At 35.6% G+C, this 142267-nt stretch overlaps 9 protein-coding genes and 1 long non-coding RNA gene across 11 annotated transcripts; 3 read left to right on the forward strand and 7 right to left on the reverse strand.

Annotated features, from left to right (window-relative positions):
* Window positions 1–1688: 1688 nt before the first annotated feature.
* On the reverse strand, window positions 1689–2471 carry LOC112031061 (transcription elongation factor TFIIS). The gene is made up of 2 exons (XM_065764346.1): window positions 2382–2471; window positions 1689–2060 (listed from the first exon to the last, which is right to left on the reverse strand). Exons 1-2 carry the CDS (start codon window positions 2469–2471, stop codon window positions 1689–1691), a joined length of 462 nt encoding a protein of 153 aa, XP_065620418.1.
* Window positions 2472–12149: 9678 nt separating this feature from the next.
* LOC111998576 (ubiquitin C-terminal hydrolase 22) lies at window positions 12150–14597 on the reverse strand. Its single transcript, XM_065764347.1, has 2 exons — window positions 13641–14597; window positions 12150–13557 (listed from the first exon to the last, which is right to left on the reverse strand). Exons 1-2 carry the CDS (start codon window positions 14330–14332, stop codon window positions 12750–12752), a joined length of 1500 nt encoding a protein of 499 aa, XP_065620419.1. The 5' UTR covers window positions 14333–14597; the 3' UTR covers window positions 12150–12749.
* LOC111998570 (large ribosomal subunit protein uL11x) lies at window positions 14484–19188 on the forward strand. The gene is made up of 2 exons (XM_065764348.1): window positions 14484–14537; window positions 18877–19188. The coding sequence occupies exons 1-2, from the start codon at window positions 14484–14486 to the stop codon at window positions 19186–19188; spliced, it is 366 nt and encodes a 121-aa protein (XP_065620420.1).
* A 9983-nt stretch (window positions 19189–29171) lies between these two features.
* On the reverse strand, window positions 29172–29765 carry LOC111998588 (probable steroid-binding protein 3). The gene has a single exon (XM_024030679.2). The coding sequence runs from the start codon at window positions 29688–29690 to the stop codon at window positions 29388–29390; it is 303 nt and encodes a 100-aa protein (XP_023886447.1). The 5' UTR covers window positions 29691–29765; the 3' UTR covers window positions 29172–29387.
* A 4804-nt stretch (window positions 29766–34569) lies between these two features.
* On the reverse strand, window positions 34570–42388 carry LOC111998575 (uncharacterized). Its single transcript, XM_024030663.2, has 6 exons — window positions 42134–42388; window positions 41996–42052; window positions 41212–41365; window positions 39367–39464; window positions 39121–39186; window positions 34570–34878 (listed from the first exon to the last, which is right to left on the reverse strand). The coding sequence occupies exons 1-6, from the start codon at window positions 42260–42262 to the stop codon at window positions 34840–34842; spliced, it is 543 nt and encodes a 180-aa protein (XP_023886431.1). The 5' UTR covers window positions 42263–42388; the 3' UTR covers window positions 34570–34839.
* Window positions 42389–43913: 1525 nt separating this feature from the next.
* LOC111998579 (thiamine-repressible mitochondrial transport protein THI74) lies at window positions 43914–52295 on the reverse strand. Of its 2 annotated transcripts, none has more exons than XM_024030669.2 (8): window positions 51893–52295; window positions 49134–49523; window positions 47505–47719; window positions 46612–46682; window positions 46381–46482; window positions 45084–45201; window positions 44522–44657; window positions 43914–44385 (listed from the first exon to the last, which is right to left on the reverse strand). In XM_024030669.2, the coding sequence occupies exons 1-8, from the start codon at window positions 51971–51973 to the stop codon at window positions 44323–44325; spliced, it is 1176 nt and encodes a 391-aa protein (XP_023886437.2). In that variant the 5' UTR covers window positions 51974–52295; the 3' UTR covers window positions 43914–44322. The 2 variants fall into 2 exon arrangements, with proteins under 2 accessions (XP_023886437.2, XP_065620423.1); XM_065764351.1 differs by lacking the exon at window positions 51893–52295 and adding an exon at window positions 50151–50294.
* Window positions 52296–61469: 9174 nt separating this feature from the next.
* Window positions 61470–63349, forward strand: LOC111998594 (uncharacterized). The gene is made up of 3 exons (XM_024030688.1): window positions 61470–62678; window positions 62832–62937; window positions 63117–63349. Exons 1-3 carry the CDS (start codon window positions 61470–61472, stop codon window positions 63347–63349), a joined length of 1548 nt encoding a protein of 515 aa, XP_023886456.1.
* A 3860-nt stretch (window positions 63350–67209) lies between these two features.
* On the reverse strand, window positions 67210–73580 carry LOC111998614 (probable monogalactosyldiacylglycerol synthase, chloroplastic). The gene is given in 9 exon segments (XM_024030706.2): window positions 67210–67547; window positions 68250–68324; window positions 68400–68462; window positions 69408–69632; window positions 70067–70208; window positions 70283–70444; window positions 71679–71851; window positions 72624–72691; window positions 72694–73580. Coding segments are annotated over 9 exon segments (1569 nt in total). The 5' UTR covers window positions 73118–73580; the 3' UTR covers window positions 67210–67310.
* A 15285-nt stretch (window positions 73581–88865) lies between these two features.
* LOC112024953 (shikimate O-hydroxycinnamoyltransferase) lies at window positions 88866–93419 on the forward strand. Its single transcript, XM_065764352.1, has 2 exons — window positions 88866–89362; window positions 92261–93419. The coding sequence occupies exons 1-2, from the start codon at window positions 88925–88927 to the stop codon at window positions 93152–93154; spliced, it is 1332 nt and encodes a 443-aa protein (XP_065620424.1). The 5' UTR covers window positions 88866–88924; the 3' UTR covers window positions 93155–93419.
* Window positions 93420–126983: 33564 nt separating this feature from the next.
* LOC136063661 (uncharacterized) lies at window positions 126984–128229 on the reverse strand. The gene is made up of 2 exons (XR_010625286.1): window positions 127702–128229; window positions 126984–127618 (listed from the first exon to the last, which is right to left on the reverse strand). It is a non-coding gene; the product is annotated as an uncharacterized LOC136063661 (long non-coding RNA).
* Window positions 128230–142267: the final 14038 nt, after the last annotated feature.

A 142267-nucleotide genomic window follows, 5' to 3' on the forward strand; every position in this document is an offset into this window, starting at 1 on the left:
AAAAAAAAAAAAAAAAAAAAAAAAAGGAATAGCCTCAGTTTTTTTTTTTTTTTTTTTTTTATACCAATGAAATTAAATTTTACTCCATAATTTGTTATACATTCAGTGGATGAATGATTGCTTGGTTGTGTACATTGAAAGAGATGTAGTTTGTAGTATTGGTAATGAGACTATCATGCAAAGATTTTAAAATATGAAAACTCATAGAAAGCAATCATAAACTTTATATATTTGCATTTATTTTTTTTATTGTTGTTATTGTCAATATATGAATTTCTCTTTTTATTAGATAGTATAATTTATGCTTCTTAAGGAACACCCTGAGAAAATTCTTAGAGCCACTAATTCTAATATGTATAATGTGACCCAATTAGTTGCCATTGAAAATTAACCAATCACCCTGAAACTTGTACAAGTTATCATTTTAATAATGATTAACATTTATTGGTAAAATAAAAAAAAATAAAAAAATTCATGTTAAGCAACAAGAAAAACCAGTTGGACCTAATTTTTTTTCCTCTTTGTTGGTGCTTGATATTATGGGATTTTGATGGGATTGTCAGTGGATAGTTGCAAATAACAAAGGGCGGGCATATACTCAAAAGAGTTAAACCAAAACTTGCTTTGGGTGAGGTAGAGTTGCTATATGAGGCATTTTCAGAGGGTTGGCGACTCTACTAAAAGCTCATATATGGGTGAATACTGAATTCTTTATATTAAACGTAATACAAACTCATTCACTTGGCCATATATCAGATACCATTTGTTTGTTTCCATAAGAGGGCTTGTAGAAGCAACCAAAATCATTGAATACAAAACAGAATTCTTAATAACCATGATGTAAAGTTACCAGAGATCATGTGCCAGCACAAATTCACAGCCACTCAATGTATGGATCGGTTGCTCACAATTTTATACATCAGGGCTAAAGGATTCTCACTAAATGGAATTGCTCTCGGCAAACAATGCACATACAAAATGTGCGAGAAACTTCTAACAAAAAAAAAAAAAAAAAAAAATCTAACCATTTGAAACTGATTATCATTAAAATTTAATGAGAATTCATATATAGGGAATCATTGCGAACTATACTTGATCTTATAGAACAAGTTATTATAGACTTTAATGGAGCTTTTGCATTACTTGATTTCAGCTCTGCTGCACGTCTATAACAATTCTAGAAGAAAACTTTTTACTGCTTGTTAATAAATTTATCTGCATAGCCAATATGGTATGTAGTAAACTAATTGTAAAACTAATTATTTACAATTAATGTATATTTGCTCACTTTTTTAGATATCCATGGCTGAAGAACAGTCACTCAAAAAAAAAAAAAACCGTAAATTATAAATTAAAAAAAAAGAAATAGAATACTAGAACAATGTGCTTTTAGCAAAAATTACTCAGACAGGAAACATGTTAATATCAAGCACATACAAAATGTGCTACTAAACAACCAGAGAAAAAAAAAAATCAAACAATTGAATTAGAACACCATAGCAGAAGATGATAAGAAAACTTTACATATGAGACAGAGAATCTTAACATGTAAAACTATAGATGTAGTTACATCAAGAATCAATAATGTGGACAAAAAATGGAATTCCTATTCCTAGACTAATAATTTCTTCCAACAGTAGCCGTAGTGCTCTTGATTTCAGTCAATTAATTCAAGCTACTAGCCATGGTTAGACCTTCCAACGTTTGTTGCATTTGCAACAAGTGACATAGGTTGTCATGGGTTCATCGGCACTCCGGGTCTGCATTTGGTAATAGGTACACTTGCGCTCGCGACACCGGCTGCACTGGAACATGTCAGTGGTGGCCTTTTCTTCCTCATCAGCATCATGCATACATCTTTCCAAGCTTTTCAACTGTATCTGAATGTTCTCTCGCTGCCTTTTTTGACTGGCCATCTCCTCGGCACTCATGGTTACAAGACTCTCAGGCTTGATCTCTCCAAGAAGCACCTTCCTCCTCAAATCTGGGTTCTTTGGGTCTTTGAGATTGAACAAGATGGATTGATAATTAGCCTTCTTGATGGCATTAGACCACCAATCCTTTCAAACATAGCAGACTCTACTGAAACAGCCACTTGAACAGGGTCTATTGCTGGTGATATGCTCACATCAGTTTCAGAAGAAACTCTAGAAAAGGCTCTTGCAACTGTTTCCTAATCCTCTCACGGTAACCAGAGGTTTTGGTGATGGGTTTGGAATCTTGGTGGTGATGATCATCAATTTTGTTCTGCAGAGGCACTGGGGTCGTTTCTGTTTTTGCCTTAGGATTTGGAATACGAACCTTGATTATCAGCCTCTTTCTGTTTGGAACCCAGAATCCTTTTCAAAGCCACCACCTTTACTGTCGTTGATGATGGGTACCTTGGAATCTTGATGATCAAGAAAAACCATACCCACATCTGTTTCAGGCTCGGGAAGCCGAAACTTGAGAACCTCAGTCGCTGTTGTCATTGTCACAACGTGTAGTGAGATTGTTGATGATCAGTGCTACCTTCTTCCTCTCCCAAAAACACAACCAAATAAGCTTTGCTCTCCAAATTGAAGTATAGCGTTGTAGCAACTCTTATATGTATTTAAAGCTGCTTGTGTTGTTGTTTCCGTGACCCTCAAGGAGAAGGAGTTCCGAGTTGGAATCGGAATCGGATTTGGAGAAGGGCGGTGATTAAATTTGGGTTCTAGCCGTTGGGCTGTCAGCTGTTTGGTTTTGAGTTTTAGCAAGTCACAGCTAATTCCTAATTAGTGCTTCCGGAATATACTAAACTGTTCAATGTTTGGGGTTTGGTTTGGTCAATTTATATTTTATTTATATTTATATTTATTTATTTATTTTCTACTTTTTCCACTATTGAAAATAGAGAAGATTTTAGATCCCGCATAATTATTAAACCTGAACAGGAGTAAGTGTTGGGTTAGTGGTTCAACCAGTGTGTATAGGTCGAGGAACTAAAATAAATATGAAATAAGTTTGATAAATCATAAAAAAAATGGCATGCCTTAATTACTAATTAAAATTAAGTCTAAAATAAAAATCACCTAATATAATACTCAAAGTTTTACAAGTAACGACACTAGAAAGTATAAAACTACAAAACCAAATGGGTCGCAACAACTCGTTTTGATTGCATGAGTTGCGAAAAAACAGTTGAATTTTACTTTTAACCAGCCAATTTCATAAGTTATCCGATTAAACAACTGGACTGGCTTAGGTATCGCTTCACCAAGTTACAGGTCCAACTAATTGGGCCAGGTTGGGTTTTAATAACTATGCCTACAAGTGAAATTACAATTACAATTAAATGTGATAGTCAAAGTGCTTGGGGTCTAGGAGAAAAAGGGTTTGAGCTGCGGGGTTAACAGCATGTTGTAATTATTTCTCAAATTTTTTTTTTTAAAGCATAAAGTAAAAATGGGAAAAAAAAATTAAAAGGTAAAAGTCAAATATGTTAACCAAAAAAAAAGAAAAAAATGAATTTGGGGCTGAGTTTAAAAACGATTTTTTTTTTCTTTGTTTGTTTGTTTGAATTTTTTTTGGGACCCTAGTTGCAAGGGAAATAAGTAGTTAATGAAGTAAACCTTGAACATTGAATTGAGTCAACGTGGGCAAAACATTGCATAATCACCCCACCCCTAGATTGAAATCACTAAGGGCACGTTTAGTAGACTGTAACGGTAATTACATAAAAATGGAAATAGATATTACAAGGAATACAAAATACTGTAATGTAATGCTTATTACTATTCATTGTTAGGTGACAACACAATAATATAACCTTGAAGACTGTGGGGCCCGTAGGCCTGATAGCCTCGGCCCATCATATAGCAGGCCCAAGGCCCATGCCGAGGAGCACAAGTTATTTCTGAGAGAGAGGGGGAAGCCTATTTTCCTAAATCCACGCGAGGATACCTTGTCTCGGCCTGACAAAGGTGATTTTGGGGAGAGGCTAACCCCAAAGTAAGCTGTCACTCTCGCATTTAATGCACTCAACTAACCCTCCTGGCCGCATTAATGGGGAGGTAACCCCTTGGCAGGATAACGTTGGTTAGAGTGAGCCACTTGAGTGCCGATAAGGCCTCTGATGGGACGGACAACCAGAAGAAAAGCGAATAGACGATCAACAGATGGAAGCAGGAGATAGGAAGATGTTAGCAATTTCATAAGAAAAGTTTGTGCATGGTGATCGACGGCCAGCACCTAAGCCTGTCAACCCACTCTCTATAAATTTATTGTTTGGGCTTATTGGGCTGAAAACCCAACACTCAATTCAAATTGAGCCCCTACAAAGACAATGGAATGAAAGCACTTTAAATGGAATGAAAGTATTTTAAATCAAACTTAAGATATATTTTAGGAAATATCTTACTCATATAATTATATTTCCTAAAAAATATATATATATTTTTTATAAAAAAAAAAATTTGAAAGAGAAATTAGTTATTTTCTATGATTTTTTATTTTCATAATTGTTATGTGCATATGGAAAGTTTGTTTATTTAGAAATATATTAATTGTAGAAATTAATACACCTACTAAGGGATAACCATTACATCCCTTCTAGAAATGAATAAGTATTCCTCATTTTAAAGAATAGCTATTCATAAGGAATGATCATTCCCTGTAATAAAAACATAATTAAACTACTGAATAACTAAATTATAGGAATAACTATTACATTACAGTGCATATTACAATTTACCAAACATATCTTAAGAGTGTGTTTAGTTGAAGTAGGGGTGTGCGCAGGTCGGATTGGGTGGGTAAAAGCCAATATTTTTATCCAATCCACCACTAGCGGGTTAGGAAAATTCTAATTTGCCACTGACTCACCAAAGTCTAAATCCGACATATTGGTTACAAATTTTGGCGGTTTTAACTCGGTGGGTTAGGCAGGTTGTGCGGGTTAGTATTAACAATGTTATTTAAAAAAAAAAAAAAAAAACTATCACAATCTACAATTTATTATTGCAAAATCTCAAAATATAACTAATGCACAAAAAAAATTAAAGGTATATTTCATTGAATAATGTCAATTCCAACACAAACCTAGGGTCAATAAAAAAGAGATATATCATCTCTAATAGCCCTTGTCTCCACAAAAAAAAGGAAAAAGAAAAAGAAAAAAATAGTAGGCTGCTACCTTACAACTGAAGAAAATTAAATCAACAAATCCAAAGTCTTAACATTCCCAAAGTCACATCGAGGATTCAAAATAATAACATACCAACATAAGAAATAAACTTCAAAATGGTATGCACGATCTCAAGATTTACAAGAATACATGGGACCCAAATCAAAAAGACAAACAACAACATACTCAATAAAAATATAAATACAAACATTAAGCAATACAAGACATAAAAACAACTACCTTTGTGGTTGTCTAGGAGAGTACATAGTTGATGGAAGGTTAAGAATTGAAGGGATTAAAAAAAAAAAAAAAAAAAAAAGAGGAAAGAGGCTTCAAAAAAGTTAAGGAAGAAAAAGACAAAACAACATGAAAGAGGGAGGGAGAGGAAGTGGCTGAAGGTGAAGGCTAAATACAGAGTGTATGTAGTATACAGTTGAAGTGATTTTAGGGTTTCATTGTTGACTTTTTATATTTTGTGAATTGATTATTGATTAGCTATCAAAATTGATTAGGTGAATTGATTAACTTTATATACATAATATACGGTTGATCAATTTGAAATTATATATATATATTTTTTATGTATAATTAAGTGGGCAGGTCGAGTTGTAGCGTGTTGTCAATGTTTCAATTTGTTATCCAACCTAATTTGCTATTTTGGGTGTCTAACCTACCCAATCCAAACCGCCTAAGTCAATGACCCTCACAGGGCGAGCGGGTCGACTGCAGGTTGGGCAGATTGGCAAGTTAAGCGGATATTCTACACAACCCAAAGTTGAAGTGATTTTGGGAGGATAAAGGAGACAATAGGGGAGAAAACCTTTTTTTTTTTTTTTGGTTGCTTGGTTGGAGGGGAAAAGTGGAGGGAGATATTCATAGGGCCCAGGTGTCTTCTCCTTGGGCCACCAAATATCAATCCCCCCAATTTGGAGAGAATTATGGAGACAAACTATTAAAAAAATGTTTTTATTTTATGTAATAGGGCATGAGAATAAATTTATACAGACTACATTATCTATTTTCTCACTTTTCTACTCAACCAAATAAAAGAGTTTTTTATCCCTCTACTTTTCCACCTGTCCTCATCTTCTATCCCCCACTTGATAATTCTGAACTTATTCTAGTATCTAATAAGAAAAGAAAAATTAATGAGCTTAGAAAGGCATTAAATGCATAAGTAACATTAAACCCTAATAATCACTCACGCATTTCTTGCGTAATAGTCAAAAACTCAAAATACCAACACTATATTAGGGACTTTATACAAGAAATGAATGGAATATAAACAATTAGAGGGGTGTTTTTTTCTTCCTCATTTCCTATAATACAGTAAGATAGGGTAAATAAAGTATAAACAAAAAAAAAGTAGTTATATATATATATATATATATATTTTTGAGAACTTTAGTTTTAAGGGTGTTTTTTTCTTCCTCATTTCCTATAATACAGTAAGATAGGGTAAATAAAGTATAAACAAAAAAAAAGTAGTTATATATATATATATATATATATTTTTGAGAACTTTAGTTTTATATTACTATTTGCCAGTAGGGTGCTTAGTTCCATGTCTACTTGCTGATAATGATGTTATTAAATGAGGACACATTAATGAATTTAAAGTTTAAACTAAAGTAAAAATGTTTAATAAGTGTGAGATAGTGACAACTAACAAATGCTTAAAAGGATCAAGGCCATGGTGAGTAGGTGACTACAAATATTGGAGGATGTTATGATCTTACTGTCCCACATGGATTAAGTATAAGCTTAACCATGTGTTTATAAGCTCTTGGACACCCTCCCCTTGCAAGCCGGTTTTCAAGGATGAGTTCTACCCATGGGTTTGTAACAAGTGGTATCAGAGTCGTTCATCCTGAAGCCATGGTTGAAACTAAATCTATAATACTTCTAAATGAAGCTCTTTTCAACTTTCAAGAAGTTTAGAAAAAACTTAGTATCATTTTGCAGAAATTATCTAATGCTAAAACAAGAAGACAACAACCCTAAACACTTCGGACCAATGAGAATCACATATCAAGGAATGCTCTAGCCATAACTTTTCCAAAATCCATCAAGGTTGATTTTCTCAAGTTCAAGGGAGAAGAACCTACTACTGTGGTTTATAAACCAAACCAATGCTTCAACTATTACAAGACCCCAGATTAGGAAAAACTTCCAATGGCCTATTTTCACATGGATGGGGAAGCATTAGTGTGGTTTGAATATGCTAAAGATATTGGGTTATTTGTTAGTTGGGATGCCTTTATTCAAGCACTACAAGTCCGATTTAGATCTACTGTTTGTGACAATCCATTGAAGGCTACTATTTAAGAACCACATGTTCTTGTAAGTCATCCAATGCTCATTGGCATTAGCCAAACTCATGTTTCACCAAATGGGTCTGTTCATGCAATCAAGAATGAAGACGTAGACTTACCACACACTCACATTGGGGGCCAAATCTCGTTACTTAGTGGCTGTCACAAAGCCAAGAAACTAGATGCTTCTTTTCTTAGTGATTGCTATGGGATAAATGATGGATTCCATAGCCGACATAATCACGATTTTGATAAGAAATTGAGTTCTATATTGCTGAAGGTTAAGTTTAATATGATTGCTTTCTATTATACTCCTATGTCATGGGCTGTGATTAATTTCTTTGGAGTTATTCGTGTAATCAAAGGTCAAGATGTTTTGGTGTATTGAGTTAGTGGCCGATTTCTCCTAATGAAGGTGTCATTTCACAACAAAACCTTGTGGGCAAGGTGTTTTCAAGAGGAGGGAAATATTAGGAATATAAAATAATTATTGTAATTCCTTTAGTTAAGTAGTTAGCTAGTTAGTTGAGATTAAAATGAGTTAGTTAGGATTTGAGTACATGTAACTAATTTAACGCATGGCTTAATTTATAAAGCACATGTTAAATTAACTAGCTAATTATCTTGAGCCATGTGAGCCAATGACATTAGAGCTAGTCTCCTATAAATACATTATTGTAATTCAACATTAGATATGAAATGAAGAATAGACTAACTCATTGCTTAGTGCATCTCTCTCTCTCTTAATCTCTTTCTCAGTATTTCTCTATGGAGGGTAACTACCTCGAATTAAGCCAATTTTCTTACAATTCCTATCTATCCCATTAGGAACCACCGGGTTCCTAACATGTGGTATCAGAGCTAACTACCACTCCGAGTTAGGGGTGTCCAAGCAAACCGAAGACCCGCCGGAACTCATCAACCTAATTGGAACCAACTTTTCACGGCCAAACTGACACCTCCGACGGGTCTTAACCCTTAAAACCCAACTACAATGGGTTGAGTGGTGAGTTTTGTCCTCAAAAACCTGAGTCACCCGATCCGCCCGACAAAAACTCAAAAGAAGGCCGAAATTACCTAGATCTGGCGATGATCTGGCGCTTCTCAGCTCTGATCTGGCCACATTTGGCCTTCCTTTACTCAGATCCGGCTAAGATCTTCTCTCTTCCTCACTCATATATGCTTAAATCTAGCAAATCTAGCCCAGATCTATTCTAACTCGACCAAATCTCATTAGATCTCAGACAAATCTTGGCCAGATTTGCATAGATCAGAAGGAATATCAGCCAAATCTTGTTAGATCCGGACCTCCGATCAAATCTGACAAGATCCGGCCAAATTTCAGCCAAAATCTGGCGATATCAGAAAACTCAAAACCGACCGATTCACACCCGAAAACTAATACGACCCGACTCGGTTGATTTGAAACTTCATTCGGGTCGATTGCCGGTTGAAATCTTCCCTACTCGATAATGTCTGGTCGAGTCCGAGTTGGGCATAAACTTGACCTGGCTTGACCTGTGGATAGCCCTACTCTGAGTAATCAGGTGTAGCTCATTAAGTATGAGATCAAATAAGTTATGGCTTTGTGATTGGATCCATGAGGGGGCAACCTAGACACTAGATTAAAATAATTGATACATGAGTAGAGCCACAAAAAGAGAAAGGGCTACTATAAGGTCAGTGTCGCTAGAGTGAGCCGTCATGGACATTAGCTACGGAGCGTGGTGGTATGTTATGATCCTAGTGTCCCACATGGATTAAGTATAAGCTCTTAAACACCCTCTCCTTGAAAGTCGGTTTTCAAAAATGAGTTCTATCTATGGGTTTGTAATAGAGGCAAGAAATGAAATAAGTGGGGATTCTCATAAAAGAATAATAATAATAATAATAATAAAAGAGTAGGGATTGAGAGGGTTTTATTTTATTTTATTTTATTTTAAATTTTAATATAAGGAGCATCGAGCATTAAATGCTCAAACACTAAGTCACACTTATCTATGACTATTAGCAACTAAACTCATTCTCTATTTGGCTAAAACTAAGTAAATCAAAATCGAGCACCTAAGATTCCCACAACGAGTAAAAACTAAGACCAGTTCCATCATATATGCAAGTTTTTTTTGTCTTAGGTGCAGAAATTTATGTTGTCGTGCCTCTACACAAGTAAATCCCCTTGGAAGGTCAATTCCCCTCTCTTATAAATGTGACGAGTGATAATAGCTTAATTTTGTATATTTGTATCATTATTTGAGAGTATTATCATACAATACTTTTTTTTTTGGTATTAAATTATGCATTTTATATTTGATTTTGAATAATGTGAAATAGTTAGTTTTGTGTTTAAAATTATTTTTAATGAATGAATATGTTCTTTCTAAGAGAATTGAATTATTTATTGCAAGATAAGTAAGAGCTGACTTGTGCAATGAAGAAGGCTTATGGGGAAAAATGAGCCAAGTAGGAGTATTGGGCCATGGGCCATGCCTGAGGATGTAGGGTAGCCCGAGGAGGGTCGAAAAGTAAGATAAGCATGTGGGGCAATGGGACGAGGACAAGGACAGGTAATCACGAACAAAGGTTGTCTCCCGAGGATCCAAACTTCCTTGGGAAGCATTATGGGGGATTGGAGCCCAGTCGCCTAGAGAGTATTGTGCAAGAGGGTACCACACTTCTAAGGACAAGTTTCAGATATAGGAATCTACAGCGAACCAAGAAATATCTGAAAAGAAGGTTGCTACCACCACATTAAATGTTCTGCACCTAACCAACTGGGTGCATTTATGTGAAAATGACCCCTGAGAAAGGATATCTCAGCTTACAGTTACTCACAAAGTTTCCAGGAGGTTTTTGATGTGACAAGCACCCAAGAGATCGCCTACATGATCAACAAGTGGAAGGTTGGGATTGAAAAGAATAGAACTATATAAAGAAATGGCCCCTGTGAAAAATGGAGTAGGGGATCGAAAAGAAAAAAAGGAGTAGAACATCTTGTACTTAGATAAACTTGAGTGAATATAAGAACACTTCATCCTCGGACTTGATTGGGGAGTGTTATTCCCATAAAACTGTGTTTTCTTATCTTTCTGGCGTGAATCCAATCTATTGTGACTCTTATATGATTTGCTGAGTCTTACTTGTAAGATCCACTTTCTAACAATATATTGTTTTGGGCTTGTTAGGCCATCATCCATTTCCAATAGACTGAAGGTCAAAATCTAGTCCTTACAAGGCTAATGGGCTAAATTTTGACAATGGCATAAATGAAGTTAAATAAGGCTAACCCAATTAAATTTGAGCCCAATTGGATTAAGGAATCAAAGGAAATTTGCACTAAGTGTCCGTTTGGAAACACTTTATTTAGTTTTTTTTGCTGAAATCTTTTTGCTAAAAGGTTGCTAAAATATGCTTGTATTATGAAAAAGTGAGAAAAAGTTAAGAAAAAAGAAGAAGAAGAGATTTTACAAAGCTATATATAAAAGCTAAAAATAAATAAATAAATAAATCTGGCTTATAATCTATTCCCAAACACACACTAAATACAAATCAAACTCAAATTAGGATTTAAGCGTGTGCAAGCTACTGTTTTGGATATAACTTTCAACTCTCAGATATTAGATTGTGATGATTCAAGTTGGGCTGAAAATATAACTCATAGAGTTACAACTTTGCAGTTTATAAAAAGTCCAAATTCTAACACTTAGTATATGTTTGGATTGGGCTGATGTGTCTTGCATTTTTGCATTTTTGGCTTTTTTTTTTTTTTTTTTTGAGCAACGCCTCTTGCACTGTTCATGGGATGAACAGTGTATTAAGGCAAATGAACAGTATTTTTCATTAGGGAATAGTAACTGAAAATTATTTTTTTAATTATTTTCAGTTTTCAGAAAAATAAGTGGTATCCAAACGCACCCTTATGGGTCAAAAAAGTTGGTTAAGTAGAATCTAAGGAGTTTTTCCAAATGAGAATTCTACTTGTAATAAGATTTTTGGCCTATTTAAAGGTTTTTTAGGTCAAAATTTAAGGACAGTAGCCTAAGGCAAAATCAATTTTTTCTTCTAGGGCATTTTCAAATCTTAAAGTTTTTATTATTATTTTTTAATGACTTGCTAGAAGTCATGCTAAGGCAAGGAGTGAAACACAACCTCTATTGATATGTCCTTAACAATATTTTGAAGATTTTAATGCTTAAGTTTTCGTGTTTCTGATTGATTTTCCTACATAGAAAAATGTTTTATTCTATATAGCAAAAGACAATAGGCGCTGGGAAAAAACATTTTACGCAAAAAATTTTTTACACCAAAGCCTGTGTCAAGCTTGTTTTCAAGTCATACAGTTGAAAACCCCAAATGCTTTGAATAGTAAGTAGAGATCATTTCCTCCAATAGTCAGTGTGTCCTTAATCATACATCATCCAGTAATCAAAACTGGAAAAATGAGTCAGGTGTCCTGTAGCCTGTGGTTCAACGACATAGCCTACTCTCCTCTATTAAAAGAACTATGGTTTGAATTGCCCGTCCCCATTGTTGTAACTATCCAACAATTCAAAAAAATAAAACTGGAAAATTGAAGATGACCCCTCCTTCCTAATACCATTGTTTTTCATCAATCTTCTTTACTATATCAAAAAAAGAAGAATAGTTCACCATGAGGTACATACAATATGAGACCTTTCGGTAATTTCCACTTTTCAGTGAAACTGTCTTATATTTGACAGGGAACATGGCATTAAGGATATAAGCTGGCAGTAAAAATTTTCCAGATTTTAAGAGACACAGAGCATGTTATACGTATAATTATTGAAAGCCAATCATTTATGTGACCAATTAGAAATTTTAAGAGCAACAGTGAGCGCAATCCAAACTAAATAGAACTTCATTAGTTCAGATTTATTGCTGATGACCGACCTGCAGTCAAAGAATCTTGAGCAATGTCTTGTAAAGAGGTGGGGGTACCCTCACTCACCTCTACACATCCAATTTCTCATGCATCTATTTATAACTTAGACCATTAATAAATCATTGAGGGATCTTCAGGGATTGGAATAAGAGGATCTCTGTTTCAAATTATTGATCTTCCTCTTGTGCAACTTATGGATGCCTTTCACAACTTGTCTTGATGAGCATTGAAGTATATGTCGTCCAGGCCAATGGATTTCGACCCTGAAAGCACACCCCATCAACTGAGTCTTTTGTTTCCCTGTTCTCACTGGGTCTTCTTTCCTGTTTAGCTGGCCTTGAATGATATGGAAAGACCATTTCATGCTCGGCCAACTGCCTGCCCATACTCATTTGAACAATCTTTCGCAGCAACCAGCAATTGGAAGATACGCATCCCTCCGTGGGGATAATGGCAGGGAACTCAAATCCTCATCTGCTTTCTGGTAAAGCATTTTCTGCACGTAGAACATCATATAACACTGTGAAGCTCTCACTATCTCCTCGTCAACCTCAGTGATCCAAGCATCATCACATTTGTACCATCGGTTTCTCAAGCGCAGATAAGTAACATAATGGCCGGATTCAAGTGTCCCTGAGTGAGTAACCACCGCAAAAATCTCAAAGTCAGTAATAATATCTGATTCATCACCCTCAACAGAAAAGATTCTATTCCCAAATCTGTTTCTGACAATTGAAGAGGACAAATAGGGGGTCATATCCAAGGAGAAAGGAAACTGCAAATATCGATCAATTTTTCTCGACATTTTTCTGACAGGTGAATGCTCAAATCTTTTTATATGCAAACACAAGACCAATGGGAGTCTCCTGATCGACATTTGCTTCACTGAGTCTCGCATTTCTTGACAGGTCTCGCAGAAAAGTTTCTGTTCTGATCCCAACTTCTCCTGCCTTGTGAACAAATCCAAACAACCCAAAAGAGTAGATATACTGCTGTTCTCATTTGGTTTGCTACGCTTGTTAACTATATCTGTTGGAGAGAAATTGCTAGTGTCCAGGTCAACTGAGATGTCCACACAAGGGTCATAAGTTGTTGAAGTGGATCCACAGGTCATGCAGGTGACATCTGATCTCAACAGTCCAGAGAATACCCTATGAGCAATACATTGGCAATCTCCACTATCTGTAGAAAAGAAGAATTATTTTTAAAAGACTGTAAATACTAAGAAAGGTGAAAAAAAAAAAAAAAAAAAACACTTCATTTTCTAAGTGTATTACACCTGTACAGCCGATCCCCCGATCTTCTCTGGCAAGCTTCATGATTATGCCCTTCACTCAAGAAGTAATTCCTGAAGGGAGGAGCATGTAGCAATGCTTGCAACACAGAGTTCATGAAACAAGTACTCCCTAGATTATTCAATCCTCTCAAACCCAATGGATAACAAGATTTATCCCTCCGATCCCTCATGGAAACCAACTGTTTAGATTTCTTCAAATCCACCAATTCTTCTGCCACACCTAAACCCAACCTCCTCCTCTTAACCAATCTCTCTCCAATACTCTCATCACCATGCTTATCATCCCTTGGGACACCCATGTTGTGCTTGGACATTACAACCTTATCAAAATCAGGGTCATAGACCTGATCGCAGCACACACAGCAATAAAGCTCAGCCCTTTCGATGTCCACAGCTAAATCGTGGCCATCCTCAGACTGAGTGTGCAAAAGGGTATGGTCCAAACAGGAGACAGAGTTGCAAATCAAACAAAGATAGAGTCTACCTTGAAACCCATTACAAGAATTGCATCTGGGTACCCCTGCGTTGAGCATCTCAACACTTGTTCTCCCATGTGGAGTGGCCTTGAGGTGCTTTTGTATGGATTTATAGCCACTCAAGCCATGCCTGAGCTTGTAATCTTCAAGATGCTTGCAAGGTTTTGGGTTTGTGTATGAAGGGTTTCTTGAGGACATGTTGATAGAGATTGAAAGAAAGAGGCTTTGATTTGTTGCAAATCACAAAAATTTGTGAAGAAGAAAGACCAATATTAAAAATAATAATAATAATGGAGTTATTGAAAAAAGAAAAGAAAGATTCTATCTTTCAATGAAATTATTGAAAAAGATGTATAGAAGAAAAGGATCTGAGATTGGGTTTGGAAGTTTTTGGAGAACAAAGGTAAATGGGTTTGGAATTTTTTGGGTTACTGTTTGGGAATGACTTAGGGAAGAAGAAGAAGAAGCTNACCCTTCACTGTGTGACAGACTGCTTACTGCCTACATAAAACTTTGAGAACCAATACACAAGATACTGCAAAAAATTCTCAAACTTATTCTAAACAGTATTAAGTTAATTCAAAATATAAAATAACAATAATGATCCAGCATCTTTCTACGATTCTACTTATTTCTTATTGAGCTATGCCAAATAGGAACACATGCTTTTCAGATTTTCTGAACTTCTCCAACAAATACTAGCAAATGATTTTGCAAGTCCATGTTCTTCCTGATTAGCAGTAGAAAAATAAATCAGAGAATCTGTAATTAGTATTGACCTTCCACAGAGTCCCCCAGCTGCACATTGTCAGGAAGATGACCATATGCACAGAGTCTCAGCATATAAGACAGAATCATGCATCATCTTTAACCACTGTGACACTATACACATTATGTGACTAAGAAGCAGAAAAGCACCAGATTTCTCTCACCTTTTTTTTTTTTTTTTTTTGGGGGGGGGGGGGGTTGGGGGTGGGGACCTAATAAAATCAGACTGAGTGTGCAAAAGGGTATGGTCCAAACAGGAGACAGAGTTGCAAATCAAACAAAGATAGAGTCTACCTTGAAACCCATTACAAGAATTGCATCTGGGTACCCCTGCGTTGAGCATCTCAACACTTGTTCTCCCATGTGGAGTGGCCTTGAGGTGCTTTTGTATGGATTTATAGCCACTCAAGCCATGCCTGAGCTTGTAATCTTCAAGATGCTTGCAAGGTTTTGGGTTTGTGTATGAAGGGTTTCTTGAGGACATGTTGATAGAGATTGAAAGAAAGAGGCTTTGATTTGTTGCAAATCACAAAAATTTGTGAAGAAGAAAGACCAATATTAAAAATAATAATAATAATGGAGTTATTGAAAAAAGAAAAGAAAGATTCTATCTTTCAATGAAATTATTGAAAAAGATGTATAGAAGAAAAGGATCTGAGATTGGGTTTGGAAGTTTTTGGAGAACAAAGGTAAATGGGTTTGGAATTTTTTGGGTTACTGTTTGGGAATGACTTAGGGAAGAAGAAGAAGAAGCTGCTTTTGAGTCTCCTTAGTAAAGCTGAAGCCGACTTGTTGTGGGTTCCAAGTTCCAACTTTCTCACGTCCAGCCCTTGTAAAAATTAGTAATAAAATAAACAAATTTACGTGAAGCTTCGCAGTGAGGACATTTTTGGTGTATGATAATAGGTACCTTGTGCACTAGTTAAGAGGCTAAAGAGGAATTATAATAATAAAAAATTACTAAAATCGGTTTAATTACATTGGAAATTTGGAATAATGGAATGTAACAAAAAAAAAAGAGTAAAAAATAACTTTTAAATTGAAAGTGACTTGAATCCTTATAAAAAGTTAATAAATTTTATTATAACATTCAACCTTAATTAAGAATGACAATTATATAAATTGGTTCGTGTCAAAACCGGTTAGCACGCTTTAACATGATTAATAAATTAGTTGATATCTACTTAACCCACAATAAACTTAGAATGACCCCATTCATATAAATAATATTATTTTTATTTGACATAAATTTGAATTTAAATATAATTGAGTAATTACAAAAATTAATGGTCATATTGATAAATTATTATTTAAAACTATAAAATTTGATTTTTTCACTTTTTTTTTTTTTTTTTTTAAGATTGTTTATTAAACAAGTTGAAATGAATTGTGTAATGTTGTAATGTCAACTCATTTAATAAACGAGTTATATTATGGTTGAAGGGTTTGAAACCATAATTAAATGGGTCTTTGAAGTTAAGCTATGTATTCAAATACTGTTGCCTCGACAAGAATTGTCACTCTAACCTTAATCAATGATTTAGTGCTCTTGTTAATTACCATACCCTTCATTTTTATTTATTTATGTTTTTTTGTTGAGAAATTTGAGCTATCACTAAATTGACTAGGAAAATAATAAAAAATGATAAAGGTTTTGGTAGATCAATTCCTAATGTGGGTGCCAATTGCCCAAATAAGGGATTTTGATCAAGAGGGTCAATTTCTTACTTGATGTTGTTTCAGTTTAGTTTGTTAGAATAATGAAATATTACGGTACTTATTAATACATATGTATTGTTTTGGGGATTACTACTTTTTTATAAATATATATATATATATATATATATTTTGAGAAAGAAAGAAATATATACATATATATATATATATATTTTGGGGATTACTACTTTTTTATAAATATATATATATATATATATTTTGAGAAAGAAAGAAATATATACATATATATATATATATATTATAAGCCCAAATATAAGTCTAAGTATACATTAATCCACCCTATGAATTAACTTAAACAATATATTTTATAATGTATTTTTTTAAAATTTTATTGCACCAGTCGAAACCTTCAAAAAATCTTTGGTACAATAAATATAGTCGGTACCAATATGATACTAACTACCTAATTTTGACCAGTTAGTCAGAGGGTCTATATATTCTTATCTAACAAGAGTAAGACATTTTTTTTTTTTTTTTTTTTCCCCCCCAAAGAATCTAACAAGACTGAAAGCCCCAACGTAGAATATTAGCCAGTGTCTATGACTATTGGACCGCGCACTAAAAGTCGTACTTGATCATCACCAATGGATCATTTTTCATTACCCACTAATATCAATCAATTCCAACCTTTATTACAACCTTCATCACTTTTTTTTTTCTATGGAATTTGTAACCACACGGTCCAAAGACTCCAAACCCATTAGAAACTAGAGAAGTGTAGAAACAAAAATGGCGACCTTTGTCTGCAAAAAAAAAATTGGCGACCTTTGGCTATAAAATGGAGCTAGTGAGTTTTTTATGCTTCTATTAATTCATTTATTTGAAACAAAAGGAATCTCGAATTTACCTTATGCTTTTTTTTAGAAGATAATTTACCTTTTAATTTGTTAGTAATGTTAATGTTAATAATGTTAGGTACATAAAAATTGTCACAATTCTTTTTCACAATTGTTAACAGGATAAATTGTTATTAAACTTATATCATTTTCAAATGGATTAACAAATTTTTTTATTAATATTAATCACAATATACCACATTACCATTTGTAAAAAAAAGGCAGAAATCTAAAACTAACCTTCTAATTTTCAACTTTTGTTATTTCAATCATTTAACTTTCAGTTTTGTCATTTTAATTTTTGTTAATGTAGTATTCCGTTAGACCTTAGTTACCTACTATCGTTCAGTGAGCCATTTTGGCTCTTTTTTATTTATTTTTTATTTTATAATTTCAGAATTAAAAGAAAAGAAAAAGCTGTTAGTGAATAAATAAATAAATAAAGAAGAAGAAGAAGAAAACATTAACCCTAGGGGTATGAATTCGGGTTAGCGTGTCGAGTTTGTATCGTGTCGAGGTAGGGGTATTTGACTAAATGACTCAACCCAAACCCGACCCATTTAATAATCGTGTCATAATCTTTTAACCTTAATCCGACATGTTAATAAGGTGGGTTGACTTGACCCAACCCACTTGACATACTTAATAAACGGGTCATGTTGGGTTGACATGAATGTGACACAGCTCATTTCAACTTGCTTAATATATATATATATATTTTACATCTCAAAAGTAGTGTATACACTTCAAGTTTTCAACCCACATTTAAAATAATATAGTTCAACAAACATATAACATTCATCTAGAAATAAGTTCTTTACAAAAATATAAAAAGGTTTAGAGATTTAGGTTTGTAGGGTTTAGAGATCCAGGGTTTGTAAATTTTCAATTTCCGATTATATCCCTTGTAAGTTTTTGTAATTATTTACTTTCTTTTTTAAATTTAAAATATAGGTTGGATATAAAAGGTAATTGACAAATCTAAAATAAAATGAATATTTATTTGTTATACAAGTTAAACGGGTTGTGTTAAATAGGTCATTTTGGGTTGACACGAATGAATTGGTATGTCAAACATGTCTACTACGAGTCACATGGGTTGACCTGCTTATGACTTATTTCTTATCATGTCGTTTTCAGGTCAATCTGTTTATGACCCAAACCCACTAGCCCAACCCTAACCCGCAAAAACCCGTGTCGGGTTCGTGTTGTGTTCACGGTTGGGTTAAACATTGACACTCCTAATTGGCCCTTGAAATCAAAGCCAAAAACACATGATGGATTTCTAAAGCCCTAATTGAGTAAATTTGGGGAAAATTGTGTAGGTTTAAGAGAGAGACCGAATCACCAGAGGTGAGGTTGGTGCTGCAAGTTCACTCTCTCCAAAGATCGGTTTGCTAGGTCTCTTGCCGAAGAAGATCAAAGAAGACAACGAAGGTGACTGTGAAGGACTGGAAGGGCCTGTGCGTGACGGTGAAGTTGATTGCGCAGAATTGTCAGGCCAAGGTGTCGATGGTGCCATCGGTGGCGGCTCTGGTCATTAAGGCACTGAAGGAGCCGGAGTGTGATCAGAAGAAGACGAAGGATATTAAGCACAATAGGAATATCTCCTTCGACGACGTTGTTGAGATCGCCAAGGTTATGCGCCCTAGATCCATGGCCAAATACCTCAGTGGGACCTCCGATGGTGATGTGGAAGTCCTTCTAGACTGAGTGAGAGAGACAGAGAGATAGAGGTTCTTCTGTTTTAATTTTGAAAAAAAAAAAGATATTCTGGTTAATTTTGAGATATTTCAAAGTAATTAGATGATATGGATGGATAATTATTTAGTTTTTCTTATATTAAATTATGGTGTTTGTATTTGATTTAATGATTTTTGTGGTTAATTTTGCTTTTGTGATTGTTTGTATTGTTTGGTTTGATGTGTGGTTGTTAGCTCTATGTGTGGATGGGCATTTTATGTTGTTACATACTATACATATTTTAAATCCTAAAAATAGAACTCAACATCCTCTTCTTCATGTCGATTCTCTAAAATTAGAATGTTAGCAATAGAAACCTTGCAATATCTCAATCTCTTTGCAAATCGGTCTCTATCTCGGTCTCTCTCTCTCTCTCAAACTCGATTTATTAGAAATCCATCACCTTCATGGCCTCAATCTCGACCTCTCTCTCAAACCGACCCATCATGTTTTTTGGTTTTGATTTCAGGGGAAGGGGAACGACATTGTTTTCGTTCCCCTTAAATATTTATTTTTTTTTAATGGCTTTTTTTTTTTAATTTTCTTTTAATTTCGAAATTAAAAAAAAAAAAAAAAGTCACTTAACGGCATCAAATAATTGAGATCTAACGGAATACTACATTGATAAAAATTGAAACTTAGAAGACTGAAATGACAAAACTGAAAGTTAGAGAACTGAAATGACAAAAACTGAAAGTTAGAGGGTTAGTTTTGGATTTTTGCAAAAAAAAAAAAAAAATTTGTTAGTAAACTTCTTGTAAATTTTTATTCTAATATTCATTTTCAATATCCATTCTGTTAGTCATTAGAAAATCAATAACATTATAAGGGATGTTGTTGTTTACTTAATCAAATTGATGACTTAATTGGAATCTCCTATTATAGAGTCTTTTGGCTAAATATTGTTAAATTTAAAACATATTTGCGTTATAGGTACTGTTACAAGTTATTTACGAGAATGAGGAGAGAGATTGAATTTCGGCAACAGTGTTGTCGAAATTCAAGAAAAAGTAGGAGAGAGAATGAGAAAAAAGGAGGAAAGAGAAAAACTTGAATTTCGGCAACAGTGTTGCCGTAATTCATCTGCCCAATTTTCCTCACCTACCCGAATGTGTGAGTGTGATAAGTGCAATGAGTGAGTGTCCAAAAAAAAAAAAAAGTAATTGTGGCAATGGTATTGCCGAAAATGGTAGGGGGAAAAAAAGTGAATGCCAAAATTTGGGGAAGAATTAAAGAAAAATATAATGTACTATGTACACAATATTTTTACAATATTTTCACAATAAATCACTGGTAACTAGTTATTATTAGTTCAAATTTAAATTTAACATTGAGATTACTATTTTAATATAACAATAATAATAAGTAACAACATGATACTTAGAATTTGTTGTAACAAAATTTCGGCAATGCCATTGCCACAATGGGGAAAAAAGTTTTTTTTTTTTTTTTTTTTAATTTTTTATTTTCAATTGTGGCAATGGTATTGCCGAAATTGTGGGGAAAAAAAATTGCCGAAATTGTGGGGAAAATTTTTTTTCCCCACAATTTCGGCAATACCATTGCCACAATTGGGAAAAAAAAGTTTTTATTTTTTTTTTCCCATTTTTCGCAAATCCATTACACTTTTTTATTTATTAAAGAAATGATAAGTGCACACAATTTTTACAACATTTTTACAACAAATTCTAAGTATCAGGTTGTTACTTACTGTTATTGTTAGATTAAAATAGTAATCTCAATGTTAAATTTAAATTTGAACTAATAATAACTAGTTACCTGTGATTTATTGTGAAAATATTGTAAAAATATTGTGTACGTAGCACATTATATTTTTCTTTAATTCTTCCCCAAATTTTGGCATTCACTTTTTTTTTCCCCTACCATTTTCGGCAATACCATTGCCACAATTACTTTTTTTTTTTTGGCACTCACTCATTGCACTTCTCACACTCACACATTCGGGCAGGTGAGGAAAATTGGGCAAATGAATTACAGCAACACTGTTGCTGAAATTCAAGTTTTTCTCTTTTCTCATTTTTCTCATTCTCTCTCCTACTTTTTCTTGAATTTCGGCAACACTGTTGCTGAAATTCAATCTCTCTCCTCATTCCTTAAATAACTTGTAACAGTATCTATAACGCAAATATATTTTAAATTTAGCAATATTTAGCCAAAAGACTCCTTATTATATATGCAACGTAAATGCTCAATGATTCATCTAGCGAGGAAAAGTAAAGAATACCAGGGATTGTAAGGAATTCTTGAAAACATAAGCAAATGACTCTTTTTTTATTATTATTTATTTTTTAACATCAAAATTAATTATTAGATGCTTTTTAAGTATAGTAATGCAATGCTTATTTCTCTTATATTTATAATAAATTCTACTCATTAAATTTGTATTAAGATTCACTATAAATATGAGAAAAATGAGCATTACGTTATTGTATTTCAGAAGGAGCCAATAATTGTATTAACTCATTGGATAAAAAGATAATTGTCATTAACTCATTGTATAAAGAAGCAGCCAGTGCCAATCTGATAACCTTGACAAACATTGAAACTTGAAAGTAAATAGTTATTTTATTTTATTTTTTATTTTTTTATTTAACGTTTTCTATATTAATCTTCTATCGGTGCAGGACAAGGCAAGCTAGACACGTATACAAGTACACAACTACGCATCTTGTTTGTTTGTTTTTTTTGGCTTTTGCTAAACCAACTACGCATCTTGTTGTTGTTTTTAAGGTGGGGAGGACGCATCTTGATGCTTGCAAGCAAAAGCGTTGGAAATATTTTTCTTGCAAATTATTAGTATAATATGCTTTTTGTTGTAGCTGACTTTCATTCATTGTCATGACTCATGACGTACGTCCCAAGAAGTCGGTAGATTTAAATGATGAAAAAAAAAAAAAAAAAAAAACTGAGTTCTGAGTTATGGCATGCTCAACGCTAGCACTACCTTCCATTTTATTGCAATATGACATTCCATGAAAGTCAATAAGTATGAGCATAGCTGGATTCAGGAGATTATTTCTTAGTACAGGAAATAAGTGATTTGTATAAAATTGGATTGCATAAACAAAATACGTTAAGCATTAAACAGGTTGAGATTCAAGTGATAATCTAGTGGTGATAATTTAGTGATAAAATGGTTTACAAATCAACAAAGTTTATGAAATAATATTTGTAAAAAATTGGTTTGCAAGAACGGAATATGTTAGGCATTAATCACGTTTGAGGTACAAGTGATAATCCAGTAATAAATAATTTGTATGAAATTGGTCTGTGTTAGAGATATATTAGCCCAATAGTAATATAGTATAGGCTCAAATTTAATCTTACTATGTGTGTAAGCCAAGTTTTTTACTTGAATAAAAAAAGTCTATTAGTCTAGAGTTGAGTTTACTATATATCCTTTGTGGATGTAGGCTGTTTGGCTGAACTATTATTTCTACTTCTGCATCTATTCTAGCAACATATTTAACATGGTATATCAATACTAATACTTAACCGTTAACAAAATCAAAATAACATGGTTCAAATGTTACTCCAATGCCCAACCATTATTTGTTAATACCTCATATCTATGGTTCAAATTCCACATTTTCTTCTCTTTTACCATCTACCTATCTTTAAAAAAAAAACATTTAAGCAAAATCTTGTTTGTTTGTTTTTTATTTTTTATTTTTTTAATATTTAAGTACCTGAGATGGTTTTAGTCAAGATTGTGTTGCCTTCTCTTATTGATGGGGACTGAGGCAGGACTCAACTACGATCTTTATTCTGCTAAATAATTGAGTTGATACTTGATAGTACTTCAAAGTTCAAACTAACAATAATATCAGTTATCATAATTGAGTTCATCGGATAATTATCGAAACCATTGTTATAATAATTAAGGGAATGGCATCAGGGAAGGTTTGCCTAACCGTTTCTTTAGATATTGTTCTTTTGTCCCTCTTTGAAACAGAATATCTTTGTACATATTTTTCAATTAGGTTGATAAGAAATATATAATAGGTGCTCATTGCATGTTTTCGATTTTCTTCATTGGCCTTATTTTTTGCACGGGAATTTTTTTTTTTTAAAAGAGAACATAGCAATTTTATTATATAACCCAGTCTTACCAGCTATGATGACTTTGAATTTTCTTTCTTTTTATGATTTATAATGACCTCGAATTTTATAGAGTAGATAAGGAAATCATCAGAAATTTTATTTTATTTCACCTGTAGCATTGATTTTATAGGATAAAAAAGAGTAAATATGAAAATGTTAAATCAAATGGTCCTTTATTTTTTTTATTTACTAAAACCAAATAGCCTTTTTTTAGATTCCTTTCATTTAATTATTTTCATATTCTATTTCTCTGTCACTTGCACATAGAATTTACTTTTTCCTATTCCGCTATCATTTCTATTTCTTCACTTCGTACTATATGAGACTATAACTCATTATGGGAAAAATATACTATTTTTGGATGGAATCAAAATTCACTATTTATAAACAACACTACTTGATTAATGGGGAAAAAAAAAAAAAAAAAATCAATTTATGTCTAGCGTCCAATTGGGATCGTCTAGGACAAAACTGGGGCCATATGAGATCCACGTTAATTCCATTTGGTCCTTCACACAATGAAGGGTTGAGACCCCTCCATTATGGGAACTGAATGATGGATATTGCAAAGGACATGATTGTTATGTGGAAGGAATAGGCATGTTGATCTAGCTTTCCATTGGTTGACTGATTGGGACTTGAGATAGTTGAAGCCATCGAAGGTTTATGTAGATGTTAATTCGAAAGGACACACAACTGTGGTAGTAACATAATGAGATATCATTCAGCCCATGGTCCTTTGAATCAAGAGAAAGAGAAAGTCTATAAACAAAAAATGTTGGGTTCCCAAATTAAATTATCACCAAAATTACTAATCTAAAATAGCAATCACAAACTAAAACACAAATATTTAGGTGGAAAATCCATTCTCCTTGAAGAGAAAAACTATGGGTCAAACTCCATATAATTTTATTATTATCAAATCAATTACAATAATTCTCAAGTTTATGCCTAACTTGAGAGCCACCAAATTAACACAATGATAAATCTTCTTGTGTATGTTTCACAGTTAGAAAAAATCTCCTTATTTTCTTTGCTCTTACACACTCATTATTTATCTAAAAGCAGCAACACTTTGTTCTCTCTTCTCTATTTTCTTCTTCATGCATGACTCTCTCTCTTTCTCTACTTGGTTCTTCTTTCTCTTTCTCTCGCACCTTGCAACATCAAACAAAGCTTCACAAATTCTCTTTGATTTGTGTGCTTTACCAAAAATAAAAACATTTGTTAACAAAACCCAAATCTTGTTGTCTCTCTCCTTGCACTACCTCTTAAGCAAAAATCTCTTTTTTCTTTCTTAGTTTCATGCTATATATTTCCTCTCCCCATAAGGAGAACCCTGGGTCAAAGCTATCAAATTCTTTGTAACATTATCTATTTATAAGATTCTTTTCCTTTTTTTCTCTTAGACAAGAAATTCATTACTTCTTTAATGAGAAGTATATTTTCCTTCCATGCTAAGGAATAGTCTTTCTTTCCACACCAAGAAAACCAAAATTAATTTTCCAAGTCACAATTAGAATTTAAGGCAATTTCCCAACAAAAAATTGACAATTGCTAGTGTGGCATGTTGTTAAGGGGTAAGTAAAAAAATGATATTATTATAACAGATAAAAACCAGTAAAAAATTGCCAAGTTAACTGTTGTAAAAAATTTTGTTCGTAACATTGCTCTTGATTCAAATGACACCTTTATCCCTCATGAGAAACCAGTGGAAGATAGAGATCACAGATTCTTGTCCATGGAGTTTGTGAATTGCTTACTAAAGAAAAGAGAGATTATCATTGGAGGTGATGATCAGAACTAGGTCATGTGTTTTACTTTTGGAATAGATATGTGACAAGTCCTAAGAGCAGAAAAGTGGCTAATAATACTTAATAAGTTACCAATAAAAAAATTTTATGTGCCTTAATCTGCTTGTCTTCCAGTCCCACAACCACAAGAGGACTCATTGGCTTTGTAGAGAGTTGGTAAAGAGATCCAGCAATGTTTTGTCACACTATTGGACCTAACCAATGTGAATGTGTTTGTTTAAAAACATCATGACTTGATACTTGATAACACCCGAAGGCTTTGGACAACATTTGACTAGTGAATATATTTTGGCTCTGCCCATCAATGACCAACCAGGGAGAAGGTAAAAACCAACCAGGCAATTGTGAATTGTAATGGTTGATTCAAGGTAGCTGGGCCTCCTAAGAATATTGGGGGTAGAGATTAGAGTACAGAAAAGAGAGAACTCAGATTATTATTCTTCTGATATTCTTCCTTAAAATCATTGCAGCCTTTGAACTAAGTTGCAGCTGAATTGATTAACTCCCTCCTTACCTATCACATACTCTATAATACGTTGAGCACATGCCTAATTAGCCAGGTCATCTATAGCTGAATGTGACCTGCCAATAATACCCAAACATCCCAGGATTCTATATCAATTCCTAGTACAATGCTAATAGCTACCAAGTATCACAATACAGCTAACACCAAGGACAACAGAAGCATAGTGCATATAAGCATGTACAACAAAAACAACAATGCACAAACAGCAGCACCAGCCTTTAGTATAGCAGCACACAGCAGCAATGCACACAGGTAGGGAGACCAGCAGGTTGTAATACCTTTGTCATGATACCCATTGAAAAAGCATCAAATAGGGTCAACAAACCCCTTTCACAGACATCTTCTTTTAAAGGGATAGATAATAGGTCATACATAATCAATGGATTTGTGGCAAACTATGATGAAATAAACTTCAAGGCCCCTAGATTTATAAATTACTTAGGTCAAAAAGTAAATTCCCAAAGCCATAATCTATTTATCATTCTAAAGATAAGCGCACACAAATACATCTAAATACTAACAGTTCTATATAAGCAAAATTAAAACTTAAAGAAATCAGCAAAGACCTATAATGAATATAATGCTGGAAACATATCACAACTTAGCTTTGAGTATTATTAATCACTAAAATATTAGTCATCTTAATCACAATATCACATAGACACTATTATAACAATACACCGGCTTTGAACTAAGAATAAAACATGCCACAATCTTACATAAATCCAAATCTACATCCTTAATGGTGCTATTACAGCAAAACACAGGATTTAGTTCAAGAAACAATTTAATCATGTGAAAAACAATTAGTGCAATACTAACATGTAATAAATTGATTAGGAAGTAAAAAGGCAGCAATCAACAAAATTACAACTTCGAATGTTCAAAACCTTATATACCACAGAAGCACCAACTCGATTTTTTTAATTTATACATAGGTTTTCTACAATATTTCCTAATCTAGCAAAAATATATGGACCACGAAATACTACCAAAGATACCAAAATATTGCTGTATTTGGCCTGCACCAAGGGCAGCTGGGCTATGTTGAGATGGCCATATGTGAATCAATGAAACTTTAGGGCCTTTTGGGCTGGGCTGGGCTGGGCTGGGAGCCTGGGACAGAGTACCTAGGGCTGTTAACAAAGCAGGTAGAGATGGCTGGAGCTCGAATTGCTGAGGACTGGGGCTACATTTTACAACAAAGGTGGAAGCCATTTGGTCCAATTTGGTTCATATTCTTGACCTGGATGTGGGACAAAGAAGCCGTTCTTCGTGGGAAAGATGGATCTGGCTGAATTTTGAAGAAGTGAGAGATACAATTTTGAAGATTAGACTAAAAAATAAGAGAAAGAAAGACCTCTGAGAACAGAAAATATGACTGAGATAAAGCCATATAAGAGAGGAGACTCTTCTATGAGGAAGTGAGAGAGAATAATGTGGGAAAGAAAAAATAATCGGGGGTAACAGGAAAGAAAGCAAAATTTAATAAAAAAAGAGTTTGCTAATGTGGAAAATTGTGAGAGCTACAAAGCTGATGTGTCATTATACAAAGAGGTCAACAAAAAGTCAAACATCTTCAGTTTTAGATTATTTATAGATTTATAAATATATTCTATAATTATATTTTAGGGGGTCTTCTTCTATTTGGGGGCCTTAGGCCATTGCCTAAATGACCTAATGGTTGAGACACCCCTAACTTTTAGTGTAAAACTAAGTAATTCGTTATAGGCATATGTACATATATCTTCCAAAAAGAACAAACAAAATCACATACACACAGGTATACATGTAATTAAAAATGAAAAAAGAAAGACTAAAATACAACTCCTTGCTGTTTTCATTATAGTAAATCACTCCAAGATGCTACATCCTACAAGTACCGGGTCCCTACACACCACAAAGATATTAGAAGACCTCTCTCCTGCACCCCTATGTTTGTGACCGAGTATGCAAAGCAACCAAATAATCAACCATTCCACAAAGACCATATCCACCCTTTCAGGATAACCACTTAAACCTGTAATCAATTTTTTCTTGACTAACCAGATGTACGAATGGGATGTTAACTAATAACCCTTGTCTATAGATATATCTCTACGAAAATTTATTTTACTCAATGACTATAACTTCATCTACTTTCTACTGCTACTCAAACTGCAGGCTCACGAAACACAGGTTTCTCCAGTTTCGCTGCAGCAATACATAAATTACAGAGCCCACAAACACAACTTACATTGACCTATTTTGGTTCCTTTTGACCTTTGTGAAAGCACCACATTTTAAGCAACGGATGCCCTAAATCCTTGCAACTTAGCATTTGATAACTCTTTTTTCTTTATTTTACAATTGCTTTTATAGTGTTCTCTAACAAGTTATAATAATCCTAAAGCTGCAGCATCTTAGTGTCACATGATTGAGATAGGTTATAAAAAAATTATTAAAAAAATTTGAAATAAGTACATTGGCATTATACTATCAGCTCAACAAGCTAAGATCTAAAATTGACTAATTCAGTATATATACTCAAAGGGGAAACCCCCCCCCCAAAAAAAAAAAAGAGAGAGAGAGAAGGAAAGAAAAGGATTTATAAGGCACATTATATATAAATTCAGGAGTCAAGATCACAAACTAACAAAAGTGGCAGTCAAGAGTTACCAAACAACTTCTCCTTTGTCTATTTATCCTCATTCATAAAGAAGAGATTAGAGAAAATTCTGCCATGGAAGAGTCAGAAATAGTGAGATGAACACATCAGGGAATCATTTACCCAATGGTTCCAAATATCAATTAAGTTGGAGCAATTTCTCATCTAGATCATCATGTCAGTCATGCTTTATCTGAAAAATCTTTGGCAGTGAATATTTTACAGACGTAAAAAGACACATACAATTCACAACGTCCTGTACTTCTTAGAACACCAGACGCAAACCAAATAACTAATGTGCAACAACTCATATTTGTAAGGAATTGAAAAACAAAAAAAGAATTAAAGGCATACCTCTAGTCATGATTGTTCAAGCATTCTAATGAGAAAATTATTAATTAAAATAATTCCTATGTGGGCCACATATTTCAAAATATTTACCAAGTTATCAAACATAGATGCCAAATTTTAAGAAAATTAAATGAAAGAACAAATGAAATACTCCGCATCCCTATGTATCAAATGATGAACAAATTGATGGAGCGTAATACAGATATATAGCATTACAACTTCAATTTCACCTCATGAGAGTACCACATAAGCAATTATATGTTTGTGCATGTGGTATGCACACACACATAAGCATGTATACAGAATTTGTCACACCCATATGTGAAATGGGAATGAGGTCAGCAAGTAAGGTTCATTAGAGGGGGAATTTGAACCCTGAATGTCTTGTTGGAAACACCAGTAATGCTAGTTGAGCTACATGGTTCTTGGTGCATTGCATGAACATCCTTAACGTTACCAAAGTAATCAAAGTTAGATGCAGAATACCCAATTTTCACACAACCAAAATTTATTATTTGACCCAAACTAATCGTACACAAACCCTCCAACAGTAACCCAACAACATCCATAATTAACAATACGAAATCGTCAAATTACAACGAAATCACAAACACCCAGAAGCGTTTTAGCCCTCAAAATAGCATTACCAATACATAGATAGACACCCATTTCATATATAAAGCAAGCATATAAAGAAGCTTAGGATTCAAGAAACTACGCGACCAACAACGGGGTACTTAGCTTCGAACTTCTTCTCCCAGTCGTTGAGGACTCCGATCTCCTTGTCGGAGAGGCCATCGAGAGAGGGTGTGACGTCCTCGTCGTTCTTGCTCATCTTGGCCAGAGCTCTGCTGGCGTCTTTGCCGGCGAACATGGCGTAGGGACCTCCGGGGCCGTAGAACGACTTGCCGTTCGTGACATCGAAGATGCGACCCTTCACAGCCACGTAGAGGGGCTTTGATGCGTCCGTACCATTGTATTGGGTAAGCTGTTGGGCTGTCAAATCCATTGCTCTGCGATTGAGTTTAGACTTTCTGAGAGACTGTTATGAGCATGAGTGGCAGAAACTATATAAAGAAAGAGATTAGGAGATATATTGGATTTTGATGGAGCGGTGAGTGGGAAAGGCACTATTTATTTATTTATTTTATTTTATTTGCTCAATTATTTTTTTTTAGTAGATTAATATTTGGTCAATATTAAAACTTAAAAGTGCTTTTATTTCCTTTGTGGGGCTTTTCTTTTAAAATATTTAAATAGTTTGTAGACAATTTTTTTTTTTAAAATAAATCTAGTGGCAAAATTTTTGATAATTTTTTTTTAAAAATATTTAACATGACTTGTTATAAAATAACATAAGTTGTAGTTGTAGATCATGAGAGTGATCTTAACAATGATGAAAAGAAGTTGAAAAACAAAATTTATATAGCTAACATTATTCAATGATTTAAATTAGAGAGTAAATTCAATAAGAAGTACTACGTTTATAACATTTTTGCAACACTTTCATAATAAATTTTAAGTGCCAGGTTGTTACGGGTTTTTAACTTGAATCCACTACTAAAGTTACTTTTTTGCCTACTAATAATAGCAAGTAACAATTTGTCACTTAAAATTTGTTATGAAAGTGTTGTAAAAATATTATTAATGTAGCATTTCTTTTTGTTTGAATCTCAGTGACTTGGAGTTTCTTTTCTTTAATACCTAGGAAATAGTAACCAAAAAGAAAAAGGGGCAAAAAACTTGGAGATTTCGCTAGTTATAACTTATAAGAGCATCCGCATTTGAGCTTGTATATGCCAAATGTTAAGAACATTTGGCATTTAAGCCCCAAAACCCATCAGCAATGGGAAGGCCATATCCCATATGAATTTTTTTTTTTGAGATTTAGCTACAGTACCATCTCAAATGTAAGATGGTACTGTAGCTGAATGGTATAAAAATAAAATAATTTTTTAATTCTTTTTAACCTCTGTGTGTGTGTGTGTGTGTGTGTTGGAAAGAAATTGCCAGGTTTTGTGTGTGTGTGTGTGTGTGTGTGTATGTGTGGTTGTTGAAATAGTTGGAAAGAAATTGAAAAGAAAAAAAAACTGGCAGGATGTTTGAAAAAGCTAGAATAGTTGATTTTGAAAAAAAAAAAAAAAAAAGGCAGCAGGTTCTGTGTGTGTGTGTGTGTGTTTTTGAAAAAAAGAAAAAAAAGACAGCAGGTTCTGTGTGTGTGTGTGTTGAAATAGTTGGAAAGAAATTGAAAAGAAAAAAAACTGGCAGGATGTTTGAAAAAGCTGGAATAGTTGAATTTGAAAAAAAAATAATGACGGTTGGAAAAGTAATAATAAAGAAAGATTAAAAAAATAATATTTTAATAAGATGGTAAAATAATAGAGTTTTGGGATGTTTGGTGTATTAAAAAATGGTATGGTATAATTGATAAAATAGCTTTTTGAGATGGTAAAATAAGATGAGATATGAGATTCGGATGTGGATGCTCGCCTCCCGGCGGTGATTCTCAAATAATTGAAGCATTGTCAGCATTGCCTCCAACGACTCTTTGCCGTGACCTGCCATTACTCTTTTGCATGATGAGATTGAGTTTTGAATTTGTAAATATTTGGGTTTAATTTTTTTTATAATTATTATCCCACCTATTTTATGAGGGTGAAATCGTGTGTTACGTTTTATTTTTTTAGGGTAGAAATCTGATATAGCACATTGGTAGTGGAGGGTATAGATAAAGCCTTTTACACTATACACTTATTGAATTTATTCTACTGATGTATATGTCAAACTCACGAGTCTCAGAAATAAGGTTTTCAGGTTTAAATAGGATGATAGTTGTAAAAGTTCAATGTTGGTTTGTTAGTCCTTTTGAATTTTCTCTTTAATTGAAAATTTTGACTTTTGACTTTTAGGTTAGAATGCTTTATGCGTGCATGTGCAAATGCTTTGTTGGTATAGCTTCAAATTACAGAGAAATGATATATTCATAACATTTTCATAATATTTTCACAAAAAATCAAATGTGGTAAGTTGTTATTAATTCAAATTTGAATTCATAATTTAAATTACTTTTTTGCCTTATCTATAATAACATATCATTTAGGATTTGTTGTGAAAATATTGTGGACATGACATTTCTCTAAATTACAAGGCATTTTTATGATGAGCAATGCTTCAAGCATAATAAATTTCACAACCTTTTTCACTCCTTGTTGAGTTGGCATAATATAATTAGTGGCAATATTATTGTGATATGGGATACCACTAATTGTTATCAAATTCTTTGTGTATTTAGCAAATGAGTCGATTCCGTTCCGTACCATACCGGCAAGCAAACCGGTACATATAACTCCCCCTGTTTCGTACCGAAAAAAATATCGGCCATACCGACCATGTATCAGTCGTACTGGTCAATTTCAGACAATACCGGCCGGTACCGGGTGTACCGATCGGTATAGAAAAAAGTTTTTATTTTTATTTTTATTTTTTATATATATATTTTTTAAAGTTTTGTAATTTTTGAATTTTTGTTAAGGTAGAATAGTAACTTATTTGCATTAACTTATTTGCATTATTTGTTTTTTTAGTATACAATTGTAACTTTTAAGCTTTCTATTTTTTATATTGTTTTTTTTTTAATTGATACTAAAGTCTAAAACCATGAATAATTAGTTTTGAATTGAGGAAATGTTTTATGATAAACTTTTATATTTATTATTGTAGGGTCTCGTTTCTTTACGTAAACCCAAAAACAATAAATTTGTAGAGTATGGGTCGAAGAACTAGAGTGGGCAAGGGATTCTCAACAAAGAATTATCACTCTTTTTCTTATTTACTGATTAATTTCTCATACATTCCATGGTTTGTTTCAAACCCTCTCCCTCTATTATATAGCCACTCTCACTCTCATCCTTACCGTCCACGTGCTCCCCATCCATGGACTTGCTCAAGTACCTGTCACGTCGGGCAGCTGCTTTTCATCTCTGTGTGAGTGGCGGTAGGTCATGAAGCACTGTTCAGATGTCTTCTCCACATAAATGCGGCCAGAAAAGCTGCTGCAATGCATTGAATACGGTGGCAGCAGCCTTCCCCTCAGATATTTCTTCATCCTTATCGCTCTTGAGTGTGCTTTGAGCTTATCTTGATCAGGAGAGACCCTCGGGCGATCCACCAGGCTTTTCCCCTACTCCATCAATCTCCAGCAACATATCAGGAAGAAACATCCTCCTCGGACAGGAGATTGCTCCTCGGACCGGACCATCCTCCTCGGACAGAAATGATCCCCTGCCAAGGGGATTCCAACCCAACCTGGGCCTCGCAGTCTATGTTCCCTCCTCTTCGGATGTGGAACAGTCTTCTTGTGGATGTTCGGCCCATTAACTTGGGCCTGGTCCTTCTATCCCCCACAATTATAATACCCCACACACACACACACACACACACACACACACACACACATATATATATATATATATTAATTTATAAATATAAAAAATAGCGGTAAACCCAAAACGGTACACCGGTATTGACTGGTATCCGAAATACATCATACCGCTGGTTAAACCGATACAGCCTCCGGTACGATATTGACTCCCTTGGTATTTAGACTTCCTTTTATATTATTGGCATTTTATCTTTGTTTTGTGGTTCCTAGAAATGCTATGTTGGTTTGCAAAAGATATATTTGCTCCACACGTACACTTAAGAGGGTTGCGGCAAGCTGACAACTAGACTAAAATTTAGTCACTCTATTATGAATGGATTCATTATAAATACTCTTCCTAACTAATTTGTTGATGATCTATTGTTGTCCTCAAAATATTGAGACTAAAAATTTATTTTTTGATGATGATGCAATGAATCATCAATGAGTCAATTGTCCAAATGCGCAGTCGCTAGGAGTTCTTGAAGAATAAAAGACCTACAAAGTGCATTGGTATGGTGTCGGCCAAAGACCTTCCAAAGGTTAAATTAGCAACTCAACGATTCTAAATAACTCCAAAAGTATGAGAACTGAGAAATTATACATACCTTGGAGAGCAGGGGGCTTGGAGTTTATGTAGCGGTATAGACTCGATCAAGTTCCCATGAATTTAGGATCTTCCCTTATGGGGAGTCCCAAGATTTTTGAGTCTAACTTCCCATAATTGGAAGATGCGAATATGTAGGAGGATTTTTGGGCATGGTGTGCAAGTTCTTTCCATATGGAGATAGTGAAGTTGAAGATACGCAAATGATTTGGGAGAGGGGTCATCTACTAGGTCTTATTTGTCTGTCACAATGGTGTACCCGACAAGTGGTCATGGGATGGATTGCATTGCAAGGTACCATGCATGGGTAGCTGGCGATCCTCTTGCACATGACGATCCCTCGGAGACATGATGACTCTCGTGTGTTAGATTTATTTTGCTTTGATGAAAATATACCCTATCATTGTTGTTGACTTGTTGCTGCCATCTTTCTTTATTTTCTCTTGTCCTACTTGATTAGTTGATTTGCAATTTGATTGAAGGAAAGTAAGATAATTCTGGAAGTTATATATAATACACTCCTTTCATGGTTCTTTATAAAAATGAGTACGAAAATATCTTAAGGTGTATAAACTAGAAATATACTTCTCTCGTGACTTTATGCATATTGAATAGCACAGAGAAGATAATTTTTAAAGCTTCGAGTCAGCTTCAACTTTTGCTCGCAAACTGTGTGGTTGCCTGATTCACTTTGGCATTAGTATAATCCTTACCCTAATTTAGCTTGGCGTTAGACCTGAGATGTGCGTTGCCATCTATAGACTATTGCTATCATCGGCTCTCTGGTTAAGGGTGATTTGTGAAACGCTAAAATGGTTTATTTATGTCTACAAACAATCACAGACTGTTAGCATGAAGCTATGAAGGAACTACATTTTGAATAAAACACAAATCATGATACCATCAACGTTTGCTTACAACAAAGTATTAGATTAAATATTCCAGCATCATCCACTGACTCACAGAATGTTGCGCAAAACCTAGCCACTAGTTTGATAAAATTAAATTAAAACATCTGGCACATCGTCCACATGATGGCCATGCGTAATAAGCCAATAGTCAAAAACAATATCAAAGTTTCATCCGTCAGTCTATTTTGCGTAGGATGGCCGATCAAACCAAACATGCACATCAACGTAAAGGAATACCCCCACCAGAATACTCAACTTCCTGAAATCAAAGAAGAAAATGTTAGGAGAGTAGGGCGTGTAAAGAATTCCAGTCAATAATAGAACAAATTTGATGTTTACTGCAACCCAATAGCTAGGATAAATCATCAAGAGCAATAACTGCCACAAAGAAATGCTTTAAGAACCAAGCATCAAACCTGATTTCAAGTCTAACTAACAAAATATCGTACCACAGAACCCAGAGCAGTCATCTCAAAGTGTAGAACATTAACCTCAAACTATTATTTTGATGGCGTGGAACCTCACCAAGGCCCCAGAACAGTGATCTCAAAGGGTAGAACATTAACCTTAATTTAAAATTTTTTATTTTCTTTATTTCTATTTTGTTTATGGCTTGGAACTTCTCCAAGGCAAGGCTCTTTGGACCCATCCTTGGGGAGTACACCTTGGATACACGACTCCACCTGCTAGAATTGTGTACCAAGTAATTCAAGAGAATTTCTAGGGGATACAAACCTAGGATGCATGGATCTACAACTCATCCCAAGCCTCCCACCACTAGGTGGGCCGTGGCTGCCTGATGGGTTAAACGTTTGATATAAGGAAGTGGAGCCCCAATCTTTGCCGGACCATATTAAACATGAATTTGCGTACTAAACTACAATGATATTTAGAGATTGGCAAAAAGGCAACAACTACTATCCCTTCATTTTTTTAATTTTCTTTTTATAATATGATACAGTAAATTACACACACACACACACCAAGTGGGTCTTGAACCCACAATCTCACCCAACATCCCATTCTTATGAGAGGAGGAAGCACTAACTGAGCTATAGCTCGTTGGTAACTTCCATCGCTTCATGTTTTTAACTTTGGGAAAAGCATGTCAATGGCCATTCATGAATTTTTCATGTTTATATTAGTAAGCAAACAATTTCAGTGTGTTCTCATTCTTCTTTGTGAGATAACTAAATTCTTCACCACAACAACAAAAAAGAGAGGAAATATAAGGAAAGATAGGATTCAAAATGAGGAATTTCACTCAAAGATAGGAGTGACCCATATTGATAAGACTATGAGGAAAAGCCGTTGGAGATGGTTTAGCTATGTGAAAATAAAAGCAATTAATGCACTAGTAATGAAGAGATGGTCGATTCAAGTCGAGAGAAAGAAAAAAGGAAGAGAAATGCATAAAATACATTAGTAGAAGATGCAACCCCAATCCTGTGTTAAATTATAACTCAACCTCAATCCAGTAATGTTTACATCACATAGCAACAAAAATAACAAATTTTTATTTATTTATTTTATATATATATATATATATATTTTTTTTTTTTTGATAAGTATTTATATATATATATATATATATTTTATAATTGTACAATATTCCAAGAAAACATTCTTAAGGATCCTTATCATCAAGGTAGACAACCTCTTTCAAAATCTTAAGAAGTTTCATTCACTCTTTTTCTCATCCTCCACCCATTATGTAGGGTAGGAGAGATGCCATTTGATATAGAGAGCATTTTTTAATGCACAATAGTTTTATTCGAAAGGGGACATAGTTCAAATACACAAATTGTGCATTGAACACTCCTAAGAAATTACAATCTAAAATTCAAAAGATCTACCCCTAGATTAGAAAATGCAAGGATACTACCCAAGGTAGTCATCCAATCAAACAAAGATCTTAAAGTAAGTTGCTTAGGAAATTGATTTGGGCACCCATTAATCACCCATTAATCTCTCTCTCTCTCTCTCTCTCTCTCTCCCCCCAAATTGTCCACAATACGTATAATGATATTACTTTCCATATCTTAGTTAAACTCCAAGATAACTGAACCTCTTGTTGTATAGACAGAAAGTTTGAATACAACAAACCAAACAAATTTTCTACATACTCTACTTTCCAATTCAGAAAGTGTCCAGTGAATTGCAGATTCTAATGCCTTGTACCTCCAATATCAATAAGATACATGACCATTGAGGCATCCTTATCCTATGCTAATCTAAACAGATCGGTCTTTCAAGGGATAGTCAACACAACAAGTCATACCAAAAAATGAACTCAAGAGCCATCTCCAACAACAAACTTACTTAGTTTGAAAAAATTATTCCACCCCCTAATAATTTTCAGTAGGCCTACCCTGTGTGAGCCCCTCGAAAAAAAAAATGTATCCATACTTCATACAAATGACTAAAGATTCTCTAGTCAGTTCCAAACCTCCATAGCCATCAAGCTAGAAGGGTTTTGTTAAAAGTACTCAATTTGCAAATCCAAATCCTCCCTCATTTAGAGTGAACACACCTTATTCCAGTTTGCTAGATGAAATTTAGAAACATCACCCATTCCTCCCCACAAAAAATTTCTCTGAAGTTTTCCTATCTGTTTGCAAAATAAATTGGTATTGTAAAGTGTGACATGAAGCATGTAGGAAGCAAAGAAAGTTTACTCTTAATGGGAGTGATCCAATTGCCCTAAGAATTTGAAAGGAGATCTCGTGATTCCAAATTGGAATACTCAAGTAATAATATTCACATAACTCATTAGAGCTAGGCACACTTTACCTGACTATTCATGATAGGTTAATCACTATGTTCTCTCAGTTAACTCCAAAAATTGTCCAATCTAAACTTTAGAAGCAAATAAAAGAGAATTTATTCCACCTATGTATTTTCCTAAAAGCCCCAGACACAAAATCCCCTAAAAAATGACACTTTTTGAAGTCTCCAGGAGACCACAGATTTATCCATGTAACCAAGTAAATCTACCAATCCTCATCAGACGTGAGAACGGGAACAGGGTTGGGGTTGGGTTAGGCCCAGTATATGTATAGGTGCTAAGTAACTGTTCAAACATGCCTAGCCAATATGTTAAAATTTGGAAAATGAAGCACAATAAATTAGAAAGCAATTAAAAGTATGTTCAAAGAAGAACAAAGTGTCTATTAAAGTATCAGTCTGTTGGAATTGGTTTGCTGAAACAAAAAGATAAAGAAAAATGATAATGAATTGGCCTGTTACCCATTGCCTGTTACCCATTCCCTAGGACTTTTATGCTATAGGCTTTTGGTATTCATTGGGTTATGCTAGGATCGGTGGCAGGTTTGTTATCTTATTGGCATCAGTGGCTTGGGAAGCATAATTTGAACATTTGGAACTTGGTTCCAGGGTGCTTAATGTGGATTGTGTGGTTTGAACGAAACTGTTGATCATTTGAGGACAAAGAGAAGAAGTTGGATGAGTTAAAGGTTTTATGCCATTGTAGTCTTTTGGAGTGGTCTCGTTGTTGGGGTTTTACGGATTGTTCTTCTCTCTTTGAGTTTTTGTCCTCCCTTAGCTTAGTTTCCTGACTACCCTCTGTTTGTTGTGCTGTTGGTTTCTTTTATTTCTTGTTGTTCATCATCATGAACTTCTTGGTTTTTCATTTTTCTCTCATTTATAATAGCTTTCTGATTACCTATCAAAAGAAAAATGATGAGGGATTGGCAGCAACATAGTTTCTTATGTGAACATTTGGACTGTTTGATGTGGAGTATTTGGAGGGAGAGGAATAATTGGATTTTTGAAAGAATTGAATGATTGATTCAAGAATTGAAGACTTCTTTCTTCTATACTTTGTTTGGGTGGACAAATGTGTCGGGTGTTCTCTCTTTCAATTCTTTGTCTGATTTGTGCTCAATAGATGTAGTTTTTATACTTCTTAGTTTTGTTCGTCTTCTGCTTCTCTTAGTACCCGTCCTGCGTGCTTTGGGTTTTCTTGTACATGTTTTTTCTACCAATAAAGTTTATTGCTTATCAATATATATATATATATATATATTGGACTTATAATGGAGCAGAATGCTGTTCAAAACTGAGGCTGCCAGCTAACAAGTTTGGACAAGCAATAGTGAATAGACTACATATAATCCATGCCATTTTCCAGCGAATTATTCTTATGGGATATTATGTCAACAGTCTACAGGGAACTTTGAATGTTACTATTAATGAATGTACAAAAGTCAAAATAAGAAAATTGCAAGAGTGATTTAAATCATTTGCCTTTTGGTTTAATATAAACAATGAAAGTATTCTAGTATAATTTAGAGGAATACCAAGCTTAAACTGCAATAGAAGAAAACTAAAAAAAAGCTAGAGCCACTAGTAGTCTGCTTAAAGTTTTGGCTACTAAAACCATTCAACCCAGCTAGAGAAACATTTCCAGAAAATGCAATTTAAAAAATAATAATAAATAAATTAGCAAATTCAATCATCATGGGAGGAGGAATTTAACCTGTGCAGGAGGTAATGAAGAGACCCAGTCTGATGCATGTGTGGGAAGAAGACCCAAAGTGTTAAGCTGCCAAAACAAAAATAGTAATTAAATAAAGGAATTTATATACAAAGGAGCAAGGAAGCGTGTCCAAGGAACAAGAGAGAGAGAGGAATTGATATAAGCCTTTTTGTTTTTTTGAAAATTGAAACAAGGTGATAATGCAATTAAAACAACAAATGATGAAAAATAGAAAGTAGATCTCACCTTCCAAACACCCAGTGCTAAGCCCCCCAAATTGAGGGCAATGAAGAGTAACTTAGGCCCAAGAAGCTCTACTTTACTGTCTTTATAAGGTTCAAAAACTGCAGAACCAAAATTAGAATTACTTGAATGAACTTGGTGATCAAATAGAAGATCTGAGTAGAATATACAAGGAGAAATGCAGGGGGAAAAAATCATGTGAAAACTACAGTAAGCCAAACACGAGTGCCAAAATACAATAAATAAGCCATGTCAATCGTGATTGGTTATACAGAAAGGATACTCACATCAACTGGTCAAATTCATTTTTTGATATGTCCACCACTAGGGGTGGATGAACTAATTGACCCAAAGAATAAAGGACAGAAGAACAATTTGTATAAGCAGCACTAGATTTCTTTATTAGATTTATTTTCCATACCCTTATAGGAGGATTGGATCCACCTTGCAGGAGTTCTTTTTGAAAGGGGGAGGGGTGATTCTTTGATTCACTATATGAAAAAAAAAAAAATGTGGTTTCAACCCTCACTTATCAAAAAAATTGTGGTTTTGAATCTCCAAAAAGGATACGTCCAAGATGTGACACACATAGGACAGTCAATAAGAACAAACTAGTCTGAAGCTATTCATTCTTCCCAGAATATTTTCAGTTGAGTTGCCTTTGAATTATGGCTGGCTGAGCTTGCTCAGATTTTCTCATTTTTTGGGCCCTATTCAACTCTGGACTTAGTTTTTAGCCTAGCCAGATTTAGATCAATATGTGTTTTCATACTTGTGTCATTTATATAATTATGCTCCCTTTTCAAGCACAAAGTTCACAAAATTCCTTTCTTTTCTTTCTTTCTTCTTCTTCATTTTTGTTTTTTGTTTTTTTTTTTTTTTTGGTGGCTAAGTGACAACATTCAAATGCTTAAAGTGTTGAAACTTACAACTCAGGGTAATGAACTAAGGGGTCCGAAACTAGTTCCATACATAGAATGTTAAATTAACCTTTTGTTTTTGGGCTAAGCAGTGAATTTTATTAAGAAAGAGAAACTTGATCAGGTTCAAAGGAAATATAAATGTTAAAATTTTCACTATGATATGCAACAAGAAATCTTTAATTCAGATAGCTGTAATCAGTCTGAAGCTAAACAAATGAGTTGGACACGGAATATTCAGAACATGATGACCTGATCTTCAGCCAAAGTTTTCTTTTTCAGGGCCTGGCTCAAGCTGACCTTGGTCCCTGGCCCAGCTAAGTCTGGTTGGATTGAAATGCCTAGATTAATTTGCAATCAATTCATGGCTAGCAAACATGTCATCACTCTAAAAGGTAAACATGAAAAAAATTCGCTGATGTGTAAAATTCGTGTGAACGAAACGAAAAAATTTATAATGAATAAGAACGAGGAGGGTAAACATTTTTCAAGTTTAAATATCATTATAGCAATATACATTAATGACATGGCTTCCGTCCTAGTAATTTCATTTGATCATTTTTTTTCATACATATGTTTAATAAATATTAAATAGTTTGCTCAGCTTCTAACCCAGCTGATAAAAACAAGTATAAGTGGGGAACAAACATAAGAAGGCTTATTACAAGTATAGCACAAGGGAGGTAAACAACCTTAAGTGATCCTAATGCCCTGAAGAGTCGTCACAAACCAAGTACATCATAATAATAAATTATCAAAAAATATGTAAAGTTAGCGGATTTTAAGTTGAGTTAAGTAATCTTAGATTTTTCTTCCTTTGTAGCCATGGATTCAGGCCATAAAAATTGTTTATGCTACATGGAGAAGTCAGAATATATAAAAGTTGGAGATATAAAAACAAAACGAGAGGCAATTTGTCTCATCTTACCCTTCCCAACCCCTTGTAAAGCACTAATTGGCTGCCAAAGAGCCGAAAATGTGATACCAATGCTAAACAAATGCACCGTACTTCCAGCCATCCACATCATGAAACCCATCATTAGTAAATTCTTGAAAGGGGCCTGTGCCACTTCCCAAGCTTTCTGTTCAAACACAAACAGATTATGACATTAAGTACCTTCGCTTTTGCTCCAGTCCCATTCTAATCAGCAATAAAAATCAATTCAAGTTATGTTTAACAGATAGGATGCACGGACATGGTACGGGTACGATAAGGCAACACAAACAATTTTTGAAAAATTATAACATGATACGGAAGATAAGACACCGTTATGACATGGGTATGACATGGGTATGGCACTCCAAATGAAGTGTCCGTGCATCCTAGGAATACAGCCTCATTCACATACCAAGTATTTGATAAATCTAACTCCTGAGTATAACATAATAAAACCACATGATTAAACTCCTAATACAAACAGAATAACAATAATCAATAAAACTTGTCGACAATTCAAACGACTAAAGGAAAATAAAAAACCTAATGATGATCACTTCCATAAATATTTCCTGTAAAACCTCATTACCCCACTAACAACAACTATCGCCAAAAACAACTTCAACATAGCCTAATTGAATCCCCTTTCTTCCACATATTTCACAAATTTTAGCAACTCACCTCAATATTATTAGGGTTATTTTGAAACAATTAATCAAATAAAAATTGTCCTTAATCGTAAAACCAATCGAAAAAAAGAAAGAAGAAGCAAAACCTGAGATTTCCAGTTGGCTTCAGCATCCTTCTTTTGACGACTCAACGTTGAATCATCCTATAGAGAATGAATACATATATTCATATGTGAATTTTGATCCAATAAAAAGAAAGAGAGAGAGAGAGAGAGAGAGGGAACCTGATCTTGGGAGGCGCGAGAGAAGCCAGGAGGGTCAGGGATGTCACGAGAAGAAGGAGATGCAGAATTGTCAGTGAAGTCAACGCCCCATCTTCTACCTCCTACCATTACTCCCTTTCCCTTCTCCATCTTTCCTTCTCAAATCGAGATTTGATCTCTCTCTCTCTCTCTCTCTCTCTCTCGCTACTGCCTCTTTGCGCTTCTTCTAACTCACTCTACTGGTCGCCTTTGGTTACTCCCTTTTTTTTTTTCGGTGTGATTTTTTTTGTTTTGTTATTTTCAGCTGTTGGGTTGTGGGCCTTGTGGTTTTTACAACATTTTACATGGGCCCAATCAGTCTGACCTGATGTAATGAGCTGGGCCTGTTATTTTCTTGATCAGACTACCTAACTTGGAGTTCCTACATATTGGTTGAAGTCTAGAGATGGAAAAAATGTTCCGACCTGTCTGAATTGCACACAACTGTAGTAATAACAACTTGCCATAAGGCAACTTGTGATTTTTGAATGATAGAGGTGTGATGATGGGGTCCACACCTCTATCATTCACAACTTATCATATAGTAAGTTGTGATTAAAGTTGTGTACAATTATGTGGTCTTGGTATTTTTCTTGGCTTTATCTCATCCCATGTGATTTTTTTTTCCTCAGATGAGTTAGGAACAAGTTTTGCTCACCCAAGTGTATATATGAATATTTAATTTATTATAAATTTAATATATTTATACATATAATTTAATTTTTTTTTATAGATGTTAACTATAATCTATTTTTTTATACGTATATTTTATTGTCATTTTAAAAATAATTTTTCATCTTCTCTTAGAACTTTCACGATTATCATTTCCCTTTTATGTTTCATATTTCTCTTATCGAGTTATAGTAAAACAATTCCAAATATCCCTTATTAATTAGCTTGAATTTAAAAAATGATTCATGACAAAGTTGCATAAGAAAAAGAAATAAGAGACGTGGGTATGACCGAAGTTGTATAAAGTCACGCATCTCTTAAAATAAAATAAAAAAATAAATACAATCGGCTGGTGGGCCCTATATATTTTCTTTAAGGTGGAGCAGGCTGAAAACCAAGCAAGCTCATCCCTCCCCTGATCAACCATGGTAGAGACCAAAGATTACTTGTAGGCCAGCCGTCCTTTTTGTTGTTCATGTTTTGCCTGTCTGATTTGGATTTTTGTTCCTTGTTTTCAGTTGTGGTTTCCTCTAGCCGCAATGAAAATGATATAACTTAAAAAAAGAATTAGTCCAAATTTACATCATTGAGATCTTTATTATAATGAATCCACGGAATGTTATTGAAGGTTATATAGTAAACTAACTTTCGATTAATATAAAGATTATAATAGTATTTTATTTCTTTTTGTTCATAATTATTCGATAGTTGAGGGAAGAGAGGATTTAAATTTAGATATTTCTATTGAAAATATCAAAAAGTTTCAGACCAAATTATATGCATAAGTTTAAGTTAGTAATTCATAGTGAATCATATCAGTTATACCCAAATTATATACTAAGGTACTACAATATATTTAGGGTTTTGTGTGTGTGTGTGTGTGTGTGAAGGAGACAATATATGGTTGGCATGCATGAGAACCTTGCCAACAATCCTTTGTTATAATTGATTTTTGAACACATCAACAAGGCTTTGTTGGGAAGCAAGGATAGAAAGTGATTCTTAATCCCCATCATTTTTCTGTTTAATAGAAAAGATGAAAATTGGTATGGTGGGCCACTAATATTGGATGAAGTAAATCAAGTACACAGAAAGAAAGTTACTCCTGTCCTTATAGATCACAATGCTTTTTTCTTTCTGGTAGGACAAATCATAGTGCTTGGGGAACATTTTGTTTGAGTAGCAGTGATTTTACTACTCAAAAGGCTTGACTAGTGGGCCTGCAAAATTCAAGCATCCTCACCAGGTCTGAGTCTCAGAAGGGGCAGTAGTGGGATTCTACTATAAGCCCATACAATCAGAAAATAAAAGAACAAAGGCAAAGAATTAAGCACAACATCTACCATAGCAACATGCTACTCTGATTACCTAATGGTCACACTCACAAAAACAGGTAGACTGTCAATGTGCATATTTCTATCTTAGGTGAACAACAGTCGGTATCGTGAACATTATGTCTATGCATAACCGTCTGCTCCTCCAAAATTTATATGTGGTTGCTATGACTCTTTCTTGCATGAAAACTTGTCCGAAAGGTTTGCCAATATAAATCCTACAAATACCTGAATCCAGTTGAACTAGTTAAATAAACTTTCTACTCTAGTAAGGTTGAAGTAAATCATTGGATTTTATGCTGAGAAGCTGGGCTTTAAAGGCAGCAATGACTTTCCAAATGGCCTGTGAGTGAGAGAGAGATACCTGAATGCACCCAAGGATGTAGACTACAGAGTAGTGACGGCCATGTAATACCACATCAGCTACCATCGCAAGTGGAATTGTCAAGGACATGCCTAGTGTTGCAACTAATGGAGTTGTCCAAACAACAGAAAGGGCCCTGTAATGTTTTACTAGAAGAATCAGATTGCAATTACATCAACATGAAGAAAGTACTAGTATGACTGCCGAAGTACTGATAGGCTGTTTGGACGCCATAAAAGAAATGAAATCAAACCAATCCTTGTGCATCAAATTGAAAAGGTGGTGCTGGAGCCTAAACAATTATTCTTAAAATTTGATTACAAAAGGTACAGTTTTAATCATCAGTTGTTTATTTAGAGGTAAATCCAAAAATATTCTCCACAAAAAATTGAAAAAATAAAAATCCAATAATATGCAATTATTACTATGTCTTCTTCCTTACGCTAATGGGTGGAGGTTGACTTCATTGCGAATTAGTATGAAAGATCAAAATGTAACATTCTTATGTTTTAGTGTTGTCCAATCAAAACCCAAAGTAAATGGAGGTGGCTCTACTACTTACCAAAAGTAATCTGACAGAACACTTCCCAGAAAGCCATTTAACAGCACAACTTCCTCAACAGACGCTGAATGTGGAAATTTAAATGGAGGTTCAATCCCCACAGCAGTGAGTGGCCACACTGCATGAAATATCATTGCTGTGAAAAATCCAACTATAGGAAACTGGTACATTAGAGCTATTTTGTTAAGCTTTGAGATTATCACAGAATTCTCAACAAGATTGTTTAGTTGATTTGAGGTAATATAATTGAAGCATGAAACTGTGACACAGCAGAACAGCTTAACTAACAACAACTACTTCATTAGGGGCGAGGTCCCTGGAAATCCTAATTACGTAAAATCAATAATAAATCATTGTAGCCAATCCAACTTGCAGTATCTTTCACACAAACAAAGCTCTTCTTTCATCTGTATAGAATTAGATAGAATAACATTTCTTAGCAATGGACCACTCAACCACTTCTTCTGGGAGGTCATCCTTTGACCTGTTTAGTGAAATTCGAGCTATCCCGTTAAATTGTAATACCATGGATATCAAGCTTTGAGCTTTCATTTAAAACACTAGCAAAAATTCTATCACCTCATTATTTATCAAGATTCAACAATGCCTATTAGACCCTAGTTATCTGAAGAGCTCATCTAAATCAAGGTTGATGAATGAGGAGGTGACAGAGTCCACAGGAAAAGAGAAGAAAGATGGTGGGCAGAAAACAAACCACCACCTCTGTAATAAGATGGTATGACACCCGTGAAAGCTTTCCATAGATTTCAAAAAGAAAAAACTGTAAAGAATTGTGCTTCTCTAGCTCCAAACACACTGTATAGTGTCAATTGAGGCACATTTCCAAGCAAGACTCCTGTCCAGCCTTCAAACTTAGTTATTATCAGAGTGACATAGACAAACCAATTTCCAAATTCTTGCGAGAAAGCAATGGATTCAAACAAGAAGGGCAGCATCTAGATTGACCTGACCAAATTATGAGTTTCAGAAACTTCAGTTTATATGCTTTTGCTCAACTATCTGAATTTTCATCTAGAAGCATCTTGAGATATAAAGCATTGCGAGTCCTGAAACTCATGATAGATGACCAAACCAATGGTGGTTCAGTTGTCTGAAACTATCACCGCCATTTTATCAAATAATCTTGAGATTGTCCAAGATATCAGAAAGTTTATCCTAAAAAACCACAACAAACAACTGCTATGCCCTAATTCCAGTTCAAATATTTTTAAATCTTACTCCTACAAAATTTGCAGTGATAAAGACAATACATCAAAAAAATTACTAGTTCAATTACCAAGCCACCAAAGACCAAGGAGAGAGAAGAGACCAATGTATCCAAAAAACTTTTGCACATCAACCTTGTCTCCTTCTGATCCAGAAGATTTCTTCAGCAGCACTGTACTAAGTACACCAGTAATTTAACAATTACACCGAGGACTTAAAAAAAAAAAATTCAAATTTATATCACCACTTCAATTATTAAATCCAAAAAGAAAAAGAAAAAAATGGTTTTGTTCTCTTTTACCTGTAAATAAGCCATATGATACCGCTGAGAGAAGACCATAAGCGTCCCCTGTGATAGAGTGCTTTCTAGTCCTAAGCAACAAATACATGGTTCAAATTTTGGATAAATATTAATACTAGTATCTCAAACAAATTCAAGTGAAAGTAAATATCTCTGCACATAAGGTGAAAAAACTGAATGAAATTTACAAAATATAATAGGCTTTGTTAGCTGTAGTAGGAATAAAGATGTAGTTCTTGATCCATAATCACATTGACATAATTGCCAATCTAGTCTACAGCCAAGATAAACAATATCTTGATTCTAGGTGGTACATAAACTCCCCTCTTTTTTTTTTTTTTTTTAAAATGCAGAATGCAACAGAATAAAATCTGTTTAGTGATGAAAATTAGCTCTCTCTTTTTTTCTTAATGATTATTTATTTTCATTAAAACATGATTGCCAAAAGACTGAGATAGACTCTTTTTGTTGACTTTATTTCCTACATAAATCCAGTGATTGTCAGCAACTTGCAAAAAACGCATGCTATCAATCAGCCAATCTATTAACTATTAAAAATATTGGAGTTAAAACGTATTATTGAGATATAGCAACATGCCTTTTGACCACCCCCCCCTCTTTTTTTCCCAAAAAAAGGAGAAAAAAATAAGAAGCAAGGTTTTCAACTGTAAAAATTAATGCAGATAACATCTCTATAATGCTTATGGATGCAATCTAAATCTATAATACCATCAAAATTACACAGTAAAATTGAAATAGAATAATGTTATGTGCCCCACACAAACAGATAACTAAAAGTGGTATGACATTATCATTTAGGAACTGGGTTGGCAGAAATGTAGAAAACGCTCTATAGAAGCCTTCTACTGCTAAGAAAGCAGTGATAAACTCACTCAGAGATGCTTTGCAGTTCAGTAGGTATCCAAGTGTTTCCAAATGTGGTCATGGCAACACCAGCCATGCAGATAAAAACAGCAACAACCTTTGTGATATTTACCGACTCCTGGCCAAGAAGAGCTCCAAAGAAAAGTGTAAAGAGCCCAGATGTAGAAGTCAGGACAGTTGTACTTGCTACACTAGTATTCGCCAGTGCAGAGTTCGATAAATACTGCATGACATCAAAACAAATGTAACACTAATTACATTGCTTAAGAAATAGATATTGACAACTGGCATATCATGAAAAATCCATAAAACCAACATTGAGGATAGACACATGTCAAATTTGCAATGTTAAACTAGTCCTACTCCAAATGAAATTTACAGACCATTACCAAATGGATGCATTTACTTTATAAAAAATAAAACAGTAATATAAGCCTCAAAATCAAAATATCAGGGTACACTTTGACCAATTGTTAACCACATTGTTTGAGAATATGTCCTCAAAATCACATAGGCCATGTTGATTTAGCAGACATGACAACCTCCTAAGTCAACAGAAGTACAATGAGATGTTATTGGCTTAGTAGATTTTTTATAAAGTCAAAGTTGTATTGAATGATCCATATCACCAGATCATCATCAAACTATGTTTTTCAGCTACCAAATTTACAACTTACGTGATATTGATCATGAATTTTGAGGTTCTCTGGGGCTATAGAATCACTGTGAATTTTTCAAGATCTTTGGCTATTTTCACAGGATCCATTATGCTTGCAAAGGTGCTTTTTAAAGGTGAGATCACTGTATCGAGGGACATTAATGAGTTTATTGACTTTGATGTATGGACTGCAAAAGTGATTAGAGATTTAGATTATGTTGGTTTAATTTTCTAGTTAATGATCATCAACAATAATTCACTATCTTTGTTTCAATCTCCTTAATTTTCTCTAGGATTCATTACTTATGACTGCCCGTTTGGTTTCAAGTACAAATGGAGAATACAATAATCTCAGAATTTAAAAATGGAATGCAAAGAATGAAGATGTAGGAAACAGAAACCTAATTTTTTTTTTTTGGCAAACTTGTGATATGAATGAAAATTAGAGAGTATAAGGATTTTTTTGGGGATAATTCAATAGTTATAACAAGTGGGATGGGAGATTTGAACCCTAGTTCTCCTTATAAAGGAAACCTGATATGCCACTGAGTTACAAGGCTCTTGGTGAGAGCGTAAGGAAATGATTTAGCCTGTATGTGATATTTTGCAACTTATCTCAATAAATTGACAGAAGTTTCTAGGTATGTTCTCCCCTATTTGATAAATCTCATCACCATCTATTCTTAAAATTTAAATGTTTTCCCCCATTAAATGATGAGTTGTTCATTGCCTTGCCCTTTGCTGCCTTATCTAATTTTCAATCAAATCCTGCAGGCATACAATTGTTTAATTCAATAAACATTCTTGCAACATTAAGCATTGACCAGATCATGCTGCTGTTTTTGGATGTCTGTACTACTAATCCACTCAGACTTTTTTAGCCAACCATATAATTTCATTTTGCCACACAATGCAAATTTGAAGAGAAGTACAAAAGGTCATACACAAAGAACAGAAGATATCAAAATGAACATGTTACCTCTGTTGCAAACCATATTGGAGTAAGATATAAACCACACTTGGCAATATCCCATGAACTAAGTTCACAACTTTGTTCAAGCAAGTGAGACTCATCTTCCTCATTCTTCGCGATCAAAGTCCACCCCTCTTCCCTTTCACTAAGATCCTTGTCAGTAACTAGGCTGTTTTCCGTTTCTGGTCCATGGTGCATTTCATTAATTCTAAGAGGGGTACTAAGTCCAGTTGAAGTGCTCATAACATTCAAGTCAACACAAAGGTCCTTATATAAATATGCATTCATTAAGCTGCAGATCCAATCTTTAAGAGCTGCAATTGGTAGATAGACCACCATAAGAGACACCCCCAAATAAGTGATTGCAAATGGCTGATTATAGTCTGTGAAAATTCTCTGCAGCAAATAAGTAGTGTAAGTTTAAAAGATCCTTCAAAAATAAACTTGACTTCTGATAACACCAGCTTTTGCAGTATAATTTGTGCATTATACAAGATTGAGGCTGCTCAAAACCAAACATTGTTCACAAAAGAACAAAAACTTTCTGTAGTGTCTGTGTTATACAAGATGCAGTGTTGCACAAAATCAAGCATCTTTCACAAATGAAAACAAATTTCTAGATGATGTTATATAGAACAATAAGAAAGAAGAATATATATATATATATACATAAAGTGATGCAAGAAACAAATTAGGTGATATGCTTTTAAACAATTACCTGATGGGTGCATCTGTACCTAAAGCCTTAGGATATGATTACCCAAGAAGGTGTTGTAGTAATAGGAAAAATATGGAGACAAGGTATTACCAAAAAGGGTCAATTACACCCACTCAGCCACATGGCATGTTTAAATGGGCGCACATCAAAGGGCCTAGCAAAGACTCATTACACTTCACTCTTAACCTTAGTTTCCTGGACATTGGACCAGCCTCAGAGCAAAGCTTTTTCAGGCACACTAAATGCTGACAACTGTCAGTTGTGCCCAAGCACATAGTTAACTTAAAAAAGTGGCGACAACTGACCTCCACTTGATTAATGTGCAAAGCACAATCTTAATTTGTAGAGATCAGTAGGGAAGTCTACATGTCAGGGTCTTGAATGGAATTAAAAAGCAACACACTTCATCGTCAACCCAAAATTCTTCAAAACTCTTTGTCCATTGAGAATGGCTTTATGTTAGTATCACCCAAAGAATCAGAGGATGCCAACTTGAATCTGTCATGGGTGTTGGAACAATGAGAGAGCTAAGGGGAAGATGGGGGCTAATATTCAGCAGAGAAGTTTTCATTTTTCAACAATTTAAATGAATATCTATCAAACCTTTTCCACATGTGAGGCAACTAACTATTTATCTAGAATTTTAAGTATATACCCAAGAAGGTGTTGTAGTAATAGGAAAAATATGGAGACAAGGTATTACCAAAAAGGGTCAATTACACCCACTCAGCCACATGGCATGTTTAAATGGGCGCACATCAAAGGGCCTAGCAAAGACTCATTACACTTCACTCTTAACCTTAGTTTCCTGGACATTGGACCAGCCTCAGAGCAAAGCTTTTTCAGGCACACTAAATGCTGACAACTGTCAGTTGTGCCCAAGCACATAGTTAACTTAAAAAAGTGGCGACAACTGACCTCCACTTGATTAATGTGCAAAGCACAATCTTAATTTGTAGAGATCAGTAGGGAAGTCTACATGTCAGGGTCTTGAATGGAATTAAAAAGCAACACACTTCATCGTCAACCCAAAATTCTTCAAAACTCTTTGTCCATTGAGAATGGCTTTATGTTAGTATCACCCAAAGAATCAGAGGATGCCAACTTGAATCTGTCATGGGTGTTGGAACAATGAGAGAGCTAAGGGGAAGATGCCAGATGGGGGCTAATATTTAGCAGAGAAGTTTTCATTTTTCAACAATTTAAATGAATATCTATCAAACCTTTTCCACATGTGAGGCAACTAACTATTTATCTAGAATTTTAAGTATATGAAAATATAAAAGCATATGAATTAGTTCAAGACTTCAAGTTATTCACATCAACAGTAAACGTGGAAAAGAAAATGTACATAATCAAGGAATAAACCATCTGTAAATTCCCAAGAAAAGTCTCAACTGAGTATTATACAAATATTTGGGCCATTTGGCTTAGTTGAAGAGCGATTGCCAACATTTAGGAACAAAAAAAAACTTCAAACGGATTCGACTTTACATACTGGATCCCAGGATTAAACTAGCAGATAAGGATAAGTTGCAAAGCTAAGGGATACTTGCAAATTGTCATGTAATACTAATAAGCACATTGACTTAAAACTCAATTTTACATTGTGTGCAAACAATTTTGAATATCAGAGACAACAGATTAGTAAATTTTATTAAATTACCGTTCACAAAAATATTTTCCTACCAATTAAAAAGGCTTATATAACCACGTATACCAACCAATCCCACCAAAAAAAGTAGTTTCTTATTAAAACCAATTATATTCAGATTAATCAACACGTATGGATAAATATAAGAACAGAACAAAAGAAAGAACATTTAAACTAGTTTTACCTAGTTATTGTTAATAGCAATAAAAAAAAAATCACAATTCAGACTCTTCTTTTCTTCAACTACCTTATCTTAGCAACCTAACCGGCTAACAGTAATAGAACAAAGTTATGAGAAAAAGCATAACAAACTAACAAACCCCATTATGCGAAAGAAAGAATCCAGTCAGAAATGAAACAAAAAGAGAGATACTACAAAGTATAAGCCCTAACCTGAGTAACTTCTGCAGAGGCAACCCATATGAACACAATTATGCCAATCAACCCCAACCCTGCATTGTATTTCCAGCCCATTACTCCAAACACCAAAAAAGTCTCGTTTGCTTTACAAATTAACCCGAAATGTAAACCGGGTAGGCTCAAGTTTTGCTATAAAATCAGCATTTTCTCTGGAAAACTCTGAAGCATTAAAGCAAATTGTTCAGTTAATTTGTGTATGTATTGTATTTATGGCCATGAAATTAGCCCAGGTTGTGGAATTCAACGTTTGGAAGTTGACATTTGTGGCAACATTTTAAGTAAAGTTACGAAATTTAGTGTCAATTGTCAAACGGCTGGGACAGACTTTGCTTTGAAGTCTTTCAAGTTTCAGTTTTTTTTTTTTTTTTCTGCTTCTCTTCAGTGTACTGTAGGCATAAAAGCTTAGCGAGACTGACAAGTGTAAGTGGTGCTTGTGGATTAAACTACTAATAAAGAAGGTCGTTGTAGTATGAGATTTTTTCTTTTGGCTGGATGTTGTGATACTGATACACTGGTGCTATTACTGTAAGATAAGGCGCTACGCATGTGATATTCCTTCGGTCGTTGTTTTGCCTTTTGACTTCGATTGACTGATTGTTGTACTCAGTTGCTGTAGTCGGCAGAGCGCTGTAGTCGGCAGAGCAATGTAGTCGGCGGAGCGATGTTAAGAGTTAGACCACAAAAACTTACTCAATTTATACCACAATTAGGGTGACAATTTTTATACATATTTATGAACTCACCTATTACCCACCTAATTTGAATAAGTCTTAATCCAATCTATTTGAATATTTGAGATAAATGAATAAAAACCTATTAGATTATTTAATTATATTGGTCTTAATGGATAAACCCGCTAATACCCACTAAAACTCATCTAAAATTTAAATTAAAGACGTAAATGCCCTTTTAGTTCTTACATTTTGAGGTCATTTCTATTTTGGTCCATACATTTTCATTTTACTACTTTTAATCCCTAAACCAAATAACGCGTGACATTTAGATCCTTACTATCAGCCAACTAACAGAAAAAGCTGACGTGACTAACGGCATATTAAAATAATAATTAAAAAATCTATTTTGGCATTAAAAATGCCACGTCAGCATCTAATTTAATTTTAATTAAATAAAAAAAACTAAAAACAAAAAATTACAGATCAAAGAACATAACAACTTGTTTTTCAATGTTCTTCTTAAATCAAGAAATAAACCCAACAACGACATCAAACCCAGAATCAAAGAGCAAACCCAGAATCAAAGAGTATGAACATCAAAGAGTATGAACATCAAAGAACATGAACATCAAACCTACAGCAAAAAAAAAAAAAAAAATGAACATCACCAAATCAAAAAGCATGAACAAGAGCAAACACAGGAAAACCCACACGAAACCACACACAAACCAAGCCATCCAAAGAATAGAAACCCATCAAAGCACCTAACTCATCCACTCCCAAACCAAACCATAATCAAAGAAATTTTGATTACCACCATAAGTTAATAACTTAAAAAACAAAAAGAAATTTCAAAATGTGAAATTCCCAGCAAACGCCAAAACCAAATCTCCAGCAAACCCCAAACCCCAAATGCCTAAAACGATCATAAATCAGACCAACAACAACAACAAACCCTGCAATTCCAACCAACGAACCCAGTCAAACACAACACCCACCAACAAGCTCCCTTCCACCGAGACGGAACCGGACGAGAAGACTGAGTGGTGTCGGAAAATCTACGCCACTCTAGCTAGATTCCGATATCGAGAAGACCGATAATGACATTGGAGCTGTAATCAGAATCAGACTAGAGACTGCGTTGGTTCCTGAGGTCGAGAAACTGAGGAGACTGAGTGGTGTGAAGCTCGTGACAACGGTCCTCGAACATGGCGAGGATTGAGGGGTTTTTGCTGATCATATTGGCTTCGCTTTGCGTGAAAGAGTCGGAGAAGCCATCTCTTTCTCTAAACCCAGATCCAAAGAGAAAGCCGAAAGAGAGATAGGGATTTTGATATGAGAGACAAAGAGAGCTTTAGATGAAAGAGAGCTTCATTTTAGACGAGAGAGAGCTTTAGTAAGTTGAATCTAGTGGATGAGCAACGACCAAAATGTTTTTTATTTGGATTTCAAATAAAGGAAAATGTCGGGTTTGCTCTTTGATTCTGGGTATTTTGTGATTTAAGAAAAACATTGAAGAACAAGTTCTTATGTTCTTAGATTTGTAATTTTTTGTTTTTAATTTTTTTATTTAATTAAAATTAATTTAGATGCTGACGTAGCATTTTTTAATGCCAAAATAGATTTTTTAATTATTATTTTAATGTGTCATTAGTCACGTCAGCTTTTTTTGTTAGTTGGCTGATAGTAAGGACTTGAATGTCACGCGTTAATTGGTTTAGGGACTAAAAGTGATAAAATGAAAATGTAGGGACCAAAATAGAAATGACCCCAAAATGTAAGGATTAAAAGGGAATTTATGCCTAAATTAAATACACAACATAAAATCTAAATTTCTAAAAAATGACCAAAATACCCCCGAAACCTAAAAAATGAACAAAATACCCCAAAACCTAAAAATTATGAAAATACTCCCAAAACCCAAAAAAATGACCAAAATACCCCTGAAACCCAAAAATGACCAAAATACCCCTAAAATCTAAAAAATGACTGAATTACCCCCGAAACCTAAAAATTACCAAAATACACCCAAAACCTAAAAAATTACCAAAATACCTCCAAAACCTAAAAAAAAACTAAAATACCCCTAACTCACACTACTCACAACTCACAACATGACCATTACTGGTCAAGACAAAAATTGTATAAATTTTTGTGATCCTTACATACTACTCACAACTCACCACATGACGGTTATGGGTTGAGTAAAAAATTGTATAAATTTTTGTGATCCTTGTATGTTTTTTAGTGGGCCATAGTGACTTTGGCAACCTTAAGTTGTTAAGACCATATTTTGTCCTCTTAACTATTATTTATTTATTTATTTTTGAAAACAAAATGATAGAATTTTATTGATTATTCATGAAGATACGACAACATAGTAGAAAGCTGGAGCCACATTTCCAATGTGAACCACATGTAGACCTAGACGTCAAAGCAGCCTATAGGGCTTAGCTGGGACTTTCAGTCAAACAAAAAAAGAAAGAATATAATACACCAAAAAATCAAGGACCGATCTGAGCTTTCATCAATCTCTGATATTCTGACAGCAAGGTTAAAGCACCATCAGCAATGACTTTCGGTTGCAATTGCACCTTTTCAAAATAGAACTTGTTGCGAGCATTCTAAAAGGCCCAGGCGGTGACAGCCCATACTTTAACCTCTCCTCCTTCTAGCCTTTCCTGAAGCCCCCTGAGCAGCAAGAAAAAATCTGAAGCCTTATTAGGACATTTTTTCAGTCTACCCCTTACCAAAGCCTAGGTATTGCGGGCAAAAGGGCATTCCCAAAGCACGTGACCAACTGTCTCTGGCTATTGTTTACAGAATTCACACTGTTGTTCCACTACTACTTTCCTCCTCTGTAAATTATCTCTGGTTGGTAAAATGTTTAAGCACGCATGCCACACAAAATTCCATACTTTTGGGGGTACATTAATAGTCCAAATGAGCTTCCAAAATTTTTCATTCCTCCGAGTATGAGAGCTCTCACCACTTGGCTGTTGTGCTAACCTTAAAGCCACCTGGTATGCAGACTTGACCAAGAAGCTCTGCACCTTATTTCCCTTCCAAAGTACTTTGTCCTCCTCCTCCAACCTTGTGAGTGGTATTGCCAAAATTTCTTGACGAGTTTCCTCACCAAACAGAGAAACCACTTTCCCTCGGTCCCACTATCTCGTTTGTTGATTGATGAGTTCGTGCACGCACATATCCTCTGGAATATCACCATTCAGCCTCCGGGGGTGAGGAAGCCAATCATGGGATAACACTTTTATGGTTTTGCTGTGACTAACCTGCCACCTTGACCCAGCCAAAAGAATCTCCCTTGCTGACAAAAGGCTGCACCAAACGTAAGATGGATTGTGTCCCATCTCAGCATCCAAGAACGTTGTGGTTGGGAAATATCTGGCCTTGTAGATACGGTAGAACAGAGAATCTTTTTTTTTAAACCAAATTCCAAGCTTGTTTTGTGAGTAAGGCAAGATTAAAGGCATGTAAATCATGAAACCCTATCCCTTCCATCTTCTTCGAATTACAAAGCCTTCTCTAACTCATCCAATGTACCTTCTTTTCATCCCGTAGCTATCCCCACAAATATCGTGCCAGTATAGAGTTAATATCTTCACAAATTTGCTTTGGAATGTTAAAGATACTCATCGTATAAGTTGGTACTTCTTGGGCAACAGTTTTAATGAGTATTTCTCTTCCTGCCTTTGAGATGAGCCTCTCTTTTCACCCAATTACTTTCTTTGCTATCTTTTCCCTTATGCCTTTGAAGGTGCTAGTTTTAGACTTTCTAGCAATCATGGGCAGCCTAAGGTATTGCTCACAGTCATGGAAGACTTGTGCTCCCAGCATACTTTGTATTGACTGTTTGATGTTGACCTTTGTGTTTTTGCTAAAAAATAGGGCTGATTTTCCTCTGTTCCTCGGCTCTTTTTAGCATGGCTGAAAGAGCTTTGGCACACAAAAGGAATAAGTATGGGGACAGTGGGTCGCCTTGCTTAATCCCTCTTGTGGGTTTTATAAAGCCCTTGGGTTCACCATTTATGAGAACCGAATATGAGGCTGAATGAATTGTCTCCATTGCAAGTGCCACCCATCTCTCATCAAACCCTAACCGAATCATCATCTTCCTTAAAAACTCTCACTCTACACAGTCATATGCCTTGCTAATGTCCAATTTTACTATCATCTGACCATTCTTTCCCCTTCGCCTATTCCTTATTCTGTGAAGCTACTCAAAGGCAACGGTAGCATTGTCTGTAATAATTCTATCTGGGATGAAAGCATTCTGAGCATCAGAATCACCTGTGGTAGAATCAGCTTCAGCCGGTTGGCTAGGACCTTTGACAGTAGGCGAGAGATCACATTGCCCAAGCTGATGGGCCTAAAGTCACCTAAAGATTTTGGATCATTCTTTTTTGGCACCAAGACAATGTGAGTATAGTTCATTTTTTGTAATAGAAATCCCAAATTAAGAATAGAAAGGATAGCTCTAGTAACATCATGCCCAACTATATTCCAAAATTTTTGGAAAAAAAAAGGAGACATACAATCCGGCCTCGGCGCCTTTGAGGGGTGCATTTGAAATAATGCTCGCCGTACCTCTTCCCTTGTATATGGTTCTAATAATGTGCCATTCATCTCATCAGTGACCCTTCGATCCACTGCAAGGACTCGGCTAAAATCTCTGTCATCAGGCTGACTTGATGTGAACAAGTTTTGGAAATACTCCATTGCTACATCCGCAATTTGGGCTTCATCTGTACATCACTCCCCTTTTGTATTAAACACCCCCACAATTTGATTCCTACGCTTTCTTTGGGTTGCCCTTTGGTGAAAAAACTTTGTGTTTTTATCGCCTGCCAATAGCCATATTGCTCTAGATCTCTGATGCCATGCCAACTCCTCTTGGTGCAACATGTTATTTTTTCCCGCCTTCGTTTCTCTTATTCGTTCCAACAATGCTAGATCATTCATACTAGTAAGCTCCTCCAACACCCGATGTTTATCTTTAAGGGAGGCTATAGTGTTGCCAAAAGCCACCTTTTCCCACTTTACCAATGCCAACCTTGTATTTTTAATCTTCTGGAATAACAAAACATCGGGCTACCCATACTTACTATTTGCCGCCAAGCTTCCTCAATAATAAGTCTACACTCTTGGTGGTAAGGCCCATTTCTCCTCAAACCTCCTGGGAGTATTCTTCTTCCTATTACTTTCATTGTTTGCATGGATTGCCAACATATTTGGGATGTGGTTTGAATAAGATGCAGAGAGGTGTAATACACGGCTCCTTGGGAATAAATTGTTCCAATCCCCATTTACATAAGCCTTTTCAATCTTTTCCTGAACAAACTCCACACCAGGTCTACCATTATTCCACATGAATTTGCTTCCTTGAAAACCCAATTCAATCAACCCACAGTGAGCTAGTGCATTCCGGAAAGCCAACATTGGTGGAAATGCCTTCTCAAACCGGCCTTGTTTTTCATCAGAGGATAGGATTTCTTGTAATCTCCTATGCATAGCCAAGGCATCAACAACCTAGAGTGGAGATGGCACAAAAAAGTCCAGGAGTTATGTTTGTGGCACTCCTTTGGGTAATCATAAAATCCAGTGATCCTCCATGGAGATTTTGGGTCTGTCATAATGATAGCATCAATATGGTTTGGTGAATAGGTTTGTATATGCAGGTTAACCTCGTCTTTCCAAAGCATTGCTAAACCACCCTGTCTTCCTCCCCAACTTCTGTCACAAGGTACAACTAATCCTCCTTGATAGTGTAAATCGTCCTTTACCTTTCTCATTTCTTCAATTGTCTGCTTAGTCTCCATGAGAAAGATAATTTTGGGTCTCTTTTCTCTCACCACATGAGAGAGTACGTTAACTGCACATTGGTTCCCAAGCCCTTGGCAGTTCCAGCTTATAATATTCATTGTGACCGGCAAGGCTGAATATCAGCCTCCACCATTGGATTAGTTGTTGTACTATGTACCTCAAACTTAGCCCTCTTACAATCTGTATTTTCAAGAGCTGCATCATCTTCCCAAGCTTGACTCTCTCTTTTCTGTCTAATCTTTTTTTCTTCACCATACGTCCCCATATGTTTGGTCACCTCACTTTTACGTAGCCCTTTCTTCGTTGTTATTATTATTATTTTACTTTGGGAGTTGGTTGGTTGCATGGATAAACCCTCATCATGTGGTGTGTCACGTGTCCTTTGTGCACTCAAATTACCTTTAGCTTTTACTTCAGCTAGAAAAGGAATAGAGTTAGTGCCGTAATTGATAGGGACACTATAAAGGTCATTACATTGATTTTCGATTTCAGAGATATTTGCATTCACACTCTTTAATTTTGTTTCCTTACTTGTAGAGTCAACCAACATTAAATGCAAATTCGTTCCTGTTGGATTTTCTTCTATCACTGGTGGGATATTATTCACCGCACATCAATCCTAGATTTTTCGGTTGACTCATAAATGATCAACGCTCCAGAATTTGAATTTGAATTTGGTTCTGCCGCTGCCGATGGTAGGCCTCCTCCATGATCAAATCTGTTAGACCCGTCATGTCACTGTGGAAAATCCTGCAGACATCTCCTCATGTTCCCTTGACTGCCTCTATATCCCGCTTTCATCCATTCTCCGTATGGATTCTCTTCTTCAACTGTCTCCAAAAGAACCTTGCAGTATTTTTCCTCGTGGCCCAACGTACCACACTGGAAGCACAAGCCAACTAGTCTCTCGTATTTAAAGGCCACCATTGTTTTATCCCCCTCAGGTAGGGGCAGAGCCACATAGTGGCTTGGGGGGGCCGTGGCCCCTGCAAAAAAAAAAAAAAAAATCCTATTTAGACTAGGAAGAAAAAATAAATGGGCACCCCCCCCCCAACATTACACACGGCCCCCCTACCATTTCTCCCCATTTTCCTAGCCTCAATCAAAAATTAGGAACACCTAAATTAAAAAAAAAAATATATATATATATATTTAGTTCTACTTTCAAGCAAAAAAAAAAAATTGTAACAGAGCCCACGGCAAGCCCAAGCTCCTCACGGCAAGCCCACAGATTCTCAACCAAAAAAAAAAAAAAAAATACAGAGAAGCAAAATGAACCCATCACGTTGCTGTGTAGTGGCAGAAAATCAAACCCCAATACTAAAGCACATCAAACTCTAGCAAACCAAACACAGAGATGTTTATAAAAAAAAAAAAAAAAAAAAAAAAAAAAAAAAAAAAAAAAAACCCTCCCAATACACAAACCAAAACCAAACCCCAGCAAACCAAACCCAGTAACCCAAGGTCACGTCACTGTTGTTGTCGCCGCAGCTCGCTCATCGTTGTCGTCGTTGCTGGCCCGGTCGCACCTTATCGCAGATCGCAGAGTTCTCTGCCTCTGCTCCGGTGCTTGGTGCGACGGTGCTCCCTCCGGCCTTCCCTCAAGGTATTTCTCTCTTTTTCTCTCTGGCTCTCTCAGTCTCTCTTTCTTTATCTCACTGAAATGCTCTTTTTCGCAGATCATAGCGGTCATCGCCTCATCGGAGATCGCAGATCGTTCTGCCTCTGCTTCGGTGCAACGGTGCTCGTTAGTCGTTGCTCCCTTCGCTCCGGCAGTCCGGCCCTCCCTCAAGGTTTTTCTCTCTGACTCTCTCTCAATCTCTCTCTCTCTTTATCTCATTGAATGAAAAAATGAAATGAAATTTATGAAGGAGTCTCTTTACTCTTTATTCTTTAATAGCCTATCTGATCTCACATCTCAGTAAGTCTCTCTCTCTCTTTTGAACTGTGACTTTCTCTGATTGGTTGACTTTTGCTTTTTTCCTGTTTTTGTCTTTTTAAATTTGGCTTTATCTTATCCATTTTTGTTAGTCAGTGATTCAGTGTGTTGGAATTTGGTGAAATATTGATTGTAATTTAGTGTAACGTGTATTGTGATTTGTGATTGGCATTGCAAAATTTTCTGATTGCAGCTGGCTATTGTGATTGGGGCGCATGTTGTGCTTGTTTGTTGTCTGTTGAGTGGGGTGGGGAGGGGGTAGATGGGCTATGGGCACATGGGGCCGGGTGCAGCATAATAATTAAAACAATGTAATGTGCAGCACATTACATTGCTTTAATTATTATGCTGCACATGGAATGTATAATGTTCGACTCTTTTAATGTAATATGTACAAGGGGCTAAACAATATAACAAATTAAAGCAGTATAATTAATGACAAATAAATTAAAGCAATATAGTTTATTGTTAAACTAAAAAATAATAATTAAAGCTATATAATTAAATTAACCAATACATTATAAAAGACAAATTAATTAAATTATTTTTGTTTTTGTTTGAGGGGTTATTATTAATTAAAGTAGTATTAAAAATGGGCTGACTGTTTAAATTATAATGAAAATTTTGTTTTTTTCTTGAGTATGAATAACATTCATATAACTAAGTAAAAATTTCTAATTAAATTTTTTTTTAAAAATTTTTTTCAGGTTAATTTTTGAGTCATATTCTTAAAGCTAAAAGAATTATGAGCAAACGAAAAACAATTGATGCATTCTTTAAGAAAAAAGATGTTAGCAATTCAGAAATTAGGACACCTGTGGCTGTAGAAACAAATGTTAATACTTCAATGCTTGATGAACACTCCTCTAAATGTCCAAAACTTCAATTTGAAGAGATAGATCGTGATCCAGGATCACATAAACAAATATGTGAATTTCCTATCAACAAACAAAATGAAATCCGACGAGCTTATCTCAAAGAAGGTCCATATCAACCTGAAAATATAGACTATCCGTACAATGATGATACTCATCGTCGTCGATTTCAACCTTCATAGTTTGGTTCACATAAGGATTGGTTGGAATACTCACCTTCAATGGATGTGATATATTGTCTACCTGGCTACCTTTTTAGTAAGAAACCAATAGGTCATCCCGGATCAGATGTATTCATTACAAGAGGTTTTAATAATTGGAAAAAGGTGAAAGATGGAATGAATTGTCCTTTAATTCGTCATGAAGGGAAAGAACCAAACTCCCCACATAAAATTGCTATGAAATGTTGCGAGGATTTAAAGAATTATTCACGGCATATTGACAAGCTGATTGAGAAACAAACGTCAAAAGAATTAGAAAATAATCGGTTGCGGCTCAAAACCTCAGTAAAGTGTGCTCGATGGCTAGCATTCCAAGCTTGTGCTTTTAGAGGTCATGATGAAAGCCTTGATTCAAAAAATAGAGGTAATTTTATTGAATTGATAAAATTCACATCAACTTTCAATGACAAAGTAGCTAGTGTTGTCTTGGAAAATGCACCAAGAAATGCCAAATATACATCACTAACAATTCAAAAGGAGATTTTGCATATTCTTGCTAGTAATGTGCAAAATGCTATTCGTGAGGAAATTGGGGATGCAAAATTTTGCATTCTTGTTGATGAAGCTTGGGATGAGTCAAAGAGAGAGCAAATGACCATCATTTTGAGGTTTATTGATAAAGAAGGTTTCATTAAAGAGCGTTTCTTTCATGTTGTGCATGTTAGAGACATTACTGCATTGATTTTAAAGAATGAGATATGTGCTGTCCTTTCTCATTACAACCTCCACATTGAAAATATTCTAGGTCAAGGATATGATGAGGCTAGTAACATGCGTGGTGAATGGAATGGATTACAAGCTCTTTTTCTTAAAGATTGCCCATATGCTTATTATGTACACTGTATGGCTCATAGGTTGCAATTAGCTCTAGTTACAGCATCTAGAGAAGTAAAAGATGTTCATCAGTTTTTTGATCATTTGGTTAATATTATCAATATTGTTGTTGGTTCTAGTAAGTGTAATGATGAATTGCAACATGCTCAAGCAGAACAAGTTGAGAATATGATTGCTTCTAATGAAATTGAGACTGGAAGAGGTGCAAACCAGATTGGTACTTTGCAACGAGCTGGAGATACTAGGTGGGGATCTCATTTTCAATCTATTTGTAGTTTGATTAACATGTTTGATGCTACTTGCAAAGTTATCAACACTATCTCTAAGGAAGAAGCTAACTATAAACAACGCGGTGATGCCGAGGGAGCTTATCAGGTATTAACATCATTTGAATTTATTTTAATCTTGCATTTGATGAAAGAGATAATGGGAATTACTAATGTTCTTTGTTAAGCTTTGCAACGACGTTCTCAAGACCATTTAAATACTATGCATTTAGTTTCAACTACAAAATCACTTATTCAAAAGTTGAGAGATGATGGATGGGAGCCTTTACTTGCTAGTGTTATAGCATTTTGTGAGCAGCATGAAATTGATATTCCTGTTATGAATGCTCGTTACACTAAAGGTCGAGGTAGATATCGTCGTCAAGATGAAGATTTAACAATGGAACATCAGTTGCAATAGACTTTCAATTGTAAGAATTGAAAAGTAGATTTTGTGAGCTAACAACGGAACTTGTCATTCTTAGTTCAGCTTTAAATCCCAAGGATGCTTTTAGATTATTCAAAATTGTTCATATATGCAATTTAGTTAAGAAATATTATCCTCAAGATTTTACTGAACATGAACAAGAACTTTTGGAGTCTCAATTGCAACATTATGAGCTTGATGTGATAAAACTTCCAGATTTTCAGAATATGAGTACAATTTCTGAGCTATGTAGGGGATTAAAAATTTCAGGAAAGTCTAATATCTATTTTTTGATTGATAGACTTATTCGTCTTGTGTTGACCCTTCCAGTTTCTATAGCAACTACAGAATGAGCTTTCTCAGCTATGAAGTTGTTAAAAACAAGACTTCGCAATAGAATGGAGGATGAGTTTTTAGTAGATAATATGATAGTTTATATAGAGAAGGAAATTGCAGGGAATTTCACTATAAAGATGATAATGGATGAATTTTATTCTATGAAAAATCGTCGTCAGGCATGATTTGATCCGGTTGATGACTTGACTTGACCTGAATAATGTTGCGTGGTTTTTAATGGGAGATTTACTGAGGCTTAGTCCATGGAGTGAAGGGTTGGGTAGACAAAAATTTTTTGGCTCGTTTTGTACCCCAATGTGAATCCTGTGCGTAGGATATAAAAGCCTTTTTTTTTTTGTGATTAGGGTTTTGTCTTGTTGTTGTTTTTGAGAAAGAAAAACATTGTAGCCGCACATTGTAATTTTATTTGATAATAGTGAAATCCCTGCAACTCCGTGGACGTAGGCAAATTGCCGAACCACGTAAATATTGTCTTGTGCGTGTGATTGTTTTTCTTTTGGTGTTTTGTTTTCTCTATTTTTTTTTGTTTCTCACAGGCTTGGAATTTCGGTTGAATTCCCAACATGTTCAAATATATGATGATATATGAAAGTTGATAATTTTGTATCTAATAGACTTAAGAATTATATTTAGTATATTTATGTTACAACCCGGCTCCCCCATGTATTTATTCTTGGCTACGCCCCTACCCTCAGGACTAATCGCCAAGCCGGCTGGAGAAGGGGCTTGTTTAATAGAATCTCAATCCGAATCCTGAGAAATTTGGCTTGGTCAGCCGTAAGAGCTTTTGAATCCACTGTAACCACACAGCCTAAGCCGCTTCCAATATCTTTCCCTGCGTCCTAGTTAATGAGATTGAATGGCAGGCCCCATACTTGCACCCACATAGGAACTGTGGTGAACGTTACTGATCTCGACGTCATCCCTTTCTCCTATCGTCTCAACACCAAGGGCTGATTCTCGAAACTCCATGGTCCATTGTCCAGGACTCATTTAATTTGGCTCTCAATGGAGAATTTGAACTGGTATAAGCCCTCTCCAATGTCCACTATTTTCAAATTGTTCCCCATCTTCCAAACTAAACGTAGTAAATTCTTCGCCGCCCTTTGATTAAATGGACGAGAGGATAGGAACTTGCCAATAAGACTGAGTGACCACTCTAGTATTTTCTCTCTCTGCATGGATCAGATTGTTATCTCCTCTCCTTCCTCCGCCGTAAGTTTTAGATTCTGTAACTGGTCTAGAAAATTGGTATCCATTGCCCTGCCCACTATTGGAATAGTAGGTAAGGCGAAGAAAGACTATCAACACCTTCCTGGAGGATGGGTGATGGTGCTCACCCGAAATGAGAAGAAAAACTCCTACTCAGAGGAGAGTAGAGTACGCTTGGATAGTTTATAGGTGAACACCCTCTTAACTATTAATTTCGAATTGCTAAAGACTTGGCAAATTTGAATCTGGACCTTGATAACTTGATTGAACTCGAATGAAAAAAAAAAGGGTATGGAATGTGGGCCATAGAAATAGCTACATGTTTTTGTCTGATAAATTGTGGACTCGAACTTGAACCCGAACCTAACCTGCTCATTAAGCTTTTATTATAAAATTTTAAACTGAATTGTTTTTATTGACTCATTTTTAATGTATGTTTGTGTGTAATAAAGTCATATTAAATCTTCTACATTGTAGATGAGAATAAAGACATTACTTATCAACTTTACAGTTAATTATCAAATATAAATGTTTTCCGTGTCTAATCTAGTAACATGTTTCTTTTTTGGAAATAAAATATAGAAATCCAGTAACATGTTTTAGTAGAATAAGTTTTTGACCCAAACCTGATTTTACTTGAATTTGACCGAGTTGAACCCTAAAGAGCTCACTTGAACTAGTTTTCTAGGTCTCAATGCTTGGTGAAGGTGATGTACCCACTTTATTATTAGCTAAAATCAAGGCAAGATACCAAATTTGGACAATTTCATTATTACCATATATGACTTTAGTTAACCATCTTTAATATTGTGATCTTCTAAAGAAACAATCGCACAATATCCTTCAGACAATCACTCCTCTGATACCAAATATAGTCTTTGTCTACCACCATTACTATTAGGCTCTGCTTGGGAGGAGGGACTGGAATAGAATGGAAAGGAATAAAAAGAATAATTTTAGAATATTCTTCCATTATCTTGTTTGGGAGTTTTAATGGAGGGAATGGAAAGTTCATTCCCTTGTTTGGAAGTTTAAGTGGGAGGGAATGGAATGAGTAGGAGGGAACACTCATTCCTCTCTATTCCTTTAAAACCTCAAATTTTCATTCCCCCCGAAATTGGGAGGAATGAGAGGGAATGAAATTAGATTTAATAATTTTTTTACTAAAACTCCAAAAATACCCCTATATATTCAACTTTTTATTTTTAAATAGGGGTCTAATAGTAATATTATCATAAAATAATTTCATTCCATTCCCTCCATATTGCTCCCAAACAGGATTACTTACATTCCATTCATTTTGATTCCATTCCCTTATAATCATCTCATTCCATTCCATTCCATTTCATTCCCGTATGAACTCGCAAGCGGAGCCTCAGAGTCCTCTAAGAAAGCAAATCACATGATCTCCTACAACAATCACTCTTTTTTAATTGACTATATAATTTTTACGATTCTTACTATGTAGAGATTAAGACTTTGTATTTTATAAGGAGTTGTAATCACATTATTATACAATAATTTTTCTCCATTATTTGATTTCTTTCGTAACAAAATATTCGTCATAAGAAGCCTCACTAAAATTTTAGAACTTACATATATATATATATATGTGTGTGTGTGTGTGTGTAATGTGTAAGGCTGTGTTTGGTTACAATTGAACGATTTTTTAACCCACCTCAAAACATAATGAGAAAGAAGAAGAGGCCTATTAATTCAAGGTCACTACGAAAAGGGTTGGTCAAACAAAAGGAAAATCCACCACACCCCTGCTCAAACAGAAGGGAAATCCTTAACCCTTGTTTATACTGTTTTTTAAAAATAAAGAAATTAGAATGCTATAATAACAGCTTAATTAAAATGATAATGGTAATGGTGGTAGAATTTGATGATAGTACTGGTACAATACCAGGATGTTGGTGAGAGTGATGGTGACGTTGAATAGTCATTATAGTGGTAGACGTTGATGGTAATAATATGTAGTGGTGGCGATGGTGTTGATAGAAATTATAAATGACACTGTTTCCTTTCATAAATATCATTTGCTTATCGTTTTTATTCATTTGATTACTTAAATATAAAAAAATACACCTGAATTTGACGTTCAAATTTTCACAACAAATCCCCCAAAGCAAACTTTAAACAATCTCAAAATCCGTAACCCTAAAATAATAATTTTTAAAGGGGATTAGGATAATAATAAATAATTTTAGTAATATGTCAAACATACTAAAAAACAAAAACACCAAATATTTTTGACAATTCAATAATTGAGAAATGAATATTTAAACTTTGAATGTCTCCTTTTAAAACACAAGAAATATAGTTTAACCTTTTGGCTACTAAAAACCATATATAAGTAGAAAGAATTTGTTGGAGGCTGTTGGGACTTGCAGATAGCTACGGTAGATAAGAGTCAAGATCAGACAAAATCAATATGATCAAATAGAATAAGACACTTTTCTTAACTCCTACCTACCACCATGAGAAAAGAGGTTGAAGCAACGAATCATTTCTTTTAATTTTAACATAATTCCTTCAAAATCCGATGTGTGGAATTTTGCATTTAACTGTAAAAACTCCCTGCTTACAAATATCACAGGCAGATGTTTTACTATTATTGATAAAATGAAAACAATAAGAATGAAAAGGGAAGGAAAACTGTCATTTAATTTACCCAATGGTGGACTATGTCAAAAACAGATGTACCAAAATTGATGGGGGCAAGGCAATTGAGTAATTGAGTCAAGTTGTACAGGAAAACTGGGGTATTAAACTTCTTTGTCTAACAAGCTCGTGAAGATCATTAACAATCTTGAATACAGCATCAGGCCGAGCCAGTTTCAACGCATTTTGCGACATGGCCTTCAGCTCATCAGCTTTTGGACCAAACCAGTCTGCAACAATTTTTGCTATCTCTTTGGGAGATTTGGAGAATTTCCCACATCCATTTTCAACAACATATGGCACGTTTCCAACCTCCTGCCAAAAAAAAAAAAAAAGAAGGCAAAATTTATAGATAGCATTAGTAGATGATTGAATGAGGGGAGATAAGAAGAGGGGGAAAGGGTGGTGACTGCAATCTACTGTTTATGACAATGATGATAATTTTTTTGATACGTAACAGATGATGTTCATGTTATTATCTAATGCCAATATTATTAGACCGGCTTGTTTGAAATAATGCCCTTAATTGAGCATCAAGTATCAACATCAAATTCATGGAAACGTACACGTAAGATAAACATATGAACTCACTCCATAAGTTTCTGAGACATGATAGGACTTGTAACATCTACACCTCTAGTCTGTCTAGTTTAATTATTTAAGTTGTTCACCCACTACACATTGGTTCTAAAGGTCAGTCTGTTTAGCTCTGTTTGATTTAGCATAAAATGAGAGCTTATACACAGTTTTATAAAACCTCATTTTTTTTTTTTCTAGGTACAATAATTTTACACAGCTTACTTTTTAAACAAAATAAACTAATGAAAATAAGCTCATCCCAAGTCCCAACACACACTTCAATTCACAAAGTAGAAAGGTTGTGATTAAATTGCAAGGTATCTACTCTAAAAATAAAAATAAAAATTGCAAGATATCTGCAATCAAGTTAATGGAGATTTTACTATGAGAATACACGTAGATTGAGAATATATAGGACAGTTTACAGCAAAAAATTACCTGGCCAGCAATGAAATCATTCAGAATAATGGGAAGGCCTTGAATCATGGCTTCTGCAATAGTCCCTGGCCCCGCCTACAGAAGCAAGCTGTTGGTAAATGGCTGATATATAATTAGAATTTATAATCATAAATTTTGTGAGAGACATACCTTCGTAATGATGCAATCACAAGCTCCCATGCATTCCTCCATTTTGGTGACAAACCCCTTCACCTATATTAAAAAATCAACTTTGGCAAATTATGTCTGTATATAAATTTATAGCACACATGAATGAATTTACAGAGTAGTGTTTTTATGGAAGTTTGGCTATGTAATTTTTTTTTTTTTTTTGGGTTTCCTACAGTGTTTCCTCAAAGTTTTCAACCAGAGACTAATCACTGTTTGTGCCGGGTGGGCCCACGAAAGGGTAAAGCATTGGCCCAGGAAATTCTTTTCAAAGTGCAGGTAGCATTGGCTATGTATTTTGTTCCTAGAAAATACAATCCTCCATGACCATTGCAACAAATTATATAACAAATGCTAATCACAGAGTTATCTCAAATTTGGGTGGCGTCTGCTTCATTTTCTGAGGAGGGGAGGAGGTTCACGGGTATAGAGTGTTGTGAGACTTGGAGTGAATACAGGCAATCAGAAGTACATGCAGATAAATGTGACAAAAATCTGAGTTTCAGGGATCACTAGGCACCAAGTATAATTGAACAGCTATAGTACATGAACTTGAAGGAGGTAATACTGCAGTATCAATAATGACATTGCATGTCTAGTAATTCCAAATAACTTCATACAATTTCAAACACAACTCAGATTTTTTGATGTTTCAGTAAATAATAGTAAAATATTTTAATACATGAACTGAATTATATTTTATGCTTACTGCAAAAACACGTGAATAGTGGAGCCCTTATGGAATAGTGTTTATTTGGACCAAGAGATTTTATTTTTATTTTTATTTTTATAATAGTTCTTTTGGCCAAGAGATTGTTTCTAGAGTCACATAAATTGCAGCTAGAAAATTAACTAAATCATAAAAAGGCATGTAAATAAAGTGGGCCACTAAGCACTAATTAGACTTGAACCTTCAAAATAAACAACATGATTTCAAACAGGCATATAGCAATCAAGATGGTGGGTGGGTTTCAGAGGGTATGTTAATACCTGGACAGGAACCTTCCAATCAATTGAAAGCAATTTGCTGGCAAGCTTTTTGTTGCGGCCGCAAATCACGAGCACCTGGCCTAAAGGTTCCCCATGATTCTCGTCATATAATGCATCCCCAAGTGCTCGAGCAGTAGCCTCAATAGGGCCCATCCCTTCTCCTCCTCCCATCAACAACACAGCAGGAAGATTCTCGTCCATTCCTAGATCTCTTCTTAGTTCAAACTATAAGTATTGAACAAGAAGTGGGTTAAAATTAGTCAATATCATAGTGTTAATGGCATATCTGACAACAAATAAACATTAGGATGCATAAGAATTAACATAACCATCAATTCTGGTGTAAAGAAATCCCAATCTGTAACATATCAGAGGAAAGATGCTTTAAAGCACATGCAGCACGTATTACAAAGAAGCTTGAAAAGGTTCTCCCAATTTTTACTCTATAGACACTGAAACCCCCTCCCCCTTTCTCTTAAAAAAGGAAAAACAAAAACAAAAAACAGAAAGAGGAACAGGAAGAAAAAAAAGATCAAGTGGTATTTTCCATGAATAAGTGTACAAGGATTGTAAATTCTACATCAAACATACAATGCAACAGAGTACAAACCACATCAGACAGGAACCAAAATTAAAGAAATCAGTTAGAAAGTACCAACCTTTGGCCGAACAGGCTTAATGAAGGAAGGCCGCACAGGAAGTCCATAAACCTTAATTTGGGAAGGCTGGAGTCCAGCTTTTAAGGCCCTCTTTGCCACCTCTGTTGATGGGCAATAGCATCTAGTTACTAGTTTATGAAACCTGAAGATAAAAACATAACAGATCAAAACTATACCGATAGAGTATCATTAAGTAAGACTGAGTGCAGAACTGACCATGTAGGATGGCAAGTGCTTAGATCTGTCACTACTGTGGTGAACACAATCTTCTTCAAAAGACCCTTTGACCTCAAGATACGAAGTGGAACATGTTGCATCAGAGGATGTACACTGATAATAATATCTGGTTGGTATTTCATCAGTCCTTTGGCAACCTCTCTACAAACCAACAGAAAAAGAGAATGGAGAAGATCAACAAATAATAGCCAAAAAATTCCTAAAAAAAGGATTATAAAACTCAAAAAGGAAAAGATTACAAAGATGTAATACATAACAGGGGAGAAGTGAGATAATCTACTGCCAAAATGTAACAGAAAAACCTTCTAGCATCATGGCTTGAAAGGCAAATCAGATTCTATTACTATTAATCCAATATGGAATGCTGTGACTCCTTAGCTGTCACTTTTTTTATTGGTAAGTTATACATTCACCCAGTGAGTTTTGAACCAACGACCTTACCTCCCACCCATTCTTATGAGAAAAGTAAGTGCCATTTGAGCAAGAGCTTAATGGCTCCTTAGCTGCCACTGTATTTCCACCCACCAGTACTCTAGCAAATGAAATTCATATGAGAGGCACAGAAGCCAATCATCTATAAAGATTTAACAATCCAAAGAGGGAGATTTTCTGAAACATGATTCTGATATCTAAGGCATGTCACTGCATGATGTATTTTTAATGCCCGACATGGTCAAATAGTTTGAAAACTATAGTAAAATCCATATGCAACGTTATACCAATACATCTCTAAATGTTATGGCAGCACAAAAACTGACTATACTTCTCTATTTTATGATTTTATATGTTTATGTGCACGTGTCATACTTTGCATGTTCAAGCATAAACACTCTTGTTAATTCCCACGTTTTCACAATCAAAATGTCATTTTGAATGGCCTGAGGGTCCAATATTTGAAACTTCAAAACAAGAATTAAATGGAGATGAAGGTGTTCAATGGGGAAAAAAATCTTAGAAGTTCATGCTTATTCATATCTCATGCATGATCAAAATACAGAATTGCACAAGCTGCAGTGAGAGACCAGAATAATCTTACTGCTCCCAAGAGTTAATAAAAACTTCAAGATCTTCATGATATGTACATATAACCTAAATCAACGTTTATCCATAAAAACATCAATTGGTGCAGCCACAAACTGAAACACTAATTCACCACATATATTGCATTAAATAGAAATTATAATCTTCTAAAACGTTTTCTGCATTAGCATGACACAAACAGGTTACCAAAACTCATCCCAAATTGAAGAGGTCTGCTATGGATTCAATTAATGGATAAGAACTCAGAGGCCAATCAGAAGAAAAACCATCACATAATTAATTTACCAAAAAAAAAAAAAAACATGTATTAACTCAGAGACTAACAAAGTCTCACCGAGCTATAAATGTTGAAGTTGCAGCAAAATTAGATTGATGCACCACACGTGGCGTACTTGCATAATATGTCATTTTCCACAATGTCCCGTGTTTCACCAAGAAATTATAGCTCCTAGGAAGTTGATTAAATGGCCAAGGCGTATGATCCGTCCATAAATCAGTAACAAACACCTGCGACACGCACTCTTAACACACAGAACATGATCAACAAATACGCAATTCATACACCCAAATGACTTTATTTTCCCAATTCCTCTGATTGGTTTCTATGAAATTGTGGAGAGAAAGAAAGAACATTGAAGTTGCTTTTGGCTTCCTAAAGTTTAAATGTCTTCCGAATTGAACCAAATAGATACATTACTCTCAGCCGACTAAATGTTCTTATATTATCATGTGATCCATCATCATTCACATTAAAATAAAAGATTTTTTTTTTATTCAAAGAGAGAAGGAAAGAGCAGAAGCGGTTAACGTGGTTTAGCCTGATGGCCTACTTTCAAAATAGAAAGCCCTTAATGGCTACATTTTTTACTATTCTAATTTTTTTTTTGATCATATACTACTATGAATTGTGTATTAAACGAACCCAATATAGGGGTATATATCCACAAACAATAGTTGAAAAAAAGGGCAACAGACTGTGCCTGAATCAAGGATAATTGATATGCCTTGATTAAGGAAATACTAAGGGGCCACGACTAAGGTACGTATACAGTAAAACATAAATTCAGAAAAAAGAAAAGTTTAGAGCAAAACATAAAGGGCAGACACATTAAGTCATATAAAACATGTCCATATACTACCAATTCAAGTCGCTGGTAATTCAAACTTCAAGAACCTAATTTCTAAAAGTCTGTTCTTTTTTCCCACATTTTCTAAGCAAACAAAAAGAAAGTATAGATTGGAAAAAAAAAAAAAACAAACAATCCATCAAAAAACTGACCTGATACTCATCACCAAACTGTTCATGAAACGCAGCCTTGATAGCCTCAGCCGAAGCCCGATGACCCCACCAGTGTCACTCATCAAAATCAAAACTTTTTTGGGGGTTTCAGCGGCCACACCATTCAAAGCCAACCCATCATCTTCCAATACATCACACCCATCTTCTCTAATCCCATTGTTGTCCCCCGGACCAACCCGAACCGAAGCAAACCCAATTGGGATTCTCTCACAATGGAACTTTATAGCTCTGTTAAAGTCACTGAGAATTCTCCGAATACCCGAACCGCCTAAACTCAGTGAGGCACGCACGTTGCGCTTTTTTGAAGCAGTAGTACAAGCAAGGGAATCGAAGTGGACGAAGTTGGAGAGTAAAGAAGAAGAGCAGCCATCTGAGTTTTTAAGCTTTGTACTACTGAAGGAAAACCGACCCAATTGAGATGCGAAATCGAAGACAGGACTGGTTTCTTGGGTCACAGAGGAACCGTGATGCATGGTTGTCGTTTTTTTTTTTTTTTTTTTTTCTTTTCTTTTCAGCTAGCAGAAGAAAGTGATAATGAATATATATATATATAAGATTAATCTATCCACTAATCCATGGTGGTCTTTGTCATCCAAAAACGACAAATTGGGTTTTCGCTAATGAATATAAGTAAAACTGAAAATCAGGTATGTAATAGAGACAAGTGAGAGAGAGAGAAAATCTGGGGCAGTGGTTTGTGGCCACAAAGAGAGGATTTCGGGAGAGAGAGAGAGAAGATTCTGAGAATTGGAAAAAAAAAAATTGTACTTTGGAAAGAACAAGGAGGAGTTGGAAGAGAGTGAGTTTAGGTTCGATATGGCTTTGGTTTGGTTCAATTTTGGTCACAAAGGTTGGTGTTTTGGTCTTTTAAGAGTCCTTTTGGGTCTCTATGAGTCTATGATGAAATTTTATAGTTCTTTGTCTGAATTGGGTTTTGATGTTGGAATTCAACCCCCAACAAAAATACTAAACCAGACAACAAAATTTACCACTTTCTTTCGCATCACCTTTGTCACCCAACACTTATCTGTAATTTTCTTTTTTTGGACGAAAAAAAAAATGTTATAGATAGTGGATGAGGGGAGGTGGGGTTTAACCTAGCCTGTACATACATAAATGATAAAACAGTACAAAAGATGTTATTAACACTGGGTTATTATTTTAACCCCAAATTTTATCCTATAATTCCTATCCTATATATAAATATATGTATAAATATTTTTACTCTAATTACCTCAATTGGTATTTTTTTTTTGCCATTGAATAAAGAATTAGGATCAAATCCCACCCTCCTTACCTACAACCTATCTACACAAAAAGTAAATTTATTTGTTGATATCTTAATTGGATGGTAAAATTAAATCATTATAGAGTGAATACCATTTATGTTCAAATTCTATCATATATATATATATATAATTATGCTATAAAGGTAATGTTTACTTAACAAGTTACCATCCAATTTTCCCTTTTTGTGGTGCTATTTTTCTCCCCCAGAATTGCATTCAGTTTTGGTAAAAATAATTCACTTGAATAAATTCATCCAAAAAGAAATTACAAAGGAAGAAATGTACACGTGGATGGTTGCCATGTCAGAGTGAAGTTTGACACTGGAACTTCAAGTTTTTTGCTCCAACAATACTAACTAGACATCTTTTAAAAAATATATATACTAACTAGACAACAAATTTTACAGGTTTTATTATTAGGACAAAGTTTAGTTACAAAACTGGTTATAATTTAAGACTACAATCTTACTCAATAAAATAAATATTACTACATATTTGAAAAACTAACCGCTAAATTGCATGTTCTCTACGCTCTTAATACACTTGTTAAATTTTGTGTCAATCGAATATTATTTGCAATTTGATCTATAAGCTTAAATTTTATACATAATTTGAAATTACAAAAACTTGCAATAAAAATAATTTATTAATGACATAACTATTGATCCTTAATTTTCTAGAAATTTTGCAAGAATTGAAGATGTAAGAAGAATATGTAATCCAATGGTAGATTCGTCAAATTTCACCTTCAAATCCTACATACATACACAAAAAATAATTTCATTTATTGATATCTTAATTGGATGGTAAAAATTAGATCATCATGGAGTGGATACCATTTATTAAGTTCTATCATAATTATAAAAAATAATAATAATAACAACAAAAATTCTGCCCTAAAGGTAACATTTACTTACCATCCAATATGCTATTTTTTGTGGTGCTATTTTTTTTCCAGAATTGTATTCAATGTTTTGGTAAAAATAATTTCACTTGAATTAAAATTCATCCAAAAAAAAAAAAAATTACAAAGGAAGAAAAAGAATTTCGGATTACTTATTTATTTTTGCTGAGTCATCCAATTTTTCTTCATTGATCACTTTGGCATGTAAAATGCTACAACAGCATGAATTACATTGATTAAATTTCCAACAACTGTTCATGGAATATATAATAATGCATATATATATAAGTCAATATTAGGATTTTGGGAATTTAAATCATAGATATGTCTATTAAAAATACTAAAATTGCCAATTCAACAGCTCGTTCTACATACAATATGAACTTAAAATGCAAATTAATTCAATGTATAGAAAACATGCCAAATGTTCAATGTTATCCAGCCAATTCCTCATAATAATTCTTTGACCTTTTGACTATTTTGACTTTTGAACTCCTGGCCTGAGTTTTTTTTATTTACTTACATGTAACATGTGTTTCAGGTCAATAGCTAAAAACATATGTTTAAAATCAACGGACCCTTTATTAAAAAGGAGGCCAAAAATCCAAAAAAGCATGCACTTCAATGACTTTTGTGCTGTTCTTTTTGAATGAAATGCGCAACTAGTTCCGTTCGTTCATTGTCTTCATCGTCATCATTTCATCATAAAGTTGCAATTTTCTTTCTCCCAAGGATCTCATAAAGTTGCAATTTACGTCTTAAATTTTGGAAATATTTTTATTTTACTGTTTTACTGTTCTAACGTTATATATTTCTTTGATTCAGACCCTTCCGTTGATGAGGTGGGCCATTATTCCACTATAGCTCAGCTCAAAATGATTTATTTATTAAAAAAAGAAGAAGATTGGTTTATCTCGAGTACCTTTTTAATTGGACGTATTCTTTTATTTTAAATATATAATGACAAGTGGTAGTGGACTTTTTTTTTTTTAGAAAAGTAGTAGTGTTTTTTAATCATAGTTTTTAAAACCGGACCGGACCGGTCGATCTAACCAGTTCAACGAGAATCGGTCACAAATTCGGTCCAGTTATGACTAAAAACTGAAAATCAATAAAAAACCAAAAATAATCAGGAACCGGTTGGTTCAACTGTAAAATTAGGAATCAATATGGTTGAACCGATTATTGGCCGGTTGGGTTGAAAACCAAAACTAACCTAAAACAACGCTCACGCCTCTCTGAGTCTTTCTCTCACTCTCATTTTTTTCCCCCTCAAAGCTAGCTTTTTGGAGCTGTGATACCCATGCGTCACAAATCTTTAGAGAAAGAGGGAAAACAGACCCATAGACACAGAGTGAGAGAAAGACCTGCTTATTTGGATTTTGAGAGGAGAGACCACAATTAATACATACATTAGTCTCAATCCATTTGAAACCGTGTGGCCAGATATTTTACTCTTTTTTTCTTAAATAATCAGATAACAGAGGACTGATTTTTTACTTTTGTGAAGTGTTGCTTTTAGGGATGGCAATTTCTGCCCGACCCACGGGTACCCAACCTTAATGGGTTAGGTTTTACCCGGTTCGATAAAGAATAGGGTCGGGTTTAGGTTTTTTTTTTAAAAAAAAACCGAAATGAGTCTGAGTTGGGTTTGAATTTTATTAAAACCCGGCCCTAACCTGACCCAGTTATATACTTATATCATAAATTACTAAAATACCCCCACACATATTCACATCCAGTAAAAGCATTTCACCTTCCGGATTTTCAGCAATCTTCAGAAGAATCCAAGGCTCCCTCCAGTTTATATAAGGTAGCTCAAGTTCCATTCTGAAGCAGTCCAATTACCTCCCTTCTCATTACAACCCTCAGTCTTGTAATCAGATGGCAACCTCAGTTTACACTTGTAACACCGTAGTTGGTCTTCACAACTGTAACCTGTATCACTGTAAACATATGGCCTCAGTCGGCCTTCCCCTTTTGTTGTAACTTACCACCCCCCTTTTGGTATCAGAGCCAAGTTGGCTAATAATAGTTGTTGTAAGTTACATTTTACATTTCAATCAAGTTGGCTAGTTAATTCGCCATAGTTATCCATTATTTTCCGCATTAAGATTATTTTCATGAATATATCTCCCAGTTCATATATTTTGTTTTACATCTATTTTCTGATAACTCTTCCATTACCATTCATTATCTTCTTCATCTATTACATCTTCTTCAGCATTGTTCTTTTGATGGTAGGTTGAGCCTCCTTTTTTACCTATTTGTTTATCATTTTGTGATTATTTGTTCATGTTGATCAGTTGTATCCCAGTTATCTGCTTCTTCTTGTTTCTGTGTTTATCCCCACAATTTGTTGCAGATGTGTACTGTTGAGACACGTAAGATCAGATCTGTGTTGTTTGTCAACCCAGTAAGTCCCAGTGTCCTAAGCTGAATGGCCATTTAGCCGAAGTGAGGCGTTTAGGCTTAAAAGTTAGGATTGTGGCAGCAAGAGGTTGAAGTGAGCAAGAGATTAGGCGATCGTCTTGTAGAACACCCTGTTTCAAATCTAAGGATAGATCCAGAAGTTTGAGGATAAAGGTAATTAGGTTGTTATTGTTTTGAGTAGGCTTTTAATCCAGAACAATGAATAGGTTGTTTAGAAGTAACTTTTCTACTAGCATTAGATCATCCCTCCTTGAGATCCCTCAAGATTATGGAATTCTCAATTCCGAAGCATATGAGTTATCAGATACAGATCTAAAACTAGGAGATTGGAATATCCCCAAAGTACCTGCCAACTAGATCTATAAATCTTCATGGTCCATGAAAAAAGCTTCAAGACAAACTACCATGTTAGGACTATAGAGTAAGTCTACAACATAAACAAGGAGTATGAAATGTGCTACTTGTTACCCTCTTCAGCCCTGTTAGCGCATAGGCGAGAAGGACACAATTTCATTCACATAGGTTTAGTCCAGGTCAGAGTTAAACCTTTGATCAGAGAAGGATTAAATTGTTCTATCTTAATGGCCTTTAGAGACACTCGTCATATTAGGTTTAATGACAGCCTCTTAGGAACCATTGAAACTAGTCTTAGTTGTGGACCAGTCTATTTCGACTGTTTCCCAAACTTTGCAGTTAGACTTCATGACCTGCATATCATGAAAGCCTTCACCCTTAATATCAAAACCCATGGAACCCTCATGTTGCAAGGAGTTCAGCAACTAGCCTTGATATACAGAGTGTATATTATAAGTGCATAAGGACGAACCTGAATGTTCAAGCTCTTAACAAGAGAAAGATGGGAGAAACCACTCTTATCCAAACCAGAGATCTCAAATCCAAGATCCAAGTACCCAAAACCCTGAAATGGACCGAGGTCACTTTCCTTTCAAATTGGACTCTAGAGAATGAAAACTTTCCTCTTGAGATTCAAAACCCAGCCTAGAATCTAGACTTAGACTTTGTCCAACAGCTAGCCGACGGTACGGTTAGACTTAGTTTTGACCAGTCTAGGTTTAGAACACCCCACCCTAGATTCACCCTTAGGATATGATGAATCCAGGTTTAGATCCCCAGTAGATCTACACCAACCCAGTAGGTAGTCTCCTATCCTTCTTAGAGATAGACCTGCATCCCAATGTAACTTATCCAGACCTCTAGCACCCTTTCCAAAATCTAGAAGAGATTTAGGACTAGAGCTCCAAGGAGTCAAGACCAGATCCTAGGTTAGTACACCTTGCTACACCGCTAGACAAGACTCAGTTGTTGATCAGGAAGAAGCCAACAACAGTCAAAAAGCCCCATCCCCATCAGGTACAGATATGGAAGATCCTTTTTAGCAAAAACCTAAAATTGATCGCTAGCTCATGGTCATCAAAAAAGAGTTCACCCTTGATCTAGTTGCCTTAGGCAAGGAGTTCAATTTAGAGAAAAACAAACTCAAAAGAGAAGCCTATAGAGCTAACCACACCGGGGAACAAAAGAAAGAAGTTTTGGAAAAATGGAAAGAATTCATGAAAGAGATATCCAGCAATGTCCCTTTCTTTGAATATTTTGAGAACCATTTTGAGTGGCACAAAAAAGTCTTGTGTCATTACCAAAACCAACTGGACCATAAAAGACAACAAAGGTAACAAAGAAGTTGTTCGGTCTAGTCATCCACCCCAGGAAGCCATAACCTTCAAACACCGTGGAAGTGATGTTATAACCTCTCTATTTAAGTATCCCACAGCCGAGGAGAAAATAGTCAAGAAGGTGATAGAGCAGAATAACTATACCAACCAGTGTTTAGGTGTTATAGGAAAACAACTTAATAGGATAGAAGATAGGATAGAAACAAGGTTATCCTCTAGCCAGGAAACCTTAGCAAACCTATCCCAACCCTAGAGAAACCTTTAGTCATGATGGATTTAAAGATGAACACATCGGAATATTAAGTTTAAAACGGATCTACATCATTCGAAGTTGATAACATGCGTTAAGTAAAATTTCAGAATTAGAGAACAAATGAGCGTACCTTGAAGCGGTGAATTTCAAAACCCGAAGATTGAAGCACTTAGGAATACTTTTAGTCTTCACTCTAATTCCACTAACGCCCAAGAAGTGTGGACTCTCAATTGGTTACAAAGGGATGATCAAAAGAGTGACTTACACACTCATACACACCACCTTTCAATGATGTTTTTCTCCCTTGAAAATTCTGTACGTTTTTCCCTTTTTATCTAACCAATTATCTAATTGGGCTGGCCTTTTGGGCCTTTCCAATTGGACTTAAGTGTGTGGCTTGGAGTGGGACCAATAAGACACTAGCTCCAATGGGCCTTGCGCTTTTCTGTCAACTCTTGATAAGTCCAAAGTTACCATTAACTATATTTAATACCACTATATAAATATAGTTGCACTCTAGGCCTTACCAATAAATTATATCCCAAGACTTTATTATACATGCAACCCCTTCATAAAATATTCATAGTAATACAAAGTCATTAATATAGACTGCCACTTTGTAAATTACTACATCTTAATCCTTGAGTACCTGGTTTAATCCTTTAATGTTATTCATTATATATTTATGAAATCCAATTCCATAAATATATATTTTAGTCTTACTAAAGTGGTTAGGCCTAACTTTCTGAATAACAAACTCATTAAACTTATCTCAAGGGAATACTTTATATCTCCGTTAAGAGACTATGAATTCTATATTGAGAATACATGTTCCATCAACACTAAATGTGGCTGCCCAATATACTGAGATTTTGACCATTACTATAAATCTCACTCCTGATATATCAAAGCAACCTACACCTTATGATCAGGTCCATTATTCTCTCAAGATTAAGAGTTCATGCAAATACAAGTCGTGAGATTTATTATTCATATGACAGTCCTTAGGAAAATAATAAATCTCACAATGGTCCAGTTCAATATGTCTTAACTCTTAAAACATATTAACACATCAACCAGAAGTCTCCACTTCCATGATCAAGACAAATCATCGTGGTTGATATGTTATAGTCTTCGCAGATGAAATGCCCAATTTCATCACCGACTATAATTCTGAGTTTACAAAGAACTTGTGATTTATATCTTCTATGACTTCTCACATAAATCACATACTATGCATCTCATGAACCAAATGATAATATCCGAATATTCATGTTATCATTACTTCAGATAACAATAAAACAAATTCATTAAGCACAATATTAAGTTATACACAATGTCAAACTTAATATCATACATAGCATCATACAATAGGATTTAAGGACACTAATCCTAACAATCTTACTAAAGTAGTTAGGCCTAACTCTCTAAATAACAAACTTATTAAACTTATCTCAAAGGAATACTTTATATCTCCATTAAGAGACTATGAATTCCATATGGAGAATACATGTTCCATCAATACTAAATGTGGCTGCCCAACATACTGAGGTTTTGACCATTACTATAGATCTCACTCCTGATATATCAAAGCAACCTACACCTTATGATCAGGTCCATTATTCTCTTAGGATTAAGAGTTCATGCAAATACAAGTCGTGAGATTTATTATTCATATGACAGTCCTTAGGAAAATAATAAATCTCACAATGGTCCAGTTTAATATGTCTTAACTCTTAAAACATATTAACACATCAACCAGAAGTCTCCACTTTCATGATCAAGACAAATTATCATGGTTGATTTGTTATAGTCTTCGCAGATGAAATGCCCAATTTCATCACCGACTATGAACTATAATTCTGAGTTTACAAAAAATTTGTGATTTATATCTTCTGTGACTTTTCACATAAATCACATACTATGCATCTCATGGACCAAATGATAATGTCCGAATATTCATGTTATCATTACTTTAGATAACAATAAAATAAGGCGAAAAGCACATTTTAGTCCCTACAGTTTTAGGCTATTCTCATTTTAGTCCCTAAATTTTATTTTTACCGCTTTTAGTCCCTATTCTGAAAATGCTTCCGTTTTAATCCTTGCCGTTACATCAGAAACGAAAAAAGCTGACGTGGCAAACGGCAGAATAAATAATACCTAATTAATGTCCACGTGGCTTAAATTAATAATAAAAAATGCCACGTCAACATTTAAATTAAAAAAATTAATTTATTAATTTTAACTAAATAAAAAAAATTAAAAACTAAATTAAAAACTAAAAATAATAGGAATTAAGATCTAAGTGTGTCTTAACAAGAACACAAACTCAGATCCAAGAAGAACACAAACGCAGAAATTAAAAAAAAAAAAAAAAAAAAATTACATTCATCATAACATAAGTCCTCCTAACACACAATCTCTGGGGCCGGCGATGAATTTGCCCAAACGAAATGGAGGACATATATATATATATATATATTGTAGCTTTCAATAAAGTACTAATAATAATGAAAGCTAATTTGAAATTGTTCACGCTGTGTATTTACTACTTCGTCTCAAATTTAACAGTTTCTTATTATTCTTTTTACATATGTTTGGTTTGGTTGGCGAAAGTATGTCCTTCCTTACACCGGATGCAGAGTAAACTTTGTCTTTTGGTTGGTCAGACTGGGATTTCAATATGATTATTTTGGCTTTTAATTTTTTTTTTTATTATTATCTTAGTTTACCCCCACAAAAGATGACGTGTTAAAAGTCAGATGCTCATTAATTAAATTTGTTTTTGTAAAAAATATTAAATACATAAATTATACATTCTATCTGTTTATTTCGAAGCAAAATGTTTTATATATAATGAAAAATATTTTCAGTAGAAAATGATTTAATTTTTATTGTTTGGTTGCATACCAAAAAATAGTTCTCATTGACAATAACTATTGTTGGAGGTAAGTGGCGGTGGTTTGTTGTTATCTTTACCCAAAAAAAAAAATCCCTCTCTTTTACCTACAAGTACAACTACACAAGCACATCTAATAAAAATAAAAAATAAATTTTTTTTTTCTATTTTGCCCTTTCTCAGTTTCTCTACTTATTTTTCTAACTTTCCCTCTGCCTATACAACCTAACATAATATTATTAAAGTACTACTCAAATATTATTATAATAGACTCTTAAGGCAATAATATTTTTTTGTTTTATTTTTTTAATGTTATAATTTTTAAAAATGATATATAAATAATTGTGTATATTTTATTTTTAAAAAATAGGTAAAGTAATGTTGGATAGCATCCGTAGCAGATGTTTTAAAATTATGCCATTTTACCACACCAAAGGTTTACTTTATTATTTTACCACATCATCTCATTTATCAGATGTTTTATAATTCAATTCTATACACTAAAATAATATTTACTACACATTAAAATAATATTTATTACAACTCATCAACACAATCTACACATTAAAAGAAAAAAAATTTTGCCACATGCCTTCCGTACCGTGGCAAATTTGCCACGATACTGTTTAATGTTGCAAAAAAAATAACATATGTCACATCTACTAAATGGGCTAAAATTGGGTTTGGTGTGGGATATGTGCCAAATATTTAGCATTTGACACATATCCCACATCTAGTGTGGGTGCTCTAATATTTAAAAATGAGATAGAGATAGTATTTTATATTTTTGGGTCGAAGGGAGAAGATAAAGAAAAAAGTTTAAAATTTAAGAACATAAATTACTCTTTTAACTGGTTTGTGTTATTTAATTTAAAATTATTTAACTAAAAGATAAAAGTATTTTAGAGAGTTTAAGAATTTAGGTATTAAAATTCAAACAAAAAATCTTATTATTAATGATATAGATTAAGTTAATGTTTTATTAGTGCCACTCAATTATTTAATATTACATTTACAGTTACATTTTATCAACTCATTGTACATTAATACAATTATAGATTATTGCACGCTAATACAATTATAGATAAAAAAATGATTAAAATTTAGTTTAGACCTCAAATTAAATTAAATTAAATTAGAGCAGAATTATTAGGTTGGTCCTCTGTAGTGGGCCTTTGTTCCTCAATTGAAAGAGTTGGGAATTTGCTTAACAAAAATAACTTGGGCCTAATTTGGATGGATTAAGAAATTAAGTTTAGGTGAGCTGGGTGAGGGCCTTAACCCTTATCTCTTCAACCAACCACTAACCAGACACGGAAAGTTTCATTTCCATCAAGACTCTATTCTTACTTACTGAATACTCTATTCTACTTTACCAGTTCAGCACGCAATTAATGCTTTACGTTTTTTTTTTTTTTTTAATTTATTAANAAGCAAATTCCATTACTTGAATCTGAGAGTGCCAAATTACAGAAATACATCCTAAAAACAAGAAACGAAATCCAGATCTAGAGGCAAGATCTACAACACCACCACAACTAAGTACACAAATCTAATCATTAGTGTAAATTTAACAACACCGTCGAAACCCCAGCACCACTGATTCAAACCCAACCCCTGGCACCGTACTACAATCAACCATGAACCACACTCTGACCCACACCTTGACTACAACCATGAGCCACACTCTGACCCATCGTGACCCACACCATGACCATCGAACTTGAATCCAACCCACACCACATACACAGCAACCACTGTGAACACAAACCCCGACCACAACCCATTGCCGACACCACCACCACTGAAGAGCATGACTGTGAGCAAAACCCACCACCAAAAAAAAAAAAAAAAAAATAGACCCACAACGAGAAAAACCCAAACCCATGGCAGCATACCCACGGCGAGCAAATCCTAGACCCACAGCGGCAAACCCAGACCCACGGTGAGCACACCCCTACTTCGTTCAACCACCCAAACACAACCTCAATTCCAACCCATCTCCACCCAAACGTGACCCAAACGCCACCCAATCACCACTCCAAAGGCCGACCCAAACGCTATCTCCTCTTCGTCTTCTTCTCTTTTCGCCCCGGCTATCTCTCCTCCTTCGACCCAGGATTTTTTTTGCTTCAGCTCCACCATTGCTAGGTGGGTTTATATGGAGGGAGATCTTGTGTTTTGCTTGTGGCTTTGGATTGGATTTGGGTTCTTGGCTTCTGTTGCTGTTGTTGGGATGACATTTTGAGAGAGAGAGAGAGAGAGAGAGAGAGCGTTGTTATATTTGAGATCTGGGAGTTGTTTTTTGAGTGAGTTTGAGCGAAGGAAGAAAGTGTTTGCATGTGGGTGTTTTTTTCTTTCTTTCTTGTATCTGGAATTGTGTCTTGGTTTTTTTTTTTTTTTTTTTTTTTTTTAAATTTTTGGTTTGTGTTCTTCTTGGATCTAAGTTTGTGTTCTTGTTAAGACACTTAGATTTTAATTCCTATATTTTTAGTTTTTAATTCTATTTTTAATTTTTTTATTTAGTTAAAATTAATAAATTAATTTTTTTAATTTAAATGCTGACGTGGCATTTTTTATGATTAATTTAAGCCACTTGGACATTAATTAGGTATTATTTATTCTGCCGTTTGCCACGTCAGCTTTTTCCGTTTATGATGTAACAGCAAGGATTAAAACGGAAGCGTTTTCAGAATAGGACTAAAAGCGGTAAAAATAAAATTTAGGGACTAAAATGAGAATCGTCTAAAATGTAGGGACTAAAATGTGCTTTTCGCCATAAAACAAATTCATTAAGCACAATATTAAGTCATACATATGTCATACACAATGTCAAACTTAATATCATACATAGCATCATACAATAGGATTAAGGGCACTAATCCTAACAATCTCCCACTTGCCCTAAAGACTATTGTGCACTAATCTAATTCCCATTCTTTCCAAATGTGACTCGAAAGTCCTTTGAGGCAAATTTTAGTAAATGGATCTGCTAATTATTTGGACTTTCAATCTTGCTACCACCACATCTCCACGAGCAACAATATCTTGAATGATATGTTACTTTCTCTCAATGTGCTTTCCTTTCTTATGATTCCTTGGATCTTTAGATTGTGCAACTACTCCACTGTTGTCACAAAACAATGTGATTGGAACTTGCTCCATTCCCATTACACCAAGGTCAGAAAGGAATTTCTTGAGCCATACAGCTTCCTTTGCTGCCTCACAAGCAACAACATATTCTGCTTCCATGGTAGAGTCTGCAATACAAGATTGCACTCCGCCAACTTATGGCTCCACCTCCCAAGGTGAAAACACATCTTGATGTGGATTTTCTGAAATCTAGATCAGATTGAAAATCTGAATCTGTATAGCCAATAGGTTTTCAAATCCTCATTTCGGTAAACAAGCATATAATCTTTCATTCTCGTAGATACTTAAGAATATGCTTTACAGCTTGCCAGTGTTTGGCCCTGGATTTGATTGATATCGACTGACCATGCCAACTGAATAACAGATATCTGGTCTAGTATAAAGCATGACATACATGAGACTTCCCACTGCAGAAGCATAAGGAACTTGTCTCATCTATATTCTCCTCTTGAGTCTTAGGCCTGGTTATACAGACAGAGGGAACTCCATGTCTGAAAGGAAGTAATCCTTTCTTGGAGTTTTGCATGCTAAACCGTTCTAAACCTATCTATATATCCAGCTTGTGATAAGCCTAACATCTTATTCTTGCGATCTCGCCAAAGCTTGATCCCTAGAATAAAGTTAGCTTCACCCAGGTCCTTCATATCAAATTGACTTGACAACCAAACCTTTACTGATGACATTACTCCTACATCATTTCCAATGAGTAGAATATCATCAACATAAAGCACTAGGAACATTACTACTTTATCACAATGTCTTTTGTACACACATGGTTCATCAAGATTTTGCTCAAACCAAATGACTTGATTGCTTGATCAAATCTAATGTTCCATGACCTAGATGCTTGCTTAAGTCCATAAATAGACATTTTCAACTTGCATATCATATGCTCTTGGTTCTTAGTTATGAACCTTTCAGTTGCATCATATAGATTTCCTCTTCAAGATTGCCATTGAGAAATGCAGTCTTGACATCCATTTGCCAAATCTCATAATCATAATGAGCAGCAATGGATAAGAGAATTCTGATAGATTTAAGCATTGTTACTGGAGAAAAGGTTTTATCATAATCATACTTTCTTTTTGTGATACCCTTTCGCCACTAGCTTGCTTAAAGGTTTCACCTTTCCTCTATCCCTCTCTTCCTCTTGTAAACCCATTTGCAACCAACAGGTTTAATGCTGTTAGCACTCTATAAGATCCCAAACTTGATTGAAATACATGGAATCTAATTCAGATTTCATAGCTTGGACCCAATGATGTGCATCTCTATCATTCATTACCTCTTCATAGGTATAGGGATCCGATTCAGACTCTCTGAGATAGCTTCATAAGTTTCTCCTAAACCTATGAATCTTATAGGAGGCCGAACAATTCTCCCACTACGACGAGGCACTTGAGTTACTAGACATGTCATGAGTAGTATCTTATGGTGTATCTATACAGCCATATCGTCCTTAGTTTCATCTATTGGTTGTTCATTTACAGGTTCATTTATTTCAGACAACACAACTCTACTTCTAGGAGTATAATCATTCATATAGTCATTTTCAAGAATTTGCTTTTGCTAACAAACACTTATTATCTTTATGACTATAAATAAACTCCAACAGTTCCTTTGGATACCCAACAAAGAAACCACTTCTGTTTAAACTGTAACTTGTCAGACTTTCCTTTAACACATGTGCTGGACAACCCCAAATATGGAGATTTTCATACTAGGCTTACGCCCATTCCACAACTCTACAGGTGTTTTAGAACAACTTCGAAGTTATAAATTAGAAGATACATTGCTATGTTTAAGCATCCCCAAAGAAATAGATAGAGTTGAATACTCATCATGGACCTATATCTAAAGAGTCCTATTCCTTCTTTCTGCTACACCATTTTGTTGTGGAGTTCCACAGTGCAGTCAATTGGGATACAATCCTTCTAGTTAAGTAATCCTTAAATCCCCAAGAAGGTATTCGCCACCACGAATCAGATCGAATGCCTTTATGCGTTTACCTAATTGATTTCAACTTCAACCCTAAACTCTTTGAACTTTTCAAAGGCTTCAGACTTCCGTTTCATTAGGTACACATAACCAAATCTTGATAATCATCAGTGAAAGTAATGAACTACTCATAGCCACCTCTTGCTTGGATAGACAAAGACCATATACATCAGAATGCACTAGCTCTAGCAAATCTTGGGCTCTTCTACCTTTTCCATTAAAAGGTCGTTTGGTCATTTTACCTTCCAAACAAGATTCACAAATGGAAATTCATCAAAGTCCATGGGCTCTAAGAGTCCATCTTTGATCAGTCTTTGAATCCTATTTGAATTATATGACCCAAACGCAATGCCAAGATATGCATCACTAGTAAAAGGAAACTTTCTCTTTAATGATTTTACATGAGATTATTATCTAATTCAGAATTATATAATTCATGCTTATCAGGAGTTAAAATATAAAGACCATCCACAATATTGCCAGAACAGATAAACACTTTATCCTTCTTTATTACAACATTGTCTTTCAGGATAACACAATATCCATGTTTACCTAAGTAAGTAGCAGAAATAAATTCCTACGAACATTAGGTACATACAAACAGTCTTCTAATATTAAAATTCTAGATTCAAACATAAATTACAAAACACCAACAGCTACAACTGGAATCTTGCTCCATCAGCCAAAGTAAGAAACAACTCCCCTTCTTTAAGCTTTTAGTCTCCTGGAACCCCTGCAAGGAATTGCAGATATGATTAGTACAACCTAAATCCACACACCAGGAATCCGTGGGATTCTGACCAAACATATTTCAAGAAGGAATGTATTAATCATACCTTTGTTCTTGCAGCCTTTAATATTGGACAAATTCTTCAATGTCCTTTCTCACCACAATGGAACACTTTTTTTGATTTTCTTTCCTTTATCAGCAACCCCTAAGCAATTATTTACCCTCTTGTTGGTGAAGTCCTTTTTTTCTTTTTCTTCTTACCCTTGCCTTTCGACTTAGGTTGAGAAGTAGAAGTTTCACCAACATTGGCTTCAACATTGGAAGTCAAGAATGCCTTCTGCCGCTACCAATTCATTCATTAATTCAGACAAGTATAAACTTTTTTCATATTATAGTTAAGTTTGAATCCTTGACGATTTGGTAGCGACTGGAGTATCATATCCACTTGGGATTCTCCATTTTTTTTTTTTTTTTAATTTATTAATTAAATTAATGCCTGCTGTCTGGCGCACCATGCGAAACAAGGTAAATTTAGAAATTTAAAAGATATACTACTAGGTTAAATAATATAAATAATATGTTTAAATTTAGTGGAAAAGTGTTATTAAGTGTGTGTTTACTAGGTTAAATAATATAAATAATATGTTTAAATTTAGTGGAAAAGTGTTATTAAGTGTGTGTTTAGTAATTATTTTGTTTCTCAAATAAATTTTTATGAAAAAAAAAGTAATTGATAATTTTTTATATATTTTTTTAAAAGTGATATTAAAATGTTTTAAAAATAATTTATTAAAAAATACCCTAACGAATGCGGTAATTATGAATTGTTCTAAGACTTTTGACAGTTTTACTTGCAATTAATTTTCATTTAAAAATGTAATTAAATGGTGGGTGTAGGGGTGTAACGAAAGAAAGAAAGAAAGAAAGATGTTGGTGGTGGAGGTGAAGGAGTCGACGATGGTTCAGCCGGCGGGGGAAACCCCAGTGGTGAGTCTATGGAACTCGAATGTAGATCTTGTGGTCCCTCGGTTCCACACTCCCAGCGTGTACTTTTACAGACCAAGTAATTGCGATGATGATAACAAGAAGAAGGAGAAGTTGAAGTTGTTGGATTCCCAAGTACTGAAAGAGGCACTGAGCAAGGCCTTAGTCCTGTTTTACCCAATGGCTGGTCGATTGAAGCGTGACGAAGATGGTAGGATCGAGATTGATTGTAATGGGCAGGGAGTGCTGTTTGTGGAAGCCCACACCAATTCCCTCATCAATGATTTCGGTGACTTTTCACCCACTTTGGAACTTCGCCAGCTCATTCCCTCCGTCGATTATTCCAAAGGGATTGAGACTTATCCTCTCTTGGTCTTGCAGGTACCATTCTCTCTCTCTCTTCATGTGAATCTACTTTATATTTATTACTACAACTTTAATGTTCTCCTGTCATTTAATAGCTGTTTTTTGTTGTTATTGTTGGTCCGCCGTTGACAGTTATAAGATATTAATTTGATTTCGGTTTGTTCTGTTGGGCTGAAAAAGTGGCTGGGATACTTTGGTGGTGGGAGTAATAATGGCTTTTTTTTTTTTTTTTGGTAATGAAATTAGGAGGGGCTGAGCTACAACTTCATATGATTTAAGGGCCCAGCCATAGTTAACAAATTTCAGAAATACAAAAATAATAATAATAATAATTATTATTGAATTCGTGTAAAAGGTTATATGTAGCTCTGGTCCCCTTGGAAGTAAGGAATGTATCATTTAGGAAATCAACAGGTCATCCATGGCAACTATTATCCTAGTGTTGTGACCATTATGAATTCAGCATTTATATCATCATATAAATGCTGAACTCACAATGGCCATAACATGGTCTAATTTTGACTTGGAATATCTTTCCCAATTGAAAGCAGTTTTCCTGGTTTGCCATTGTAAACTGTGAAAGCAAAATCTGGCTCACTCAAGTTGCTTCTCTAACTATTTATTACTTACTTCATAACCGGTTAAAGGGGCCAAATAAATATACATTCTAAAGCTAGTTCTTATTTTGGTATTGCACTGAATGATCTGTTTTTGAAATGGTGCTCTTTTTTATGTTTACAGAATGCCCAATGATGGATTCGAATCAAACAAATTGCTAATATATTTGACTTGATTCTTCAAGATTTGGGCTAATGATTTTGTTTCTAGATTTTCCCAGCTTGAAGAATCTTGTAAACAAAATCAATAGTGTAACTGTTTAACCAAAATTCATTTAATGGGACCTGATCTGTAAGACTAAGAGGGCTACATGTTAAAATTTCTAATGAACATCCCTAGGGGGAAAAAATAGAACCCGCACAAAAAGAAAAGTGTCACTGAAGGAATATGACTGGTGGAGCTTGACTCCAGCAACCTGACTCCTTCATTGGTTCAATTAATGTTAAATTGAAATTTTCAATGATTCATTGAACATTTCAACTCTATAAGAAAAAAAGTGCTTTCTTATTGGTTTTTTCAAGGTCAAGTTGAATATTTTAATGAATCATTGAATGGTTCAACCATTTGACCCAAAGGGGTGATCAATTAAAGAAAGCCAAAGAAATGAAGTAACATGAAATAAAAATTAAAAATGATTGCTTGATAAAATGTAGAATGCAGCAACAAATCATTGAAGAAAAATTGATTTGTTTTCACAAAAGAAGAATATCCAGTATACCAAGCCATTTCTTATAAGTAATGTTTTCCCTGTTACTTAATGTTTTTGACGCATGATCTGTGATACACTTATCGATTGGTAACGAAAGCAGCCTGTGGAACATTTAGGTTACTTAAAATGAAGTTCTTTTTTACTGTTAGTCATTCTCATTTTAGTCATCTAGCTGCTTTTCAACTGTGTGACAGCATGCTTGGTCATAAGACATTTTGATGTGTGTCAATAATATTGATTTATTTGGTACTTCTCAGAATGAATGTCTTAAATGGCTCAGAATACTGTGGTAGGACCAGGACCTTTGAATTGTGATTTGACCTTATTATTCATGACTATTGGATGGGTAGCAGGATGGTTTATAGAGCACCTAACAATTTCTTCTGCCAACTTATTATCTTTACTAGATTATTGCCACCTTTCTTGAATTAGCTGCCTAAAATGATGCTTAATAATTATATGACTGGTGATTCCTAGAAGTATATGGCTACTTTTATGGTTTTTTTATTTTTATTTTTATTTTTTTATTTTGTTGTGGGGGGGGGGGGGGGGGGGGGGGGGGGGGAGGGGGGGGGGAGAAGGGGTGTTGCACCTTTTGTCTATTCAATGGATACTAAATGTTTCTTTTATGTTAATAATATAAATTCAAACTCTAGTGGTAGTTAAACAAACTGTGTCTGATACAACCAAAAAAAAAAAATGCCAGAGTGGAGAGAGAGGGAGCCAGGGAGGGACTATACTGTATAACAGTACAACTTGTTTTTGCCTTTGCTTGCTTTTTTCATTGTTTTGTCTCAGAATTGGAGGAAAATTGTTGATCGGTAGTACTAGTGATTTTCCTTTTGGTGTTTAAAATACCCTAACAAGCCACCTACCTCAGAACTCAGAAGCCAATTTAATTTATTCCCAATGGTATACAAAAAAATTACTTGATGATACATAATTCATCACTAAAAATTTCTAGGAGTTAATTAAAAACAAAGTTTCTTGATGATATGATCCTTTAGGCATGGATCAATATTTACCTGCCACTGGTTCCCTGATTGCTTGGTAAATAAGTCCAGCTTTAGGACATCAATGACTTGTATTTCCGTTTTTTATTGTGTAGTACTTCCCTTTATTTCTTCCCAAAAGATCCTTACTTTTTGTTCAATATCAGAAATCAGGCAATAAGTGTAGATTTACAATAAGAGGCTTCAAATGATTGTAAAAGTAATCTGTCTTTTCACAGGTTAGAAACTACAGCTCACATGCTTTGCAAGTGAACCTTCTAGTCTAATAGAGAATGCTATAATTTGCAATTTGTTTTGTTTGGTTTTTGCAGTTGTGAATTAGATGGTATTGATCTCTGGTTTTGGCAGTTGTTAATTAGAAAATTTATGAAAGATTTTAGATACTTTCTTTGGTGGTCTCGAACTACATTTATCTAAGTCATACAAAAGCAAAGCCAAATTTCAACTAATGACAAAAACAGTTAATGTTTAGATAACTCCACTTATATGAATTTATTCACTTAAGTAATTTATTATTATTATTTATTTTACAGTTGAGCTAACGGACTCTTCACTTTTCCTCTTCTTGTGCAGGTAACATATTTTAAATGTGGAGGGGCCTCACTTGGTGTTGGCATGCAACACCACGTGGCAGATGGATTTTCTGGTCTCCACTTTGTGAATGCATGGTCAGATGTAGCTCGGGGTCTTGATGTTACCATTCCACCGTTCATTGACCGGACCCTACTACGGGCCCGTGATCCACCTCAACCTACATTCCAGCACATTGAATACCAGCCTGCTCCTCCAATGAAAAACCCTGTTCAATCTACAAAATCAGGTCCCGAGTGTACAACAGTCTCAATTTTCAAAATAACTCGAGACCAGCTGAATATACTCAAAGCTAAATCCAGAGAAGATGGAAACACAATCAACTATAGTTCATATGAGATGCTGTCAGGTCACGTGTGGAGATGCACATGCAAGGCTCGTGCACTTCCTGATGACCAAGAAACCAAATTGTATATTGCAACTGATGGACGGTCTAGGTTGCGTCCCCAACTCCCACCTGGTTACTTTGGTAATGTGATCTTCACTGCCACACCAACAGCTTTAGCAGGTGATCTCCAATCTAAACCCACATGGTATGCGGCAAGCAGAATTCATGATGCGTTGGCACGGATGGACAATGATTATTTGAGATCAGCCCTTGACTATCTAGAACTTCAGCCTGATCTATCAGCCCTTGTTCGTGGGGCACATACTTTTCGTTGTCCAAATCTTGGTATAACTAGCTGGGTTAGACTGCCAATCCATGATGCTGATTTTGGGTGGGGTAGGCCCATATTCATGGGACCTGGTGGGATTCCGTATGAGGGGTTATCGTTTATAATACCAAGCCCAACTAATGATGGGAGTTTATCAGTCGCCATTGCTCTGCAATCTGAACATATGAAAGTATTTGAGAAGTTGTTATATGAAATTTGAGGAAATGAAATGCCTGAGGAACTCTTCGAGGTTGAATTCTAGCCTCACCTTCGGATATGCCAAAAATTTTCCAAAGGTGGTGGTGTTTCTTCCCAGTGCTTTTATCATACATGGTTTGTGTCAATTAGATTTGATTCAGTTGAAATCTGAAGTTTCTAAACTGAAACGAACTTGGAAAAAAATGTATCTCTGACTTGATATTAAATTTACAATAAGCATAATTAATGTTTTCATATAATAGAATTAGGTCACATAAGGTTGTTTAGTTGTTATGGATTACATTAGTTCTTCTATTTGTATTTTTTCAAACTTTCTCCTTTGCTCATTAAAGTATTAATAACAAAATGCAAGTCACTCAAAATAAAATAACTAGACAAGCTAGTTCTGATCTTTGGCTACTACTGAAATTCTTGACTGGTGTGTTGAGAGTTCTTTTATGTTTCTTCTACCGCGTCTTGATGTTATTAGACAATGTTTAGTCTAGGCTTTTTCTAAGAAGTAAGTTGGGCCTGGTGCTCCGCAGAATGGGCTCCAAAGTACCATTCTGTCGCTGCCAGTTTGTGCGCAAACGTTGAGTCCAAAGTTCAAGGGAAGACCATGCAAAATGGGTTTATCCTTTGTTTCTGTCGCACAATGAATTTTTTTCCATTTTCTGCCACAAGATTGACTCTTCTTAACTTTCTGATGTGTAGTAACACCTTCAGCATTTTTCTGCAACGTGACATTTTTGCATTTTTTTACTGTAGAGCTGATTTTTCTTAACTTTCTGATGTGTAGTAAAGAGTTCTGCTGTGCAGTAAAGTGTTCTGCTGTGTAATAAAGTGTTCTACACTTTTCTACAATGTGAATGACTACTCTTCATTTTCCACTACAAAAAATATTTCTTCACTTCCTGCACAAAAACAAATCTAAAACCCAAAGAAAATACCCATCAAGTAAATGTTAGTTTACATGGATTAGCATATTCTCAAATATATACATACATATATTCGTAAATAAACTTATACGTATTCACATATTCATATATAAAATAAATGGCAAAACATGAGCTACAATGTATACATGTGTGTATGGCAGAATAATGATTGGTTCGTGTCAAAAGTAAAACACGTGATAACAAAGAAATTAGAAAACTTCAGCAGAAAAGGTTTAGCTAGTATAATAGCTAACACGGTAAATATAATAAAATGTGCTACAGCAGAATAACTAGTATAGTAAATGAAGATACCACGGCAGGATAATTGATGCAAAGAACGAGATAAAAAACGTGCTACACCAGAATGACTAAATACAGTAGATATAAGTTCTAATGAGTGAAATCAAATATTGAATCTTCCCATAGAATATATAAACCAAGAAGAAACCCAAATCCTAACTTGAACAACCTTGTCATAGACTTTTGCTATCAAAGTTGTGCATTTTGGAGAATAGACCTAAACAGCTACTAGCTATTACTTATGGGGGACTTCAAAGAGTGGGTTTGCTAAGAGGGAGGGTAAAGATGGTTTATTGATGCATGCCCATATTTCTGTCATGTTTTTCTCTCTTCTTTTTACCACTTTCTTTCTTTCTTTCTTTTTGTTCTTTTTACTCTTAGTTTCTAACTACTATCTTGCCATGAGTTGCTTTTCTCCCTTAGGTCTTTTCCCTTTTGGATCCCCCTCTCCTTGAGTGTCTCTCCCTCTAAGTGTCCTCTTTCATCCATGACTATCTCTTCCTTTTATAGTGAACTGATTCAATGAGATTTCTCCTTTTTACTCATAGGGTTTCACCAACTATTTTTGGCTTGTTGTGGGCATTCTTTCAAGACTGCCAACCAACCCATTGGTTACTCGGCCACTACCTCTACTTAGAATGCGTTGCAGCACCATTACTTATTTCATGACAAAATTCAATTTTGTTTGTTCTTGCTGTATTCCTCTACCTCTGGGTTCAAATAGATAGGGATTGGGCTATCTCATCACATACCTCTATGGCATGCATCAGATGGTCCTAGCCATCTACTACATTTTTTGGGTAAGATACCATCCCAGTAGGGTATATTCCTGAAAAAATTCACGGCCAGAAACCAAGTATAGATCCACCTCCCTTGTATTGGTGGGTACAAGTTGGTGGTACTCTGACCCTTGTATGCTTGCTCCGCAATCTTCTCTTTTTGTCTTCTTTTGTTCCCATGCTATTTCTGTCATAGTAGAATAACTTTGTTTCGTTCTGCCGTATGTCTCTGACTTATTTCTTCATGTGTCTCCTGTTGTGTTTGTCATTTAATTTGGTTTGGATTTTCTTTCCTTCATGCAACTCCTACTGCTAACAATTTCTGCTATTCCTTTTTTTCTTTTCATCGTGTTTTTTCATATTAGTTTTCACACGTATTCTTTTATACAAAAGGATTTGGGCCTTTGTGGGCCAAATAATGTTAATTGGATTAAAAGGGTCTTGGGTCCAATTTGCCTTGATCTACTGAAGCCATTCTGCTGAAGATCTATATTCTGCAGCAAATTTGTATTCTGCTATAGATTTATATTCTGTTGCAAATCTACATTCTGCTACAGATCGCTTTCCCTTACATTTCTTTCTTTGATCTTCTTGGTGGGCCTTTAGGCTTTGCTTTTCATTAGGCTTTCCTCCATATGGGCTTTTGAGTCTTGCTTCTTATTGGGCTTTCTTCCTCATGGGCTTTTAAGTATGGATTTGTAAAAATGGGCATCAACAACTGGTAAGTAAAATGTGTATTGAAAATTACTAAATTTCATATTGTGTTCCTTAGTGAGAGTATTTAGTAGTTTCTTTGTCTTGGCATTGAGAATTTATATAATATTCATTGATTTTATGATGAGGAAGATGATGACAATAATGATTGACAAGAATAATTTCAAAGCATTTCGGCATTTCTTGATGTTAAACTTATAATTCTAGTAAACAATAATATGTTATCTACTAGTTTGAATAAGCTTTTATTTTCTACAAAATATATATAATAGCTATTCTCTTGGCTTTGTCACACACACGCTCTTCTCGGTTTTACTTTTACTATCTCCCTTAAAATTAGTGGTGGCAAAATTAAACTAAATTCATTTGCCTACCCAAACCCACCATCTTAAATAAGACAAACTCACCCAATTATTAATTGGGTTAAATGGGTATTAACCCAATTAACATTAATGTTAATTGGGTTTTAATTAGGTATCCAATTAGACCCAATTATGATCCAAGTATCATTTCTACAAATCATCCAACTCTAAAATACTTAACCTCAAAAATTTCCAAAATACCCCCTAAACCTAAAAAATAACCGAAATATTACTTAAACCGAAAAATTACTATAATACCTCCTTAAACCTATAAAATGATTAAAATACCCTCGAAACCTAAAAAAACACCGAAATACCCCGAAAAACCTATAAAATAACTGAAATACCCCCAAAGCCTAAAAATGACCAAAATACCCCTAAAACCTATAAAATGAACAAAATAACCCTAAAACCAATAAAATTACCAAAATACCCCTAAAACTTAAAAATGACCAAAATATCCAAGAAACTTAAATATTGACCAAAATAAATCCTGAAACCTAAAAATGATTAGAGTACCCCCTAAACCTAAAAAATGATCAAAATACCCCCGTGTGGTGGGCCTTTTGTGTTGTTGGGCTTCGATCCTTCTTGTTGTACTACGTGGGTTTGAGAGTTAGGGCTGGCCTAAATAGACTATGCCTTAGGCCATTTTGTGCACAAGTCTAGCCATCCCAATATAGACGTGTTCTGGTAAAGACATTGCATGTTGAGTCTACAGCATGTCCACAACAGGAACAACTGTTACAGATGCTATAGCAGGAATACAGTACGACAGAATAACTATAATACGGAATAAATGATACTAACATCGAAATAAAGGAAGGTAGCTCAATAACGTTATAGTAGAATAATCCAACAAATGGAAATAATGCTATAGCAGATAGTTTAATAACTAAACAACAAACTAATCACCCAGTAAGCATTAATAACAAAAAAGGGAACTTGTTTGCCAAAAAAGTAGGCTTAGCTTCTCAGAAGAAGCAAGTCTAAGAAGGGAACTAATCCCTAATATGGGTAACCTCAAATAAGGCTTCTGCCATAGAAGTTACACACTTTGGAAAAATGGCCTAAATGGTTTAAGTTTCAATCCTCAATCTCTCAGAGAGTGGGTTTGTCATGAGGGAGAGAAAAAGGTAATCTATTGATGCATGTCTCTATTCCTGCCATTTATGTCTCTCTGATTTTCTATATATTCTTTTCTTCCCTTTTCTACTTATCCTTCCTTCCATCTCTTGTTCCTCCCCTTTTACTATTCGCAGCTACCACTTTTTATACTATCTTCCACGGTGGGATTTACCATTTTTATCCCTCAACTGCTTTTGGCTCCTTATGGGTTTCCTTCCAAGATTGCCCATTGGCCTGCAGGCAGCACTCAGCCACTACCATTGCTTTGAATGTGTTGGTTGCACCACTTTTCATTCCCAAACAAAATTGCTTGTCTTGTTTCTTACCTCTCTCTATTTTTCACTTCCCTTATCCATATAAGGATTAAGTCTCTCCATTACCTACGTCTATGGCATGCATCAAGTGGTTCTAGCCCATGTTTACCCCTTTTTGGGTGAGATGCCTTACCAAAGAAGCTTAAGTGAAAATCCCAAAATAGACCCCCTCTTTCTGCCCACCACCAAACCACACCCTTTGAATACCTTGACACGTGGCCCACCTCCCATGCATTAGCTAGGTACAAGTAGGTAGTGCCCTAGCCCTTTGTGCATGCTCCACTTCATCTAAATTTGTTTCTTTCTAGCCTTCACATCATTTCTGCTGCCTCCATGTTTGTTTGATTCTGCTATACGTACTGGTTTGGTGTTTATCCTTTGTGGCATGAAGAATGTGTGGGCTTTTAGGCTCATGTTCTCTGCCTCTTATCCTTTCTTAGGCTAGGCATTGCTTGGGTAAAAGCCCTCGTCTTCCTACCAAGCCTATGTTTTCCTTTTCTATGTCTGTGGGCTTTTTGGTTATTGATCCTACCATATCACTACATCATGTTTGCTATAACTTTTACTTTTCCTTTTACTTCTTGTTACCCCATGGACTTGTGGGCTGATGTTCCTACCATGCCAGCACACTTCTTCGTCAATTTTGTGCTCAGGGCTTCCTAGGCCCACTTTGTTGACAAGCATTCCTGCTATGCCAACCCATTTCATTATTTCATTCCTCGATTTTCCTTGATCCATTTACTTCCTCTTTACCTCTCTTTACTCCTATGGGCTTTTTGCTAGATCCTTTGGGCTTTCTCAGCCCAATTACAACATCTTTATCTCTTATTACTTTTTGGGCTTGTTGGCCTTTAAGCCAACTCATTGAGTTTACTAATTCATTTCCCGAGCTTTCCTAGCCTATTTACCTCTTCTTTACCTCTTTTTATTCCTATGGGCTTACTACTTCATTCTTTGGGTGTTAGGGATATTTGTGGGATATTTGTGGGATATTTGTAGGATATTTGTAATGCAATTGTGCATGTAGTATTAGTAGTTCAATATTGTAATTGTTGGTGTTGTAATGTTGCATGCAAGGTAGTGACAGCAGTAAGTCAAGGGTAGGGTGGTCATGACAAGGTGGCAGGTCAGTTAGTTAGGAATTAGTTAAGGAATTGGGAGTAGTTGTGTTGTAACAACCACGAGTAGTAGGAGGAATTGTATAAAGGAGAGGATAGTTGTAAAGAATGATATAAGAAGTTTGTTACTCCATTACGTTCTTTTATTTTCTCTGTTTCTTCCTTTGTCATTCTTTCTTCCATTGGAGGACCAGCTGGCCTCAAATTTAGCTAGAGAACTATATTCATCAATTCCACTCTTAACATTTGGTATCAGAGCCTTGTTCCTGCGTTATCATGATTAAGACACGTGCTGCTGCCATGAACATGGTGAATGAAGCTATTGCTTCTCTGCATACCACTTCAGACCATCATAGTATGGACATCCAAGAGATCCAAAAGATTCAAGGAATCCATACCAGGACCTTGAATGAAATGAATCAAAACCTCAATGCCATTTTACAAAAATTGAATTCCCAATATAGCAATCCACATACACCTCAAAGAACTGTACCAGTGAATCAAAGTTCTTCATCCTTGACACTTGCAAGACTTGTGAAATTGATTTTCCACGTTTCTCTGGTGATGATCCTGCGAGTTGGGTCTATAAAGCCAATCAGTATTTTGGCTATTACCAAACTCCAATTGCAGGGGAGATGCTTATAGCTTTGTTTCATATGGAATTGGAGGCTTTAATTTGGTTTCAAGAAGCTGAGGAGGCTGGTGTGTTTACTGATTGGGATTCCTTAGTGTAGGCCCTACATGTGAGGTTTGGATCAACTACTTATGATGATCCTATGGAAGTACTAACAAGGCTGAGGCAGTCTTCAACAGTAGCAATGTACAAGACAGAGTTTGAAGCTATATCTAATAGGATTAAGGGTTTATCTCCTTTGCATAAGCTCAGTTGCTTCCTAAGTGGCTTGAAGGATGAAATCAGGCTTCCAGTCAAGATGCTTAATCCACACACCTTGAATGAAGCATTTGGTTTGGCCAAGATTCAAGAGGAATATGTGTTAAATTGCAAGAAGAGTTCCAAATTCCAACAAGAAACAGGTAAGGGTTCTATCTTAGGCTTACCTAAGAATAATGTAGTGATAGAATCTAAACCTAAGATACCAATTAAGAGGTTAACCCCTGCTCAGATGGATGAGAGAAGAAATAAAGGGTCTTTGCTATAATTGTGATGAGAAATGGGGGGCTGGGCATAAGTGTAAGAGTGCTAAGTTGTTCTTATTGGAGGGAATTGAATTACCCCGTGGGTTGCAATCTAGGGTACAGATTGCTGAGTTAGAGGAGGAAGTGGAGAATGAGGTTGTTAATAAGGTAGTTAATCAAGAAGAAGAGGTGGAGATCACCTTATATGCACTCATAGGAACTCCTACACCTGGTACTATGAGGGTTAGGGGTAAGGTTAATGGGAATGGGTTGGTAATCCTAATAGACATTGGCAGTACCCATAATTTTGTAGATGCTTCTTTAGTTTCTGGGTTGCAGTTAAGGGTGGATGTTTCTAAGGTTTTGGACGTTAAGGTAGCCAAAGGTTCTGTGGTTAAAACTCAAGGATTTTGTAGTAGTGTGCCAGTGTGCATTCAAAGAGTGGAGTTTTGCATTGAATTCCATGTTCTAGCATTGGGGGGTTGTGATGCAGTGTTGGGTACTCAATGGTGAAGCACTTTAGGTGAGATTCAATGGAACTTTAAACTTCTAACTATGTGCTTCTACTATGAGGATCAGAAAGTATTGCGGTTAACTCCATCCTTAGGGTATTCTATTATGGATTGTAAGCAGTTTTTCAAGGTGCCTGTGAAGAAGGGACTGCTACTACAGATTGCTAGTGTGGAGGCAAGTGCATCAGATGTGAGACTTCCAGCTAAAGTGGAATTCTTGTTGCAAGAGTTTAAGGCTGTTTTTGAGACTCCTATAGGATTACCTCTTCTTAGGGGTCATGAACATCCAATTGTTCTTAAAGAAGGAGCTGAACCTGTGTGCCAAAGACCCTATAGGTATCCTTTCTACCAAAAGAATGAGATTGAGAAGATTGTGAGAGAATTGTTGTCTATGGGGTCAATTAGGTACAGCAACAGCCCCTTTGCATCTCCTATTTTGTTGGTAAGAAAAGCTGATGGATCATAGAGGATGTGCAAAAGACAAAGGCAGCTCTCAGCTGCTTTTGCAAAAGCCAAAGGGCTTTTAAACATTGCCGTTGGAAAGCCACCGACTATTTTCCAAATTGCCCACTGTGTTTTCCTAAAAACTCAATAAAAAATTTCCATATCCAAACACAAAAAAACCTACAACAAATTCCCACATTAGCTAAGGAAAAAAAAAAAAAAAATCAATCCCTTGCAAATTAGGATTCCTCAAAATGCAAAACAAAAAAACATCGGAATATAGCAAAATCTTCCCTTATGCAATATCTCCCTTTCATTTGCTCTGCTCTAATCCGGTGACCACCTCTCTGTCTTTGTTGTTCTTCATTTTCTTTAGGTTTGCTGAGAACTCTCTATCTTTCATTTGATCTTTCTCAGTTCTCACTCTCTCCCCTTTGATGAAATAATAGTTTAGAGGATGTGAAACAGAGTTAGAGAGAGAAAGGCGTTGAAACTTGAAAGAAGAAAAAATGTGAAGAAGTGTGTGCTATGTGGAGGAAATAGAGATAAGGGAGGAATAAAGAAGACAAAATGTGAAGAAGATGATGCTGAGAAAAAAAAAAGGGGGGGGATAAAAAAAAGGTTTCATGTTGGTTATACGTGTGGTGTGGGGCATGGGCTTGAACAATTTTTTTTTTTTTTTTTTAAAGTGTTAGCAAAACACTCAACTTTTTCAAAAAGCACTTTTTAGCAAACACTCAGCTTTTTTTAAAAAGTTCAGTTTCATATTGCACTTTTTGAAACCCCACTTTTTCAAAAAGCCTAATTTAAAAAAGTTAAAACAAACTCACCCTAAGTCATATTGGACTTATCAAATAAGTCATACTGGACTTATCAAATAAGTCATAAGTGCTGGAGAAATAAGTGTACCATAAAAGGGAAAGAAGGAAAGAAATAAACACAAAAGAAAAACAACAACAAAGCTACACCATAGTAATAAACGTCTGAATGATTAAAGACTTGAGATGAGAGTCTGTACCTCAAAACATCTAGGGTTGGTAACACCAGAAAGGAGACGCTCACACCGAGCCTCTAAGGAGATGCGGGCATTAATGGCATCAACAGCAGGCTAGATCTTCCTTATGAAGAGAGTTCGAGCAATCTCTCATAAATGCTCCAGCAAAAACTCCACGGCAAACCCGACATGGATCACCTCCTGGACTGCAGCCCTTCACTGCAAGATCCTCTCAACATAAACTATGTCGATGACGTTATGCTCATTGTCGTTCATCACAACTCCAACAACTTAAGGAAGTGCTCCTTTGCAGAACGTCCAAGGGGGAATCCCTGCATAAAATCTCCATAGCTACTATAAATTGCCTCTAAGCATACAACACATTCCTCATGTACTTGATACCCATGAAAGTCCACATAGGGAGAGCCAGCACCCTAAAAGTCTGTCAAGTCAAGTTCATTAGCCTCAACTTTCTCAAAATGGGCAAAGAATGCAATAGCATCACTCACAGGATCAGGAATGGTGACAGAACTACTACCAATCTCAAACTGAGTGCTCAGAACCCACTTAGTAGGTGATGGACCTAAAAGAAAGTTTAAGCATAATATAAGCCCCTAGCGAGGTAATGAAGGAAAGAAACAGGCACAATGATAAAATTTTAATTGAAGAGAGTACAAGGACAAGGAGGTTACCAGGACTAGCAAGAATGGGGGCTATGGGTATTGTAGGAATGGGTACTACGGGTACCACAAAAATGGGTGTTGTGGGCATCGTAGCTGCAACCTTAAACTCAGGCATGTCTATGATTGCATGACAAGAATAACATGCAGAATAAATAAGGGAATACACAAAAAAGTGACAGGAAGAGAAGAAAAAGAAGACATAGAAGGAAGGAAGGATACATACCCATGGCCTCGACCATCTGCTCATCATCAGTGGCCTCATTAGAGTCAGAAACCCATGTCCTCACAACCGGCTTGTCATCAGAATCCTCAAGGACCCCTCGTCGGAGGACAAGTCTATGTTAGGCCCTTAGGTGGCAAAGCTAGGAATAGAGGATGGGGAGACAACCAATGAAGACCCATCCTTTACGACCTATGAGAAGGCAACAAGGGGATTGCTAGTAGAAAAAATAGGCGGAGAAGTAGAAGGAGAAGTGCTCTCGGTCTGGGATGCCCTTGCAGGAATGGCTCCCTTTTGGAGAGTAGAGAACTCAATAGAAATAGGGGTAGACTCCCCAATGACAACCCGCTTAGCTAGTGTAGACATTCGATTTTGTACCTATAATTTAATCAAGGAAGATGGCTAGAATGACCCTTCATATGCCCAAAATTTAAAGTTGCATTACATGCATTAATTCATTCATTGCATATCATAAAAATGATCTTGAAATTCTAACGATCACGTCGGTATGTCCAATTCCTAAATTGGACTGTCGGATTGAAAGATATCATGTGATCAAGGTTGCACGGTCTGCATGCATTTTGTTTGGGTGGAGCAAATCATGCATGATTAATTTAAATTAATTTTGATTGGTTAGACAATTAAAATTAATTAAATAATTTTGTGATTGATTGTTTGTTACTGTTAAAAATAGGCTTGCTTGCATGGGAATAAAGTGGATAATTAGATAACAAAGAAATTATGGATAATAAAGACTTTTTTGGAGTGTTTATCTACAAGATAATTATCATTTTAAAAAAACCTGAATATCCAGAATGGGGAATTAATTTTTAGAATACGGATTAAAAATGCGTCTAATGTAATTCCCAACTAAAAAATCCTAAAAAAAAAGGAGTCTAAATTGGACCAAAATTCAAACACGGGTTCGGCACCCAAGAGGGCCATTTGGCACATGAAAAGTGCCAATTGGCCGAAATCATCGGCTCGGCCCGAGGACTCCTAGATTGAGATAATTCCTACACTTTTCGATTCTTTAGAGATAAGGATGCATCCCAGTTCGTTTTAGATCATTCAGCTAATTTTTTGAACCATTCCAACCTCTATATATAGAGGATGCCTCTCAAAATTCAGCACGCTTTCTAACCCCCATTTTTCTGGCTCTTCTCTTTTGATTTTTCAAATCCTCTTACGTTAAAACGTTCTAGAGGCTCTTGCCTTAGGAACTTCTTTTTTGTAAGTAAAGTATTTTAGGCTTCAAAGAGTTGAATAAATTTCTTTGAATCCTAAAATATTCTTTCACTAGAAGAGTACGCTTATGCAAGAGGTATTCTATATATTTTTTTTCCTTTTCTTCTCCATTAGTTTTTGTTGATGATGCATGAATATGTTTAACATGTTTTATTATTTCTTGTTCTTCATATATAATTAACATTGATTTTTCTGACTGATCTGAAAGATCTGATTTTTCTAAACCAAAAATTGATCTGAATTTTTCAGATCTAATATTTTAAAACTTAAAAACTGATCTGTATTTTTTATATTTCATTTTTCTAAACCAAAAACTGATCTGAATTTTTCAGATATGATATTTTAAAACTTAAAATATGATATGTATTATCAGATCTGATTTTTTCTAATTCAAAACTGATCTGTATTTTTCAGATCTGATTTTTCTAAATTCAAAACTAATCTGTATTTTGATTAAATACAGATCTGATTTTTTTTAAAAAGCACAAAACTTATCTGTATTTTCATAAAATACATATCTGATTTTCTTTCAAGTCCAAAAGTAATCTGTATTTTCATTAAATACAAATCTAATTTTTTTAGAAAAAGTTTTCTTTGTTACAAAATTGCGGATTTTGAAATTTAAAAGAAATGATTGAAAGTTAGGTTGAATTTTTTTATATGTGATGCATGCCCAATGAATTTATCTCATGATGTGAATCCACTTTCAAAAAGACTTTTTTTTTTTTTTTTTTTTACATAAAAAACAGATATGATTTTTCTTGATAAAATCATTTTTTTTAACTTTTCACAAAAATGTATTTGATCATTTTTAACAAAAACCTTATTCTTTCCTTTGCATAAAAAATAGATCTGATTTTTCTTAATAGAATCACTTTTTTTTTTTTTTTTTAAACTTTACACAAAAGCAGATCTGATTCTTTTACAAACCAATTCTTTTTTTAATTGTCAAGGTAGATCTGAATTTTCTTTAAAAAGAGGACACATCATTCATAAAGAAATTCATTTAAATTATTTTCTGTGATGTATGTTCAACATATCATTCAATATCATGCAAAAAATGGTATATTGGTCATTAGAGTCTAGAAGACTAGACTTTATCTAGGCGAAATGGGTGCCTAACACCTTTCCATTCAATAACCTAGCCCCCGTGCTTAGGGTTTTTGGATATGTAGATTAGTGTTTTGTCTATTTAATTTTGGTGGTTGTAACTAGGACCAAAAGTTTTGTATTCTTTTGCATAGATTGTAATAGGACCCAAAGTCTTGTAAGGTTTAATTTACCAAAATTGTACTTGTCTTTAATCAATCAATGACATTCAAAATATTTTGATCATGTAATTTGTATTTATTTTTTCTTATTTTTTCGTATAAAAAATAAGCGGTGACTCAACACCACTTACCCAAAAAGAGAAATGCCTTTGAAAGCACCCAAATCTCTTTTTTGAAAGCACCCCAAATAATGCGATCTTTCACAGCTGGGGTGCCCTCCTTAATAGAAATAGGCTCAGGTGGAGGAACTGGAGCCTCAGCAGGGACTCCCTAGGCAGCAACAGTAGTGGATGCTGTGACTTAAATAATGCTTCCAAGTGCAAGATTGTCGTGAAGTAATAACTCAGAAAGTCTGAGGTCAAATCCACAGGGAAAATGGAATTTATTAGTAAACCACAAGAGAATAAAACTAAAATAATAAAGTTTAACTGAAGAAATTTTCGATAGTTTAGTAAAGGTAATTTAAATTGAGAGAAAATGACAATATATTAAGGTGCTAAGGTTTAGGGATCCATACATAACACATCTATTGGTAGTCTTAACAATATTTATTTTATAACTCAACTAAAATTCATACGACGGATGATCTTAGTCGGATGATTTAACAATAAAAACTCAAGAATTAATTGTCTAAGGTAGTTTCATGCAATTGATTGATTTTAGGCAAAACAAAACTAGTAAATTAGTTCGCAGGGAATACTAAGCATTTAATGTGCCCAGGGTCTATGATAAATCAAAGGATTATACAGAACTAAATACTTTTCTAGATGAGTAAAACAATTAAAAAAAACATAAAAAAATAAGCATTAAAACCAATAAATAATTGTTAAGAATACACCAATAAACGGTTGGGTTTCACCCCTTGCCTTAGCAAGGCTTCTAGCAAGCCATAACACAAATAGAACTCTAAAAACTATAAAGAAACTTTGAGAAAACCTTAAATTATGTTCTATGGCAGCTCCCCTCTGAATTTTGCCCTAAAGAGACTTTAAATAGGTCAAGGAATCCTATTACAAGTTGAATTCCCGTTTGGAGAAAATCCTAGGTTTTTAGGCTTCACTTAACTGACGTTTTTGGCCCATATAACTTCAGAATTCAGACTTTTAGTAAACTACAAAGTTGTAGCCCTTTAAATTAGCTTTCCAGCGCAACTTGAATCATCTTGATTGGATGTCTGAGAAGAAAGTGATGCTCCAAATACTAACTGGCGTGCAAGCTGGAATCGTAGTCCCAATTGGACTTGGATTAGGTGCAAATTTCCTTTGATTCCTTGCTCCAATTAGACTTGAATTTAATTGAGTTGGCCTTCTTTGACTTCATCATGGCCCTTGTAAAATTAAAGTCCATTAGCTTTCTTCTTTGCACAAATCCACTTATTTAATTTCATTATCCTACAAAAGACAAATTCACGCATTAAAATTCGATTAAGCACAAAATTAATTATTTAGCATTATTCCAAAATCAACTATAAAATGCATGAATTAACTCAAAATAAGTATGATAATGCTTTTCTAATAATGACATAAATATGCAAAATTAAGCTGTTATCAGTGGCAGAAGCTTTGGCCTCGGCAACGGCATCTGCTCCATCAAAGAAGCCCTTCATGGGCATGCCAGTAGCAATAGGAGCCTCCTCGCTCGTAGGATGATAAACGAAAATGAGCTTGGGATCAACCTAAAGGAAGGATATTCAAGCATGAAAAGGGGTGAATAAGCACAAAAATAATAATAATAATGATATAAAAAGAGAAATAGGGATGCATGCACAAGTAAGGAAAGACAAAAAGGGGAAAGGAATGTACCTCAGCCTCAGGCTCATTAAGTAATATAGGGCGAGCAGCAGAAGTGTCCTCCTTGTACTTAGACTGCCAAATTAAGGGAAAACATGTGCACAAAGTTAACCGCTAGAAAAACCAATAAATAACTAAAATAAAGAAGAAGTAAAATTTAAAAATAACTTACTCCCCTCTCGACAGTAGTAAACGGGGCTAGAGGAGATGTCTTCCTCTTGTTGCCGTAGGTCCTACTAGAAGGAGAAGCATCCACAGATGGCTTTGGTGTGGGAGGCCTAGACTTGGTTGCAGTAGAATGCCTAGAGGAACAGGTCCTGGCAGAAGGAAGGGGAGTGCTCTCAAGGACTATGTTGCCAATAGGGGGAAGGCCTTCCTTGTACAGGACAATGTCAAAACAAGTCTCAGAGGAGTCATCGCCCTTTTTGGCAGACTTAGGCTTAGCAGTCTGAGACACTGAACCTTTCTTTGTTGGTGTAGCAAGGTTCATGACCTTCACCTTCTTTTCCAAACCAAGAGGGAACTCACCAGAATACTAATACCACCCTTTCTCCTTCTCCTACCACTTAAATATGGCTGGCCTACTTTGCTTTCTAGCATATACCACCACAGACTTGGTGGGAAGCAATAACTGTGGGTTTGCAGAGATAGTGGCATGTAGACCCTTAAGGGTAATGAGAGAGAACCCACGGCCACCCAACAACTCTTGGCCAAAAGAAATCATCACCGCCTGCCAATAAGCATGCATTTGGGCAGTGCAAAGACCCTCCATCTGGGAACTTAGAATAGTGACTGCTGTAAAGAGCTTACTCCAAAACTCAAAAGCACTAGGGCATAAGAAAGGACAAACTGAAGTAGTAGTATCCAAAATCAGAGTAAAATCAGGTATGTCTTGATTGAGCCCAAACTGCCTCCTCACTCTATGGGGAGAATAGTGTACATACCAGATACCCTCGTCAACCAGGTAAGGCAATCACCTAGCATTGGTGGTTGCCAAGTAAGTAATGCCCCTCTCATCAAAGGCTATCAAAAGGGTAGTGGTCCCAACAATAGCCATGAAAGGGCCCATCACCAAATCATCACAAGTGAACCCATTACCTAGGTTCCAATAAGCCCTCCATGAGAAACCCACCTCTTTATCAAAAAACTCCATGGTGGGATGCCCCAATGGCTTCAACCCAACCCAACGATATGCCAAAGGAAACTCAGTAACAAAGTGACCGCAAAAATCCTTAACTACCTTGGGGTAGGACTGGTACTTCTCTTTAGCATGGTGGACTAGTTTACACTTGGCCAGATGTCTAGCACAATGTTCCTAAAGAAGATGCTACAATATGGTGTTGTGGGCAGAAGAAGTAACTATGTGGCAAGAGCCTGCTTGCCTCTCATCACTCTGCAGGATGTCCAACTGAACATATAGATAACCCAAGAACATAGGGGCCAATGGCAGACTCACTCCAATAGAAATCTTTATGGCTAACTAAAAATAAAAGGGCTTTACAGCATAGTGTGGGTGCGAAGCAAAGATGAATTTGCAGAGCCAAAATGTAACAAAGGTGGCAAGGTGAACGGTGGTGGAAGCCTTTGAGAAAGCTCCAACCCAATAGGATAGCTTCGCATTCCCACTCACCCCCTTCTTTAACTTAGCCTCCACAGCCTCTTCCTTGGCTAAAAGCTCAATGTGTTGGAGTCTATGTCACCAAGGATAGGTAGCAGCAATTGATTCGCCACATCCTCTAAGGTCACGGTGATCTCGCCGCAAGAAAGAAAGAAAGTGTGAGCGGTGCTACACCATCGACGAATCAAGTGGCAGAGATTGAACAAGTCACGATAGTTGGACAAACACCAAGAGGAAACTATAGCCTTCGACACGCTAGCCTGCTGAAGCGCCTTCATAAAACCCACATCAGACAACTTCGTGTCTACCCATTTCTTCCAACCCAATGATGTACTCGACCTGAACTCAAAGAGAATGGGCATAAGTAATGCGGTTCCTTGGAGGATGTCAAGGTTAGGAATGAAGGAAGCTAGGGGAGCCTAAGAAACTTTAGAGTCACGAAGACCAAAAGAAAGCCTCACATAGCCTAACGGAGGAGGCGAATAGTCAGCAGACACCACCAAGAAGTGGATATGAGTATTATACCCCTGGTTGATGAGAGAAGGACACTCACTACCTGGATCACGACCCTTTTCCTCCTTCTCGAAATGGTCTAATTCAAAATGGGGAGCCTCTCCACCTACGACCTTAACAGGAGGATCATCAACGGCAACCTCTTTTCCTTTACGACGAGAAGAACTCTCACCCTTTGCCGGCGACAAGGAGGACGGATCAAGTGATAAAGGTAATGGGTAAAGAAATTTGAGGGAGATGAGACGGTGAAGGGAATAAGAGAGAAAAGAAATATTGTGAGAAAGTTGAGGAAAGCCTGAGAAAAGGAAAATGAAAAGGTTGAGACAAATAAAAATGCTATGAGGGGAAGCGACGGGCCAGCCATCAAAAGAGGCAACGTATTAAATGAAGCGAAGGTTGTGTTTTAGATAATTGCTAAACTAGGAAAATTGAAAAGACAAGCCTGTTCATGGCAGGAAAGGAAGCAAGGTGGGGTCCATTATTTAAAAAAAGGCCCATTTTTTATAGGAGCAATCCATATGGCAGAAAAGTATTCGCATATGAATTGCAAGAGCAATCCATATGCTCAGGGGGATAAATGTTGATGCCCCTTTTTTACAAAAGGCCCGACAGTAGAAGAGGCCTAACAATAAGGGAAATGAAAGGAAGACAAGGGGCAAAATGGTAAAAAGAATGAGGAAACAAGCCTAATGGGCTGATATGGTAGGAATGATGGCCAGCAAGCCCATGAAAGTAACAATAGGTAAAAGAAATAATAAATGAAGTGGCAAGCCCATAGGGACAATGAGAGATAATAATAAAAATAAAAATAAATAAATAAATAAATAAATAAATAAATAAAAAGAGAAAAAGAAGAAGTAAATGGGCCGAGGAAGCCCAAGGAATAAAGTGGTAAGCTCAATGGACTGACATGGTAGGAATGATGGTCAACAAGCCCATAAGAGTGGTAAGAGGTAAAGATGTAGTAAATGGGCCGAGGAAGCCCAAAGGAAAGAATAAATGGGTCAATGGGCTAATAAGGCAAGATCAATAGCTAGCAAGTCCAAAGAGGTAATAAGAAGTAAAAGCAAGGCAAGACTGCGAGGGAGGCCCAAATAGGGAGGTAGCAAGCACAATAAAGCTATGTGGTAGGATTAATGGCTAAAAGGCCCACGGCCATGAAGAAAAGTGACAAAAAAAACATAGGCCTAGAAGGCTATGGAGACATAGTACTTCACATGGACCACACCCAGCCTAGGAAAGGATAAAAGGAAGAAAACACAAGACCAAAAGCCCACGCATTCTTTACGCCACAAAGGATAAGCATAAACCAATACACACAGTAGAACTAGACAACGAAAGAGCAGCAGAAATGGCTTGAAGGGCAAAAGGGGACAAACACAAATCAAGTGGAGCTCAGACAAAGGACTGGGGCACCACCTACTTGTACCCAGCCAATACATGGGAGGTGGGCCATGGGTCAAGGTATTTAGAGGATGTGGTTTAGCGGTGGGGAGATATAGGGGATCTATTTTGGGGTTCTTGCCTAAGCTTCTTTGGGAGAATGTCCTGCTTGGATGACATTTCACCTAAAAGAGGTAAGTGTGGGTTGGGACTACTTGATGCATGCCATAGAGGTAGGTGGTAAGGTAGCTTAATCCTTATCCATTGAGGTGAAACATAAACAAAGAGCGGTTAGAAACAAGACAAGTAATTTTTTCTCAAAATGGAGAGTGCTGCAACCAACACACTCTAGGCAGAGGTAATGGCTAGACAACCAACAGGTTAGTGGATGGTCCTGGAGAGATGCCTACAAGAAGCCAAAAATGGTTAAAGGAAAAAACGGGTAAATTCTATAATGGCAAACGATATAAAAGGGGGTAGCCATGAACAGTAAAAGGGAGAGGCAAGAAGCAAGAGGTAGGAAAGAATAGGGAGGAGAAAACACAGAAAGAGAAAAAGAAAATATAAAAAGACTAAGTAAAAGAAAACTAGAGAAAAAGTAGTACGGTAGGAATAGAGGCATGCATCTATAGACCACATTTTCTCTCCCTCTTGACATATCCACCCTCTGTAGGTTGTAAATCAAAACTCAAACCACGAAGGCATTTTCTCTAGAACGAGTAACTTCTATGGCAGAAGCCTCTGTTGAGGTTACCCACTTTAGATATTGGATCCCTTCTTTGGTTCTTTTTATTGAACAGCTTAACCCACAATACAACAGATGAGTTTTTTTTTTTTTTTTTCTATACTTATTGGGATGATTTCCTACTTTTTGGCTAGAAGTTACTAAGTTATTTTTCTTTTTCTGATGTAGTGTTATTTCTGTTTGCTGTGTTATTCTACTATAACTTTGTTAGCTTTATTCACGGTGTTAGCTTTATTTAGCACGTTTTATTATTATGGTTATCTTGCTGTAGCATATTCCTACCATAATATCAGTGACAGTCACTCCCGCTATGACCACACCTTATGTCCAACCCACAACACTCATATTAGGACACATCTACATCATGTCTACATCAGGTAAGCCTAACTTGGGCACAAGTTGGCCTAAAGTGCTATCCTAGCAAGGCCAGTCCTAACTCTCTTACTCCATACTAATGGACCACAGTACAGCAAAATGGGTTAAGGCCCAACAATACAAGAATGGCCTCCACATGGGTTATTTTGGCCATTTTTTTAGGTTTCGAGGTGTTTCGGTCATTTTTCAGGTTTACGTGGTATTTTAGTTAATTTTTAAGTTTTTGGGGTATTTCAATCATTTTTTTGGTTTAGGTGGTATTTTGGTTAATTTTTAGGTTTCTGGGTATTTTGATCATTTTTTAGGTTTCGGTGGAATTTCAGTTGTTTTTTAGGTTTAAAGGGTATCAATTTTTAGGTTTTGGGGCTATTTTGGTCATTTTCTTGGTTTCAGAGATATTTTAGTCATTTTTTTTTTAGGTTTAGGCAGTATTTTGGTAATGGAAGAGCCCAAAATTACTAGGCCCACTTAGAATAGTGGAGTTTGGTATTTTAGGTCAAATGCAATTAATTTTTTAGAGGATTGGCTTGCAGGTTAACTTTAATAATTTGCTATAATCTAAATATGAAATTGGTGGAGTTAAGGCTTATAAAGTAACAAATAAAGTATGAAATATGGATAAAACACTTCCTCAAGTCTGGCTGAGGAGGCAATGTTTATAAAAGATTTGCTTAAGTGTTAGATACAAGATGATACTCTATCACTTCCCATTCTTCTTCAATCATTCAACCCCTTTCTAGGAGGGATTCTTTTCATTTATATAGTCCCTCTCATTACATCTGAGCCCTCCACCTATACATCTCAAAGTAGTAATTTGGGTGCTTGTCCCATTAGGACTCTTCTGGAGGTGGTAGAGTGTATTATGAGCTATGAGATTTCTATTCAGGGGTCATTTCTTCATTAATGTAGCCAACAAAATTGGTGCAGTGCATTGAATGTGGAGGTGATGGCTACTTTACATAGATATTTCCTCTCTCTTTGCTTGCACGTCTCCACAGTCTCCCACGGTACCCTGTTCTTTGGTGCAAGTGGCCAGCTAAAGAATTCCTGAGGTGTGCTTGTTCTTCGGGCTTCTTGAACGATGGGTCTCTGTGTCTTCCCTCCTTGAACTTTTGTCCACATTTTGGGCTTGTATTGGTGTGTGAATGGGCCTTTTTCCATCCTCGGACTAGGCCCACAGGTTCTATATTACATTCAGATCCTTCCCTCCCACAATAGTCCCTCAAAATTCTGTTCCTACATCTACAATGGAGAATGGGGTTTTTATAGGATCTTGATGGTTTCACACGCTTTTGGAGTGTTCCCACGTGAGAGCATCTTTCATTTGCTCTATATACGTTCCTAACGCTTCAACATTTGCAATGCTGTAGTAAATGCAAAGAACGACGCTATGTCCTCCACGTTCTACTTCGCTGTGTCCCCCACATTCTACGACGTGATGAAGATCCAAGGGCTGTGAATTTTTCTAGGATTTTGAGCGAGAATTTTACTGCTCGTTTTTCACCCCTATATAAGGGGGATGGAGGTCCATTTTTCTCATTTCACTAATCATTCTTTTACCACTAACGAAGTAGTCCAAGGTACCTACTTCCCATTTTCGTAAGTGTCTTTGGCTTTCACATAGTTTAGAGTCCGTCCTTTTTCTTTTTCTTTTCTTTTTTTATAAGGATAGATAGATTTGCCAGCTTGGTTGATACACTCGAAGGGAGGGAGGCTTTCAAAGCCAAATATAATATTCCTGCTATGGTAGAAATAGAACACTGTCACCTAGGGGAATGGCACACTAAGAAGCCCTTCTGTGCTATGGTCATCCCCATGATTGCCTTCATAGAAGGTGGGAAGTAAATCCCCATGGGTAAAGTGACGAGGGATTTTTTTAATTTTTTATAGATTTTGCCCAACCCAATGTTCCTTAAACATATTTAGAATACTAGGTAGTGTAGATATGTTGAACCGCAAGATGGGAGTTAAATTGACCCATCATGACATCAATTAGGTGTACAACTACCAAAATATCTGGGAGACAGGGTACTATTTTAAGATTAGGGTACCCTCGGTTAGGCTAATCTCCTATCTTCCCGAATCCAAAAAAGGCATGGACAAAGACTTTTTGATTGTCTTGAGCAAATAGTATGATGGTTTGCAATGCCCTACATAAGAAGGGGAGCCAGGTGGGATATTAATAGGCTCGAGCAAAACATTTTACCCTTAGCTCATAGAACATTACTTTCTCTGTGTTATTTATTTATTTATTATATATTTATTTATTTTCTTATTTGCATGAACATGCATTCCTCTTTCTTTTTTCCTTATGTTCTTTTCATTATCACTTGCTAACCTCTGACTTCTCCCCTTTTCTTAACTTTGCTGCAGATAAATAGTTTACTACTCCCAATCTCAATTTGGTGAATCATAAGGATCTTAGCAAAATATTGTAGTCCAAGATCTTCCTTCACAAGGACGACTAGCTTTGTGCCTCTCACGTTATCCTTGAATACATTCCCATTTCCTCCAGCTTTCAATCTCCTAAGCACAAGATCAAAGCCAAGGATCCTCAGTTGGTGAAAATTGATGTAGCCATCCTTGGATTCCTCGTTGGTCCACTTCCAAAGGGAACTCAGGATGCTATTTTGCAGGTTGCCGAGATCATCTGAGCTGAAGGAGGAAGTTATACCCTTAGATGAGGAACAACAGGAGCCTACTTAGGAGCCGGTAATAGTTGACCTAGTGGAAGACTTTAGAGTGTTCAACTAGACTGAGCTCGCTGAGTCTTCCAAAGCCAGCTCGAAGCATCAATTCACCATTCAAGTAAGCATCAACCAGGAGATCCCAAACGTACCTGAAGGCATGGTGCTATAGAAGAGGACCCTAAATTTGCTAAATTTTTTGGAGTCTCATACTAGGATTGCTACTCCTGAGGTGTCGGTGGACCCTTGACCTCCTACCCCACTCCAGTCTCGGGTTCTCCTAATAAACTTGGAGAGAAGAAAAGGAGGAGGAACAAGAAGTCTGAGAAGGTGGTGTCCAAGAAAGGTGAGATCCAACCTACTACGGACCAAGAACCCCCTAAAGGGTCTAAAGTCCTTAGGGGACAATAGAAAGAGAGCTCTGATGAGGGTTCTGGTTTCGAGGTCACACCGGACTGTCATTCCAAAATCCCTATTTGGAACCCCTCACTGGTGCTGGATGGAGCCCCATTTCCTTATGACTTGTCTATTAGGGACTTCTAGCAGGTTATGTGGCTAACTCTCTCGAGCTGATGTTGCTCCTTCCTCAAGACATTGCTGACCTATGGAACCTGAAGAAGCTTGAGGTCTTTCTGACTCTGAAGAAGGACCTTGCCATGGTGGGTGTTTATCTCCATATTCCCACTCATATTTCCAAACATTACCCCTTTATTTTTTATGTACATTCTTTACTAACTCTACTTTTTATTCTCTTTTGTTTGTACAGGCAGTCTAGGTAGCTCATGTGGCTGAAGAGTGGGTGGACCACGCCCATTCCAAACTTAAGGATGAGGAAGCATTCTGTGTCTCTTCCATTAAGGCCCAGGCTGCTACTGAAAAAAAAAAAAATACAAAGAGCTACTCCTTAGGCTGTTTGAGGCTAAGAGGGGAAGGAAAAGTACTAAAGCTACCCTAACTGAGGTAGAGAAGCAAGTCGAGGGGTAATGCTTCCAACTTTGAAAGGTTGAGGAGAAACTAGCCATTGCTTGTGAAAATATCAAAGCCCAAAAGAAGGATCTTAAGGGTAAGGCTGAGGAGATCGAGAAGGCAGAGCAGACTTGGTATGACATGGGCTAGAAAGAAACAAAGGCAATCCTAAGGTCCCAAGTCACATAGGTCTATCAAGCGTATTGTCTTCAAGTCTGGACAGAGGCCTTAAATGTCGCCGGAGTGGATCCTACCTCAGAGTTAAAGAATCCTGAGAAGGTCATCTTTCCCTTGGCTATGAGGGAAACTCTTTAGACCATTACTAGAGGGACAAGCTTCGCTGCTCTGGCCTCCTAGCCCATTGAAGAGGGTGAGAAGGGGGTTGAAGTAGCTGATTCAGAGGCTGCCGTATAGAAGCAACACTTTCTTCTTCTTATTCCCCTCTTTTTTTGGGGGTTTAAGTGTAGTCCGCCCTTCTCTCCCCCCCCCCCCCCAAATATTTTTAATATTGTACCTTGTAATTTCTCTTCTATCTATCAAATAAATAAAGTTTCATTTTAACATGTTTGTGTATATGGTCCTAATCTATTTCTCCTATGCTTTATTCCTTTTTATCAGTGTCAAATGTTTTTTATAATTCTTTTTTAACGTGCAACAGTTCACCCAAAATACACATTCCAAGGTCTTATTGAACACTTAATCTATTCTAATATAAGTTAATTTATCCAAGGCATGTGACTTGAGTAGTCGAACATGACCGAGGTTCTATTTAACACTTAACCATTTTAATAAAAGTTAATTTACTCAAGGCATGTGACCTGAGGAGTTGAACATGGCCGAGGTTCTATTTAAAACTTAACCATTTAATAAGAGTTAATTTTCCTAAGGCATGTGACTCGAAGAGTCAAACATGGCTGAGGTTCTGGTCTTCAACGTCGAGAATCCTATCTCTAGAGGGATGACTACTTCAGAGCCATACGTCATTGAAAAGGAGGTCTCTCCCATTGATCTTCTAGGTGTGATGTAGTATGTCCATAACATATGCGGCAACTCGTCTACCCATCTCCCCTTTGCCTCATCTAACCTCTTCCTTAGTCCATTCACTATGACCTTGTTCACGGTTTCAGCTTGTCTGTTACCTTGAGCGTAAGCAGGAGTAGAATATCTGTTTCTAATGCCCAGTTTACAACATACCTTCGAAAAGCTTTACTATCAAGCTAGATCCTATTGTCCGAGATTAGTGTGTGCGGAATTCCAAATTTGGTAAGAATTATTTTCCAGAAAAACTTCTATGCATATTGATCTCGAATGTTGGAAAGAGGCTCAGCCTTGACCCATTTTGTGAAGTAATCAATTCTAACAAGGAGCCATCTTCGGTTCCCAGTTGCCCTTCGAAAAGGACTAACTATATCTAATCCCTATTGTGCAAATGACCATGGATTGGAGAGAGGATTCTAGGTTCCTCCTGGCTGATGGATGTTCGGGGCATACCTTTGGCACTAGTCACACTTCTTGACATATTCTTGGGCAGACCTTTGCATGTTGGGCCACTAGTATCCTTGGGTAGTGGCTCTATGTGATAGGGACCTTCCTCCCGTGTGACTACCACAAATTTCCTCATGAATCTCTTCTAATAGTGGCTCCACTGCTTCAAGATGGATACAGAGCAAATATGGCCCAGAGTATAACCATCTATACAACTTTTATTCTTCCGAAAGCCAGTATCGCGGTGCCTTCCTTCAAATTTTCTTAGCCTCAAATTTGTCCTTGAGCAGTGTCCTGTCCTTCAAAAACGACAGCACCTAGTCCATCCAACTTAGGTCGATGTGTATGTTACTTACCCTGATTGGAACTTGATTATCCCAACTGGATGCTACTAGATCTTCACCAATTACAACTCTGGGTAGACCCTATCCCGATTAGGTGGCCAAGGTTGCTAATGAATCAGTATGGGAATTCTTGCTTCTAGGAACTTGCTTTATAGAAAAAGCTTCAAAACTAGACTGTAATTGCTTGATTTTGCCAATGTGCCAGTGTATCCTTTGATCTCTAGCTTTAAATTCCCTTTCACCTATCCCATGATTAGCCTTAAGTTAGAGAAAACCTCCACAGCTTTGGCTCTAATCCTTTTCACCGTAATCATTCCTGCCCAGAGAGCTTCATACTTCCTTTCATTATTTTATGCTTGGAAAACCAAGTCTTAGAGATTTCTCCATAGTTATTTGCTTAGGGGATATTAGAACAATTCCAATCCCAGACCCTTTTTGGTTAGCTGTCCTATCCACATAGAGCTTCCAAGATAGGGGATGGGGAGTGGAAATCAGTGAAACCTCTACGTTAGGAGTCCTTTTCACCTCAGCTTTGGACCTCTTCCCCCCCCCCCCCCTCCATCTAAATGAATTCTGCCACCATATCAGTTAGAACCTACCCCTTTACAGCTGCATAAGGTAAATATTTGATGTCAAATACTCCAAACATAGTTCCCTACTTAGCTATTCTTCTTGTATAGTCCGACCTCCAAAGCAATGCTTGTAAGGGGATCTAAGTGAGGATAATAATAGTATGGGCTTGGAAGTAATGGGGAAGCTTCCTTGTTGCATTTATGATGGCCAAGATGGCATTCTCAAGGGGTAGATACCGGGTTTCTACCTCTTGAAGGGACTTTCTTACATAATAGACATGATTCTACACCCCAGAGTCTGTTCGAACTAGGACTATGCTTACTGCATGGTTCGTGACAGCTATGTAAGCAGATATGACCTTTTCCTTCTTGGGCCTAGATAGGATGGGAGGATGCGCCAATTATTTCTTTAGTTCCTCAAAAGCTTTGTTACACTCCTTGGTTTAGGTGAAGTCTTTCTACTTATGAAGTAACTAGAAAAAACCTATTTAGGGCTGCGGTCATCCCGGTTAGCCTCTACACCTCTTTTGGGTTTCGAGGTGGGTGAAAATCATGGATGGCTTTGATTTGGTTAGAGTTAACCTTAATCCCTCGATAAGTGATTGTGTAACCCAGGAATTTCCCTGAACTCAAGCCGAAGAAACATTTGGAAGTATTAAGATGCAATTTATATTTTCTGAGTACTGAAAATACATCTCCTAGATCACTTAGATGCTCAGACACCTACTTACTCTTTACAACCATATCGTCTATGTAAGCCTTGACATTTTGGCCCAATTGGGCTTCAAATATCCTCGTCATCATTCTTTGATATGTGGATCAGCATTCTTCAAGCCAAAGGGCATCACTCGATAATGGTGATTCCTAGTAAGGGTCAAGAATGCAGTCTTTTCTTAGTCCGGTAGTGACAATGGTATTTGGTGATAGTCTTGGAAGGCATCAAAAAAACTCATCTGAGGATGGCTGAATGTTACGTCTACATGCTGATCGATTCGAGAGACTGGGAAGGGGTTTTTGGGGCAGACTTTGTTTAAATCGATAAAGTCCACACTAACCCTTCACTTTCTCTACTTCTTCTTAACGGCCACAGTGTTGGCCAACCACTTGGGATAAAAAGCATCTTTGATTGCTCCAGCTTGCTTGAGCTTATTCACTACCTTGGCGTGCTCTTTGGAAGAGCACTGAGGAGGCTGCCTTTTCAGTATAACAACTGAGTTCACATTAAGGCGGTGGCATATGAACTCTAGATCTACGCTCGGCGCCTCATATGCACTCCATACAAAAACATCTAGATTATCCCTCAAGAAAAACAGCAATTCTTCCTTCTCAGCTAAGGGTAACTGGGTCTCGACTTGAAAATATTTATCCTTGTCTGACCTAACAATGACTTTTTCTAGCTCTTCACAATGCAAACCACTTGTTATAGGCCCAGTCGAGTCTTCAGGCCTTTGGACCGTTAATTGTTACAAAACATTATTTTGGCTGAGAGAGCCCATTTTAGCTAACTGGTGCTTGATAGCAGCAACCATACACTACCTGGCCATTGTCTAGCTTCCCACTAGCTCCTCTACTCATCCTTGGTGGGGTTCTTCACCTTCATATGTAGGGCCGAGGAGACTGCTCTCATAGCGTGAAGCCAGGGTCTCGCTAGAATTGCCATGTAAAGGGAGTAAGCATTAACTACAATGAACTCCACGTTGACCACTTCATTGCCTGTTTGCATTGGTAGCTTAATCATCCCCTTGAGGATCTCGGTTCTTCCATCAAATCCTACCAATGATGATTCATATCTGTTTAGATCGTTATGTTAGGATTAGTGCCCTTAAATCGTATTGTATAATGCTATGTATGATATTAAGTGTGATATTGTGTATGACATTATGTATGACTTAATATTGTGTTAAATGAAGTTGTTTTATTATTATTATCTGAAATATTGGCAACATGAATATTCGGACATTATCACATAGTCCATGAGATGCATAGTATGTGATTTATGTGATTTAGTCATAGAAGATATAAGTTACAAGTTCTTTGTAAACTTAGAACTATAGTTCGTAATCGGTGATGAAATTGGGCATTTCATCTGCGAAGACTATAACATATCAACTACGATGATTTGTCTTAATCATGGAAGTGGAGACTTCTAGTTGATGTGCTGATATGTTTTAAGAGTTAAGACATATTGAATTGGACCGCTGTGAGATTTATTATTCTCCTAAGGACTATTAAATGAATAATAAATCTCACGACTTATATTTACATGAACTCTAAATCCTGAGAGAATAATGGACTTGATCATGAAGTGTAGGTTGCTTTGATATATCAGGAGTGAGATCTAAAGTAACGGTCAAAACCTCAATATGTTGAGCAGCCACATTTAGTGTTGATGGAACATATATTCTCAAAAAGGAATTCATAGTCTCTTAACGAAGATATAAAATATTCCCTTGAGATAAGTTTAATGGGTTTGTTATTTAGAGAGTTAGGCCTAACCACTTTGGTAAGAAATTACTAAAGTATATATTTATGAAATTGGATTTCATAAATATGTGATGAATAACTTAAAAGGATTAAACCGGATACTCAAGGATTAAGATATAGTAATCTACAAAGTGGCAGTCCACATTTATGACTTTGTATTACTAAGAATATTTAATGAAGGGGTTTGCATGTACAATAAAGTCTTGGGATATAATTTATAAACAAGGCCTAGAGTGCAACTATATTTATATAGTGGTATTAAATATAGTTAATGGTAACTTTGGACTTGTCAAGAGTTGACAGAAAAGCCCAAGGCCCATTAGAGCTAGTGTTTTATTGGTCCCTTTTGGTCCCACTCCAAGCCACACACTTAAGTCCAATTGTAAAGGCTCAAAAGGCCAGCCCAATTAGATGATTGGTTAGATACAAAAGGAAAAACGTACAGAATTTATATGGTGGGAAAAACATTGTTGTAAGTGAGTGTGTATGAGTGAAAGTCACTCAATTTAATTCTCCTTTTGTAACCAATTGAGAGTCCACACTTCTTAGGCGTTAGTGGAATTGGAGTGAAGATTAAAATTATTCCTAAGTGCTTCGATCTTTGTTTTGAAATTCACCGCTTCAAGGTACGCTCTCTTATACTCTAATTCTGAAATTTATATAGTGCATGTTGTAGATTGAGAATGAAGTAGATCCGTTAATTTTCCGCTGCGCACATACTTCTTTGCACCACATTAGACTTCAAGTTTAGCCCCTTATATAAGTCCAGGTACATGATCTCAGCTCCGCTTCCTTGGTCCACTAACACCCTTCTCATGTTAAACCCTCTAATCCGAAGGGTAACTACTAGTGCGTCATTATGGGGTTGAAAGGTCCCCACTTTATCTTCATTTGAGAAGCCCAAGATCAGCTATGATTCCACCTTAACCCTTATGAACCTCCGGAGCTGCTCCTCAGGCTCTGGCTTTAACGCTATGGACATAATTCTAGAAGAGGAGCTTGCCTCCCTACTTGGTGTGACAAGGATGACATTGATGGTTGCCAATGGTGGGCGCGAAATGGCCTCTTGCTAGTATCCCTACCCGGCCTGGCTTTCCTGCTAAGGAAACTAGTTCATGAATTGTTTCAACTTCCCTGCCTCGACTAATTGATTTAAATGGTTGCACAGGGTTCTGTAGTCCTCAGTTTTTATGCCCCTGGTCTTGATTATATTGGTAGTACAAGCTTTGATTCCACTTGGGGGAGTTACCTCTCATCAGGTTGGGCCACTTGAATTAAGACTCATTTTTTTATCTTTTCAAGGATCCAATATACGAGTTCCTTAAACACCAAGGTGACTACCGAGGCGTTGGACTGCGGAGGTTAATTGAAAAAATCTCTCCTTGGCCAGTTAAGGCCATATCTGTCAAACTGAGGATCCGTCCTTTTGGGGGTGAAAACCTTAGCCTTCCCTTTGCCTTACACCTAATCTTTTTCGACCCTCTTATGCTCATCAATACGATCCATCAGCTAGCGCATCAATACGATCCATCAGCTAGCGCATATTTTGGGTGGGCTTCTTGGTAAGGGATTTCCTCAAGTCGTGATTCATAGGGAGCCCCACCTTGAAGGTCCTGACAACCACATCCTCGAAATCTCCATTGATTTCATTAAAAAGTTCCTAGTATCTATCAGAATAAGTCTTTAGTGTCTCACCCTCTTTCATTACCATGGATTGTAAAGAGTCTAGAGGCCTAGGGACCTTACTGCAAGTCACAAATTTGGCACCAAATGCCCTAGTCAACCCCTCAAAAGAACTTATTGACCCTTCCTCCAATCCATCAAACCATCTCATGGCAATAGGTTTGAGGCTTGAGGGGAATACTTCACACATGAGGGCCTCATTCCTAGAGTGGATGGCCATTTTTTGATTAAAATGACTCACGTGCTCCACTGGGTCAATCCTTCCATTATAAATGATGAAGGTAGGCTAACCAAAACGGTGTGGGAGTTTGGGCCTTTCAATGCAGCATGTAAAATGTGACATAGAGATTTGGCGCAAGGCCCTACTCATAGCTGCTTGACTTCCTGTTTCTTCTCCTACGACGCGTTTCCCTACCATCAATATTGGAGGACGTCGTGAGATACTCTCTAGGGGGAATTCTAGAGTTCTGCCTATAACTATGGTTCTCTTCTAAATCAGAGCTTTGGCTTGATGGAGGTAGTCAATTTCCAATTTGAGGTTTTGCGTCTCTTGCTCATGAGAAACATGATTCCCTGGCCTTAAGTGACTTTGACTAATGTGGTCCAAGTAAACAGTTTCGACCTTGATGTTGGGTGTCCAATTTGCCTCACAGTCTCTTCTTCTTTCTAAGTTGACAAATTGGTCTACTCGTTGTGAACCCACTGATTCTTCTCTGTCTTGCCTAGAATTTGCTATTTTTTCCAATTGTTGTCAAGAACTTAGATCACAAAGTTCAAAGATGACAATTCCCACAAAAAATGCCAATTGGAAGAGCCCAAAATAACTAGGCCCACTTAGAATAGTGGAGTTAGGTATTTCAAGCCCAATGCAATTAATTTTTTAGAGGATGGGCTTGCAAGGTCAACTTTAATGCTTTTCTATGATCCAAATATGAAATTAGTGGAGTTAAGGCTTATAAAGTAACAAAAGAAGTATGAAATATGGATAAAACACTTCCTCAGGTTTGGCTGAGGAGGCAATGTTCATAAAAGATTTGCTTAAGTGTTAGATACAAGATGATACTCCATCACTTCTCATTCTTCTTCAATCATTCAACCCCTTTCCAAGAGGGATTCTTTTCTTTTATATAGTCCCTCTCATTGCATCTATTCTCTCCACGTGTACGTCACAAGGTAGTAATTTGGATGCTTGTCCCATCAAGACTCCGCTGGAGGTGGTAGAGTGTGTTGTGAGCTATGGGATTACTGTTCATTAATGCGGCCAACTGAGTTGATATAGTGCATTAAATGCAGAGGTGATGGCTACTTTACCTAGATTTTTCTTCTCTTCTTTACTTGCACGTCTTTATTGTCTTCCACGGTACCCTGTTCTTTGGTGCAAGTGGCTAGTTGAAGAATTCCTCAGATGTGTTCATTGCTCAGGCTCCTTGGACAACGAGTTTCTACGTCTTCTCTCCTCGGACTTTTGTCCATGGGTCGGGCCCAAATTGGTGTGTGAATGGGCCTTTTTCCATCCTCGAACTGGGACCATAGGCTCTATGTTACGTTTAGATCCTCCCCTCCCATAGGTAATTTTTAGGTTTTAGGAGTATTTTGGTCATTTTTTAGGTTTAACGGGTATTTTGGTTAGTTTTTAAGTTTAAGGGGTATTTTAGTAATTTTTAGGTTTTGGGAGTATTTTGGTCATTTTCTAAGTTTTGGGGGTATTTTGTTTATTTTTTAAGTTAATGGGGGTATTGTGATCAATTTTTAGGTTTCAGGGGTATTTTGGTAATTTTTAATGGGTTTTTTAGCATAATTGATTTTTTTTTTAAGGTTTATGGGGTATTTTGGTAATTTTAAAGGGTTTTATGAGTACTTTAGTCATTTTCATGTTTTAGAGGCATTTTGGTAATTTTGATTATTGGGTAATTTGGTGGGTTGGAGTTTAACCATGATAATTGGGTTGGGTTGGGTTTAGATTAGATGTAATTAGTTAAATGAGCAATAAATCGGTAAATTAGAATATATCTCATCTTTTGGTTGGCTGGGCAATGTAGGTGTAGTAGAACAATGTTGGTATTTATTTATTAGTAGCTTTATCACAAAATATGGAATGAGTGAGAGTGAGAGTGAGAGGATCATTGGGCTTTGCTTTACTTGGGTTAATATCTTCCACGTGATCCCGATGGATGGGTATAGATGATGCTTTCTTGTTGGAAAAATACACCTGCTATGCTAATTGCTAAGAGTGTAGATTGCCATTTTTAGACTTCCCTTTTTTACCATTGAACCAATACATATGTCTCATTTGATGATCTCAGAGAGAGAGAGAGAGAGAGAGAGAGAGAGAGAGTTACAATAGTCATTCCTGTTACAGATTACCAGTGTACTACAAATTTGTTTCTCAAAAAAAAAAAAGGCAATTGTCCCATATCACTTAAGAGAGTGTGTTGGGTACAGTGTAATATGTCCTACCCTTTTTTACCATTGAACAAATATATATGTCTCATTTGATGATCTTAGAGAGAGAGAGAGAGAGAGAGAGAGAGAGAGAGAGAGAGAGAGATGAGTAATTAATCCCCAGCTTCTAATTAATGGCATGTTTGGATGTTTAAAAAAGGAGGGGGAGTAGAGTAGAGAGAGAGAGTAATGCAATTACCTTGTTTGGAAGTTTTTTAAAGAATGAGGGGGAGGGGTTTGGAGGGGTTTGGACTCCCTCTAGCCCCCAATTTTAATTCTCTCAAATTGGAGAGATTTGGAGGGAGAGTAGAGTACATAAATTATTGACCAAGTAAATTACCTAATTTACCCTTATTTTATTAACAAAATTACACAAGGGGAAGGGCTAATTACTCCCTTCCCCTTACTAATTTTAAAAACATCCAAATAAGGTGGAGGTGAATCATTCTCCTCTACTCTCCTCTCCACTACTCCCCTTCCCTCTACTCCCCTCTACTCTCCTCCCTCTCTAAACTTTCAAACAAAACATAAGCTTGTTTCCTCATGCTTGGACCTAAGCTAGGGATCCTACCTCATGTCATCATGTGTCACTCTTTCGGAGATCTACATGATCTTGCTCTTGATGGGGTGGGTGTTCATCTATTCTTTCTGCCACAGCTCCTATGCCACAATCAAATTATTGAGTTTTCTTTTTGTCTCTTTGCTTTTAAGGGTTTCCTATGAGGTGGGCTCAGCTCACATGCATGGGCACTTTGCACTCTTTTTAATTGGCCCTTCTTGTCCATTAGTAGGATTTTGCATTTATGGCTTTTTGCGCCCATTAATGGGCCTTCAGACTCATTAGTGGACTCTTGCATAAGGCTGTGTAACATTTTGGGAAGTAAAGAGAGAGAGTGAGAGAGCTACAACAACATCCTTGTTACACCATACTAGTGTACCACAAATTTGTTTTGAAAATTTGTTTCTTAAAAAAAAAAAAAAAGTAATTGTCCCACATCACTTAAGAGCAGGGACAGAGGCAAAGGGGGGGGGGCGAAAATCTAAAATAGCAACCCAAATATTACGTTATCAAGTATTTTGACCTTGACACAAACGTTCCACACGCCTAGAGACTAAAGAAGAAAGCAATATTAGGTGCAAACTTCATAACATTATTTTGTCCTTTTCCAAACAAAACAAAGTTCTGTGGGTCCTACTCAACACCCATTCTTTTTTTCCATGCCACATGTGCTCAAGCACTGGAAATTTTTTTTCCTCGAGTGCTTTTCTTAGGGCAATTTATTCTTCAAATAAGGTATTCCCACATAATCATAACTACTTACTACTTAAAGAATAGAGTAAAAAATACTGAATTTTGCATGAATGAAAATACAACTTTATAATTCTTTTATATTGATTTATTTTTTCAATTTATTTTAAGGAATCAAATTACATGTTTAAATTCTATATATTTAGAATAATCTCTTAATTTGATTGTTATTAACTATGATTCAATTAAGATCATGGAGAAGCCAAAATTCTAATAATGATTTAGATTCAAATTCTAAACAAACTCATATCGAGGTGTATTTTACTAATCTTCCAATTGAACAAATTAAATTATGTATGAAAAAATAAATTAGAGTTTATATTATATTAGATTTTGTACAACAATTGCATTAATAGTATATAACTCTATATCTATTTTGTTATTAACATCGATTAATAATATTTATTAATAACTCTATATCTATCAAAAAACAATATTTAAATTAATTTTACTTTCAATCTTGCTTTTTAATTTTGCCCCCCCTAAACTGAAATCCTGACTCCCCTGCTGCTTAATAGTGTGTTGTGTATAGTGTAACATGTCCTACCCTTCCTTACCGTTGAACCAATATATATGTCTCATTTGATGATATCAGAGAGAGAGAGAGAGAGAGGACTAATTAATCCCCTGCTTCTAATTAAGCTTGTTTCCTCATGCTTGGACCTAAGCTAGGGATCCTACCTCATGTCATCATGTGTCACTCTTTCGGAGATCTACATGGGTCTTGCTTTTGATGGGGGTTGGTGTTCATCTATTCTTTCTGCCACAGCTCCTATGCCACAATCAAATTATTGAGTTTTCTTTTTGTCTCTTTGCTTTTAAGGGTTTCCTGTGAGGTCGGCTCAGCTCACATGCATTGGTACTATGCACTCTTTTTAATTGGGCCTTCTTGTCCATTAGTAGGATTTTGCATTTATGGCTTTTTGCGCCCATTAATGGACCTTAAGACTCATTAGTGGACTCTTGCATAAGGTTGTGTAACATTTTGGGAAGTAAAGAGAGAGAGTGAGAGAGTTACAACAGTCATTCTTGTTACACCTTACTAGTGTACCACAATTTTTTTTTTTGAAAATTTGTTTCTAAAAAAACAAAAAAAAAATTAAAGAAAGGGTAATTGTCCCACATCACTTAAGAGAATGTGCTGTGTAAAATGTAACATGTCCTACCATTCCTTAAAAGTTATTATGACTTTTGAGTGGAGTTATAGTATGTATTTATGTTAGAACCACTCTCTCTCTTCTTTGTGTGTATATTTATTTCTCAAAAAAAAAAAAAAAAAAAAAAAGAAGAAGAAGAAGAAGAAGAAGAAGATCGTATGACTCGCATGACTAGTACAAGTGGACAATAGTAGAATAACAAATATTTCCCACAAGTGCGTAATACGAAAGGTTACAAACTTCCGAAAAATCACGTGTCGTATAATCTTTTAGACAATAACATTAATTACACAAAAAAGTTCAAGGATGCTCATAAAAATGCTCAAACTAGAAAAAAAATAAAATAAAATAAAATAAAATGCCACACCAAAACAAAATGAGAATAACGGCCAAAAGGAAGAAAGGATAATTTTTTTTTTTTTTAATAATATAATTTTTAGGGGGAAGGAAGATGTGAAATAGGGGAATGGAAATAGAACCCGTAGCAACCTATCGAACTTCATATCCATATTTATACCTAGAGTAATGGGAAGGGAAAAATATGGATCATCAAAGCGAAGCTTATAATAAAACAAATTAAGGTAGAGATGAACATTGGGGGCTTTGCTAACAACGATGCTGCACTTCTTGTTGTGGGGCGTGGTCGATGAGCGATGTCTGCACCACCATTAGATCCCTTCCCTCTCTGCGACTTTTCCGACTCATATATTTTTTGCTTTCGAATGTAACCTTTCTCATCACAGTCTCCATTCAAATTACCATCTACTCTTGCTGTAGAAAATCGGTTTTAAAATGTCAAAGGCTACACACACCAAACAGGAAGTCATTTATTTATTAAGGAACAAGTTTCATACCATGAACTTCTCGGTCTTGCATGAAGCACTTTGAGAGATTGGAACCTTCATTCTCTAATGTGGAAAAGCTTTCCAAACCCAAGCTTGACAGGACTTGAATGCATAAGATGAGTAACAAGCATCCACAAATTATTGATCTCTTTTTGCTTAGGGGCATTTTGATCTTCTGATTAAGGGCGAACGAATTTTTTTTTTTGGGTTAGGGGGGTGGGGTATTGTTGAATAAGGGGCAAACCTATTCTTATAGGTAAGAGGATAAAGATGGCAATATATAAGAACTTTTGGATTTCTTCATGTACGGTAAGAATGGAATGATGAGGAAGGTGTTTTCTGGTGATCAGAGAATAAACAAGAATGGCCCATGCAATTCATGGCTATAGTATTATGCATTTAGAAAAGTTAAAAGGAACTAAACAAATGGTTGCGTTAAAGAGGAGCGAAGCCAAGAAAATTATCACTTCAAAAACCAATAACAAATGCCTTATTTATTAATATTATTCTTAGCTCTAGTGGTCTTGTAGCACTGAGTATATACGTGCTGGAATGGATTGCCCATGACATACTTGGGTAAATGTATGGCCATGGGTAGATCTGGCGAAATTGGATCCAAACTCAATAATCAAGTTATTGGAATAGTAACCTATTTTAGTCCAAAAAACATTTCAGGCCTAAATTCAATCAGGTCGATTCTATACACGTACCAATTCGACTTGCTCATCAAGTCATTATTATAAAAAATTATGGGTAAAGTTTGGCCACAAGCTAGTGACTTTTTTTTTTTTTCTTAAATAACATCCATTTTCAAATAATTTCATTAGTTAATATCGATTTCAAACTATTTAGGATAAGTAAATTTATGGGTAAAGTTTTTTTTTTTTTTAAGAGAAAATAATAGTAGACTTTATTCAAGAAAAATTATGTTGTACAATGAAGAAAAGAAAAGAGGGCTATTCTTCTAATCAAATAATAGGTTCATCTTCCTCTTTTGCACTAACAAAAGCTAATGTACCACGATTACATCATAAATGTATACTATAAAAGTTAAAACATTTTCTTTGTTTAAATTATTTGTTAAGTGAAGTTCATTCTTTAGTGGAAATAACGAAGCTGAGTTTAAATTAAATTAAATGACACTATTAACGTATTATAATAATAAAAAAACTAATATGTAAATTATACTTTTTAAGTTTAATTGAAATTCATTTCAAATCTTTAATTTATTTTAATTCAACTAGGTCCTTTAAATTTAAAATTTTTCCATCCAATCAAATTAATTTTTTTTATTAAATATGCAATTAGCTAATAAAAAGATATTTAAAAAAAAAACATATTATCACATAAAAAAATCTATAATATATTTTTGGTAGCTGTCAAGAGCATTTTTACAGCTCACAACTCACAGCTCAAGAGCATTTTCACATTTTGGGAAAGCCTGCTTTGCGTCACGTACGAAAAGGGAAAAGAAAAAGGAAAAGAAAAATTAATTTTATAATCCCACTATTTGAGATTTGAGATATAGATTCTCTGCCTTAATTTTTGGGAGAAGAAAGTATCTCTTTTTGGGTCATTAAAAAAGCATGGAAAAAAGTGGAGCCATCCAGCTGTGAGTGTTTATAAGTAAATAAGAATAAAGGATGAAGCATTATCATTATTCTTTATAATCAGATTCTCTCTCTCTCTCTCTCTCTCTCTCTCTCCTGAACAATTGAGAACTGAGAAGAATAGGATGCCTCATCATTTTTAATTTTATTTTTATTTTTTGTGGAAATCAAAAAGCAAATGCAGTCTAAAAATATCTCCCATATTGCGTGGCAATTGTAGGGACAGCGCCGCGGTAACAAATGGTACTAATTTCTAAAATAATATTAAGTTATTTTCAAATGAAAACTATCCAATCTTTTTGAGTTTGGTAATAACTTTAAAAATTGAGTATTTTAGCTAAATATTGTAAAAATTAAAGTTTATTAGTAATATGTCTGTGCGTTGCACATTTAATTTTTTTTTTTTTTTTTGTAAATTAGTATCATTATTATTGTGATAATATTACTATTTAAAATATTAGGTAAAATAGAAGATTTAACAAAAATATAATCATAATCCTAGAAAAAAATTATTGTTTTTTTGCTTCTAATCGTTGCTAATCAATAGACATTATCAATGAAACAATTAATACAATTTTATTTATACTACTGTTTAAGAAGATTCTCCTATTTGGGTTACTCAATTTTATTGCCTAAAATATCCTCATTATACTCACTCACAAGTTTTCAACCAACGAAGATAAATATGTAAATTAAAACTCCTATACTTTTGTAAGGTTGAATTTAATCAACCATTTAATTGGCTTTATTCCGTGACCAATTTGCTTGTAATTTAGCACTTAGCAACCCTGTATTTAGGTGGGAAAATTGTAAGGGTAGTGTGTGAGAAGTTGTGAAGAAAAGTTCAAGAGTGTGCAAGAAAAACAGAGGTTCGCGGCTAGGGCTGGCGGGTGGATTGCGACTGGCAAGCCAACAAAAGCTGGCACGTGAGGGGCACACTGGGAAGCTGAAGGGTCGCGCCAGCTGTCACGCTACAGGACAAAAGTTCCAGACTAGCCAGGCCGTTACGTCGCGACTTGAACTCGCGGCTTGGCCTGTTTGGCAAAAACTGACGTTTTGCATTCCCTTCTCACCCTACTATATATACACCCTTATACCCATCATATTGAGAGAGCTTCCAGAGAGAATTTTGTGAGAGAAAACCCTAGAGAAAAACAAGATTGCCTCATCCCCAATTTTCATCTAAAGAGACTTTACAAATTTCTCTACTCTCTTCTTCTCCATTGTCATACCCTTGAGAGGTTATTTACCAAACCCTTATCTCACCACACCCACGTCTGTGAGAAGGTCCATTTGGTGCTTAGGGAAGCAGTTTGGAAAGGAACCAATATACATTGGTTGATGCTATGGTCAAGTAGCGGAATCTGGCAAGCTAAAGAAGAAATAGGTTCGGCGTAACCTCGTTGGAGCAAGAAGCTTGGAGGGCTTAGGTACTTGGGTAGATTAGGCTTGGAGGGTCTTCTGCTGTTCATGTATCCCAACTATATTCTTTAGTGGATTTTATCACCGTTTGGAGGGCGGCGGAGAGGTTTTACGCCGAGAACTTCGGTTTCCTCTTCGATAACACATCGTGTGTTGTCCGTGTGTTTGCATCTCTCTTTCCTTTATCTTTGCCTTATATTTATTGCTGTGGATGTGTTTATATTTGGCTTAGATTGTTTTATAAATTCTGTTATAAGCTTGTTATCATATTCCGCACATTAATTGTTTGATATAAAGCTTGAATTGGTATTTTTGTATCTGAGGGTCTAAACGTTCAAAGGTGTTTCATAACCATATTGAACTTTCAACTTTAAAACCCACAAACTCACATACACTTTGCTAGTTTCTCTCATTTATCTTCAGATTATAGATATTCAGTTTAACGCTACATTCTCTTCTTTCTTCTTATTCTACTTTCAGATTTGGTTTCTAAACAATTTAAATAGACTTTGTTAGAGGCTCCAAAAGCTTTTTAGGTTTAATCTTTTGCAAGTTCCTCTTTCTTTTCTTTTCTTTTGTTTATCATTTACTTTCTTTGAGTTCTTACCTACCATGACTACCAAGTATTCATAGCTTGAGGAGTACTTACTTTTGGGTGAATATGATTAATTAGGGATGTAAGGGCATTTGACGGTTGCTTATTACCTATGGCTAAATTAGAAAATTCAAAAAGGAGGGTTTGTGCTTGAACTACCAACTTGTGAAAGGATATTGGTAAGGGCTCTTTCTTTTTGTTTTGACCTGCAATCAAACACAACTCTTTTTTTTGGTTTTTTTTATTCAAAATATTATGCTGCTACTTTTTCTCTAATAGGAATTTATGTTTTTCTTTTAGGCATAACGCTGCTACTTTCTTTCCCCCTATAAAACATTACGCCGCTACTTGGTTTCCAATTTAAATCAAACAAAAACTCTAACAAACCTATACTATTATCTTTAATAACACGCATGCTAGCTTTGGTTTATTGATTAAAGTTTCCTCTTCTTTTTTTTTTTTTTTTTAAATGCTTGATTTAATTGTTTCCAATTTCAATCAAACACAAACTCTAACCAGGGACGTAGCTGTTCATTGACTAAGGGGGGCAATGGCCCCCCCTAGATTTAAAAAAAAAAAAAAAATCATAATAGTATATATATTCTGAATTTTTTTAACATTTAGGTCCAAGATAATTACTCTTGGCCACCCCTCTCCCCCAACAATTTACAAATTGGCCCTTACAGCCCATCCAAAATAGATTTTTTTTTTTTTTAAAAAAAAATGAAAAAAAAAATCCATCACTTTAGTTGATGGCCTCTCCACAAACAAACAAACAAATTCCCCAAAAACAAGTAACAAATCCTTGAACTGTAAGAGATATATATATATATATATATATATAATAAATAAATAAATAAAACCTCTTTGAAAAATCCTTGAACTGTAAGAGATATATATATATATATATATATATAATAAATAAATAAATAAAACCTCTTTGACATCCCATTCTGCATTGTTCTTGAGGAATGAGGAGGCAACTCAAAAAAGTTTACCAGTAATATCTGGAAACTCACTCACTCTACTCTATTTAGAATGTTTATTTGAGAGAGATGAAGGATTTGTACTTAGACTACTCCCGCTCACTCTTAGCTCTTTTTTGTGTGTGGCCATAAGCTATTGAGTATGTTACTAAGAGGACTACATGTGTGGCTATTAATTTTTAAGGGAATACTTCTAATATTTAACTAGTTAAATTGGTTTAACTTGAAAGTTGAAACGTTTGAGGTTTTTTTTTTTTTGGAAAATGTTTGAGGTATGGACTTTTCTTATCTTCTCTTTGTTTACATTTTTTTTTTTTTAATTCTCAATCAGTAGAGCTATAAGGTTTGAAATTGAAGAAACATTTGAAAATTAATTAAATAAATGACAGAACGAAGTAACGGAAACATTAATTTTTATAAGATAATCTCATTTAGTTACAAGTCAAGAAATTTTTTTAACATATTTTTTGCCCCCCCTAAGTCTAAAGTCTGGCTCCGTCCCTGACTCTAACAAACCTATACTATTATCTTTAATAACTCCCCACGCCAGCTTTGGTTTATTGATTAAAGTTTCCTTTTTCTTTAAAACAAGAAAAATACTTGGTTTAACCCTAATTCTTTTATCTCTCTCAAGCTGACCTGTGCACAAATTATTGGATTGCATTGAAAAGGCATTGGAATGGAATATTAGATAAGCTCGGGTTAGAGACTTTACAAGAATTATTGTATGATTCAAACCTCACATTAAGTGGTTGTTATCTAAGAAATTTTTGTAAAAAAAAAGTTTTTTTGTAACAAAAACTATATTTATCATTTGTATAATTCTATGTGAAATTCAATTTATATTTTTATACAAGTATTAATTTACTACTCCATCAGAAATGTTACGTACCTTTTCTTGGTTTTAAAGGTAGTTGATAAATTTTAAATTTAAGCTCTTTTTAACCTTTGTTATGGATGTGTAGTAAGTGGCTAACTTTTAGGACAAAGAAACTAAAATTTTGGATAAAACAAAAAATTGATAACTGTTATTAATTTTTTTTGAAAAGAACAACAACACCAAAAAACGTGGATCCTTACATACATAAAATTTTAAATTGAAGCTTTTATTTACTTCTATTATGGATGTGTAGTAAGTGGCTAAATTTATGATTAAAAAACTACATTTTAGGATTTAAAAAAAAAAATGATAACTACCACACAAAAAATTTGTAAAAAAAGAAAAAAAAAAAGAAACAACAACAACAAAAATTTGAGTCTTTTATCGTAAAAGAAAAAAAAAAAAAAAGGTAGTTATGGATGTGCAGTACATGACTAAATTTTAGGATCAAAATACTACATTTTAGGATTAAAAAAAAATGTAGTTGTTAAATTTTAAGTTTAAGCTCTTTTTAACTTTTTGTTATGGATGTGTAGTACGTGGCTAAGTTTTAGGATTAAAACACAACATTTTAAATAAAATTAAAATAATTAAAAAAAAACATCAAAAACAATACCCAAACAAAAACAAACGTGCATCTTGGATGCTTTTCATTTAACCAAAAAAAAAAAAAAAAACCTAACATGAAAAAATGTCAGCCCTTTACCATAACAAAAAAATAAAAATAAAAACTATTAAAATTTAGTACTTTGTTTTGTTATTGATGTGTACTAATTGGATACTATTATAAACAGATAACAACTATGTTCATTCTTCTAAAAAAAACACACATTTATTTTTATTTCCATAAAAAAATGTTACATACAGTTTTTTGGTTTTAAAGGAGGTTGTTAAATTCTAAATTTAAGCTCTTTTTGACTTTTATTATGAATGTTGTAGACACTCAATTTTGCACTCATAATTTAATCTTAGAAGATGGCTAGAATGACCATTCATATACCCAAAAAATCATAGTTGCATTACATGTATTAATTCATTCATTGCATATCATAAAACTGATCTTGAGATTCTAACAGTCATGATGGTATGTCTGATTCCCAAATTGGACCGTAGGATTGAAAGATATCACGTGATCAAGTTTTCACAGTCTACATGCATGTATGGGGTGAAACCAATCATGTGTGAGTAATTGAAATTAATTTTGATTGGTTAATGGTTAAAATTAACTAAATTAATTTTTGTGATTGGTTAAGTATTTTTCTTAAAGTGATATTTGTTGTATGGGATTAAAACAAATATGCTGATAATATTTAAAGGCTGTAGATAATTAGGCTTAAGACACTTTTGGCATAGTAGAACTCAAGATTCGGACTAGGCTATTTCTGGAAAAGTTGTAAAGAATCTAATTTCCCTTCAGCTGTCAAATTTTCAGCTTAATCCAAATTTTGAGTAGATAGATATGATCAAAATACTAAAACTTATTCTGATTTGAAAAATCAGCTTACTCTTATCCAAATCTCCTTTTTTTAGGATTTTTTTCCATACATTTTTTTGCTTATTTTTTAAGCTGATTGGACTTATTTTTTAAGCAAACCTAACTTATTTTATAAGCAACTAACACCTCTATAAATAGGGGAGGCCTCCTAACATTCAGCACCCGTTTTTGACCCATTTTCAGCCCTTTTTCTAGCCCTTTTTTCTTACCTTTCTTTTTCTGACTTCTCTCTCCCCTTACATTAAAGAAGTTCTGGAAGCCCTACTTTAGGAACTTCTTTTTTGTTAAGAGGCTTCACTTAAATCCTTAAAAAAAAAAAAAAATTGTTTCTCTTAAGGATTAAGTTCGTGCAGGTATAAATAATTATGTTTCTCATATGTTATCACATCTTTTGCTTTCAAAATTTTTCACTTGATTAATTGATGGATTTGGCTTACCTCCAGTACCTTTTTAACTGAAAGCTCCCTTTCGTTTTAAATACACTATAGCAAGTAATAATGGGTTTTAATCTCCATATTTTATTTAGTTAATGAGTGATGTAGCAGTTTCTCATTAAAACAAAATGAAATTCCTGTTAAAAAAGTAATTGAGGTAAGCTAAACCCTTAATTGATGAACATGTCTAGATCTAGGGTTGAATCTTGCCTTAGAATTTTAGATCTACAATTTTTCTTTGTGTGTGTGTGTGTGTGTGTGTGTGTGTTTTTTTTTTTTTTTTTTTTTTTTTTTTTTTTTTTTCACAATTATTCATCAAAAAAGTTGATGGAGAGTTGGTCATAGCTCAGGCTTATGTGGATGACATCATCTTTGAATCTACAAAAGATGAACTTGCCCATTTCTTTTCAGGCATGATGTAGACTGAATTCGAGATGAGCATGACTAGAAAGTTGAATTACTTTCTCAGTATCTAGATTCGGCAAAGTAACTCAGGTATTTTCATCTCTCAATCTAAATATGCAAATAATCTTGTGAAGAAGTTTGTTTTAGAGTCTGCTAACTCTATTAGAACTCCTATGAGCTCAAATGTAAAACTCACTGTTGACTTGTCAGGAAAAAGTGTTGATCCCACTCTCTATAGAAGCATGCTAGGCAGCCTCCTTTACCTTACTGCTAGTGGACCTGACATTAGTTACAGTGTAAGAGTATGTGCAAGCTATCAGGCTAATTCTAAAGAATCTCACTTTACTGCGGTGAAACGTATTATCAAATACGTTAAGTCCACTAGTAATTTCAGAGTTTGGTATGATAAGGACACTAATGATGTGTTAGTTGGATACTCTAATACAAACTAGGTTGGTAATGCTGATGATCGTAATAGCACCTCCAGAGGGTGTTTCTACTTGGGTAATAATCTTGTCTCATGGATGAGTAAAAAGTAAAATTCCATCTCTTTCTCCACTGCTGAGGCAAAATACATTACTGTTGGTAGTTGCTACACTTAACTCCTTTGGATGCAAAACTTCTTCTCAATTATGATATTTGTCAAAAACATCTCACCATATATTGTGACAATACCAATACCATCAAAATTTCTAAAAATCATGTTTAACACTCTCGAACCAAACATATTAAAATCAAACATCATTTCATTCATGAGTTGGTTGAAGTTGGTATTCTTACTCTTGAGTTTATTCACACTGATTATCAAATTTGTAAACTTTTCACAAAACCCCTGCATGGTCGTCGCTCTGAATTCTTGTGCCAAAACATTGGCATTATCTCCTTGGAGTGATTCTCTTCTCTTCTCCTCTTGTCATGCATTTGCATTGTCTAGTTTTTGGTGTTCCTTTTGTTGTTTGTTTTCTTTATAATAAAAAAAAAGGGGGAAAATTTAAAAAATACAAAATGATGTGTGTTTGTGTATATTGGTACTTGTGTACCTTTATGGCCTTGGAAATAAAGTTCACAACTAAGCAATGTGAGCTTCATGGCTCATTATGTGATTTGTATGATTATGGTTACTCTTTTATCACTCATATATGCATCACTCTTTTTTGACGAGAAGGACTAAAAAATCTTAAGAGAAAGGCATACATAACCATCTCACCACTAAAACTCGTTGAAAGCTCAGATTTGTGCTCAAACACAAGAGCTTGTTCAGACTTCCAATTAAAAATTATAGCTAGATTGCTTTTACTCTAACTTAAACTAAGTCTGGAAAAAGAGTAAATAAGCGCAATGAACCGATAACACTACCCTAAGCCATATTCATCCATAATCAACAATAAAATGAAAGTTTAAAGAGTAGGGAAGAGAGATGCAAACACAAGATAACAACAAGACGTGTTACCGAAGAGGAAACCAAAGAACTCAGCGAAAAATCTTTTCGTGACCCTCCAAGTCAAAATCATCTACTAGTGAATAAGTTGGAGTACACGAATAACAAAAGCCTAATCTACCCAATGTACTTGAAACCTCCAAGCTCTTGCTACCAATGGACTTCTCGGACTCTTGTCTTTAATAATTTTTTGGATCCCACAATACTGCCTGATTGCATTTACCAAGCCTCACCGGCTTCTTTTTGGATAATTTCGAAAGCTTCCCAAGCTCCAAAACACTCTTTACACTCTGAATATGTGTGAGTTGTGTTTGGGTACAAATCTCCTTTCAATGTATGACAATGGGAGAGGAAAGGAGAAGAGACTACAATGATTTCTCACTAAAGATGAGTAGCTCTCTCTCTCTCTAAAAGGTGGGTGTGTTGTGTTGTAGAAACCTATCTAGGTTTTCTCTCTAAATAACCTATTTTACTTTTGTGAGTAATGAGGGTATATATAGTATGGGTAAAGGGTAAGAAAGTCACACCTGAAAACCTTTAGGCAGAGCGTTTCACGGGTACCTCACGAGATGGCCTATCTCCCGAAGTACTCACGAAATACAGCCTGGCACTTGACTCTTTAGCTTCCAGCATGTGCTTCTCACATGGCCTTTTCGCGGGAACCTTTCTCGTGAACTTCTTGCGAGCTAGTCACGAAGCTGCACTGATCTTCATTTCATGCTTGATTCTTTACCAACTTAATACTAAACTCAATACAATAAAATCCCACAAAATACAAAGAACAAAAATAATGCAATTACAACACTTTTTGTCCTGGAATAAAGCCAACATAAAACATAGCTTTAAATCACAACTTTACACTCGTCAATCATGAAACATCTGTGTGCATTTCATAAAAGCCGTGCTTGATAAGGTATAGCACTTACACAGTAAGAAAAGGATGTTTGGCTAACATAATTGGGTATTTATTTTCTTTCTATTATATGCCCATGCACAATATGTCTTTATGTGCTTAAAAGAAAAATATGCAAAGAACATGAAAAGTAAAAAGAATAAAAATGCTTTAACATATGGTTACAAGCGTGATTCTAGAAGATGTGGGAGTTATATGATGTACCTCAAAAGTGATGGTCCCCATCAAATAGTTATGATTATGTATGGATGTTCTTAATTTTCTTGTATCACTACCTGCATATGATGAGACACTTGTGCTTTCTTGCAAAAGTTGCACATATAGCACGCATACTCTTAGCTACTTTCGATATTATTATACAGATACAATATGATTTGGCCATCACAAAGGATACATGAAATAGTATAAGCTTACTAAACTGTCATAACTTGTATTTGAAAATAAAATTGGTTAGACTTGTTTGGTATGTTGGATCTAGGATTGCTTAGCATCTAGAATGCTAATATGTTTGAGTGCTTAAAAAGATTCTTTGATAGTTGTGTTGGTATCTATCTTGCTTGGTATCACATCATGTGTTTTTCCTCCTTAAAAACCTTGTTTTAGCCTGATCGACAATTTCTCGATACCTCTCAACACATACAATTTCTATCGAGGTTTTTTGGGTTTCTCTTGATAGCTTCTCGACACATACCCCAATCTATTGAGCCTCTTTTCACAAACTCTCTGGTTGCTTGAGAGCATCTTTATACATTCTTGATGCATCGAGATTTTTCTGGGTTTTCTTGATACCACTCAATAGATATCTCGATACATCGAGCTTTTTCTTCTGAACACTCTATCTACAGGACACATCCTCGATACATTTTCGATTTATCGAAGCATTTTTGCCATCGATACCTGCTCGATACCTCTCGATCTATCGAGCTTTAGTTATCAATACATTCTTGATTTATCAAGCTGCACAGATCTATATATAATTGAGGTTCGACACGGTTCATTTCTCACTCAAACATTTCGATCTCTCTCTCTTCTCTCTCAATCCAAGCCTTACCTTTTCACCAAAATCCTTCATTCCTTCAAGTTTTTGGCCAAAACCAAGCTTCAATTCATTGGTATGTGTTCTAAGACTCATCTTTTCTTCATCATTCATGCATTTCATGCATTTAGACCTAGATTTCAGGTTTTTCTTGGGAAAATTTGGGTTTTTGTGATTTCGTGAAAATTTTGGGTTGGGTTTTGATTTTATGGTTATCATATGACCATGCATTGCATTTTTTAGCATTTTATTCTCATGTTCATGCATTCTAGGATTGTGTGATTGATTATATACTGTGAGTGTTGTAGTTTGGATTGGGTTTTTGCCCATGATGCAATTTTCTTTGCACATTACATGCTTATGCATTCCCATGCATTGTTCTTTTCTTCTTTATCCTTCCTAAGCATCTCTTCTCCTGTATTGGTGTTTTTTGTTTTTGTTCTCTCCCTCAAAAGTTTCTGACTATGGTACCTAAATTGTTTTTCCCTTGGAAGAGCCCAATCTCTCGTCGTGGTTCTTCATCTTCTTCATCTCTTCCTTCCATTCTTGCTAGAGATAGGTTCCGTGATCCAGAATCCCAAAAGAATTTCATTCGGAACGCCAGGTCATTCTGTCTAATTTTCCAGACACTCCTCTACCCGATGCGTTTTGTACTCAGGGCTGGGAATCTCTCTATGAGAAACTCGTGAGGTGTCCCAGCGTGTTTATATAGGAGTTTTACTCCAACATACATGTTATCCATACCTCTGTCCCTTGTTTTACTATGATATTCTGAGGAACACGTATCGTAGTTACTCCAGAGCTCATTTCCAAAGTACTACATGTCCCTACGGTAAACCGTCCAAACTATCCTAGTCACCCTCGTCTCCATTCCATATCTCGAGATGAGTTGGCCTCACTATTTTGTGAGCAAGCCGTGTTGTGGGGTGGACTTCTAAACTTCACTACACATAACTTCACTAATGTTCCAAGAATCCTTAATATGGTGATGACATTTGTTCTCATTCCACGGTCTCACTATAACACCATCACTAAGTCTTGTGCCCATTTTCTTCTCTCTCTCTCTTGGAGGGTCACTTTACAGACTTTACTTCGCACATGATAAAATCTAATATAGATGTCTATCATGACACTACCACAAGTGATAAGCTAATCTTTCCTTCAGCTACCGCATGCATCCTCACACACTTGCACATCCCTCTTCCTCCCTCTCCTCACTTTCTAGGCATGGGTGCTATTAGTCAGAAGTCTTTCAGAAGGAGCACCGCACAGCATGCAGCCAAGCGACCTCGCCATAAGCCTTCTTCTGTTCAACAGGAGGAGGCTGAGTTTCGTGATGCCGAGGATGCTGCTTATGTCCCTCGACCCCCTTCCACATCTGCTCCATCTTCTTCTTCTTCTAGAGTAAAGGCATCTCTTGCTAACATCCTAGATCAGCTTCAGCAAATGAGTGTTGACTTTAGTAGTCAACTTGAAACTCTATCTGATAAGGTGTGTCATATCAACACCAGAGTTGGTTGTATTGCTCGTCAACAGTCTCATCTTGGCGGCTTTGCTCCCTCACTCTCTCCCAAGCGTGATCCTTCCAAGAAGTCTTTAGCTAGTGGAGATGTTGATGATGATGATGATGATGCTTTCAGCTCAGAGTTTGACGACGAGATGACTCTTTTTCAGTGATTCACCCTTTGTCACTCGTGACAAAAAGGAGGAGTAATTTTAGTTATGAGAGAGTAGTCTTGTTGTTGGGGGGAGAGATAAACTAGATAGGGGGAGAGTATTTTGAGAGATGTAGTGAGGTTTTTATTGTAGCTTTCTCACCTCACGTACAATGGCCTTGTGACCACTTTACATACATTGTACTTCTTTTTATATATATGATGATGATGTATGTTTCTAACCTTTCTCTCACATGTGTTGTTTCTTTTCTCTCTTTATACACATGTTTCTTAGATTATATAACTTATCTATGTTTTAGCTAAGACAGGTTGCAAGTCTTTCATGTCGTGATCTCTCTTCTTGAAAAGTTTTTCAAGAGTTCATTGTATTAGTTTGACTTATGTACTTTTCGTGTAATAGTTTTGGAGATTGTTGTTTTATATTTCTCTCATAATCATTGTTAGGACATATGTGTTTTCACTTGTGAAGAACATATGTCACTTATTTATGTAAATTGACTAATCCTTTGACAAAACGCACTCTACTTGTAATTGGGTAGTTCTAGGTGTTATTTAATACTTCAAGAAACAAGGTTTCAAGGTCAAGTATTGAAGTCATCAAGCCTGTCCAAGAAAAAGCAAGCTGAAGTGCAATTTCATTAAAGCTCGACACCTGCTTAATAGCTACCTCGACACCTGCTATCTGTCGAGATTTAAAATTTCAGATTTTTTGATCTGATTTTCTTGGGATCTGTGAATATACTTTTGGGCCTTCTTTTCTTCTAACCCTAAACATATAAAATGATTGTTTTAAGAGCCGTCAAATTGTACACAAGTTGCAAAAGTATTGAGCAATCTATGTTCAAGCAAATTGTGATCAAAAGACGAATTTCTTGACCTAGTTCATCTTCTCTGAAGAAGTTGCTGTGTATTTGCACCAAAGGGTTTTGTAACCAAGCATCTTCCTGTTATTCATCATATAGGATGAACTGAAGAACTTTGCAGCCAACCTCTTCTCCTTAGTTGGTGTTTAGAAGTCGCGTACTGGGATCCGCGCATTGGTTAGTCACGTACTTGGGAGCCGTGCATCAAAGGTGGGAATTGTCGCTACAGATTAAGTCCAATTGGGTATTGGGGTAAGGGTTCAACTGTAGGTTGGTAAGGTACTTGGGATTCCTTTACTTGTAACCACTTGATTTGATAATAGTGGAGTTTCGGGAGTGGTGACCTGAAAATCACCCAGTGGGGTTTTTGCCGTTAGGGTTTTCCCCATTCATAAACAAATCACCGTGTTATTTAATTTCCGCTGCATATTTAGTTTTTGGTGATTTGTTTGTGCTTCCACGCAATTGCATGATTAATTGATTAATTAATAACTTGGCTAATTAATTAATTAGGTTTAATCACAAGGGGTCATTCAGATTGTGGCCTATCAAGTGGTATCAGAGCAGGCACACTCTGATTAGGTTTAATCTTTGCTGTGTTGATCCATTGACCCCTGTTTGTCATGGATAGAGGACAGTCTTTAATCATACCTCCTTTATTTGATGGCACTAACTATGCATACTGGAAAGTACGCAAGAGAGCTTTCTTGCAGTCTTTAGATGAGAAGGTGTGGCAAGCTGTAGAGATTGGCTGGACTAAGCCAAAAGAAGAACCGGCCGATTGGGATGATGCAAAGATCAAGGCAGCTAACTTCAACAGCA

Source organism: Quercus suber, unplaced genomic scaffold (genome assembly GCF_002906115.3).
Source record: "Quercus suber isolate HL8 unplaced genomic scaffold, Cork oak 2.0 scaffold_553, whole genome shotgun sequence".
Lineage (NCBI taxonomy): Eukaryota > Viridiplantae > Streptophyta > Magnoliopsida > Fagales > Fagaceae > Quercus > Quercus suber.

Bases quoted from the DNA above. Each gene is read 5' to 3' on its own strand.
- LOC112031061 (XM_065764346.1), bottom strand. From the start codon at position 2,471: ATGACAACAGCGACTGAGGTTCTCAAGTTTCGGCTTCCCGAGCCTGAA. The intron at 2,061-2,381 runs GTACCCATCATC...TATGTTTGAAAG, and splicing joins TTGATCATCAAGATTCCAAG to GATTGGTGGTCTAATGCCAT.
- LOC111998576 (XM_065764347.1), bottom strand. From the start codon at position 14,332: ATGTCCTCAAGAAACCCTTCATACACAAACCCAAAACCTTGCAAGCAT. The intron at 13,558-13,640 runs GTGTAATACACT...TTAAAAATAATT, and splicing joins TCGGGGGATCGGCTGTACAG to CTTCTTTTCTACAGATAGTG.
- LOC111998570 (XM_065764348.1), top strand. From the start codon at position 14,484: ATGTATAGAAGAAAAGGATCTGAGATTGGGTTTGGAAGTTTTTGGAGA. The intron at 14,538-18,876 runs GTAAATGGGTTT...TCGGTTTGCTAG, and splicing joins GAAGTTTTTGGAGAACAAAG to GTCTCTTGCCGAAGAAGATC.
- LOC111998588 (XM_024030679.2), bottom strand. From the start codon at position 29,690: ATGGATTTGACAGCCCAACAGCTTACCCAATACAATGGTACGGACGCA.
- LOC111998575 (XM_024030663.2), bottom strand. From the start codon at position 42,262: ATGGAGAAGGGAAAGGGAGTAATGGTAGGAGGTAGAAGATGGGGCGTT. The intron at 42,053-42,133 runs GTTCCCTCTCTC...CATTCTCTATAG, and splicing joins CTCGCGCCTCCCAAGATCAG to GATGATTCAACGTTGAGTCG. The intron at 34,879-39,120 runs GTTAAATTCCTC...CTTTGATTTCAG, and splicing joins CTTCATTACCTCCTGCACAG to GAAGTTGAGTATTCTGGTGG.
- LOC111998579 (XM_024030669.2), bottom strand. From the start codon at position 51,973: ATGGGCTGGAAATACAATGCAGGGTTGGGGTTGATTGGCATAATTGTG. The intron at 46,683-47,504 runs GTGAGTTTATCA...TTTGTTGCTTAG, and splicing joins GAACTGCAAAGCATCTCTGA to GACTAGAAAGCACTCTATCA. The intron at 44,658-45,083 runs GTAAGTAGTAGA...AAAACATTACAG, and splicing joins GTTCTGTCAGATTACTTTTG to GGCCCTTTCTGTTGTTTGGA.
- LOC111998594 (XM_024030688.1), top strand. From the start codon at position 61,470: ATGGATGTGATATATTGTCTACCTGGCTACCTTTTTAGTAAGAAACCA. The intron at 62,679-62,831 runs GTATTAACATCA...CTTATTCAAAAG, and splicing joins ATGCCGAGGGAGCTTATCAG to TTGAGAGATGATGGATGGGA. The intron at 62,938-63,116 runs GTAGATATCGTC...TATGCAATTTAG, and splicing joins TCGTTACACTAAAGGTCGAG to TTAAGAAATATTATCCTCAA.
- LOC112024953 (XM_065764352.1), top strand. From the start codon at position 88,925: ATGTTGGTGGTGGAGGTGAAGGAGTCGACGATGGTTCAGCCGGCGGGG. The intron at 89,363-92,260 runs GTACCATTCTCT...CTTCTTGTGCAG, and splicing joins ATCCTCTCTTGGTCTTGCAG to GTAACATATTTTAAATGTGG.